Source organism: Ursus maritimus, unplaced genomic scaffold, assembly GCF_017311325.1.
Source record: "Ursus maritimus isolate PB19 unplaced genomic scaffold, ASM1731132v1 scaffold_4, whole genome shotgun sequence".
Classification (NCBI taxonomy): domain Eukaryota; kingdom Metazoa; phylum Chordata; class Mammalia; order Carnivora; family Ursidae; genus Ursus; species Ursus maritimus.
In genome coordinates this window covers 54,808,105-54,952,283 of record NW_024426552.1, presented here as the reverse complement: position 1 = coordinate 54,952,283, position 144,179 = coordinate 54,808,105, and positions in this window count along the sequence as shown.

Genomic DNA, 144,179 nt, shown 5'->3' with positions numbered 1-144,179 from the left:
TAGGTAAGCTTAAGAAATTTAGAGTATAAAGGATGAACTTAATGGGTCTGGAAAGTTGTAAAGATATGGCAGTGTATGAATCCTGGATAGTTGTTCCGTTAAAAAAGTAACAAATATCTTTCATTACCAGAGATTAAGCAAACACTTTTATTCCCAGTGAGTACGAGAGTCACACACAAGTACAACAATCAAAGAGATTTTCTGGTGCCCCTGATTAATGCCAAATCATCAAGTTTTAGGATTGAGAGGGACTTCTACTGTCATCAGTTTAGGCAGGGATGGCATAAGAATTGACACTTCCAAATCAGTTACCTTTCTACATTTAAAGTTATTTAAACTTTTGTGCTGTTAGTCATGTAGTTATAAAATAATTGGGTATTTCTAAAATTTTAGAATAGGGAAGGGGCTCAAGCTATCTCCTACTTAACTCACTGTCTTGTGCAACTAAAAGATGGTCCAGAAATTAAAGGTAAACTGGGGCTGCAAAGGAACAATTGTTTTACTTCTTCCTGTTAAAAAGTGCCCAGGTGACTGGACTTGGTGTTAGAGTAGATAGACTCTTGTACTTGAGACTGTGTATTTTTGGCAAATGACTTAGCCTTTTGAATCTGACTTCCCTTGCTGAGGCTAAACATGGCTTGCAGGGAATCAAATAAGACTTAACAATAAAACAATAATGATGTCACGGTGGCAATGATAATATTTAATACGTATTTAGCTCTTCCATTTAGGTACTGTGTTAAGTGTCTTAAATGTGTTTGAAAATTTAATTTTTACATAATCAATCATACAAGATGGGTGTTATTTTCATATGCGTGAAATCATTTAAAAAAATCAGAGAACTATAGTGATGTGAGCCATTATAATTATTAGTGTCATATTTCATCTGAGTAAAAGGACTGGGTTTTTAATGTTAGGAGTCCCCCCAACTGCCATCATTTACGACTTAATCAGGGTTCATTTGGCAAACAAACATGCCTATTAAGAGCTTTATAAGAAAAAACGGAAGCATGGCATCTTAGAATAAAGTTGGTATAAAATAAAATTTATTTGGAGATCTTTTTCTTCATGAATAAAGCAGAGGATCTTAGTGGTCACCAAATATCTATATGATATCTTACTTTTCTAGCAACCTGGCAGTTAGGATAGGAATCTGTAATTAATTCTGGCCAATGAAATGAGAGCAGAATTAATGTGTAAATCTTCTGGGTCAAGCAGTTAAGAGTTGAGATGTCTCCCGCATTTTCCTTTTCTCCACTGTCATGATCCCCGTTGCCACATGTTATAGACGGCATAACAATAAGATGGAAGAGGGCACCTCGACTTGCATTGGTTTGAGTTGGGTTAGGCCCCTGAGATTTTAGTATTTATTTGCTATCACAGCATAGCCTTGCCTATTCTGACCAATGTAATCGTGCTGTGCCTTACCTACAACTATATCCTCCCAGGACTGTAACATAATGTGATAAATGAAAGAACCAGTTGATAAGTATTTGTGCAAGTAATATGGTCCAAGCTCATAACTTTACACAGGCGATGACTGAGGTATAGCCAGGTTAGATTGAATTGCCTAAAGTAGTAGCGATTAAGTTCTTTCCAATCCCTTCATGTAACTGCACTAATAGAAGATGAGAGCATTTGTGTGGCACACTTAGGTAAATAGTCACGTTTGATGGGTGACACACTCAAGAGTTTAGGTTGCCTCCGCTCCTTCCTCGCATGCTAGGGCCTAAAGGATCAATTTCTTCACCCATATATGCCATCCCGTTTGGGAAAATCTAGTCCCAAATCCCAACAGCTTATTAGCGATAGTTTCAAGATTAGAACCCAGGTGGCCTGGCATGCTATTTTACTACACTGGTTTTAAAAATTGAATTGAGATGATTCAGATTCCAAAAAGTGTTTTGCTCCTGATTTAGCTACACTGATTGAATTGGGTACATTTTGAGTCCTCTGTTTCTTCATCTGTTATACAAGGGGTTAATCTCTAAGGTTCCTCTAGCTCAAAAATTTTATAATTCTTAAAGAACAAGGAAATATACCAAATGCTATGTTGACCTGACACAAATTGAAATTACTATTTTATGATAATACAGTAAATCTGATCAATGCAGACAGCCAAACTAGACGATGCTGTCCCTGAAGTGAATTCTATTCAGTTTGGCTGTTTATATTTATCACATAAATTGAGTGATTAGGTAACCATGGCCCCTATGTGAGAAGTCAGCAATCTGCAGTCAAGCTGTAGATTCTAAATAGACTGACCCACATTTTACAAGGATCACCACACTTGATGCTTATATATGTGAAGACCCTACGTGTATTTAAGCTTATATATAGATTAGTCACCAAATGCTGGGAAAACTTGATTCAGATACTTACAAAGGAAAATTATTTAAAACATTTAATTTAATATTGTTTAAAAAGTTAATACAACATTTTAGGGCTTGGTAAAATTTCTTTCCATAAATGTGTTTTTTAGTTTACTATCAAAACTTAATTCCTATTAACCACTTTTGAACTAGCCAAATATTTAAATAATTAAACGTATTACTATTTTAAGTGTTCATCCAGGATTTTTGCTGCCCATGAAAAGTTTCTCTGGGGGAGGAATAAAATTATTTTCCTGCAACCATCTTAGCTTCACGGGCTGGAGCCCAGAAATTAGATTGGGAAAAGAAAAAACAGATAAACAAGAGAAAAGCAAGCAGAAGGTTAATAACACATGCATCATACATACACATGGAAGCACTCTGTGATGAGGAACTCAAAGGGATGGTTACAACTTGGGCTTATATAGCATTTTAATGAAGAACAATAATTTTGTAGAACAGTGAGAAAACAAGGAAAAGATCTTTGAACTTTTAAGTTCAGCAAATTTGAGGAAGAAAATATATGGGGAAACTAATGGTAAATAAAGGCTAGTTTTAGCAAAGTTTTTTATGTAGATTCATCTGGGCTAATAAGGGTCAAGAGTTCTCTCCACTGATTAACTTCTCTCCTTCCTGCTAGAGAAGAGAGGAGGAATATCTTTCCAAATTTATGTCCCGCTTTTAAGCAGCGAGCTTTTCTTATTTCTATTTTTTCTCAATTGTCTTCAGCTCAAGATAATCAATATGCCAAAGTAGCATATTTTGGGGTGGCATATTCTGCTACCCTGTGCTGATTCGTCCGCGTGCTAGTGATTTCACCCAGATTGAAAACCTACTGATACCATGTGCGCTTTTCTCAAATGCAGTTGGTGACTCCATTACAGTTGTTACATATGACCAATAGACCAGGAGACTATCCCCTGTTCATAGGACTTAATCAAAATGCTTATTTTGTTTTGAAGGATATTCAAGATGGCTAATGTTTCTCTTAATGAACTAAAAGGCATAGCATCGGCTGATTGTATGACCTTTAATTGAAACACATGAATTTCACATGCTATTTTCTCCCCTGACAAGAATGTGCCACATATCACTCAGAATGGTCATCCCTTTCCTCTGGCAGCTTTCTTCCCTCCCTTCAGTGACATAAACGGCTCTCACAGATGGAACCGTGCTGGTACACTGAGAGTTAATCCAATTAAAACAGCATAACTAAATAATAGAAAAATGTTTGCTGCATATGGAGGGAAAATGACATTTGAGAACTCATTTATTAGATTGATGAACTGAGACATCTAACGCAGTGTTTTCCTGACATGCTTGGCTGGTGGGGGGGGGGGCCTCAATTTCAGAGCCAGTTGACAGACTATGTCCTGCCTCATTAAGGCGGCCTTAATGCCGACTACATCTGGAGAATCTTGTATTTTTTGTGTTTTAAGTTCAGTGTGAAGAATATAATGTGTGAGATTTCTTCTGGATTTTCTTTCAGAATATGCAAATAACTCTGGGCACGAAGTGAAAATTGCTCATCTGGGCCTCCTGTTGCTGAGGCAAACTTTACTGAAGTCTATTCCCATGAACTGTTTACTTTCATCTTTTATTTTTTTTATATACGAGGTTGATCTTTGCTACTTCCTTACACTCACCTTATGCTATAGTCACATTGATTTTCCCCTCACGGCCTGACGAGTGCCTATTCGTTCGTGACGGAGCTCAAGCATCTCCTCCCCTGTGAGGGCGGCTCCTAGCATGGCAGCCATGGCAGCGCCCAGGGTGCCGCCTGGGTGCCATGAGTTGTGGTTTATTGCTTATAGTGTTATTTAGCTTTTCACCTGTTTCTTTTGTTTCTCCATTTGCCTTCTTTTAACTTTATCTATTCCCTCAGTCTTACCACCCCAGCTCTTCAGCTAAGTCCATGCATCCTTTCCCTCTGAAGATTGAACTGTACCCTACCCAAGATACCGCTCACAAACTGGCCCAGCTCTGGGCTCCACTGAGGACCTCTGCTTTGTCGTTTTGAGTCCCAGGACCAGGCTTCTGCTTCAGTTTCTGACAGGCGATACCCATTTCCTTCAGTTCCCTTCCCCGGGGAGGTCACCCATGGACAGGCATCTGCCTGCATGACTTGCTGCTGCTTGAACACGCCCATGGGCTCTTCCTGGTCCCTCGGACCGTGCACTCTAGTATTACAGACTGTGGAGGCTGTGTAGCCTCAAAGACTTGTTTATATGCAAAGAGAAGTGGCCAGAGACTCTTGGGCCCGAAGTGTGCTTTTTATGTGAAAATAGTTCTAGTGCACTAGCTAGAGAGCATTGAGTTAGAGAGGCAGCATGAGATAAACGGAAGGGTGCATGTGAGGGAGCTCAGGGGCCCCCAAGGTGGCTTGGGCTAAATTCTGCCCAGTGGGTGCACTTGAGGGAATGGTGGCAAATCATCCGAATCGCACTTCTATTTTGAGATGCAGAACTTCTAAGAGAGTCTCACTATTCAGGATGTCCTCTAACAGGTGCTGAGCACGGTTTTGGGGTTTCTCTGGGCTTCCTGGATGTCCTAGACATCTGAATCTCAGAATGGTTATTAGACTGGTGGGTAATTTTCTTGTAGCTTCATACTTTTACATCCTGGAATAAACCTCCTTTACTGAAGTCAAACCATGAGCGTTTCTGCCTTGGATTTCGTAGGAGGCAAGTGCATACTTACTGGAAACTTATGACCTTCTCTTGGCAGTAAAGTACTCACAATTGCCTGAAGCATGCTCTCTCTAGTCAAGCCCTATGAACGTTGGGCTGCACAGTGATCTGGACATGTGTCAGGTCCAAGCTTCATCTTTTGTCCTCCTGCCTTCCCTGCTCTAAGGCAAGACAGATTATAGCTTCTGTGGGTCTGAGACAGTGTTTCAAGCCTCCACCTCATGTAACACAGATAATATACAGATTTTTAAGTAAATATTGGTTGATCCAGAGTCAACGAGGTGGCTACTGCCCAAGATAGGTTCTTGAACAAAAGTGAGTTTGAATCCCATACATACATGCGTATATGTTCGTGCATGCAGTCTGTGTGTATTTCTATATTTATATTATAAATATAATCTGTATTTTATACACTATAAAATAAAATATTTATAAAAAATAGCATTTCTATCATAAATTCTATTTGCACACACACCTCCAATACTTAAGTCTTAATATACTTGCTGCTGTAGCTTTACAGTCAAACTTAGCCTCTTTGTCAGAATTTTTAGCAAAGGGGAATAAAATTCCTTGTTATTCAAAGCTTGTCCCAGGAAGCCTTTCCACCCATGATATATGTAGATGCAGTGTTGCTAAGTATAGAGGCCAGTCCTTGTCCATCCAAAGGATTTGTTGTGTTTGCTGGTGTCATGGTACCTCAGCTAAGCACTACTCAAGCATTACAAATGTAGCTACAGTTGTCAAGTGGTTTCATTACGACAGTAGTTTAATAATCCTCCAAGGGGTACATTAAAAAAATAAACATGCTTCTATATATAATCTCAGCTGAAGGGTATTACTGGATGTAATTTTGCTTCCGAAGTGTGAAATACCCTTCTTTTGAGGTAGGGAGATCTGGTCTTAAGGAAGTTATATCCCATGGCTTCTCCACAGCTGTCCTCAGTTTTTATTGTGTGATCACTCGTCTCATGTCCCTGACGTGGAGTTTTCTACTTCAGAAAAACAAATGTGCTGCTTTTATACATCTCAGCTAACTGGCCCCTGCCTGGCACTGTTTTATTACCATTGGCTGGAATGCTCGAACTTCTTTCTGCCTCCCAATCTTCCTTAAGAATTTGTTTCAAAACTCACTCCTTCTTGTTCTCTTTCTGGATTAAAGCCATGCAGCTATGATTACTCCAGTCATCCCAGCCCATGTGGGAATGAATGCTAACTACAAGTCTTATGATTGCTTCGGTTTCTGCCGTTTGGCCCTGGCTTTGAGTAATGTCAGTAATTCGAGATTTCTAAGTCGGGTGGGGATGACAGAGTGCTAATGGCTTAGGTCAGTGAAGACGCTTTAGGAAATTGAGCACTTTGGGAACATCAGGAGAAAGTACCCTTGAAATTCCCCTTGCTGGTTCCTGGCGGAAGTGGCAGTGATAAGCTCATCCCCTCAAGGGTCTTAGCAAGACATGATCGTCAATATGGGGCCACAAGGAAAGAACAGGAGTAGATGATCCATCAACACACGGGAGAGAGCTTCCTAGAGAACTTCATCTCTGAATTGAAGCAGGTGCTAACAAACATGGATGATTCACTTGAATGTGAGGGTCACCGTGGTCCTAGCAGGTGATTTACCTCCTCATTACAGCAGAGATGGCACACAGAAATGGAGGTACTTCGTGAGGGCCACCTGGACCCTCTCTTTGCTTATCATGTTGTCTCTCGCCTTAACCATGCTGTGGCCTGCTACGTTGGTGTAGAACTCCTCTTTGTCATGCTATTTTTTCTAGATTCATAAGCAAGTAGTAGTTGCTCTCAGTGTTGTCCCTACCTTATCTAAAATACCTCCTGTTGTCAAGGATGGAGAAGGTTCTTTCCTTCTACCTTGGGGCATTAAAACTCTTGGCTTGGCTAAATATGCTAGTGAAATTTAGAAAGATTATCTCTTTTTCCAAGACAGTTTTTAAGCCCATCTATTATCTTGTTTATAAATAAGTCAAATATTTGCCCTCTCTTTGCATGGGGCAGTAATAAGATTCTGCACTGGAAGTGGGAGGTTATTAAGAATCTTGAGTTAAGAGGGCAATTAAATACATATGTATACTATTTGTATATATCATCACAATCTTAATATCCTATCACAAACTGATTTATTTGTTTCTAGTACTTGGCTATTTTTGAAGACTTTATTAGCCATCATCTGAATTTCTGTACCTAAGAACATTGTCAGATTCACTCACTTAACTGATATTTGTTGAGCACCGATTAAATTCCAGGCACTATTCTAGACATTTGGGAGGCATCTTTAAATGATAACAAAGGTCTGTGCATGGAGACACTCTAGGGCAGGGAGAATAAAAATAAAAAACATAAAAAATATAAAAATATATTGTATGTTATGAGGTATTTAGTGTTATGGATATAAAAACAGAAGAAAAAATGTATGATCATGAATGTAGAATAAAAGGAAGATATGGCTCAGAAAGTGACTTCTGAGCAAAGCCATCAGGCAGTGAGGGAGACGCCATATCTGTGTTTACAGGAAGAGTGTTCCAGGCTAGGAGGACCACCAGCATGAAGGCCTTGCTGGGGGCATGTTCCTGATGTGCTCCAGAAACACTGGAGCTCCAGGAAGCAGCCAATGTAACAGGTGGGGAGGGAGCAAGGAGGAGAGAAATACAGATTCTTTTTTTAAAAAAAAAAATTTATTTATTTATTTGAAAGACAGAGCGTGTGTGCACACACCAGGCAGGGGGTGGGCAGAGAGAGAGGGAGAAGCAGACTCCCCACTGAGCAGGGACCCTGATTCAGGACCAACCCCAGGACCCTGGGATCCTGACTTGAGCCAAAGGCAGATGCTTAACCTACTGAGCCACCCAGGCTCAGGAATACAGATTCTTTACAACAGTTTTCAAGTTCACAAATAAGGAAATGCTTACATATTAAAAAACAATCTTTCAATTGATAAAATTTTAAAACAAATACATTGATGAAAATGTATTTTAGCAAATTAAAAAAGGATTTTATCAGTTTACTTTTAATTGAATACTGACTAATATACTTTAAAAAAATATTTCACATCTTAAAAGTCCTGAATCAAATGTCCCTCACCATTTTGTCTCTCTGTACACTCTAACATATATACCCTGGTCACATAAGCATGAACATGTGTGTATTCTTACATATGTGTATTCCTCCTGACATGTGGGTCAGCCCATTGAGAGCATGCCACCTGTCTAAAGATACTAGCTTCTTGCATAGTGGCTGAGGTTATCTAATTATCTAATTTGTGTGAATGTAGACCGTTAAACTGAATAAAATTCACTACAGGGGATTAAATTACCTCGTGTGCTGTCTGCAATGATTAGATCAACTCTATAATTACAAAATAGTTGCTTCATTTTGGGCTCCTTCAACTCCATGTTGGCACCACACACAGCACAGTGAATTCTCTTGCTAATAAAAAATTATAAGTGTTAGAGCTGCAAGAATTCTTATGGATTATCTAAACCTCCTTGTTTTATAGGGGAAGAAATGGAGGCTCATGCAAATGACAATTCAATCAGTTGTAATTAATTATAACTCAAAACAACTTCTAGAATCTGAAATATTTTAATCAGTTGTCTAATCAGTGTATTAGAGAATATGCCAGAGCCAAAAACTTTGGGTGTTGGGCCACCTGGCTTAGGCTATTGTGAATGCTTTGACATTTCCAGTAGGGGGAATAAAGGGGAGCCATTGCAGGCCTTGAGCAGAGAATCAATATTATGCTAATTGTATTTCAAAAGGATCAGATCATTGTGGCTACTGTGGGGATTGAATGGACTTGAAGGGGGTTAAGGGTAAAAGCAGGAGGTCAGTTAGAGAGCTATTGCAGGAACCCAGGGGAGAGAGATGAAAGCTCACATCAGAGTTACAGCAGTGGGGACACTGGGCAGAAGACTAGATTTTGGACATATTTTGGAGGTGGAACCAGGAAGACTTTTGAGAAGATCAAATATGGAGTATGAGGGAGAGGAGTCAAGGATAATGTCTTTGCTGGGGCTGCCGTAATAAAATATTACATAATAAAATATTACTGGTTGTTTCAAGAACAGAGATCTATTTTCTCACAGTTCTGGAGGCTGGAAGTCTGAGATCAGGGTGCCAGCATGGCTGGGTGTGGCGTGGACTCTTTTCTTGGTTTGAAGACAGCTGTCTTCTTGCTGTGTCCTCATGTGGTGGGAAGAGAGAACAAGCAAGCTCTTTGGTGTCTTTTTTTCAAAAGGGCACTAATCCCACTATGAGGGCCCCATCCTCATGACCTCATCTAAACCTCATCACCTCCCAAAAGCTTGATCTCCCAAATGCTATCACACTGGGGGTTAGGGTGTCAAGATACAAATTTTTGAAGGAAACAATTCAATCCATAGCAGGCGGCACCAAAATTTGTGTCCTGAAAACCAAGAGAACGGAACTGTAATTTAACAGGAAGGCTGTCAGGGAATATGTTTTCTGAGAAGGCATCATGAGTTCAGTTTTGGACATGCTGAATTTGAGATTTTTTTAAGACCTCCACATAGAAAAGTTAGTAGGGAATTGTATGTATGAGTCTAGAGGATGGAAGAAAGTTTGGGATAAAGGTGTAAATTTGGGAGATGCTGACATAGAGATGGTATTTAAAATTATTAACAACAAATTACTTAGTGACTGTGTTAGTTTGCCAGGGCTGCTGTAGCAAAGTGCCACAAACTGGGTGCTTCACACAACAGAAATGTATTGTCTCACAGTTCTGGAGGCTGGAAGCCCAAAGTTCAGGTGTCATCCAAGTTGGTTCCTTTGAAGCTTGTAAACAAAAATATATTCCATGCCTCCTGGCTTCTGGTGTCTGCTGGCAATCTTTGGTGTCCCTTGTCTTGTAGTGCATCATCCTGATTGCTGACTTCATGTTCACCTCACATTCTCCTTGTGTATGTATGTGTCTGTGTCCAAAGTTCTCTTTTGTACTCAGCCATATTGGATTAGGGGCCCACCCTTTTCCAGTATGACCTCATCTTAACTAATTACATCTACAACAGCCCTATTTCCAGATAAAGTCACATTCTGAGGTACCAGGGATTAGAACTTCAACAGGAATTTGGGGGGGGGGGCATAATTCAACCCGTAATGGAAACAAAGCATGTATTTTTTAAAAATAAAAGAGGCTCAAGATCTAGGAAAGGAGATTGAAAATGAGTGATCAGTGAGGAAAAAAGCTTAAGAGATGATTTTATTCTGGAATCAAGGGAAGAAGTGGAGCTTACATTCACCTATTATAGTTAATTGGTCAACATCAGTGTATACCTACCTAACTAATCTCCAGAAATACCAGGATCAATTCTTTTGTCACTGTTTTATAATCATAGTAGGCTTTATAAGCATAATGGATACTTAGTGATATAATGTTTATTGAGAAAAAAATCAACAAATGGGTCTTCTATCCCTTTGACTTATAGTTTGACCCTCAGTATGCTTCATTGCTCTGGGGTGCCTAGTTTTATTTCTCCCATAGAAGGGTAAGCTCTTTTTTTTTTTTTTTAAAGATTTTATTTATTTATTTGACAGAGATAGAGACAGCCAGCGAGAGAGGGAACACAAGCAGGGGGAGTGGGAGAGGAAGAAGCAGGCTCATAGCGGAGGAGCCTGATATGGGGCTCGATCCCATAATGCTGGGATCATGCCCTGAGCCGAAGGCAGACGCTTAACCGCTGTGCCACCCAGGTGCCCCAAGGGTAACCTCTTTGAGTACAGAGATTGTGCCTTCGGCTCCTCTCCAATTCTCACAGTGTCTAGCACATACCAGGCACTTAGCAGACATGCAATAGACACTTGTTAATTGATTACTAGTATGCAGATTTATGCTTGTTAATACACTAGTTCACAAGTTCTTTTAATCTTGTTGATAAGTATATTATTTCTGTCATAGACGACATTACTCATAATTTGGAAGACAGGCTAAAAACATCAATTATAATTCTAATATTACAAAACAAGTCCTTCTAGAATTTTAATCTATTTTTTCCACTCAAGTTTTTTTTTTATCCTTGATTTTGTACATAGCTTCCATTGTCTTTTTTCCATCTGCATATGTCTTGTCTTCTTTAATAGATGCTGAGAGTATTAAGGCCAAGAACCTTGTCTTTTACATTTTTTTATTCCTTTAATGGCATATAGTTCAGCAGCTCTTTCCCTCCTCCTCCCTCTGTTCCCAACTCACATACTTTGGATTTACAATAATCACTCACAGTGAACTAACAGCCTGATTCCCATAGTCACTTTGAAGAAGATTTCCACTCTAATTTCTCACCCCGTGGATATTGCCATCTCTATAATCCTCTCTTGTGATTTTAGCACCAAATCAACACTTTGCTTAAATCAGGTGAAATTCAAGATGATGTTATCAGGGCCTTGTTGATAAATAATGTTCAGAGAAGCAGTCTCCCCATTAGGACCAGGTTTTGACTCTAATGCATCGGGAACATGGCAGCTTTGGTCTTGTCTTTCAGCACCATGTTCCGGAGCTGTGATGGAGAATCAAGTGAGAAACAGAAAAAGGAATTAGGCAGCAAGCCTGGATCGCTCCAACAACTAGCGACAAAAACTCCTTTCATGAGAAGCAATTCGGGAGCATGAAGGGAGGTGGTAGAGGGTAGGAAGTCAATATTTTTCTTTTTAATGAATGTTGGTTGTTTTATTTATCAGAATGTGCCTACCGAAAATGTTTTGAGGTTTTTGTAACTATAATGATAGACTACAAATTAATGACTATTTAGCTCAACTCCTGGCAAAATAAGTAAAATATCATTGAATGCAGTTCTGTAACTAATTGAGCCACACTTTGGGCAGAATACCCAACACAAAAATGTCTTTCAATTTGCTATATGAAACATCCTCTAAGTCCATAGCAACAAAGTTTCACATTTTTGCCAAAATTCTCACACTAGACTTCAATTTAGTCCACTGTTGGCAGAGAGAGATAATTATCTTCTTCTAAAAGCAGCTATAAAAGTTTCTAGGTGATTTTCTTAGAAATATTTTCTCCATATCATTATGAAAACTAGGGAATCCTTAACTGCTGGGATAGATTGTTGACAGTGATGTATATGTGGGAAGGATTTTAAGCATTTACAGGAGATCATAATATAAAGTGATGGAGTCCAAGAGAGAGGAAAAAAGATCGTCGTCAACAACAACAAAATGAAATAGAGCCCCAGTGGCCTGTTGCACACTATTCCTATGGAATACATTAATAAGAGTCCCAGAAGGAGAAGAGCAAAAGAGAGAAAAATATAAGAAATAATTTAGCCAAACTTCCCCCAAATTTGGTAAAAACATGAACCTACAGATGTGAGAAACTCAGCAAACCCCAAGTGGGGCACAGAAAGAAAACCACACCAATACACCTCATATACTGTTGCAAAGCAGAGGTTTTCAAAAACCTTTGAAATCACAAAAATAGCCAGAGAGAAAAGACTTTACATACAGGGGAACAGTGATGAGAACAACACCTTTGATGTGCTGAGAGAAAAAGATATATTGTCAACTCAGATTTTATATTCACTGAAGACATCATTCACAAATGAGGGTGAAATGAAAACATTTTGAGATAAAGAAAAGCTGGCAAAATTTGTTGCCAGAAGACCTGTACCACGAGGAATGCTAAAGGAAGTCTTCAGGTGGAAGGCAAAAAGCACCAGATGGAAATTCAGATCCACAGGAAGGAATAAGGGGCTTGGGAAGTGGTAAATAGATAGGCAAGTATAAAAGACAATCTATTTTTTCTTCTTGTAATTTCTTTAATGGACAAATGATGGTTTAAAGCAAAAATAAAGTATTTTCTTGTGGAATTTATAACATAGATATAAGAAAAATAGGATATCAGTAGCACAAAGGATGGGATGTAAATATATATTGTTGAAAGGTTCCTTTATTTCGTGTAAAGTGATACAATTGTAATTCTAAATACACTATGGTATTTAATTCTAAATTACACTATAGTAAGCAAAATGAACATATTATAATACCTAAAGAAACAAATAAAACAATAATTAATATAAACAATTTTAGTGAAAAAGCCAAAAGAGAAAATAAAATAGGACACTAAACATTAAAAAAGCAAAAACAAAAGCAGTTTTGATTTCACCTATGGCTTCTGTCTTTCTCTAACACCTCATATGCAATTGTTAGGGGGATCCTGCTGGCTTTACCTGCAAACTATATATTCAGAGCCTACTTTTTGCCACCTCTACTGTTACCCGTCTCACTGTCCTCTCTCAGCAAAAGCCATGTAAGTGGTGCCCCAGATTCTGTCCTTGCACAGAGGCCAGTGAATCTATTAAATACTAAGGGGCTTACAGTGGCTTACAAGGCACGACAGGCTCTGGCCCCAGGGCTTGTGTCTACTTATGTTCCTATATTTCTCCCTCTTGTTTCTTTCTCCTTCAGCCACACGGGCCACCTGACAGTCCCCGCAGCACAGTAGACATGCTTGTGCCTAGACACTCTCCTGCTCAGTGCCTTTGCACTGGCCATTCTGTCTAAAAACAGTTTCCATAGATGTTTGCAAGGCTAATTCCTTCCCCCCTTCTGAGTTTGCGCAAACCTCAACCACTCAACGAGACTTACCTTGATCAACCTATTAAAAATCACAACACCATATCTACTATCCTGATCCTTTACTCTTCTCTCTTCTCTTCTCTAGTCCTTTCTTTTCTTTTTTTTTTTTGTTAGCACTTAACACTAACATACCATGTAATTTGTTTGCTTGTTATATTTATTGTTTATCTTCCCCTAATAAGACAAAATTCCATAAGGACCTGCACCTTTTTCTGTTTGTTTGATCATCATAATTGGTATATGTTAAGCACAGAGAGCAGATGTTCAGTAAATAATGGATGAAACGAATGAATGAATAAGGAAGAAAAACTAGCTATCCTGCCATTGAGACTATATGTATGTATAGTGTCTGGACATAGTTCAATAAAAATTTCTGGGCTCAGTTCTATGAGACTTGTTTGTGGTCTGTGGTTTGTGGTTTGTGCACCTTGATTGTGGTCTTCTAGCCTCCAGGACTGTGAGAAAGTCAATTTCCGTCTTCATGGTCTAAGGAAGCCAGTCTGAGGATTTTGTTGTGACAGTCCTATCTGACTAAGTCAGGAAGGTGACAAGCTGGCCAGGAGAGGAGAGAGGTGCACACAGGCAAGGGCGTGTCACAGAAACTAAGGGTCAAGAGTATTTTCACAAGGGAGATGCAGCTTTAGACGTGGCTGAGAGGGCAAGTAACATGAGGACTACAGTGTCCGCTGAGAGATGACATGCTTGATTTTGCTGCTGTGTGGGTTGATGGACATGGCTGGCAGGGCAGAACTGGGACAACAAGCATGGACAACTGCTCCAAGAAGTTGGTTTGGAAGCTCTGCTACAGGCTGGAAAGAAAGGAAAGGGAAAGGGAGGATAGCGGTGGGTTAAGACACAGAAGTAGGTGTTAATTTGATGTGTTTATGGGCAGTGAAGAGCCAGACCAGCCTGAGCAGAACAGGGAACCTACTTAAGAGAGGATAGCCACATGGTTAGATAGCACAGGGCTAGGGTGATTGTCCTCAATCCCAAATGGAGAGAATTTTACTTGATGGAGAGGGGATTGGATAGACTGAGAAGGTTTTTGACAATTTAAGGTAATATTCATTAACTACTTATTGTCAGCTGCTAACTGCTCTGGCTGATTTAGAAATTAATATATAAAATATACATGTATATTTTTTCATAAAATCAAAATAATATTCATAATTTTTGTAACTTGATTTCAAGTTATTTTCTAATGATCACAAGGAATTCACTCAAATTAGTTTAAATAAAAAATATGTATTGCAAAGATTCGTGTGTGGTCATAATGAGGAGGGACCCTCCCAGAAATAGGAGAACTGTGCCTGTCAGCCAAATACTCTGGACTGGTTCATTCGGTCCCCCGTTCATTATACTTCTAGAAAACAAACCAGAAAACTAAAAACTACACCCTGTACTTTCTTGAAGCCAAAAAGCTAAAATCCTGGATGAGAAGTAGGTTCTTCTAGTTAGGTTTATTTGCATGATGGGAGAGACAGAAGTGCAGCCAATGCTATCTTCTACAGCTCTGTTGAGCAATGTTCTAGAAATGTACAGTTTTCATGCATCAGCTTTTCAGCGTCTGTTCTTCAGCTTTCTCTCGGTTTCTGGGAAAATAGCACAGGAGCAGAATTGCCTTATTTTGTCTGTCAAAGCTTTAGCTGTGACCTTAGAGGGAGTAGCTTCCTAAGTGGGTTCGTTCTGGATCTTGTTGGAAGCCATTCCAGAAAACTTAGACTAAAGCAGGGATAGGACAATTTTTCTGTAAAGGACAAAGAGTAAATATTTTAGGCGTTGCAGACAATACAATCCTCCACTGCAATTACTCAACTCTGCTATCGTTTGCAAATAGTCACACACAACATATAAATAAACTGGTATGGTCGTGTTCCAATAAAACTTTATTTACAGAAACAGGTGGCAGGGAAGGATTTGGTCCACAGGCCGTAGTTTGCTACCCTGTGGCCTAAACGTTTCTCCTTTAAGCTTTCCAGTGATTTTGGAGCATCTAATTCACTTTGTTAAAAACACTTCTGCTAAAATAATATTCAGAGTAGTTCTGGCATTGAACTCTGACTAATACAGTTACAGGGCTGCAAAGCAGTGAGGGAGGTTAGATTATAGTACAATAACACGAGTCCCCCAATCTCAGTGACTTAACCTGGTAAAAGATGATTTCTCATTCATGCTAAGCATCTGAAGCAGGTCAGCAGGGCGTCCCGTTCTGTGTCCTTACTTAGGGCCCAGGGCTGATAGAGCACCCATCTGCAAAGTACTGCTGGTCTCCCTGACATAGCGAAAAAGGAGAACATGGCAAATCACACACTGACTCTTAAAATTTAGAAACGATAAGGTCACTTATGTTCGTATTTGGCTAAAATAAGTCACATGGCTATGCCTAATTCAGGGGATAGGGAAGGGCAAGCCTGTCATGTAAGAGAAAACAGAGAACTAGAATATTTTGGAAGAGTTCTAATGACTCCTGAAAGTTGAATTTCCAGAGAGTATAACAGGAGGGAAATTCCGGATCCAACTGGGCCAAAAGATGTTTGTGGAACATTGTACTACGTTTTGCTGTCAACAAGATTTAATTGCATTACAATTGTCTACCCCATTTGTTATACTTGTGTGAATAGGAAATAGGAAGCCTCAGCTGACTCAGCTTAATAAGAATAATAACAATAGTGCGAAAGACTTTTGGAAAGAGCAGGAATTCTCCGATGCCGCTGGCTCCATAGATTCAGTGAGGTGAGTTCACGGAGCTCCCGAGTTCACGGAGCTCTCAAACGGTGCCTCGCTTACAGGAGGCAAGCAGTTTGGAGTCTGAGAAAATATGATTTAATCTCTGCAGAATTCTTTCTCTAGTGTGCTTCTGTCATCATATTTTTATTACTGTCCTGGGAAAGCAGCAGTAAGACATTTGGTGTTGGGCTCTGAAACCAGACTGAGTCTGTTTGAACGCTGTCTTCAAAACTTACTGACAGAGTGTCATCGGGCATATTACGTAACCTCTTCTGCCTACATTTCTCTAAAATGGGTTTATTACTAGTCACTACTTCATGGGTTCGGTGAAAGATTAAGTGAATACATGTGACCCACTTAAAACAGAACCTGGTGTATAGTAGCTGCTGAAAGATGTTTCTCCCCCTACTCGGCCTCACTCCATGGCTTTAGAGTGAAGATTACAAGATGAAATGTTATAAAAACATTCCCTGTTAACTCTAAAGCACTTCACAAATGTTACTAAGGGGCACATGAGAAAACCCCGGGAAGCTGACTTGTCCAAGATCCAGCCGGTCTCAGAGTCACACAAGAATTCCAGACTTTCCTCCTTTATGCTCTTTCTGCCTCCACGATATCTCAAACCCTTCCAAACGATTGCCTTGCCAGGCCAGGTTTGAGTCTTTTCCTTCTACTTAGCTTTGCAGTATTTTTCTTTAGCTCACTTTCATATCCTCTCCTCTCGGAGCCCATTCCCCCTGCAGCATTGCTGTTACTCTCCAGCTCCCGACAGAAGGGGTTAGTGCTGGCATCTCCAAGCCAGCTCCTGAGAATGCGGATCCTCCCCTCTCCGGGTTCCGCGGGCGGGAGGAGAGGTGGTACAGATGCCTCTGGAAGAACGGGCTCCGCTGCTGGGAGCCCTCAGGGAGGCTCATTCCGATTCTGAACCAACCAGCTCTCATGCCTGGGGACTCGGCCCAAAGCAGAGGCCGCGAAGAACGTCCGCACGGGAGCCCAAGTCCCTGTGACGTGGCTCGCTCTCCAGAATTCGATCCGAAGCCCTTGACAAGGGCCGGCTCTCAGCAATGTGCCAGCATTCCCAGCCCTAGTTTTCCCAGCCTGAGTTTTCAAGCGAGAGCTTAGAAACAATGGAGCGACTCCCTGCATCAGAGCCCTGTCTTCTAAAGTTGGTGGCCGAGTCCACGGCTGATGCCACAGCACCCCAAGGGCCTCTCATTATGAAGTAACTTACAGCCGAAAGAGGAATGTGACATTCATTTCCATCCCCTCCAAAATACTTGAGCTTAGGGTAACATCAATATTTGTCTAGAAGAAGAGGATGAAATTTGTGGGTGGTTCTGTAATTTCAAGATGCGGTACAAAGGTGCTCAGGAGATGAATTGCAAATAAAAGAGCAGGAAAGAATTTCCTGAGTGTCATTTTAAAAGGCTTCATGCTAATAGGAGCCAAATTCATCCTTTGATATTTTCCAGCTTGCTGGGTAAATAAATCATAAATTTCCCACAATGATTATATGCATGCTACCGGTGTGCCTCAGAGTCTGACCTATTTTGCAGGTTGACATTAGAGTTGGTGAAAGCTGTGTCAGAGCACCAGCATCCCAACTAGCTCCCCGGCTCTGTGTGCACCCCACGGGGTCGGCATGGTGTCCCTTTCGGGAGACTAGACTGACATCCTGCCTGAAGTCTGCTTAAGTGGTATTATTTCCCTTGTTTCTCTTTCCTTCAAATTCATTTTATATCTTTTGTTTTCTTCTAGCCAAGGGGAGAGAAAGACGGTGTGCATCACAGAATGTTCTTGAAATTCCTCACCTCTTACAAAAGATTTTAAAGGTGGGGTACAGAAACACCTCCATTTAACATTTTTATTTTTATTTTTTTAAAAGATTTTATTTATTTATTCGACAGAGATAGAGACAGCCAGCGAGAGAGGGAACACAAGCAGGGGGAGTGGGAGAGGAAGAAGCAGGCTCATAGCTGAGGAGCCTGATGTGGGGCTTGATCCCACAACACCGGGATCACACCCTGAGCCAAAGGCAGACGCCCAACCGCTGTGCCACCCAGGTGCCCCTCCATTTAACATTTTTAAGCTCAAGCACTTGAAGTGTCAGGAAGTGGAAGGCAGATAAAAAGTAAGGAGGCAAGCGTTGCCACAGGGTGAGTTTCCACGTGCATACCTTCTTTTTCCATCTACTGGTATATTTTGATTGGTTGATCAAGCAGTGTGAGCTGTAAGCAATGAGTGGACATGTGGAGATGGGGGGAGGTGGGGCCGCTGAGCCACCCTCGTACCAGTGCCACCCTCGGGGACAACACTCGCAGTGTACCTGGCTTTGTCTTTAGGTGGGAAATTTTACATATTCGAAGCATAGTTTTAACTGCGACATTTCCTTACGGTAGCATTTCATGTGAAGCTCATTGCTTGCTTTCTCATGGTAGAAACGAGGTGAATGTGGTTATGGTTCTCAGTCCTACTGCCTACATAGATGATAAAACACTGATGTTAAACTATAATAAAGAAAATGACAAAACTAAAACCACCATTTAATAGTCATATGACCAAAGCTATGGAAAACAGTAATTTCACAGATGGAAGGTCAAATTAATTTCAACCAAATGCTTCAGTGCAAAGGAGAAGTCTGAAATAAACAGACCATAATATGTTTTTAGAGGATGCTTGTTTTTATTTTCAATGTCACAGACACAGTGTCCTGTTTTTACGGTAGCCAAGCTGGCAACGCAAGCCTTTGGAAAACACGAACTGCTTTCGTCCTCCGCTGGGGTGCTTCACGGCATTAGGGCAACGTTACATTTTCTTTGTTTATTTTCTGGAGTCTCTTGCTTCAATTTAAATTTTTGGCCATCCTGTCTAGAAAAAAAAACAGAAAACCAAAAAACAAAACATTTCCCTCATTCGAAACAATAATGAAAAGGCTGGCTCCTTTGTCTTTTTCCAACAAGCAACACAGGGCATTCGGTTGTGAATATGGAGCTTTGGGCCCCGAGGGCCGGTGCCTGAGAAGGGGGCCCTGCGAGGTACTCCGCGGGAGCAAAAGCCCAGCCTTTTGCGGATTCAGTTCTTCCCGTCTCATTTATCTAATCTTTAAACTGCCTACGAGGAGGTCACGTTACTCTTTTCAGCCTCCAGCTCCCTTTGGGTCCAAAGTCAACTTCTGTCTCCTCTCTGACTCCTCAGCCTGGAACTATAGGGACCCCTGTTCAGATACCTGCCTCCAATTCCTTTGTTTCTGCTCTCTCATCATCGCTGTCTTCTTGCCCATCTCCACTCTCACTTTGAAACTGAATTTGTGAATAAAGTCCCTAAATTGAAAATGACTCCAGCTTGGGGAGGCCTTTCAGGATGGACTAAGCCTGACACCAGAATGCATAAATTATTAATTGGAACATCTTTTACTTCTAATTCCTTCAGTGTATTATTTATCCTGTCCTTTCTCTTTTAAAAAAAAATCTGGTCATTCAACATTTAATATTTTTTGAACATCTTCTGTCTGCTAGGCTCTAGGTATACAATGGTCCTTCTTCCTTAAGGAAGCTACAATTACTACCTCTAAGTAGTAATTCAATTTTGTATTCAATTTTTGCTCCAGATTTAGTTATTAAGACAGACTTTGCTGTTAATTTTTTTTTTGCCAGAATTATCCTTTACAACAACATGCAATAAGTGAGGGGTCCCATACTTTCCCTCTTCTTGTAATCCAAATAGGACACATTCCCAAAGAAATGGTTCTGTTATTCAGAAGAATCATCTCTGCAGCTAGCCATCTGTGCCCCAGCAAAGGAAAGCATATTTATTAAAAAAAATTTTTTTTTGAAAACCTACCAACAGAACAATTAGGCATAGTAAAGTGTTCCGTGTTGTTTAGTGTAATAAGCTTAAGTCCACATGATTAATGGCTAGTCTCTCTCAAGGGAAGCACTATTAGAACTCTAGGTGGGTCTTTATTCCTCATCCAACAGGACTGTCTCGCATTGCAGGATGCTTATTAATCCTGGCCCTGCCCAGTGAATGCCTGTAGTGTTTTCTAGTCATTGTGAAAACAAAACCTTCCCCTCATGAATCCAAATACCCTAAGGAATAAGAACCACCCTTGATGGAGAATCACTTAGTGAGTCTACTAAATATTATAAATGCAAAATCTGTGGCTCTCCAGCAGAAGTGTGGCAAAGACGTGGGTACAGCTCTGTTGTCCTGAGCTGGATCTATTGTAGCAGTTCTTTAAAGAGGTGGCACAGCCATGTTCATGGCAGCATCACTCACAGTAGCCAACCGGGGGAAGCAACTCAAATGTCCATTAGTAGATGAATGAATAAACAAAATGTGGTAAATAAATACAATGGAATAGTACTCAGTCTTAAAAAGGAAGGAAATTCTGACATACGCTGCAACATGGACGAGATTTGAGGACGTTATGCTAAGTAAGGCAGTCACAAAAAGACAAATACTGTATGATTCCACATATATGAGGCATCTAAAATACTCAAGCTCACATAAATGGAAAGTAACGTGGTGATTACCAAGAACTGGAGATAGGGTGGGGAAAGGAGTTATTTAGTGAATATATAGTTTCAGATTTGCAAGATGAAAAAGTTCTAGTAATCTATTTCACAACATTGTGAATATACTTAACATTATTGAACTGTGTACTTAAAAATAATTAAGATAGTATTTAAAAATAAAAACAGAGACAACATTTAAAAAGGCAAAAATAAAGATTATTAAGCAAAGCTGTATTCGTTCTTGTGATCCCTCTCTAAAACCTGAGTGTGTGTCTGTTATGTGTGGTCAATATATGTAATATCCTGATTTTTATATTTCATTTTATTGTGATTGTAATGCATACAATGTTACTGTATAATATGTTGAAGCACTTGTATTTTCAAATAAAATCTCACTTTATGGGTGTATTCATCAATATATCAATATGCATTAGCAAAGAAAAATCAAAAAATGAAAAACCCAATAAACCAATGCAAATAGAAATATGAAATTCTAAGGGATAGATCTGATAAACTTTCCATGATCTATATACACCGAAAGCTAGAAAATACTGCTGAGAGAACTAAACGAAGACCTAATAAATGGAGAGAATACTGTGTTCAGAAATTGGAAGACTCAACATTGTTAAGATGACAGTTCTCCCCAGTTGTTCTACAGATTCAGCAGTCTTTATCAAAATTCTAGCAGGCTTTTTTTTGTGGGGGGGTAAGAACTAACAAGCTATTTCTCAAATTTATATGAAAATGTAAAAGATACAGAACAGACAAAACAATTTGAAAGAAGAACAATGTTGGAAGACTTACACCATGTGGTTTCAAGATTTATTCCATATCTTCAGCAAACACAATGTGGTATTAAAAGAAGAATGGACATATAAATCAATAGACTAGAATAGAGTCCCGAAACACACACATATAAAGTGCATTGATTTTCGCACAGGTATGTTAAGGGAAGTCTAAAGTAAATGGAAACACTATGTTCTTTGATAGCACGACTTATATTGCAAAGGTATAAATTTTCATAAGTTAATCTATACATTTTGATTAAAAGCAAAATTCGTGTGGAAAAGTAAGTCTATGCCAATATCCAGGGAATTTTTTAAAAGAAAAATGAGTACAGGTTGATAAGGCTCAGTTCTATCTGATATGGAAACTTATGAAAGTACATGGAAATAATATGAGAGAAGAAATATATAGCCAGAAAGTCAGTGAATGGAAGTTCATAAAATCCATATTGAAACTTAACAAATTACAGTAATGGGAGTAATCTAATCCTAGAGACAGAATTATATCCAGAGAAATCAATAGATATAAAGTCCATAAAAAAGACCTTCTTTTAATGATAAATGTGTTAGGTGAAATCATTGATGAGAAGAGGGATTCAGTAGAATTAAAATAGCTAGTTAATTATTTGGATAAAATATCTGGAATTTCTGGAGCATCTGGGGGGTTTAGTCGGTTAAGCATCCGACTCTTGGTTCAACTCAGGTCATGATCTCAGGGTCCTGGGATCAAGCCCCGTGTTAGGCTCTGCACTCAGCACAGAGTCCACTGGAGATTAGCATCCTCTCCCTCTCCATCTGCTCCTTTCCTGCTCATGTGTGCTCTCCCTCTCTCTAAAATAAATACACAAAATCTTTTAAAAATGCTGAAATTTCTATCTTATTCCTTGCATCAGAATAAAGTTTAAATTGACCAAAATTTAAGAATTAAACTGTAAAGTTTTACCAAAAATGATAAAATGTATGTTTGAGGAGGGCTTGCAGAGAAGAGCACAAACCCCCACAAACATAATGGAAAATATTGAAAAATTTGATTGCATAAATATTTAAAACTTCTATATGTCATAAATAACATAAAGTTAAAGAAACAGAAAAACGGTTGCAAAAATATGATAAGAAACTAAATTTATTATGTACAATTAGCTCATACAAATTAAAAGAGGAAAACAGTCAAAGGTATGAGTAGTCAATTGATAGAAGATGAAAATAAATGGCTGATAAAATACAAAATATGCCCGGGGCACCTGGGTGGCTCAGTCGTTAAGCATCTGCCTTCGGCTCAGGGCGTGATCCCAGCGTTATGGGATCGAGCCCCGCATCAGGCTCCTCTGCTATGAGCCTGCTTCTTCCTCTCCCACTCCCCCTGCTTGTGTTCCCTCTCTCGCTGGCTGTCTCTCTCTCTGTCAAATAAATAAATAAAAGGTTTTAAAAAAAATATGCCCAATCTTACTCATAGTTGAATAAGTGAAAATCCAAACAAAAGATACATTTTCTCTCATATTGGTGGAAGTTAATCTTCTTACGTTGGGAAAAGTGTGGTAGTGCAGTGATGTTAATTTTGTGATTTTTAGATGGGAATTGGAAATATTTACTTTTGAATACTCTCATACCCTTTGATCAAGAAAATCTATTTTAGAAAGTTAGCCAGTAAAACAGAGTATCATGAAATTACTCTGTGTTGTAAGCATAAGAATGCTTACTTTTTAATAGCAAAATGCTGGTTATAACCTGAATGTCCTTTAATATCAGCCTTATTAATAAATTCATTATATTTATCCAATGGAATATTATATACCTGCTACGAATGGGTCAGTTTAAACATAATGATATAAAAAGTTAAGAATGAAAATGTGGACTTCCACTTCTGGCCATAATGGAATAATAGAGAGCAGATGCTCCCCCCCATCCTTAAACAATTAGAAAATTAAACAAAGTATACGAAAGAATGGTTTTCAGACATGGGACCACAGACCACACGTACTTTTGATCTCTAAGAAAAGGGAATTAATGAGGTAGGAAACCCTATGAGCTTGTGTTTTCTGTCTGGAGGTAATTTCCAGGCTGAATAATGATAGTCAAAATCTAAATAGACCCTGGGAGTTTTACTGAGTTTAAGAGGCAGAGAATATAGTTTCAGAAGGCCTAGGTGGCTGGCATTTACTGGCAAGGCGACCAGAGCTACACACAGACAGAACTTCAAATATCTATAGTAGAGTCCTTTTCAGTCTCTGGCTAAGTACTAACCCGTGTATATACAGGAAGAAGATTACCCCAGGCTGGGGAAAGAATACCCAGAGACAATAGACTTAGCAATTCTTGGACCTCACGTAGGGCTGAGAAAAATCTGTGATTCCAACAGCCAAGTAGAAAGATGTCTTAATACGTAGAGCATTGGGTAGATCCCCAAGAGGCATCGCTATATCTACTTGAGCGAAAATATCCTAGACTATAAGCTGCTCTGGACCTAACCTGATAAGCCTCATAAACAAGCCTCAAAAGGGTACAACTGATTCGAAATAACTTAACAACATACAACAATAAGGTCAAAGGCTATTTATAGAAACACAGCCAAATCCAGAACCCAAAATATAACATTAATATTGAAAACATATGCTATCCAATAAAAAATTACCAGACATGCAGAGAAGCCGAACAATATGTTCTTTGCTAAGAGAAATGAAGCAATAGGTACAGACCCAGAAATAATACAGAGGATGGAATTAGGAGAGAAAGACATTGAAACATAAATTGTGACTGCCCTCCATTTGTTCAAGAACATGGAAGAAAGCAGTAAATCGATAAAGAGAGAAGTGGGGGGAGAAGACCTCAGTAGAACTTCTACAGATGAAAACTGCAATATTTAAAATGAAGAATAGTTTTGATGACGTATTAGTGTGCTAGGGCCGCCATAACAAAGTACCACAGACTGGGGGGCTTCAACAACAGACATTTATTTTCTTATGATCCTGGACGCTGGAAGTCCAAGATCAAGGTGTTGGCAGGCTTGGTTTCATCCCGAAGCCCCTTTGTCTTTGGTTTACAGACCGCCATCTTCTTCCATATCTTCATGTAGTCTTCCTCCGTGTCCTCATCTCTTCTTCTAAGGATACCTGTCATATTGGATTAGGTCCCAACTCAATGAACTCATTTGACCTTAATTTCCTCTTTAAAGTACTTTCTTCCCAATACAGTCACATTCTGAGGTACGAGGGGTTAGGATGTCAACATATAATTTTGGGTGAGACATAACTGAGCCCATTACACATGGGATTAAACAGGAGATGAGACCTGCAGATGAAAAGATCAATGAAACAAAGAGAGGAAAAATGACTGAAAAAAAACGAACACAGCATAGGTAAGCAGTGGAATAAAATCAAGCAGTTTAACTTACGTGTAATTAGGTGGGGGCATAGAAAAATATCTGAACAAATAATGGCTAAAAATGGTGAAAATGATAAATTTACAGATTAAAAAAGCTCAGCAAATCTGAGCAAGAGAAAACCACACCAAACATTAGAATTAAATTGCTGAAAACAAGTAACAAAAAGAAACTCTTAGAAGCAGCCAGAGGAAAAAGGATCATTATATACAGATGAACAAATAACTTCTTTTCAGAAATTTTGCAGGTCAAAAGACATGGTGGTAACACCATCAAAATTCTACCAACATTGAGTTTTGTGTCTGGCCAGAGTATGTTCCAAAAACGAAGGAAGAGTAAGGTTTGTTTAGATAGATAAAAGCTGAGAGAATTAATTATCAGCAAACTTGCACTACCATTAACTTCAAGTTACAAAAAATGATACCAGATGAAAATTTGGATCAATATAAATGAGAACACTGGAAATTCTAAGTATGTGGACATATATAGAAGGTATTTTCCTTATTTTAAATTTATTTTAAGCAAAGATAATTAAATTCTATAACACACGAAGAAGCAAAATGTATAACAAGATGAAAAAGGCGATGGGAAAATTTACATGATGTGTCCCAATATTATTCGATGCAGACTGTGATATAGGAAAATTATATAGTAAGTACTAGAGAAACCACTAAAAACATAAAACAAAGATAGGTACTAATAAACCAAAAGGTAGAAGTTAAAAAAATCAAAGTGTAACAGAGTATATACTTCTTTTGGAGAAATACTGTTTTTGAGAGTTTCAGAAGATGTTAACAGTGATTATATTTAGAGTAATAAACTCTAGGTGGAAAGAGGGAAGTATTTTTTACATTTCATTATATACCTTTTAAGTTCTCTTGGGATATTCTTCCAATATTGAATGTATTTGTTTTAAATGTATTGATTTATTTATTTTTAAAATTTTATTTATTTATTTTTGGAGAGAGACAGTGAGAGCACTTGAGCACGGGGGAGGGGCAGAGGGAGAAGGAGAGAGAGAATCTCAAGCAGACTCCCTGCTGAGTGCGGAGCTTGACCAGGGGCTCAGTCCCACAATCCGGAGATCATGACCTGAGCCGAAATCAAGAGTCAGACGTTAACCGACAGCGCCACACAGACGTCCCTTTGATTTATTTTTTTTTAAATGCTAGTTGTTAGCTGGACTTAAGGGCCGTTTTGTTTTCTTTATACTTTTCTGGCTTAAGAGTGAATAATAATTATTAAAAATGCACATTAGAAAATCCTCATATTTTGACACTCATAGTATAACAAAGGCATAATTATAGTCCTACTTTAAATGTTAAAATTCTATGTCATTTACGAATAGATTTACTTGAACCAATTTTCACTGTATATGCATTTGTTGATCTTCTACTTAATGCTTTTCTTTTTTATGAGATATCCAAAAGGAAAATAATATAAAAGATGGTATGTGTAATTAAACTGGATTATAAAATATTATTTGTCTGTAAAACACAATAAAATTAAGTTTGAATTAAAGTCTCCTGAATTACATATGAAATATCCATTTACCATTCTGAAGCTACTTCCTGGGAAAGCACATGTTTTCAGATGACCACCATAAAGCTTTCCAAGAAACGTGTAATGCACAAGGATCTGTTCCGTTCCAGCATCCATTAGGTAAGGGAAAAGCCACAATGGGAACTCTAGAATCTAAATGCCATTCTAATGGAAAGAATATTGTCTTGGGTATATTTCCTGCTTTGATAGCACATCTAATTTTGATAAATGCTTCTGTTTTGTCTCTACATTTACAGTGACATGTAAACCCATAATACAAAGAGACAGTATATGATTTGATATACTATTTTACAGTAACTAAATTTTTATGATGGTCTTATCAGACCACATGGTTGCAAATGGAAATAAGTATGTGAAATGCTATTTTAATAGACCAAGATATAAATGCTACATCATTATAAGTAGAATTGTAAAGCACATAGCCACCTTAATTTTTCCCTTTGCACATAAAGTGAAGACATTTTTGTTTCTCTTTAGTTTACCTCCTGTTCATAAAAGGGCTTGGAGAAGTACGAATGTTGACAATGGACAGCTGTTGTGTAGGCCTGTTTCCAGACCTTCTTCTCCAATTAAGTTCCGAGGAAGAAAGTTTAAAAAAAAAAAGGTGTTACCAGGTTCTAGGACAACCTGTGAAGTGTAAGTATAGTTGACACACAGTTACCATCAGCTTCAGGTGTAGTGATTAGATGAGTCTAGACACTATGCTGCGCTCACCACAAGCATAGCTGCCTTCTGGCATGATAAAAAGCTATTAAATACCAACGAAAATGTATTCCATGCTGTACCTTTCATCCCGGTGACTATTCATTCCATAGCTGGAAGCCTATATCTCTCACTCCCCTTCACCCATTTTGCTCATCCCCCCACCTCCCTTCCTTCTGGCAGCCACCAGCAAACAAGATCTTTTAAATTTTTGTATTAATTAAAATGTAATTAATTACATGCAGTAGAAATCACTCATTCTGATGGACAGTTCTGTAGCTTTAATAGATGGCATAGAGTTGAGCCTTCACCACCCCAGCAAACTCCCTTATACTTCTTTGTAGTTAAGCCCTCCACCAGCCCCCCAAACCGTCCACCATTAATTTATCACTAACCAGTAATCATCATGTTGTCCTTTCCTATCATATCACATACTGGAATTACTTGAGATTTCCCTATGTTGTTGCCTTTTATTGCCGAGTTCCTTCCTATTGCTGATTCATGTTTTACTGTATGAACGCACCAGAGTTTGTCAATCTATTTACCAACCGAAGGGCATCTGAGTTGTCTCTAGTTTTCAGCAATTATGAATAATGGTGCTCAAACATTCATACAGGTTTTGGTGTGAATGTAAGTTTCATTTCTCTCAGGTAAGTACCTAGGGGTAGGATTGCTGGATCACAAATATTTGGACATATAACAAACTAGCAAGATGTCTGGCAAAGTGAGTATTACCCTTGTACATTCTCACCAGTACGATATGAGAGTTCTGGTTGTTCTCCGTCCTCATGAGCACTTGATACTATCGGTATTTTTAAACCAAGTTAATAGGCATATAATGGTATCTCATTTTGGTTTTAATCTGTATTTCCTTGATGAGTAATAATGTTGAGCATTTTGTCATGTGCTTATTTGGATTCATATCTTCTTTGACAAAGTGTCTATTCAAACCTCTATCTCATTTTTAAAAAAGAGCTGTTTGTTTTCTTACTTTCAGAATTCTTTGTATATTCCAGGTCAAGTCTTCTGTCACATTTGTGATTGGCAAATATTTTCTCCCAGTATATGGCTTGTTCTTCATTCTCTTAATAGGACAAAGTTTGTATTTTGATAAGGTCAATTTATAATTTTTTTCTTTTATGGGTTGTGCTTTTGGTGTACCTAAAATACCTCGTCTAACCACAGTCAACAAAGTTTTTTTCTTTTCTTCCCTTGTAAGTTTTATTTTTTAGCTTTTACATTTAGGTCAATGTACTCTTTTGAGCTAATTTTTATATAAGGTGTGAGGTATGTATAGAGTTCATTTTTTTTGGCATATGTGTATTTAATTTTTCCACCAGCATTTGTAAAATAGGTTATTATTTCTCCATGGAACTGGCTTTGCTCTTCTGTCAAAATCAATTGACAGAAGCAAGACTTACAGTAGTAAGTCTTGCAATCAAATCATCCTCAACCTGAATGATTTTATTTTTCTTTCTTTTTTTTTTAAGATTTATTTATTTATTTGAGAGAGAGAAAGAGCAAGAGTGTGCACAAGCAGGGGGAGGGACAGAGGGAGAGGGAGAGAAAGAATCTCAAGTAGACTCCCTGCTGAGTGTGGAGCCCAACGTGGGGCTCAGTCTCATGACCCTGAGATCATGACCTGAGCTGAAATAAAAAATTGGATGCTCAACTGACTGAGCCACCCAGGCACCCTGTGAATGATTTTATTTTTCAAGAAAGTTTGCTCTTGGGGTGTCTGGGTGGCTCAGTCAGTTAAGCAGCTGCCTTCAGCTCAGGTCATGATCTCAGGGTCCTGGGATCAAGCCCCACATTGGGCTCCCTGCTCAGTGGGGAGCCTGCTTCTCCCTCTCCCTCTGTCCCTCCCCCTGCTTGTGCTCTGTCTCTCCCAAATAAATAAATAAAATCTTTTAAAAAAAGTTTGTTCTTCTTAGTTCCTTTGCCTTTCCACATAAAATTTATAATCAGCTTGTCAATATCTGCAAAATAATCCTTCTGGGAATTTGGGTTTGTAATGAATTTATTGATCAGTTTGGGGAGAATTGACATTCTAATGATATTGAGTTCTCCAGTTCGTGAGCAATATGATTTATTTTTCCGTTATTTCAATCTTTGATTCTTTCTTTAGTGTTTTGTAGTTTCAAAGATACTGATCCTAGACAAACATACTTTTTTTTTTTTCCTCTTTAATGATTTTTTATTATATTATGTTAGTCACCATACAGTACATCCCCGGTTTCCGATGTAAGGCTCGATGATTCATTAGTTGTGTATAACACCCAGTGCACCATGCAATACGTGCCCTCCTTACTACCCATCACCGGTCTATCCCATTCCCGAGAACTCGTTCTTTCTGATAGCCGAGTAATAGTCCATTGTATATATGGACCACAACTTCTTAATCCAGTCATCTGTTGAAGGGCATCTCGGCTCCTTCCACGATTTAGCTATTGTGGACATTGCTGCTATGAACATTGGGGTGCATATGGCCCTTCTCTTCACTACGTCTGTATCTTTGGGGTAAATACCCAGTAGTGCAATGGCTGGATCATAGGGTAGCTCAATTTTTAACTTTTTAAGGGACCTCCACACTGTTTTCCAGAGTGGCTGTACCAACTTGCATTCCCACCAACAATGTAGGAGGGATCCCCTTTCTCCACATCCTCTCCAACAATTGTTGTTTCTTGCCTTGTCTATTTTTGCCATTCTAACTGGCGTAAGGTGGTATCTCAGTGTGGTTTTGATTTGAATTTCCTTGATGGCTAATGATTTTGAACATTTTTTCATGTGTCTGTTAGCCATTTTTATGTCTTCATTGGAAAAGTGTCTGTTCATATCTTCTGCCCATTTTTTGATTTGTTTATTTGTTTCTCGTGTATTGAGTTTGAGAAGTTCTTTGTAGATCTTGGATACCAGTCCTTTATCTGTAGTGTCATTTGCAAATATATTCTCCCATTCCGTGGGCTGCCTCTTAGTTTTTCTGACTGTTTCCTTGGCTGTGCAGAAACTTTTAATCTTGATGAAGTCCCATAAGTTCATTTTATCTTTTGTTTCTCTTGCCTTTGGGGATGTGTCATGAAAAAGGTTGCTTTGGCCGATGTCGTAGAGGTTGTTGCCTATGTTCTCCTCTAGAATTTTGATGGATTCCTGTCTCACATCGAGGTCTTTCATCCATTTGGAGTTTATTTTTGTGTATGGTGTGAGATAGTGGTCAAGTTTCATTCTCTTGCATGTAGCTGTCCAATTTTCCCAGCACCACTTATTGAAGAGACTGTCTTTTTCCCACCGGATGTTTTTTCCTGCTTTATCAAATATTAGTTGCCCAAAGAGCCGAGGGTCCATTTCTGGGCTCTCTTAGACAAACATACTTTTAAGTGGCAAATTATTATTGGTCAGTTTCCTGATATTATTTTATGTAGATAATCATATCTAAAAATAGACTTTTATTTTTCTCTCTCCAATCTGTACACATTTTATTTCTTTCATTGCCTGCTTGCACCACCCAGGACTTCCAGTATGATGTTGAATGGAAGTGGAAAGAGTGGACATTCTTGCTTTATTCCTGATCTTGAGAGGAAGACATTCAGACTTCACCACTAAGTATTATGTTAGACACAGTTTTTGAAGTATGTTGGTGTGCATCTATGAATGCATACTGTTTTGTTAGATAATTGCATTAGTCAGGACTCTCCAGAGAAACAGAACCAGTAGCTTATATATATATAAAGAGATTTATTATGAGGAATTATGAGATTATAGAGGCTGAGGAGTCCCATGATTTGCTGTCTTCAAGCTGGAAACTCAGGAAAGCTGTTGGTGTAATTAAACTCCCAGCGTGAAGGCCTGAAAACCAAGGGAGCCAATGGTGCAAGTCCCAGTCCAAGGACAGGAGGAGACTGATGTCCCAGCTCAAACAGGCAGGCAGGAAGCAAAAGGGGTGAATTTTCCTTTCCCTACTTTTTTGTTCTATTCAGGCCCTCAGTGGATTGGATGATGCCCACCACATTGAGAGGGGGGCAAACTGGTGACAAAAGATAGGAGTCCAGTGTTGGACTGATCTGGGTTTTGGATGGCCCAGTGAGCCTGGGGAGGAGAATAAAAGTTGCTCACTTGGAAAGTCTGAGAGGGAAGTGGTACAGCCACAGGAAACCCAGGTTTTGATAGCGGTGAGGAGATAAATGGCATTATCGATGGAAAATTTTAAGGAAACTGGAACATTTCTTTGGAGTACCAGGGCATGGTGGCCCGGAATAAGATAATCAACATCAAGGAGAAAACAAAAGGCAAAGGGGAGCTCTAAAGCAAATGGAAATGGAGATATGGGAGGACATGAGTGACTTCAGTAGGAAGTCTGGAGATGGAAATAAAATAACAAAATTAAAGCTGAAAAGTCTCCACTATCTAGTGGATCTGTGGTTGAAGGCATTTCCTGGTGGATGCCACCTTGTTCCTCAGATGACTGTAAGGCCTTGATGTCTCCCCAGGAAGTCTGCCTCTGCTCTGTGGTGAGGTCACTGGCAATTTACTTTGCCTCTTTGAAAGTCTATCTTTGTTAATGAGCCAGTAACTATTTCTGGCTCCTAAACTCCTCCCCCAAATTCTGTAACCTCCTCCCCATCCATATGCTGAAATTCTGTCACCCGCAAATGCTTTGGTGGTGCTTAAACATCACGTTCGGAAGGTTGTGTGACTTCAGTAAATCGTTCAACCTCCCCAGGTGAAGTTTCTTCAGCCGTAAAATGAAGAGACTGAGGTAGATGATCTCAAAGTTTCTTTGTGGCTCATTCTTTAATTATATCCTTAGCATAATCATTTCTTTAATCTGTTTTATATACATTTGGAGAACATAAATAACGCAAGCAGCTTGGCAAATTACTCATCCAGTCCTTGATCATGAAACAATTCCATGTGCGTTATTACCAGATTAAGCAAGAGCCTGCAGACCAAACGATGAATATTAGATACTGCTCATGGGCAAATTGTGGGTTAGGAGTTGTGGATGGTGAGGTGGAAGCTGAGCTAAATCTTTCTAACCCAAGTTATATTCCCCAACTGATGATTTTAGCCTTGGCAGTTAATGGTACCTGTTTTGCATTTGACCAGTAAAACTCTGTAGTGGTGGCAGGGCTGATGAAATTCTAAACCTTTAACATCTAATTTAGGAGTAAATCAAACACAGACAGTGTTTAGGGAGTGATCATGTAATAAGTGAGTAGAAAAATAAAGATCAACGTACTATTGTGGTAGCAACTTGATTATTTGGGTTTCAGCAAAGACACTCTAGTGGTCCTCATGAAGCGTTCTTTATATCTATACCAGGACTGATATTTAGCTATGGCTCTCCTGAATTAGAATGTTGGGATGCTTTTAGGTATTTTGAGTGTCCTCTCAATATCCTGGGTGCCTGGCCCCCTTTTTAAGACTTTCTGAACCTCCTTATAGATTCTGAACCTCAGTAACTAATAGTATAAAACTTGGAATACCCTGTTCCCATGCATTGACTGACATCGATGTCCATGTGTCTGAGCTTTATAGGTGATTACATATTTCAATTTTTACCTCTTGTCCATACTTAGAACTACTTTGTTTTAATTTTTTGAAATTAGTTTCCAACATTAAAACACCCAGATATTTCAGATAAAATTAAGATTTCCTATTTTTCTTGATAGATCAGAAGGTCTGATAAGACTGGGTCTATTTTCCAACATGGTACAATTGTTTGGACCTGTATGGTTGCTGCCATTTCCAGATCAATAGAACAGCCTCCATGCTGAAGAAACAAAAAACCAAAACCCGAGACATTCTTGTGATTTATTTATTTATGTTCTCTGTCTTGCTCCTAAGGGAGGTGACCACATTTCCTGGTGTGCCTGCAGCAGTCTTAGTTTACTCCTATTGACCTATAATTCATTAATATTATGCACTGTGTAGTCAAAACTGTTCTAATGTAGATGAACAAGTATATGGTTATGCTATCCAGAAGAATCGAATCTGTGTTCTCTGATATAAGGAGAGGATAGGATTAACTAGAAAGAATTGGTATGCTTAAGTGATATTTTTATTTGGGATGTGATCATTTTATATACAAATTTTATTAAATACCTACTAATTATAGGGCAATGTACTAGAACCCAGGGATAGAGTGAGAGCAAGAAGAGACATGCTTTTTCCTCTTACAAATTATAAGCTCTGTTGAAAAAGACAAACAAGTATACAATAATTAAAATAAAGTCTGATGAGTAATAACTCAGAAGAAATACCAGGTTTTGTGGGAACACACAGAGAGCAACCTAAACTTGTCTACACAAACCCAGGGGAGGCTTCCAGAAAGAAGCAGAGATCTGAAGATGTTAAGGATTTCTCAGGGTGGACTGGAAAAAAATGTTCCAGAGAAAGGAAATTGCACAGATGAGGGTCTCACCATGAAAACGTGACATGTTCAAAGACTGGGGAAAATCTGTATCACTCTACAACAGTCCGGTCTAGGAGGAAGAAAGGAGAAGTGAGACTGGAGATACAGGCGGGGACTTGCAAAATATGGTAAAGAACTGATCATTTATTGTAAGGGCAATGGGCAAAGATTTTGTCAGGGGAGTGATATTTGTGTTTAAAAGGATCACTTTAGGGGTGCCTGGGTGGCTCAGTCCTCAAGCGTCTGCCTTCGGCTCAGGGCGTGATCCCGGCGTTATGGGATCGAGCCCCACATCAGCTCCTCCACTGGGAGCCTCCTTCTTCCTCTCCCACTCTCCCTGCTTGTGTTCCCTCTCTCACTGTCTGTCTCTCTCTCTGTCAAATAAACAAATAGAATCTTTAAAAAAAATAAAAAATAAAAATAAAAGGATCACTTTAGGGGGGGCCTGGGTGGCTCAGTAGTTGAGCGTCTGCCTTTGGCTCAGGGCCTGATCCCAAGGTCCTGGGATCGAGCCCCGCGTCGTGATCCCTCCTCTGCTGGGAGCTTGCTTCTTCCTCTCCCACTCCCCCTGCTTGTGTTCCCTCTCTCGCTGGCTGTCTCTATCTCTGTCAACTAAATAAATAAAATCTTTTTTTTTTTTAAAAAAAGAAGGATCACTTTAGATCAAGTTGTAGACTGGATGGGTGGGTTAGGAAGCGGTTCCAGTAATCCAGGGAGATAATGGTGGTATGGCCTAGAATAGAGACAGATGGAAATGGGTAGACCCAAGAAGCAACTGAGGGATAAAATTGTCAATATGTAAGAGTTAACTAAATGTTGGAGGTGAAATGTGGGGTGGAATAAAGGACAACGCCTAGATATCTGACTTAGAAAACCAGGTGGATGGGGCTTCCTTTTACTGAGATAGGAAAGACTTGCAAAAAATAGATTTGGAGGGAAAAAAGTCAGTTGGTTTTGGACAAACTTAGTGTGGAGTGCTGTGAAAAAGTCCAATAAATAGTCATACATATATGATATTGGACTATACGGCAAAAGAACAGGCTGGGGCTACCGATTTGGGATCATCTATGGATAAAACAATCTTGATACATTTTATAGTTGGAAACAATCATGAGATAGTGGATTAAGGGTTGTAATGGAATGTATTAAGTACTAATAGAACATTATTTGATTAGACAAATACATACTGAGTATTTATTATGTTTAAAACACAAGGAAAATACTTTCAAGAAAAACTGGCTATGAAGAATTAGATTAGACAATCCGTGGAAGGAGTTGTGGGGTTGAGAGGAATTTGCTTGTTTGTTTTAGACAATTGATACATCGATTATGTTCAAATGTTGATGGAAAGAACCCGGTAGAAACGGAGAGGCTGAAGATCCCAGTGACCAAGCAGAAAGAAGAACAGGTAAAAGGAAGCTGAGAGGAGTTGAGAAAATAAAATTAGCAACTCCAGATATTGAGTTAAAATTCTTTTTTTGACCCAGAGGGACTCTCTCCTGTTAATTAGGAACTACATGATTAGCTTTTAAAGTAATACAATACAAGACACAATCTCTAGTACGTTTAAAATCCATTTACAAACAAGCGATTCCCCTGTCAAAAAGACATTTCTTCATCTGAGCTTGTCTTCTGGGTCACCAAATTAGTGGCATCTTCAATGCTTCATAAGGTTAAATATGTTGACTTGGAATATTGCTGGGTCCATTAATGGTAATTCCCCATCCCCCCACTTCAGTCTATGTCCTGGCTGCTTGAAGGGTAGCTCTCAAATTTTGTCAGGGCAATTCTGTAATGTTCACATCACCTGTTCTTATCAATAGCTTCTGAATTCTTATTAATCTGACATCATAGTGTGGGACCAATCCACACACACATTAAAGCTATGAATTAAAACATCTCTCTTTGTTCCCAGAAGGCTGGAGGTAGGGTTCAAACCATTAACTGATCTTCATTCTTATTTAAGCACTGAAGGGTGGCTTTATTTTTCTGGAAACTAATAGACTCAACAAGCCACAAACAGTCGGCTTAGGTAGGACATCAAATGAAGGGAAAAAAAGAGAATAACATCACTTTTATACTTAGCCATTTCTTTCAAGGAACTCAAAGGACATCACATGCATGAATTCATTAATACTTGAGAATTTTCTCATACTGTGAAAAACATTTTATAGTTAGAACAAGAAGATTATTTGGGTAGTCTTAGGAATGTTTATCAGTAAAAGCTGAAACTAGAACAAGAATTCTTAATTATTTTGGTGGTCTAACACTGGTTAAGTCGAATGAGAAATTTTCCATTCTAGAACATAAAAATCATTACAAGAAATAATCGAAAAATCTGGTAATTTGAATAAAACATCACTGAGTCATCGAAGAGTAATCACATTTTTGTAGTTTGTTTAGAGTCTCCTGAGACAGCATACAAATAGTTCCTATTTTCTAGAATAATCTATTCTTATCAGACTCCTCTTCTCCTATCTAGAGGGGAAGGTTCTCGAGAATCATACAGATGTGGATTCCAGTCATATAGCTTGACCACTTTGGGATCTTGGATATTTTCATTTAAACCCAGTTCTTTCATCTGTAAAATGGGGAACAATGCTCTTTTATTCAGTTGCCATTAGCATTAAATAAGATTATGATAAGGTGTGACAAATGGTGGAAACTCCATTATGATTTGTTTTTCCTCTTTCTTCAAAATGGAAATTAAACTTTCAGGCTAACACACACTCTCCCCTCTCTAAATTCTTCCCTCCCATTGTGCCACAGATAATCACTTCCTTTCCGTATTCCCAGATCCATATTCCCTACCCACCCCATCTCTGATTCTTTCATCTTTCAGCTTTTACGTAGCATCTGTATAAAGAAAGTAGGGAATACTATTTTAAGGAAACCAGAGTTCAATTTACTAAAAACAGTCAATTTCATCTTTCTAAAAGCATTTCAGCAATAAGAGGTCACGTCTTTATTAAGGTATACCACATCGATAAACTAAAAAGAAAATTTTTGTTCAGAATTTTAAATTTTTAACCAGGAAGATTACACAATACTGTATTTGTTACATTGATTTGGCATTGATTCTAAGATCTGGCAATACGTACAAAATAATTCAGAGATGGATTTGTAAATTATCCATACTTTCTCTAGCTCCCTGTCCCCAATCAGATAGTGGAAAATTGATATAAGGAAATCCATTTTGGGGTGATTTCCAAATTTATAGAATGATTGCTTAGGCAAATGAGGGGTAGTTTCCTGACTTACATTGAAAGGTGTAAATTTTACTTTTGAAATATGGTCTCTTACGATGGAAAACCAGGTTACCAGGAAAGGGAAAGTGGGTGCTTTTTCTACTTAATATAAAAATCTCAGGGCACCTGGGTCATTCAGCTGATTAACCATCCAACTCATGATTTCAGTTCAGGTCATGACCTTGAGATGGAGTCTTGGGTTAGGCTCTGGCTCAGCAGGGAGTCTGCTTGGGATTTTCTCCCTCTGTCTCCCTCTGCCTCTCCTCCCTGCTCGCACACTCTCTCTCTTTCTCTCTCCCTCTCAAATAAATAAATAAATAAATAAGTCTTAAACAAATCTCTTTCCTAGCAGTCATTTGAGGGGTAGGGGTGGGATGCAAGGCAGAGCTAGCTTACCAGTGATGGCTCACTGAACTTCGAGCAGGCAAAGGAGATTCATCATTGATCCCGATCCGTGTCATTGCCATCACTTAAGTGGATTGTTTTGAAACTCACAGGACATACAGTTGTAACCAAGAAACGTAATTAAATGTTAAGGTATTAATTTTGGGTTTTGTTATCGTTTTTTTCCCCTGTACTGGTGAATCTTACAGAAAAGACCCCAATTTAATTCTTCAGTGATTTGGCAGTATTTTTCAGTTATGTGTCTTCTAGAGTCTTCTAGAAAAGACCCGAATTTAATTCTTCAGTGATTTGGCAGTATTTTTCAGTTATGTGTCTTCTACAGAGGTAAAAAACTGGGCATATTCTTGGTCTTCATAACTTTGCATATATAGTAGATATTCAGTAAATATTTGGTGACTGGATGAATAGATGAATGAATAAGTAAATGACGGCATTAATGATATTAGTACTGAATATTTACTTACTAACAGTTGGAATTCCTGATTAACAGGTGCCTATTCTTTGTAGGCACTCCAGCCCATTAAATCTCTTGTTTAAGATTCTTAGAAAGAGAAAGAGGAAGAAATTAGGGAGAGGAGTTACAGGTAATAGCAGAGCCAGCACAATTCTGAATATCTTTCTACAAGTTCTCAGCACTTACTGATGGCCTTTTCCAGAACAGAACGCGTTTGCAGCTAGTTGTATTCATTACAGCTGTTACTACAGGGTGGGAAAAGAGGTATATTCTACCCGTAACACCTGTACATCCATTCAGTGTGTCTGTTGGACTTATTCAATAATGCTTTCAAATAATTTGCAATCATTGCTTTATCTTCAAAGCATATGTAGGCATTTAATCACAGTGAACAGTGATTCGGTGGTTTCGTTTTGGCAAATAACTTGCCAATCGGGATGAAAATCTGAAAATTTAAGTCCCAAATGGTTTATAGTATGGAAAAAATGACTAATTTATAAGAAATATTTACAACAATTACACAAACACTTGCCTTAGTAATTGGTTTCAATCATCTGCTTTAAGGAAACATGTATTTGTCTAATTTCTCACCAGATTAAGAAGACTATAGAGTCAGTGAATCAAAGAATATGAGCTATAAATTGTCTTAAGAATAGTTTCTGCTGCCTTTTCTCAGGCAGATCGTTCTAATGCCTATCCAAGTGCTTCCCTAAGAGGAATATCTCTTCTTGAAAATTGCATTAAAATAATAGAAAATTGGAAAGAGAAATGTGTGTACTTTAATTTTTAGATTTTTATATAATATCTGTATCTATAGATCATTATGTATTTATAGAGACAGATAATTCATATACAAGTGTATGACGATATTTGCGTGTATGTGTGTGTGCGTGTGAGCTTTCCATTTCAGTGATCTACTTTTTTTGAATGATTAACTCATTTCTTAGGTTGAGCGATGTCTCTGCTTTAAAGAACACAGTTTGTGTTTTTATAATGGGATTCTTGTCTCAGAAACTGATAGAATGTATTTAAACCTATTGCAGTACTTACATAATTCTGGAGGATTTGGAGTACATTTAAACATATTTTTCTATATTTGTGATTATAAAAATTTCCTTTGATATGTGTACTGCTATATTAAGGCCTACTATGGTGATTTCTTTTAAATATTTATGAGAGAATTACTTATTTTAACTTATAAGGAAATAATGCTTAGCATAGCAATTTGAAAGTTTTTCTGGGCAGATGAAGTAAACAAAAGCAAAATCTTTAATGTGAATGCAAATCCTTGTCGAAAGTATTTTAATGTAAAAACTGCACCTTACCTGTGTAGCATTGTTGGGGCCCAGCCTTGGTTGCGTCTTCAAATAGTAGACCGGTTTCTCTTCTCTTCCCTGCTTTCTACCAGCACTAGAGGTGCAACCTCCTTCCCCTTTCTTATTAAAATGCTCACCATGCAATCTATTTCCTTGGGGTTGTCTCTACTCATAATGGCTGGTGAATATTGGCCTTTCTTTTACCCTAATTTGTTAAATTCTATTGAAAACAAACATTCAGACCTTTTCCCCTTTAAGACTTAGGCTGCAAATCTTCCTTCAAGGAAAAGCTTTGGGCAAAGCAGAACCCTGGAGTGGTTGCCTCGGGGGTCTTTTCTCTCCAGCTTTACTGTGTAGGTAGTAATCAACTACACTTTATCTTACTTGATTATCACAATGGGGGGTGACTGTTTTCCCCCACTTTACAGATAAGGAAAAGAGAGCAGGGGTAGGCAATTGATTTGCCCAGGATTCTCTTATATATGAGAATTTAAACCCAGTTCACTGACTCTGAAGTCTAAGACTCGTTAAGATATATGTACATTTACTTTCTATACCTTTTTGTGTGTGATTTAGAAGCTATTCATCTAAGTGCAATGTGTGGTTCCCCAGCAGTACAGAATGTTTTCCAGACTTCAGGAGACCATGCAAAGTGTAGCCACTTCCGGAAGCTTGTGACTGGTCGTGTGGTTTCCTACCTGTATACACATTTCTAAATCGTAGGTGACCAAATTGTTAGATTTAGGGGAAATTTTGGATTAGGTCCGGGCTGGGAAAGAGAGAACACACAGAAACATAGCTGAGGTCAGGGGACGTAAGCTCTTTTAGAGGACACAGAAAAGGTGCTTGTGTTAGGGAGCATAGGCTAGCAATAGTTTCTACCTTTGGTTCCTTGATGAGTCTGCCCTGGGTTCCTAAAGCAGAAAATTATAAACAGTGATATGGATTGTGGGGCCTGAAGAGATGTACTTAATCAAAGTACAGTGTCAGCCTAGACCGCAGAACAAGGCCTTTTCTCCCTGAAAAACATAGAGCTTTCTTTTTTGTCGCATTCATACTTCTTAGCAGCACCCAAGCAACAACTCTGGGGCTGGAAGCATTGGTAGAAAAATTTCCCTAAGAGCAGGGAAGAGGCCTGGGGTAAGGGAGCTGGGTTGCACAAGGCCAGGGCAGATTCTCCATGACAGCCCACTGTCCAGGATCAAGGCCATTCTTCTCCCTCATTGCCCACAAATGGCTCTCAGAAAGTCACACCTAATTCAGTACAACCCTCAAGCTTTTACACCAAATGTTTACCACTCATGGCAATTATTGTGCAACACAACAACCAACAGTTTCATATACCCTTAAAAATTGACTATAAAATTTGCATATCATGTTCAAACATTGTAATGGTGTTGCATATGATGAATTTATTAAATGAATAATTATTAGTTTTGCTGTGTTTTCCAGTTTTTATTAAAGTAATATCTGGATCCACTTAGGAATTCCTAAGTGCTTCTTTGTTCATAAAGAGTTATTTTTTCTTCTTAAATATTAGAAAATACAAAAATAAAAGACATACAAATTATAATTAATAAAGATAAAAAATTTTTTAAATTAATTTTTAAACGTTAAAAAGAAAAAAAACAAAAAACCACCATTCTATGGCTCGGGGTCATATATTGGTTTATTAACTTTGTCTTTCTTTCTTTCTTTCTTTCTTTCTTTCTTTCTTTCTTTCTTTCTTTCTTTCTTTCTTTTTCTTTTTTTGTATTTTGATGCTTCGACATCTGGGGTCTTCGAGGGGCTGCTCCTCCCAGAGTTAGCCAATAGCTAGAGAGGGTAAACAATTTGCCTATGAGCGTAGTTTTCAAGCACGAACTAACCAATACAGGGCCCACACCCCAACCACCTCCTTTCTTGAGTTTTCACGCTCTGGGTCACTACCCACCCACCCCTGTCACTCCAGGTACCACATACCTAGGGGTAGTGCCTATGTTTCAGAGCCCACTGAAATTATTTAAACTAGCCAATCCTACCTAGGCCTGCTTACCCTGTTTCACCCCTTTCCCAAGGAAACCACAATAAAGTCTCCAGAGTTCCTCTCTCTCCCTCTGCCTCTTGACCAACCCTGGTACTTCCCTGTGTGACCCTGAGTGACGTGGTATAACCCCTCTTCTTGGAAACTCTGTGTCATAAACTATATTTGAATGGCAATCATTTCCTGATCTGCTGGCCTTACTGTAACTCAAATTTTTTATTAATACACTCTATTTTAAAACAGTTGGCAATGTAAAGAACGGTTACCATGCTTCCAACTTCATTCTGTAACCCATATTGAGTAATTAGGCCTTTAATTCTTTTCCTCACCCTGGTGTCTGAGTCTATTATTATGTTTCTTTCTGAGACCAAATTTCTTCAATGGTGGGACTTTTTTTCACTCCATTCTCGCAGGAGAAGAGGACGAACAGAATGAGCACCATGTCGCCTGCATCGTGTAATCAACAGCAGGCTTTTAAGGAATTTCAGAAACCTTTGTCTGTGCCTCCCATGATTGAAAATGAAGGAATATTGATCAGCACCAACAAAAACTAATATTGAAAACTGATATTTAGAAGAAAGAAAGGAACGTACTGAAGTGAAGACATCAAGTCAGGGGCCTAATTACTCCATATGTGATTCAAACTAGAGATTGGGTTACGAGGAATAAGAAAAAATGAGCTTGGGCCTGGAACCAGAGAAGAAAAGCTTTCAGTCACCTTTGAAGAAGGCTACTTGACCATGAATGAAGCTGTTTTCATATTTGCTTTTCCTAGAGATCACCTCGGTTTCAAAGTACTCAGTGGGGCAGTGTTTACAGGAGTGGGTAAGTAACACCAGCAGGAAAAGATTGAAGAACGAAAAAAAAAAAAAGATTTCATGAAGATGTAGAGAGATTGACCAATATAATTAACTTGGGAGACAAAATATTTATTCCAAAAACATTGTCAATGGGCTTGAATATTGTCCCCCAAATTACTGGCAACATGAATAGGACATGTTGCTTAAACTCTCCACGCCTCAGTTGTAAGATCTGGAAAAAAGACATGATCATAAACTCACACACACTATATTAGGAGAAATTAAAGGAGATAACCCATGAAACCAGAATACACAGTGTTGTGTATACATCAGGTACTTAATAAACATTCCTCCCTCCCTTTTCATCCTGATTAGAACACTAACTAGTTGTATGACTAGGAGTAAATTCCTTGATCTCTGTGCCTCTCTTTCTTCAGGATGATAACAGGAGTCACTTCATAGTTTGTTGTAAGGATTAAGTGAGGTAATACATGTAGATTTGTTTTTAAAAACAACTGTCATAAGCATTAAATAATGCTCGCTATAGATTTATGTTCTTATTTTGGCATTGCCTCAGGAAATTGTGGTACATTCTTTTTAAAACTCAGAAGTGGTTCTATTTCGAAGGGATCTGGATTTTTCTAGATAGACAAATGTTACGGTAAAATCATGTCTTACATATCTGTATGGTTTATAAACAACTCTTAAATCAGGAGATAAAAATGCTGATGCTGAGAAACAGCAGTAGATTCTTCTACCACAAAAATAAGTAACTGGGGAGATGGCAAAGTTAGAATGTTTAAAGAACAGAACTTGGGTTAATGGCCAAGTTTATGATAAAACATTGAGACAGAAGCATTGATGTGCTGATCAAGACTCAGAATTTAAAGGTCAGAAGGATTCCTGTGACTCTCTTACCAGGGTTCATGTTGGGGGAGGAAGGAAGGGTAAGGACACCCAAACCGTGAGTGGAGGACTCGAGACTCCTTGTATTGCCTCTAATATAGTTTGCTAAGGCTGCCATGATAAAGTACCACAAACTGAGTAACTTTAGAGAAATTCCTGTCTCACAGTTCTGGAGGTTAGAAGTTCCAAGGTCAAGGTGTCAGCAGCAGTGGTTGCTTTCTAAGGAAAATGTGTTCCATGTGTCTGGCCTACCTCCTGGTCATTTGCTGGCAATCGTTGGTGTTTCTTAGCCTGCAGAGGCATGTCTGAGCCTCATCTTCAATCTCTGCCTTCATCTCCCTATGCATTCTCCCTGTTTGTGTGTCTCTGTGTCAAATTTCCCCTCTTGATAAGGAATTTGGTCATATTGGATTGAGGTCCACCCTAATGACTTCATCTTAACTAATTTTATCTGCAACAAACCAATTCCCAAGTCAGGTGACATTCTGAGTACTGGAGGTTAAGACTTCAACATGTGAATTTTGAGGAAACACAGTTCAACCCATTACACCCCTGTTTAGAGCCTTTAGCTAGTGGTGGTACTGGAGGTGACTGGAATCTGGAAATTAGACAGGAGATGAGTTCCATAGCAGGGACCAAAGGAAAGTCAATGCTTATAGAAGACACAGATGCATTCCTACCTCCATGGCTTGGTGTATGCCATCCTTTCTCTTTGAAAACACCTCCCCCCCCTTTTTTAAATCCAAGTCTTGTCTTTTAAAGCTGAGATTAATTTCTATTCCATGAAGCTTTCTTTAAGAACAGCTATCTCTTGGTTATTTCTATCCCCTCTAAATTCTTACAGCCCAGTTGTTAGGAGAACTGATTTGTGCATGAAACCTATATGGTTGAAATTCATGATATTCAACCATTTTTGATCAACAAAAACTGCAATTTCATGTTTCAACCTAATACTTGTATTATAGTAGTGAAGAGCCTGAGACTTTCAACTCAGAGTTTATGCCAAATAATAGATCTGGGACCTAAACCCTAGGCAAGGCAGTTAACAGTCTATGGCTCAGTTTTCTTACTTATAAAATGAGGATGATAATACTAACAATCTCATGAATTTGCTAGAAAGATTAATGTATATTTGAGACTAATTATACATACAGCTCATTAATACATTTAATGAGCTAATATATATGTATAGCTCATATTATATATATGTTTATGATAGTGCTCTGTGTATGGCATCCCATAATTGTTAGATATTATTGTTATTTACTTAAGATTCATGTTTCACCTGACATAATGTTTTTAGTTTTGTAAACATTTTGTAAATATTTGTAGAAAGACTGTCTCATTAAATGAATATATAATGTCTTCTTGATTATATGTACTCTAACACAGATCAATATACAATGTAGATAATAAGTGCTTGCTGATAATTATTAATTGTTAATAATTTATTATATTAATAATTGGAAAGATAAACTAAAAATGAAACTCTGCATAAATCATAACTCCCATAACTTCATTCTGACTTGTTTTTCTTCATGTTAAAATTTTTCAGTTTTAACTCATTTTAATAAAGAGTTTGCTCTAACTATGGACTATGAGAAACAAACTGAGGACTTCAGAGGGGAGGGGGGTGGGGGAATGGGATAGACCGGTGATGGGTAGTAAGGAGGGCACGTATTGCATGGTGCACTGGGTGTTATACGCAACTAATGAATCATCGAGCCTTACATCGGAAACCGGGGATGTACTGTATGGTGACTAACATAATATAATAAAAAATCATTAAAAAAATAAATAAATAGAGAGTTTGCTCTGGATTGCAATTGAAATTAACCAGTCTGTCAGTTGCAGGTTCTTGGCTCTCCCTTTTTCTACATTTCTCATGGTTAGTTTTCAATCATCATCAAATGAAAGAACAAAGAAAAGTCTTTAACCAGTCACTGTGGCACTTTTGTAATGAAAGTGCCCCGTAAGTTCACTTACCTGGAGCGTTTACAACATTCTCTGAAGTTTCACTGGGATCTTGTCAAGTGACTGTCCATCAGCCCAAAACTAACTCCAGATTGGTCCCCTGACTCCTTACACTAGTATTATTTTCTCCAAGGATAGAACTGTGGACCTGATTGGAGGAAATTTGAACTTAAATCAGAATATTTTTCGGAACATTTCTGTACAGTTTAGAGTTGAAAGGAATCCGGTTTTGGTGTCTGAAGCCCATGTCGTTTCTTATTTTATCTTGCTTCTCAAAACAAGCCTATTCAAGATCCAAGCTGCTGGGAAATGGATTGCAATGGTGAGAGTCATTCAGTCTCCTGTTTCTATGCAGAGTTAAGAAGCATCTTAGGTTCAGAAAACAGGATGGAATCCATCAGAGAGCCTTCAGGGATCATCTGGTCCAGTGTTTTCAGTTTACACATATGGGGACATGGAAGAGGATGGTCTGCTAAGATGACAGTGTCTGGGGCAGTCGAACTAGATTTGGGACTCCATAGTTACTCTGCGGCATTTTTGTGTATATCTGTTTCTCAGAGGGTTAAAATAAAAGATTCAGATGTGCAATGCTGAAAACTCCAATAGAGAGAATATTTCTGAACTGTAATTACTGGAAGATCTTTCGATTCGTAAGATGAATGAGGGGATGTGAAGGACAGCAGTGTGGTGATCTCTAATCCGGACAATCTACAAGGGAAGGCACTTAAAGGAACTCCAGGGGATGCTGTAAAATCAGCCACCATGAAACACTTACTCACATTTTAATGAGATTAATATAAATATTTTGATAGGTAGAATATAATCAAATTAAGGAGCTATAGATAACTTCATTTTGTGCTCTTTTTAAAAAATAAAGCTTGAATCCTGGAAAAGTAAAACATGAACACTTTTTGTTATTAAAGCACTTCATTAGGATAGGTCACACTGTCAGAGAGAAACTTGATTATGGAAAGAGAGGAGATGATAACAAAATACCACGGCACTTCAAAATGTATTTCCAAATCATCAACATTAAAAATATTCTTTTAAAGGAATATTTATTCACAGCCAAGAGCTATAGGATTATTTCTCAGTGTTTCTGGAAGATTTTTAATTAGATGTAAACAGAAAATCCTTCTTCCTTTGTCTCTTTTAACTAATTCTGGTACTTCTGCATCTGAGAAGATGGAGGAAGGCAATTCTGTCTGACATCAGATGGCAGAATGGTAGGGGTGTAGGCTTAGGGTTGGGTGAGATGAGTGATGAGATAGCCAGAATAAAGGGCCATCGGCCCACGTTTAGAAAACAAAGTCTGACTTTGTGTCAGCTGGGAGAATCCCGAGGTTTACAAGAGAGCCTGGAATAAAGTGTGGACAGAAGTAGACTGAGTTTCTATCAAGGTTTGCTTTTCCAGCATTCTGAAAGTCTGTAGATGTGACTCTTAAGCCATATTTGCTTTCGACAGCATTATTTTAATTATAAAAGTTCATGCTCATTGTATAAAATTAGAAAATTCAGAAAAAAAGAAAATCCAAAATCACTTATAATCCAATCACTCAGAAATACCTCTATTTGCATTTTAGCATGTTTTCTTTGCAAATACTAATTAACATAATTGAGAACAAAATCCATGCACAGTTTTGGTGTCATTTTTTATGAGACTGAGTAAATATTTCTCAACAACTGTGTTTTAAAAGCATGCCTCATTTTAACATATGGATGTATCCACATTTATTTAGCTACTTAGTTTGCATTCAATTTTTTTGCTATTGTGTTTAGAACTGTAGTAACTCTGCATCCCTGGTATTTTCTTTATTATAGATTGCTGTACTGGAAATACTGGGCAAAAGATATTTTTAAGGGCCTTGATAGATATTGCCCAATTTTCTCTCCTGACAGGTGATACCAGTTAATTCCCTACAGCAGCATGTGAAAGATAAACCAATTTAGGAAATTGCAAAAGAGGAAGCAATCTATATGGATTTGAGTCCAATGTGGGCAGAGGTATGCAAGGGCCTCAAGAAAGAAAACTCGAAACAATAGCATAGGAATGGGCATCAGGATTGTCCTCACCCAGACCATGTTTGTGTTTCTAAACCCTGGTTGCACAGGGGAAGGATTTTTGTAACTTTCTATTTTGAAATACTTACGGTTTCACAGGAAGGGGCAAGGGAGTATAGAGTATAGAGAAGGTCCACGTTTATGTCGCAGAGTTTCCCCCAGTGGTTCCATTTTATAAAATTATGGTACAATATTCAAAAAAGGAGATTGAGGTTGGAACCGTCTGTGCATATGTGTGCATATGTCACTCATCACATGCTGATTCCTCTAACCACCACCACAATTAGGATAGAGAAACGTTCCATCACCACCAAGATCTCCTTTGTGCCGCCCCTTACAGTCACTTAGGCCCCCAACATCTTCAATCCCTGACAAATCTAATCTGTTTACCATCTCTATAATGCTGTCATTTCAAACATGTTAAATAAATGGACTCACACAGGATGTGGCCTTTTGAGATTGGCCTTTTTTATTTAACTCAGAATAATAATAATAACCCTGGAGATCTATCCACATTGCTGCCTGCGTCAATAGCTCATTCCTTTTGATTGCTGAATAGTATTCCTCGATATAGCTCTATCACAGTTTGTCTAACTCTTCCCTTGTTGAAGGACATTTTGCTTGTTTTCATTTTGGGACTATTAAAAATAAAACTGCTATGAACTATTGGGTACAGGTTTTCGTGTGATCACGTGTTCATGTCTCTGGGATAAATGCCGTGGAATGTAGTTCCTGTAGTGGTTGTTAAGTGGATGTTTCGTTTTTAAAGAAACTGTCAAAACATTTTCCAGTCCCCTCAGCAAAGTTTGAGAGATTCAGTTTCTGGCCACCACTTTGTATTATCACCATTTTAAAATATTTCCCATTCTCACAGGTGTAGAAACATCCGGGACATTTTAAGAACGATGTACGATACCCGGCCCCTACCCTAGCCTGACATTTGAATCAGGGTCTCTGGAGAAATTGGATATCTCCAATTTAAAACTCTCTTCAGGGGAGTCACAGAGGTAGCCAGGGTTGAGAATCACGGACCGAGAGCAGCGGTTCTCAAAGTGCGGTACCCGGACCCGCAGCGCCAGGGCACCTGGGAACTTGTTAGTACTGCAGATTCTCTAGCCCTGCCCTGGACTTACTGGATCTTGAAAGTCCAGGGGTGGGCTCAGCCGTCTGTTTTAACAAGCCCTCATCCTGGTGCACGGTGAGTATGAGAACAACGGACCTCTAAGGTAAAAACAAGAATGAGCTGTTTCGACAGCAGATGTCCTCAAATCTGAAAGGAGGAGCGGCAATCAAGAGGTAAGCCTGGACTTGGGGGTAGATAGCAGCTGTCTAGGACGGGGAGGTACGGGCTCCGGACACAGAGGACTGTCCCACATCTTTAGAAAACTCAAGGGCCCGGGGTCTGGGTTTAAGCAGTGGTGCTGGGAGCAAGTGACAAATGCTTGGAACTCTGAGGTGCAGCTGCGTGGAATGGCCGCGAAATATGTCTGGAGGAATGTTCTTTAACATCGACTAGTTTGCCTCTTAAAGTTGAGACAGTCTGGAGAACTAAACTTTTTTTTTTTTTTTTTTTTTTTGAGAAGCTTAATTCAAGTGATACTTAACTGCAAAAAATCTCAGCCATCCTAACAGTCTTTAAGTTGATGTTTACAATTCATGGTGGATTTGTATAAGTGCACTACACTACTACTTGCTCAGAACAGTTCTAGATGATGGTGGAGAAACTGGGGGATGATCAGAAGGGAGGAAGAAAGGGCTGTGGGGACATGGCCTGAGGTGGAAAGATGCACCATTTGACTTGGGGAAAAGTCCGGCCCAAAACATGGTAGCTGGATTATCTTATACAAGTATATCCCCTCTTCTTCCTTCTCTGTAGGATAGGAGCTCCTGGGTCTGGCTGTGGCGAGATAGTCAGGATAACCCAGTGGCTTTTAACTGCAAGGTTTGTTCATACCTTATTAAAACTGCTTAATAATTTTATTGCCATTTGGGCTATTTTCTTGCATTTATACTGCATAGCTCGTTTTGTCATTGAACATGGTTCTCTCACTTAAATATGTTCTGAATGATCCAGATAGAAATATCTTTGGATATAAGACCATTCTTTAGATGGACATAAAGCTTTCTTCAGGGTTACTAGGTAAGCTCCAGAAATATTTTTTTCTTGACTCATTTAGCTGCAGAAAAGGTCAGTTTTGTTTAACGATGTACTGTAACACTGATAACAATTACTGGCATGTAGCAACATGTGCTTAATAAACATTTGTTAATCACTGAATGAACACAAAACATGGCAGCCAATGTTTCTTAGGTAACAGCATTTACCTCTAGCCTGATACAAAGTTGAAGTTAAACTATTGTTTTAGTTAGAGCGATCTTATGCAGCTAGACCTATTGATCACTGTCTTAACCTATATCATGGCACTACAGCTGGGCATTCAAATACCTCTCTCAGTCTTTCTTAACAGGAAATCTTCGGAAGCTTCTGTTTCCTGACCCACAGAAAAGATGAAGATGATGAAGTTTTGGTTTGCTTGGCACTAAAGCTGTTACGTGGCCAGTGTTCTGCAAACAAGCTGAGCTGTGGGGCTGTCTGTGGGGGCACTTACCTTCGTTTTGCTTTATTTCCTCTTAAAGAATAGAGTAAACATTATTCTCTATTTAGACCAAGGAGGTTGCAAAAGGGTAAGTTCTTCCTAAATGCAGAGCGGAAACCACCTGTGCATTCTATCCTTGATCTTGGAGTCGGAATTGAACTTTGGAGTAGGTGGAATTTGAACCTTGAGCGAAGTTTCCCTGTTGTACGTGTACCCCCATATAATGTCCTGTGGAGGTTCATAGACCTGATCCATCATGGGCAAGGATCTCATGCCATTTATGATTGACCAGAATCCAAAGTAGGGTGCAAACCTTTCTTTATCCTTTACCTTAAATATTTATTTCTTAATATCACACAAAATTTGCACAGGTACTAGAAATGTTCTCTCTTGATTTCTTTCCGCTTGTCTACTCTTTCTCTACTTAAGCCGAGAGCAAAGCCCCGAGCTCCTGCTGGCAGCCCCTACTTCAATTGATTCTTGCATTTCCCAGAATGGAGACTAATACTGCTAGACAAATAAACACTTCATCTCACCAATGTCCATCAGCTCTCACAGGAAATTTCTAAGAGTTATTGAGTCCAAAATCATCCTCGCCACCTGGGCTGAGACTAGGGTGGGACAAAAGGCTGAAGCAGGCAGAGACCTGCGATTACCCTCTCCTTATCTCTTGGGCAGATTGCCTGAGATTCTCTTCATGCTCTAATAATAGTTTGTCATTGCCACTTGGCGTCACTTCTGAACCCATCAAATCTTCGAGGTCACTCAAGTCTCATGTGCTGTGGAAAATGAAAGATAATTTCCTCTCTCACTTCTTAAATCTGATTCTCCCAGAGAAAGTTATTCTTTAAATCTCACTCCTAATGCTGAGTTTACCCACCAACACATTAACTAGCCATGACAACTTAATGGGATTTATTACTAACAGTAAACAACCTGTTGTCAGGACAAGAATTGGACACTGGATGGATCAGTACTTGTGGGGGTTCTCATGAGCATGCAGGGAAGAGTGCCACGGCAGACCTTCGGGAGCCGCCAGCAAGACTCTATCAGTTTCTCTTTCTTTGGGAAGCAGATGAGATTAACTGCCTGAGAGCATTGCCATTATTCTGAAGTGAATTATTGCAAAGTTCTATGTAGTAGGCTGTTTGCAGGAAAGAACCAGGATGCCAGAGCAAACGTTTAAGAAATGAGGCTTCCAGAAACTGAACTCTTAGGAGTTTACTGGCTTTCTCAGAAGAGGAAAATTATGCAAATATGAGCTGTTTATTCAGATATTCAATTTAAGTTCAGCTTTCTTTAGTGTTCCTATGCAAGCTCCAGAGATACCGTATATCATTTTGTCTTTAAAAAACATAGACAAACATGCATCCGTGTGGAGGACACTGCTGGTTTCTGTTAGCTTTCATTCTTTCTTTCCTTCTTCCTGAGAGACTCCTTTAAAAAATTGTTTCTAGATATTTACCTCTTCCTCTACCAGCCACGTAGCTCTGGAAAGGCTGATCACGCCTCCACCTTCTGAAGCGGACTCTTGGATTTACGATAATCCTAGTGACTCTTTGAGAAAAGGGCTCCTGAACCAATTTTGGCCAATGAGATATGAGGGCAACTTTTCTAGGAGGATCTGGAATAAGTTTTCCTCACTTCTAAGACAATTCCACCACAGAAAATAGTATCTCAAAACGCTGTCATGTCTGGGTATGTTTTCCAAAATTCTGGTTGCCAGACTGTTCTGTGTCTAAGGGTAGAACCAATATTGGGGACAGCTGAACAGAGAAGAGGAAGGAACCTGGGTTCCTGATGCAATCATTGCTCTGCTGCATCGACCAGTCCTGGAATCTCCCCACCTCTGGACTTCCTGCTATATGAGATAATAAATGCTTTCATGGCTGAGTTAGTCTGGGACAGGGTTTTAATTCCTTATGGCTAAGAGAAACTTAGCTGAACTGATATCCTAATGTATAGTTGATTGCAATATTAGTTAAACTAATGTCAGTATATTTAATTTATTGTTTTTGAAGTAAACAAAGGACATGAGGTACTTATCCAATTCCCTAGAGGACCAGTAATGATAGGGTGGGGGTGGGGTGGGGAAAGCAGGGGTCAGAATGAGAAAAGGATTTGGATATTTGGTGTGAGATTTTCAAGTGAATATTCAGAACAGCTTTTCATCTTCCAACTGTTGCAGAAGCCTTTAAGATCCAAACATTTGGAAATTTATTGAGGTTTATTTCTTCTTGGTTATTTATGTAAGAAAATAAGAAGTGCTTCGTTTTCATAGAATTTTTCGTACTTTCTTTTCTCTTTAACATAACTGTGCTTTGCAAAATAAATACTTGTTGCTTGAATACTGATGAAGATATGGAAAAAGACATTAGGGATATATTGTGCTCTGAATTTGATTGAAGTTGACACAGAGAGCAGGCGGTCTGTAATTTCCTCTCCTAAGCCAGAGAGCACCTTAATATTTTATCCCATTGCTAATAAGGCACAGAACATTTAAGGCCCTGGTTCCTCTTTTCCCTGCCTCACAGACATGTCCAGCTTCTCTGACTCTTACTGTGGTCACGTTGCTCCTTCTTTTACTCTTGCATCCACTCTTCTATAAAATCGTCCTTCTCTCTGCTACCTTCAAGAGGGTCAGCTCTCCTATTTCATCTGTGAAGTCATTTTAGAAGTTACTGTTTTATATTTATATTTTTATTTATTTATTTTTTAAAGATTTTATTTATTCATTCGACAGAGATAGAGACAGCCAGCGAGAGAGGGAACACAAGCAGGGGGAGTGGGAGAGGAAGAAGCAGGCTCATAGCAGAAGAGCCTGATGTGGGGCTCGATCCCATAACGCCGGGATCACGCCCTGAGCCGAAGGCAGACGCTTAACCGCTGTGCCACCCAGGCGCCCCAGAAGTTAATGTTTTTTAAATAGCAGTTGCGTGTTTATGTTTGAATATGACTGTAAAATATTCAAAATTTTATTACAAAAAAGGTATCTTCATGAAAATTCTGTGATATGATTAAACATTTTAAAAGGATTATAAATTATGCATATTATTTCTCAATATAGTGTATATATTCAGAGATGCAGTTTCATCTCATTGTATAGAAAAGAGATAAGACACCAAATTCTGAGATGAACATTTTCAAAGGATAGTCAATATCTGTGACCAGATTACGGCCAAGTACACTTTTAATTTCTATTCCTTGGTAATTGGTGAAAAAATTATATAAAATTTTCATTCTTTTAAACGATTGCTTCTATTTGGGATGCTACTAGAAGTTTAAGGGTGGTAAAATATCCAGATTCTTTTTCAAGGTCTGATTTATTCGTGCTTTATAGTGTGTTTTCCCATTTCCTGCATTTGTCTTCTGAATAATTACATTTTAAACATATGTCGCTTTAAATTCTGTCATGTTTTAACTGCCACACAAAGTTCTACTTTCAGAAAAATATGTTATTACTTGCAGGATGTTTAAGGAAATTAAGAAGAAAGCTGGAACAATATGGTTCCTTAAAAAAATCTTATTTTTTCAAACTCAAATGTACCTGGGCATTGAAGAATTTGTAGTTTCAGTGTAAATTAAAAAACAACAACACAAAAACGTCATATTATTTGAGTGGGCTCAAAACGAGCTGCTTCATGTTCAGTGGTTTCATGTTTTTCTTCTCCCCCCTCTCTTTTTTTTAAATGCTTAGATCAGACTTCTTGTAAATTTACTCTACACCCTATTAAAATGAGTTCTATAGTTAAGCAAATCGGGAAAATGCCACATACTATTCCCTCTTGATATTAATAATGCACATCGACATAGGAAGAAGTCAGAGAATCCCAGTAGTAAAGACATTTTAGTCATCCAGCCTTTACTCACAGGGCCATTTCTTCCTGCCGCAGCTGTGAACATTCCATGGAGCTGTTTCATTTGACACACTTTGGGGGACAGCATTACACATAAATCTTCCCATCGATCCAAAAGGCCATTGGAGATTTTCTGGTTAAAAAAAAAAATCCAAAAACAAAACCAAAAATAACACATAATTTGTGTAGCCGCTAAACTGCTTTAATTTTTTTTTTAATGTTTTGATTGGGAATTGCTGTCTCACGTTGTCATGGGAATCCTCGTTGACAAACCAGTGCCCCGATACCGCCGTTGACAGCTCAGCCCTGGGAAGCCTGAATTTGACTGGTTGTGGAGTTCTTTTAACAAGTTCTGTCACTAACTTCGTAAGGTGGGAAAGGGTGAGGTTAACATTTTCTTTTCACCTGTATCATTTTTCCTGGATGTTCTAGGTGTGAGAGTGGAGAATTGGCCAAATGATTAGTATAAATTGAAGGGTAATGCTTACTTCAAAAAGGCCAAGGGCAGTTTTTCCTCATGACAGAGGTCATTTTTAATTTTTTTCCTCACATTGTTGCACACAAAAGTTTCTAAGCTAAGAAGAAACAAAGAACACAGTGCCACATGCTGATCTTCGTACGGCCTTGAGATTCTGAAGATGTGCTCTGTGTTCACATGGGCTGTCACTACATGATCCATGGCTTGATAAAGAAAGAGTCTGTATTCTCTGACCCCAATTCCTTCAAGCCTGGAACGACGCTTCCCCTTAGAAATTTTAAATTGACCTATCAAGTTGCCATTTACTTCCCACATATAAATAGGAAATGTTATTCAGTTTATTTAAAAGAAAATACTCCGTGTTCAGCTTTCTTTTCCCCGTCAAAATGTGAATTCATGCTTTTCATACTTCTTTACTGTTGTCTAGTGTTCAAGAATATTTTTCTAAGATCCAGCTTCAATAAGGGGTACTGTTAATGAGTTGTTCTTTAAAAAAAAATTAAAACCGTAGTGTGACTGAAATCAGAGAAATTTCGTTAGAGTAGGTAACTAAAGTAGCACTTTCTTTTAGGGTTCTAGGGCTCTTATTGGTAGGGCTGTTTTGAAGTAAACCTAGTCAAAATACAAGGTGTGCCCCAGAGATGTAGTTTTCTGTTGTAGCTTTTTCACATTTTATCATTCAATTTGAAGGCATGCTAAAAAGGGAAGAGATTAAATTGAAAGAGAGAATTTAATGTTATCAATTGGTCTCTTTGTAATTTTGGAAACATGATCATCATTTACTCACCTACTTATCCCTTAATTCACTGACTCAGTGAACATTTATGGAGGACCTGACTTTCTCATCCATGGAAACGTGCTGCCTGTCTTACGACTTCAGCTTCTCATGCTCCTGGGAATATGTCATGCCCTGTTTCTCTTGGGCTGTAAGGCCTTCCCTTCCACTTTTTGCCTATTTAAACTGAATGCATGATCAAGAGAAGCTCTAATTCCATTATATTACACATTATATATAGTCTCTTATGTATATGTTATATATAGGCATATTATTTATCTGTAAAATATTTGTCTTCCTGATTGCATTATTACGTTGTAAAGTTGCAGAGGCCAGGATCCCTGTTCTCTAGTATCCTGTGGCCTGTGGAGGATACTAAAGACCACAGCACATGCCCAATGATTAGGTGTTTATCAAGGCACTGATTTTTTGAATTTGTTTGGGGGATGCAATTCAGTTTAAGGAAATGGGCTATGGTATCAGACTATCTAGACTAAAGTCTCAGCCCTAATATTTAGTAGGTGTACTTTTGGGTAAATTGCTTAAATAAATGTCCCTCCCCCCCCAGCATCCATTAAATCAGTATAAAAATAGACCCTTCCCTCCCACACCATATAGGTTTGTTGTGAGAATTGAGTGACAGTGCATAGTAAGTGTATAGCCAATGGTGCCACGAACTTGATAAAAACTCAATGAATATTAGTTGTATTATTACTAATGCAGCAAAACAATACTCTTCTTTCCATCTGAATTGCAATTGCTGGAAAGAACACTACTAGACAAGACTCAGAAGTGGGGACTGGGTAGTTAGGTCAGAGCGGGAAATGGGAACTCTATAATGCTAATAAATCTCTTGCATGTCTAATTGTCTTGACATCTATGTCCTAGAGGGCTTGAACTAACACAGCTACCTAACTGGCCATTTCAAAAAAACATTGTCACTTCCATGTACATATCACATAAATATAGATTCTTATCTTCTGCTTAGTTCCATTATTCTGAATCAGAACATTCTGCTCTTTATGTTTCAATACTGTTGTCAGCCATTATGTATTAAGAGACCTCAGTTAAACTCCCCTGTATGGGACTCAAGAAGCTATAATTAACATTAATAGACTGAAGACCCATAAAAAAGTGAGACTTTTTTCCCCCATGGGAAACAAATGGATTAAGAATCATTAAGTCACCCCCCCCAAAAGAATCAGTAAGTCACACCAAGATTTTATGCCCCTTCCTTTGTTATTCAGGAAGAGGATGTGTGATGCTTGCAAAACTCCCATGATAAGATCCTCATTGTCCAGGAATTCTGCTTATTTACAGTTTAAAGTTTCTGCTAGAGAATACAGAGAAGCTGTTCTGTAATGAGCTTAGGAGGTTGTGTTTGGATGTCACATGGAACCCACCTCAAATGTGATAAGAGTAGTGGCTGGATATCATCTAAGGATCATGACCTCTGTCATTGGGAAGTAAGAAAAGTGGCAGATAAACACTTCTTCTTGAAGCATCTGCTGTTCATGCATCAGAGCTTGTCTTTGGGGTGCATCATTTGTCCAAGCAAGTTTGTCAACATAGGGATCTGGATTTAAGATGTTTGAAGTAAAACCCATCTTCTGCTAAGGGCTGGAAGCAATGTGAATGTTATTTGAATGTCCTAGGTAGGGAACAAAAGAATAAGAAAGAAATCTTTTGAGTTTTGTTTCTGGGTAGCTTGAAACTTTATTTGGTGACAGTTTAAAAATCACTGCAAATGCCTAGCCCAAACAGGGGAGTTTTTATTCACTTTCACAAGGTTCTAAAACACTTTGATCTATTTCATGTTTCACAGAATGAGCTCCTCATCTCCTGCAGTCATCAAACACAACTGGTGAACACAAGCACAACTTCTTAGGAAATTAGGATTTAGGAAGAAGAATTTGTGATCATATCTGCACAGATAATATCACTACGCTGCTTTAAAAATTGGAAGAATAGGCAGAGCTCTCTCAAGTGGTTTTGTAAAGTTTGTTTACTGTCTCCTTTTTGAAGCATTAGCTTTACTAATGCAGGAACCATCCCCAGAGGAGGTAGGTTGAGGTCATATGACTTAACCTACTTTGGCAATTCTTTTTTTTTTTTAAGATTTTATTTATTTATTCGACAGGATAGAGACAGCCAGCGAGAGAGGGAACACAGCAGGGGAGTGGGAGAGGAAGAAGCAAGCTCATAGCAGAGGAGCCTGATGTGGGGCTCGATCCCACAACGCCGGGATCACACCCTGAGCCGAAGGCAGACATTTAACCGCTGTGCCACCCAGGCGCCCCCTACTTTGGCAATTCTATGATGATGTGACAGTGGAAGAATCTAGAAAGGGGATATGTTATTTTTTAAAGATTGGTTGCCAATAACTAATAAGAATAATGTACTTTAAACGTTCCTTTAAATAATGAGCTGTTTGTTTTCTTAACAGCAAGTTTCAATGAGGTGAAATAAGGATAAAATAAAACAATATTCTCACAATCTTGATTCTGTGTGCCCGAGATACAAAATGCCTATATTGTGGCCTGTGTTGCTCATCTCTTCTCATCATACTTCAAGATTCCTTTGACTACATATAAAAAAAAATGATGCTTGAAGTACTGAATTCTCTCAAAAACTGCTACAATACCAACAGGAAATGTGTGCACTTAATTTTAAGACAGTTGCAGATTATTTTCCTGTAAAATGCTTTGCATGAAGAAGATGCTAAGTATTTGTCAGTTGTCCAATCTGTCCAACCTGAAGAGAGAACACAAATTATGAAGGCATAGAACAGCTCTTAACCATCCCCATGATCACATCTCTATGTTTTCATTGTACAAAACTTGCATTTTGCAATAATAAAATCTCTAGCTGGCATCTGTACACATTTTCAAGTGAATTTTTGCAGATGGTAAAGCGAGGTAACTGTAGGATATTAGGGAAGGAAGGGAAATCTTCGAGCATCTAGTTTTCAAGTATGGCCCCTATTAGCAGCATAAACATCACCTGGGAAACTTGTTAGAGATGCAGATTCACAGGCCTCACCCCAGACCCACAGAATCTGAAATTTTAGGAAGTGAGACCAACAATTAACATGTTAGCAAATCATCTGGGTCATTCCGAGGCACATGGTCTGAGAACCACTGATCATAGCCAATCCTTTCATCATTATGAGATTGAGACTGGGACTCGCTGAGCCCTCTTAGTCCATGCTCTCTTCTAGGTCTCATATCACACATGGCTTCGAGTCCTTTCTATATGCTGCTAACTTCCAAATTGGTATTGCTGGACTTTTCCCCTGAGACCCAAGCAAGTGCTTGCCTGGGTGTTTCATGAGGACTTCATATTTACAGGTACAAACCTCTTCTCTTCTCTTCCAGTGTCACACATCTCAGCAAATGTGCATGCTTTTGCCCAGCTGTTCAAACCAGAAGCCCGGGAATGTTCTTTCATGCTTCTCCCTTACCCTCCTTGATGTAATTCATCAAAATGTCAGTTCTACTTCTGAAATAGCTCAAAGCAGTTTTCTCTCCATCTCCATTGCTATGGGCCCAGTGCAAACCCTACCTCCTTAGTCCCCCATTCCTCTTTTGGCCCTTCCAGTGCTTTCTCCGGGGAGGAGCCACAGCAATCCTTAAAATCTGGTCATGTCAGTTCTGTCTAATAGTTTTCCATGGTACTGATAAGGTCCCAAACCCTACAAGTTGCTTATAGAGGGGCCCAGAACTAGTGTCCCTGCCAAACCTGTCTCCCAGCCCCTTCCTTTTAATTTCTAATGTGGCAGAATCTTCCTAGTGCTTTGACAAATACCATTCTTTCTGCCTTGAAAACTTTTCCCTCCAACTCTCTACTCAGCCTCTTCCCACCTTCCAATGTCAGCTGATATCTCTGGTCCTCAATGCCGGCCACAAATTATAGTCACTTAGGTGAGATTTTAATAAATAATGCTACCTGCCCCTCATTCTTAGATTCAATTCCTTTGATCTGGTGGAGGGCCAGGCACTCATAGTTTTTAAAGCTTCACCAGGTGATTTCAATGTGCAAAATGAAGAACTATTGGCTTACATGTCACTTTTTCAGAGAGGGCATCTCTGACTCCCCAGTCTCTCTGTTAGAATCCCTGACTGTTTTTGTTTAAGTCTTTATTGCACATTATATGATTATATTTAACATTTACCAGCCCTGCTAGATTGTAAGCTTCTCGAGGGCAGAGGTCCTATGTCTTTTGTTCCCGTCTATCTCCAGCCCTGAACAGTGTCTGGCATAAGGTTGTTCTTCCATAAATGATTGTTGAATGAAGTAATGTATGAGGTTTTCAAGCTAGCTCATGGCAGAACCCAGGAAAATCAAACCTTCATGACTTCTGCTTCTATAATGTTAGAATGCAGAGAATCCGAGGTGTTTTTTAATCTCCCAGGCCAAACTGGGGCAGTTCTCCCCTCTCCCCAGCCTCTTCTGGTGGCAGATGATGTGGGCCGTTAGCTCAGTTCCACTCCTCTTAATAGCAACCCCACACCAATGACTACGTTTTGCTTCATTTCTGAACCCTAAATTCTAGATTGGTTCTAATGTCTCCCGAGGATATCCTGGACTCTCCTAATGAAAGAAATACTACTGAATTTGTATGATACTTACATATGCTTTGACATGAATTTCAATTCAAATCTTGTGATGCTGAGAGCTGTCAGGAAATAGTAGTTCTTTGGTCAAAAGCTGGTAGAGATGATTTAAGTAGATCGTAATCACATATGTACTATTTTCCTCTTTAATGTACCACCTTATACTCTATTTCATTAGTATGTAGCTGCAACCAAAAAGTAAAACAAAATTCAAACAATCAGTCACTATTCCATCGGAAAGGACAAATTCATCCTTTTTGAGTAATAACCCCCTTCCCCGTTCAAATAACATGACCAGTTGGCAAGAGTTGGTTGTCAGATAAGCACTAACTGTGATTTAATTATTTTTCAAGAAGTCATGGTGCTTCATTTTTTCTGAAAAGGGAATTTAGACTCGATGGCTAACTCCGAGCTCTCTTGTCAGCTGCTATTGTGAAGATGTCCCTACATCACATTATTTGTGTTTATTTGTGTTTCTACTATTGTTAAATGAGGTCCACAAATTTTCTGGGATAGTCCTGACTTTAAAGATCTTACCTTACTAGTGCCTTAAAAACACTGAAATGCCCCAGGGATCTTCCCAATTTGGCAATAAAGAGGAATGACCCAAGTCAGAGGTTGAAGAGAAATAGAACATTCACAAAACCATATATAGACTTGCTGTGTGCTTTCCTAATCATACTCTCTGCGAATACCTCCCTAGAATTGAATGCTAGAGCAATGGTTGCATTTGCCTGAGCAAGGCAAAGCTGAGTCACAGATTCAAGGTGATAAGAATGGCAAATATTGCCAAGTGTAATTGAAAGCAGTTACCTGCCCACATTGCTAGCATTCTTTGAAGTGCATTCAAAAGGAAATTATATTTCATTTTAATGTCAAAATGAAGGTAAAATTCAAGAAAACGTGTGCTTTCAAGGAGTTAGGTAAAAGGAATATCCCATTTAAAAAAATAACCAGTAATCACAAGTGATATTGTGCACATTGTAGAAGCAAGATAAATTTTATTGCTTGCATTGGGAATTTGATATGCCTTTATATACTCAGACAAAGAAAAATTAATTTATTTTAGGCTCTATTAGCTTATAGGTAGAAAAAGGGAGACTTTATTTTGGGGGGATAAAATCAAAGAAGGTTTTCTTACATTTAAGGAAATGATCTCTTAAATAAACATGTTCTAAAATTACATTTTAATGAGACTGTGAGCAGAATAAGGCAAGTCGAAAGACTCTACAGAGCAGGAATGGCTAAGAGGGTAGAAAGATGTTTGGCATGAAGGCATTAGAATTCCAAACACAAAGAAATTATGTGAGTTCATTGCCTCATTGTTATGTACAAATGCCAAGATAGCAAGTTTGTTTTTCCTAAATAATAACTTTTGGACATCAGAAACACATGTATCCTTAAAATGTGCATAATCCAAGCAAAAAATCACAGACTTGCCAATATTTTTTAAAAAATTTTTTAAACAGAATAAAGTTTTTACTAAATTTAATAAGATATTATCAATCCTACTAGTAGTGAAATAACAAAAATTATAACCTACTTTTAAGTGGTTATATTATTGAATTTTGTGTTTCATATAATTTTATTTTTTCAGGAAAGAATAGCCATGTGATGCAATTTTGCATTATCATATGATATGAATTTAGAGATATGGCAAATCGTTTTTCATAATGTGTCTCAAATTTTGTCATGAAACATGTAGATAATTCTATGTGATAACTTTCTATGTTGGCTCCTGTTCTGCACTACAGTCACTGAATTTTTTCAGTTTGGAAGTGAGTCGTTTAGCCTAGAGGACTTGGTTATGAGGTCCAGGGAGTGGCGGTAGAGTTGGGATTTTTAGACGTTGGTGTCTAGAGTTACTTACTCAGGACCAGGTGCTGTAGTACGTTTTAGGCCACGCAGAAATGGACAGAAAATGGTCCGTTCTATAGAGCGGGATCTCAGCTAGTGAAGAAGGCAGTTGTGAACACAATTAACCACATAATTAAGGCAAGTGGTGGGTACTAGTGTTGAGCAATAAAGAAAGAAACTTGGGGACAAATAGACAAATAAGGTTAATTCTGACTGAGAGAAGTTACTGAGTGCCTGGCATCCGACTAAAAAAATTTAGTCTTTCTATTCCCGTCTAGTAGTCTAGTAGTATATCTTGCACACAGCAGGTGCTCAATTGTTGGACTAAATTATATTAGTACAGACACGTGAGCCCTCATTCAGTGGGATGGAGAAGGCCTCTTTTATTGTTTTTGAGGTAGATGCCTGGTAGCCTTAGTTTCACTCAGGGGATCGAATCTTAATCTTAAACGGTCAACAAGGCAATTTCCTTTTAAGCTTACCATCTTTTTAAAGAAGTTTTTACCGAATATTTTCCATCAACAGAGTCTGCAGATCTTGAAATGACATTATCTGGGAACACCTGGAAAAACATATGCCTCAAACTATAGTCTTCCTTTTCTTAAAATTCTACAACTGAAGGTTAATTTCTTTGTTAAGCTCTCAACTCGTTTTGGATGCAAATGTCCCTGGGAAGGGTCACACATGATTCAGTTATAACATCTGAATGTGAGTCAGTAGGCTCCTTTTCAGACTATGGCTGTTTTGTCTGGACAAAATCAGTGACGTATGTCCAGGGAAGTTGCAAATATTCCTGGAAGGTAGGGGCACCCGATACAGTGTGAGACATGGATAGGCAGACCCAGAAGAGGAGAGCAGGGTTTTGGAAAAGGAAAGAGAAGGCGTGTTCGCCAAACCTGGCTTGTCCTAACTTTCAGCTTGTGCCACATGTTGATTGTTTGGTAAATCTAGTCACTGCGTTCTGAAAACCTAAGTCCTTCCAATTACTTTCATTGAAATTTAATTTAATGTAGTTGAAACTGAAATGACTGAAATTGAAAACAGTGAGAACTTCTGCAGGTTGTGAGGCAGGTCAAGATCCCCCGAGGCAGGTCAAACTCAGAGGCTGCCTCCAGAGAGGAGTGATGACAATAGTCTGGGTCAGATATTCATGGTCACATTGCAGGGTGGGGGTGGGGGCAGGAGTCCCACACACATACATATGGAATAAGGTGGTGTCCCAAAGGCACAAATGTATAAACTACTTAAAATAGCCCACTCTTCCTATTTTTATCCCTTTTTATTATTAATGGTAATTCCTATTATATGATGTATGTCATATATTTGATATTGAGAATAAGTAATATAATTTATATAAATAGCTAGCTTATATGAAACGCCTACCTTGTGTGAGGCCCGGTGGCAATATCTGTCATGCAGTGTCCTAGTCAATCCTCAGCACTGGGGCCCAACTCAAGTGACCTAGATTCACACATAAAGTTAACATAAAGCAGAAGCCAGATTTCAAAGCAGGACAGTCACAGTCTGATTCAGAGCTCTTAACCATTCTGTAATATCACTCTCAGAAAGGGATGGAAAGAAAGACAGTTGGGGCCCTATTCTGCCTCCCCTCCACTCCGCCTTCGTGTGGGCCATTTACTCCTAGCTGGCCACCTGGATCGGGAGACCACCAGACATCCGCACACCAGCTCTTCAAGATCAAACATTCCACACTTTTCTTCACCTAGGGATTTATCAGAGGTGGTTATGGGGTGGGTGTTATCCTAGAGGGAACTTTATCCCTTTACTTCATGATAAGTGCATTTGGCAAGTGAGAAGAATGAGCCATGTGCTCTCTTGCCCATGTGGAGCTCAATGTCCGTGACCCTGTGGGTCTTTCAGAGTCTGCTCTCTGCCGAGCCCTTGGCTGTTAACACACGGCATGCCTTTGCCATATAAGGACGGGGCCTCGGGCTGCATGGGTTAACTGGGATTACCAACCACTGTAATGTTGGTGTCTTGATCCTCAGCAACTCGGCTTTGAAGCTGAAGGGCAGGGCACAAGCATACTTATGTGTCTTAATTTGGTAATAACAGCATGCTTTTCTGATGACAAGGCGTGCCGTGAATATCCAAGTTTATACTATGCATACTGTTGATATTTGATACAATATTAAGTTAAACTATGGCTTGTCCATTTGTCTAAATTTTGTCACTTCACCTCCAAACACTTGTCATGAATAGACTTGGGATGAGATAGAAAGTAATTAAGAATTGAACCTTTTACTTTTCTAGCTTGAGTCATACTTTTATTGTCTTCTTAGAGATTTTCAGATGACTTTGCTTATCTTTGCTTACCCTTGGTAGTTAGATGAAAATAGATATAAATTTGAGGTTGCTTTGAAGTTACTGTGGTCATAGGTAGCTAACGCTGCATGGATTTCTAGACACATAGAATATTAGTGCTAAAAGCAATTTTAGGGAATATTTAGCCAACTCTTTTATCAGGACATTTTTCCCTATCTCTAAAAAAAGTATATAGATCTTAACATCAGAATTGGATTCAAATTCTTGCCTTGCCACATAGTAGCTGTGCATCCGTGGGTGAGTCACTGGACCTCTCTTAGCCTAAGTATCCTCAGCTGTAAAAAAAGGGGTCAATTACACCTAGCTTTTGGGATCTGTGCAAAGTAGAAATGTAACATGTAGAAAAGTGCTCAGCTTTAGGGCCTAGAATAGAATATTAGCTTAATAATTGTGGTTTTCTTCCTTTAAAGATTTTTATTTATTTATTTAAGAGAGAGAGAGAAAGCAGAGAAGAGGGAAAGAGAAACCCAAGCAGACTCCCCGCTGAGCACAAAGCCCAACATGGGACTCCGTCCCACAAACCCTAGATCACGACCCAAGCCAAAACCAAGAATTGGTGGCCCAACCAACTGCACCACCCAGGTGCCCCAGTTTTTTTCTATTTTAATTCTATAATAGCATGCTTTGTTTCCATTTTAAATTAAAATAGTTATATCATGAGTCATTTAAATAAGGTTATAAGATGTACCATCTTTTCTAATAGCCCTTCCTTTCCTTTATTCTGAGGATATAAGAGTAGCCATGAGATCAGATGTAGGGGTCTAGATGGAAAAGGACACTAGTTGGGGGAATAAATGAGGATCTGCCTTTATTTAGATTTCCAGAGAGTAGATACAGGGGTAGGGAAGTGCAGGAGGTAGAATGAGCTTCTGAAAAATTTCTGGGGTGGAAATGGGAATGGCTTTATATAGAGATCAGAAGTATACTTTAATAATACTATGAAGAGCAAGGATGTAAGATAGACTCCATGACAATAAAAAATAAAATCCTTTAATATGAGTGGTGTAAGCCTCCTCAAAATTTTTCATATTCTAAAAACCATTGTAGGAGACAGAGGGTGAAAACCTGAACTAAACTAAAAATAGATTCACCAAACACGTTGTCTGGAATTCAGTGAAGGCCAGTGGCAAATGTTTTCCTTCCTGCATCTTTTTCTGGAATAAAGATGTAAATTGTCAGATTTAGAAACATGGCTTAAAAATTTTACAACATTTATTAATGTCTCTACTCATGACAATATTAATCAATCATTCTTTCATGCCTGCACATGGTATTTTATTCAACACATATTTACTGAACATCTGTTGGACAATGGGGGAGATATAAGCTGTGCGATAGTGGGAAGTAAAAACTGACAGTAACCCTGGTCCTCTTAGTGTTAATAACCTGGTAGAGAGAGAGAGAAGGCAATAATTATACACATACATAAAATTATGGGGATGGATGATAGGTGCTACACAGAAAGAGAAACTTAAATCAGGGAGGAGAAATAGGGAGTAACAATAAAGGAAAGAGCTGGTTTTTTTTAAATTTGTGAGTTTATTTTTTATTTTTAAAATTTAATTTTATTTAAAATCAGTTAATTAACATATAGCGTATTATTAGTTTTAGAGGTAGAGTTTAGTGATTCACCAGTTGCATATAACATCCAGTGCTTATCACATCATGTGCCCTCCTTAAAGCCCATCACGGAGTTACCCCATTCCTTGGCCCCCTCCCCTCCAACAAACCTCAGTTTGTTTCCTAGAGTTAAGAGTCTCATATGGTTTGTCTCCCTCTTGGGTTTCATCTTGTTTTATTTTTCCCTCCCTTCCTCTGTCATATGATTTCACTCCTATGTGACATTTAAAAGCTATGGTTTTAAGCAGTGGAGTGGGCGATGCCCCAAGGGTGAGAGTGCCTTGCACTGCTGAGGGAAAGCATGGAGGCCAGTGTGGCTAGAGCAGAGCTGGTAGTGAGGGATTAAGTAGTCATAGGGGACGAGGTCAAAGACGTAACAGGAATCCTATCATACAGGCCTTATAGGGCATTGTAAGGATTTTGGCTTTTACTCAGAATATAGCAATTAATTTATAATATTTTAAAGAATGTCAGCAAAGAAATCAATCTATCTAGTTGTCCCAGAAAACCTTCCAACCTTCATTACTTTCATCTTTTCCAACCAGCTTCTGTTGGTTCTCTCTCATCTATCCTCTCTGACACTGGCTTAGTCCAGACCCTTGCCATCTGTCACCTAGACTCTCTTAACTCCTTTCTCTGCCTCTGTCTCTCTGTTATCTCAAATCCATCCTTCTCACCGCCAGCTGATAGCTTTCAAACCACAAAACTGTTTGTTGTGCTGCTGAAATGTCCTCTGAGATTTATACTTTTTCTAAAGTCTGGCTCCTTACCAGACTCTCCACAATCTAGCTTGGAAGCACACGTCCCATCTAACTGTGGCACTCCTCCAAATGTATTCCATGCTCCTCGAAAACGTTCTGAGCTTCCCACCTTGGGGCTTGTAAGTGCACGTTCCTCTGCTAGAATGTTCTCATGTTTCGAGTCTACTGTTCTCTTATTCAACCCCCACCCAACCTTGAGACCCAACCACAATTCACGTTCTTAAAGAGCAGTTCCTACCTTTTCCAAGTGGAACCAATGTGTCTCTTTTCTGGGTACTCAGAAAACTGTTTGTTTCTCTGTCATAGCATGCATTACTCTTTAATTCATTTTTACATATATTTCTCTCTGCCAGATTCTGAGCTCCTGAAGCATAAAAGCTATGTCTTATTCCCTTCTATATCCACAGTATCTAAGGGCCACGCCTAGTGGTTAGGAAATGTTCATTAATTTTTTAATATAAATTTTATAAAAATTTGTATATAATTTTTATACGAGTATATGAATGGGTTTATGTGGGTAGTTGGATATAACTATGCTAAAAAACATTAATACGAGCAAAAGTAGTCAGAGGGGGTCATCAGATATTTCTATTATTAAGGCATTGGGAAAGTACATTTCTTTGGATCAAATATTTTGGCCTTAGGATTTTTCTTTAATAGATTCAAAGGGTTGAGCTGGATGGTCTTTAAGAACACTTGCAACTCTAAAACACTTCATTCATTCAGGCATCCTTACGTGCTTATTTTGTGCAAAGCGTACGACTTCATCAAGCCACAAATCATTCTTATTTCTTGTTTTATATTTGACAAATCTTTTGATGAGTCTATAAATAAATGTATGGTATTTCTTGTTAGTCTGTCATAAGCTCATAAGATTACATGTTCAGGTGCACCCTAAATATACAGCAGTAAGGGAATTCAAGCCAGAAAATGGATACTAGAAATTTAAAATAGCATTTGATGCTGACTGACATCTTAATACCACTAAGATGAGGAAAAACCATGTCATCCTTTCCCCATAAGATAGAGGGATTTGGAAGAATATCTTGTTACTATACATGCTGGAACATATCCATAGAATTGCTATAATAGTATTTCAGCATTCTCCAACAAGTTCTTTACATTTAACAGATGAGAAAATGCATTGATATCTATACAACTTGAACTTGAAATTTTATAGAGTGAAAGCAAAGACTGAAATTTATAATAGAATTCACTAACTTAAAATAATCTGCAATCTGCCAGTATTTCTCCAAAAGTAGAATTTCTTTTCTAAACCAAGAATCCTGCCCGTGAAGGCTGTTATCAATATAAGGCGAAGAGAAACAAACTGGAAATTTATTTTCTAGAAGTGAATGGAATTGGAGATGATTTTCAGATTAAGAAACACTAGTAATAGATTATTCTTTCTTTTTTTCTTTAACTCTCATCATTATGATGTTCAGGTTTTTTAAACAGAAATATGCTACCATACAACGCCTATCAAAAGATGATTTGGATCCAAATTAGGTATTTCATATATCTGTCTTAACATATCTGTCTTTATATTATATATCTGCCTTTATGTTACTGGGTATGACCCTGATGTTAACCAAGGAAATGAGTTTTTGATTGTTGTCTATGGAGAATTTGTCCCCAAGGATTGCTCTGTAAGTAAAATTATGTGGAATTTTTATATGGCAAAAATGAGCATCTATAGAGAATGAGGCAAATTCCTGTATGTACCAGCTTTCTGAATTTTATACTGAAACTCCTTCCCCCAGGCCACATCTTCTACACTCTAAAATAGTCCACAAATATTTCATCATCATGGAGCTTTTTAAAACATATCAGTCCTCAGGGCGCTGGGGTGGCGCAGTCGTTAAGCATCTGCCTTTGGCTTAGGGCGTGATCCTGGCGTTGTGGGATCGAGCCCCACATCAGGCTCCTCCGCTATGAGCCTGCTTCTTCCTCTCCCACTCCCCCTGCTCGTGTTCCCTCTCTCGCTGGCTGTCTCTATCTCTGTCAAATAAATAAATAAAATCTTTAAAATAATATCAGTCCTCATGGATACCAATATTAATTTAAAATTATAAAACTTAGAATTTTATACTCATATATGCATATGCATAATTATACATATAATTATATATGTAATTCTTTTCAATAAAAGTGCATTCTGTGAATAATAACTCATTTTCTCCTTCTTTTAAACTAGGCAATTATATGGTCTTCCCCTTGCCTTTCTGAGCCTATCTTGACCATGTTTTTCCTTACTTACTAGCCATCAGCTTTATTGTTCTACTTTTTCTTCTTTGAGTCACTGAACTTATTCCTGACTCGAAAGTTTTGCTTGTGCTATAACTTACTCACGGGTTATTCCTTATGTAAATTAGTGATTCTGAACTGGGGGTGACTGTGCACCCTAGCAGGCATTTGGCAATGTCTAGACATTGTTTGCCGTCATCACTGGGGTGGGGGTGCTACTGGCATCTAGTGGGTAGAGACTAGGGATCCTGCTGAACATCTTGCAATGCACAGAACAGCTATATTGCTCTTATTTGTCCCAAAATGTCAATATTGCCAAGATTGAGAACCCTGTCTTTAAATTTCCTCATCTTTCTAATCATTTAATGTAGGTAGGATATGTTACCTATCCAGAAGAGGTCTGCTCTAACTATCTAATATAAATAGCTTCACCCCTTCTATTGCCTGATCATTTTTTATTCTGTTAACTTGTTCTTATAGCATTTTTTAAGATTAAAACTTAATATTATGGTTGTTCAATATAAGTTATACATATCAGAGATTTATTTCATTTGCTATTATGTTCCTGGTCCTCACAGGAGTGACTGGCACATAGTTGACAATAAATATTTTGAATAAATATTGGAAGATGGATGAGATCAATAGGTCATAACTCAAGGTTATATATACTTAATTCATAAAATTTCAGCTTAAAAAATAAAAAACTCTTTCAACTCTCCTATGCAATACTATGGCACAGAATGTGTGCTTTCTACAATTTTGAAACATATTGGAGTGGTTATGCTTTCAGTAGTGGTAGAGTAGCTTGTATTAGTCTATACTTCCAGACTATACTTCTCACAGACAGCAATTATAACTGTAAGATAAAATTTTTTTTAAAAAGCCAAACAAACACATAAATAACTATTTGAAAGTAAAGGAGAGTGACAAAACCCCAGAAACTGTAGCAGGGTTGACCCGAAAGAAAGGCACTGAACTGGATGAGTTTGACTTTCATGTGGACTTTCACCTGAGGATATTCCTCAGTTCAAGTGTCATGTGTGACCAAAACTCACCCTGAAAGATACAGTTGTACTGGCTTAAGGAGCCAAAGGCTGGAATTCAGGGCTGCCAGAGTAGTGGAGAATGAGGGAGGAAAATCTTGGAAAAGGAGGTGATCATAGAAGATGAAGTCCAAAATCTGTGTATAAACTTGGCTCAAATTTTGGCTGATTTCTAAAATGCAGATGCACAGGAAAGACTACAAGAAGATGATTGGGGAAACGAAATAGTTGGAAGACTAAAAGATGATCACAGGAAGGCAGAAATTGGAATTTTAATTCAGTCAAGGTGACTGACTCCAATAAGAAAATTAACCCTTTCCAAAAGATAACAAAACCAATATCTACAATGTATTACCCACAACATCTAGTATAAAATAGAAAATAACAGAAATATTAAGAAAGAAGAAAATACTAAAATAGTATCCATGGTCAAGGAAAATAACAGTCAGTAGAAACAGATGATGAGCTGAACCAGACGCTGGAATTAGTAGGCTTTTAAAGTAGCTTTTATAAATATGGAAAAGATATAAAAGGAACCTGGCCATAATGAATGAAATACATGAGAGATTCTAGCCCAAAAAAGAATCAAATGGGAATTCTGGCACATAAAATTGCAATGTTTAAAATGGAAAAATTTACTGGATGGGCTTAAAAAAAGAGAGCAATAAAAATTACTCAGTTTGAAAGGCAAAGAGGAAAACAGAGCCTCAGTAACCTTACAGTAGTGATATTATTTCTCTCCTCTTGGTCTCTGAGCTATTGGTCTCATACATTTAACTTCTCCTTATGTTATAATCCTGATATTATATTGTTATTTTTCTTTAATTAGCTTTTAAAATAGTCAATTATCTTTGGGGTTCCTGGGTGGTTCAGTTGGTTAAGCCTCCAGCTCTTGGTTTCCTCTCAGGGTCATGAGTTCAAGCCCCACATCAGGCTCCACACTCAGTGGGGAGTCCGCTTGAGATTCTCTCTCTCCCTCTCCCTCTGTGCTCCCCCCACTCTCACTCTCTCTCTCTCTCTCTCATAAAATAAATAAAATCTTTAAAAAATAGTCCATTATCTTTTAAAGAGCTTCAAATAACAAGAGAAGTTTATATTTACACAGAGTCATCATTTCTGGTGTTCTCCATTACTTTGCATAGATCCATATTTCCATTTTGTATCATTTTCCTTCTGCATGAAGGATTCCTTTAAAATATTTTCTCATATGAGTCTGGTAGTAATGTATTATTTCAGTGTTGTTGTGCCTGAAAAGTTTTTATTTTGTCTTCATATTTCATAGACCTTGCCTTTTAGAAGTCTGTATCTCCAGAAAATTTAAAAGATAGTATAAAGAGTTCCTGTAGATCCCACACCCAGTGTTCTCTATTTTTATCAATATTTATCTCTATATTTATCAATCTATCAATCCATATAGATATGATTGATAGGTTTTTTTAAGTATTTTCCAATTTATGTATTGTGTCATTTTTCTCAGGATGATTTTAAGATTTTCTTTTTATTACTAATTTTAAGCAATTTGTTTAAAATGTGACTTTGTGTAATTCTTTTCATATTTTTTGTTATTGTTTTGGTTTCATTGAGATTCTTAGATTGGTTGATTTAAATATTTTGAAAATTTTGGCCATTATATCCACACATTTTTCTACACCCCTCCCCTCTCTTTTTTCCTTTTGTTATTCCAATTACAATGGTTTCAGGCTGCTGGAATTTGTCTCACATCTCACTGATATTCTGTTTATATTTGGAATCCCTTTTCACTGTGTTTCATTTTAGATAATTGTTATTGCTGTGTCTTGAAGTTCATTAATATTTTCTCAGGTAATGTTTAATCTGCTTTTAATCCCACTCAGTGTATTTTAATTTTAGTTTTGAGACATTGTGGTTTTCACCCCAAGATGTTAGATTTTAGTCAATTGATGTCTTCTTTGTCTCTATTTATCATGATCAGTCTTCCCTCCAGCTTGTTGAACAAATAGGTTACAGTTGTAAGCTATTTTAATGTCCTTGCTGATAATTCTAATGTCAGTGTCAGTTCTGGTTTCGTTTTGATTGAACTCTCTCCTCATTGTGGGTCATATTTTTTCCATTTCTTGCACGTCATGTAACTTTTGATGAGATATCAGACATTGTGATTTTTTTTACTTTTTGGATGCTGGATATTTTTGTATTTCTAAAAATGTTCTTGAACTTTGTTCTGAGGTAAGTTTAAGTTACTTGAAAGCAGGTTGATCTTTTTGGTTCTCACTTCTTTAATTTCTTAGGTGGACCAGAGCAGTATTGAATCTAGAATTATTTTGCAGTAATGAAGCAAGATCTCACTCTTCTTAATGTCCACATGAAGGTTTTATAGTCTGATTATGGGAAGAGGTATTACTATCACTCTTATGCAGACTTTGAAGATTATTTCATTTTATCCTTTTGGAGAAGTTTTATCCAGCTTTTGTTAGTTTCCATACATGCATGTACTGATCAGTATTCTGTAGAATACTTGAAGGGGACCCTCTGCAGACATCTAGGGGTCTCTCCCTGTGCTTCTCTTCCCTCCAACACTCTGTTCTGTGAGCTTTAAATATCTTTGTCTCCCATGATTCTCACTCCATTTTCTCAATTCAGGTAGGGTCCTCACTGCATTGTAGCCTGGACACACTCTCAAGATAGCCAGCTGGGACAATTTAGGGTTCATTTCATTTATTTCGCACCTTTCTAGGATCACTGTCATTCATTGCCTGATGTTTAATATCTTGACATTTTTTATCTTTTATTTTATATTTTGCATTTGTTTTAAGTAGGAGGATAAATTGATCCTCACTATTCCATCTTGACTATAAGTAGAAGTTTCTTTCTAGCAGCCTTTTTTGTTTGTTTTAGATAATATTGATCAGATCATTATAAAATTTTTTGGAAATGCAAAAAATCTTATGAAAGAAGAACAGATGTGGAGGACCTGCATTTTGTTTTCACGTGTCATTGTCAGGACACAGTAATTAAGCCAGTGTGGTACTTCTATCAGGGTCAATAATAAAACTAATGAAAAATGAAAATGTACAGAAAGCCCCCAAATAGACCCAGGTTCAATTTTTTTAAATAAATGCCCAAAACATTGAAGAATGAAAGGAAATTCTCTTCAACAAATACTGCTAGAAAAAATAGATATCAATATTTAAAAAAAAAGAAAACAGAATCTAGAATTATTTCTTTTTTTTTTAAAGATTTTATTTATTTATTTAACAGAGATAGCCAGTGAGAGAGGGAACACAAGCAGGGGGAGTGGGAGAGGAAGAAGCAGGCTCATAGCGGAGGAGCCTGATGTGGGGCTCGATCCCATAACGCCGGGATCACGCCCTGAGCCGAAGGAAGGCGCTTAACCGCTGTGCCACCCAGGCGCCCCTAGAATTATTTCTAACTGATGAAGAAAAATCTTGCTCTTCCTGATGTCCACAAGAAGGTTTTATATTCTGGTTAGTGGGAAGAGGTATTATTATCATTCCTATTCAGACTTTGAGGATTGTTCTGTTTTATCCTTTTGGGAAAATCTCCGGCCTTTGTTAGTTTCCTTGCATGCATACACTGATCAGTATTCTGTAGAACACTTGAAGGGGACCCTCAAACTTAGAAATATATGTTCATCAAAAGACACACTTAAGCAAATAAATAATCCATGCACTGGGAAAAAATATTCTCTAAACATATATTTCAAAGAGGACTTGTATCTAGAATATATAATAGTATTACTATGATACAATTATAAGACAACCCAAAAGACAATAAGCAAAAGACTTGAATGGATGCTTCAAAAAGGAGTTATATGAACAGACATAGTTACCCAAAGGAGTGATCAACATCATTAGTTCTCAGAGAAATGAACATTGGAACCACAATGGGATAATTCTGCATACCCACTGTAATGGCTAAAATGAAAAGAACTGACAATATCAAATTTTGTTGAGAAATTAGTTGAAATAGAATTTGGTGAGAAAATAGATGGAATGAATGAACTATCGTTTGGGAGTGCTCAGTGATACAATAACTTTGGCAAAAAGGTATGGCAGTTTCTTATGGAGTTAGACAGACCTACTCTATGACTCAGCAATTTATTTTCTAGCTATTTCTCCAAAACAAATTAAAGCATATTTCCAAAATAAGACTCGAATATAAATGTTCATAGCAGCTTTATTCATAATAGCCCCAAACTGGAAATACCCCAGATACTCATTAACAGGAGAATTGAGAAACAAGTTATAGTATAACCATATAATGGAATACTACTCAGGAATAAATTGCTGATATAAACTAGCACACGTATGAATCTCACAGAAATGCCGAGCAAAGGAAGCTAGACACAAAAGAGTATATATTGTGCAATTTTTTATGTGAATTATTTTATGTGAAGTTCTAGAATAGAAAAACTAATTCATGGTAAATAAAAGCAGAGAAGTGGTTGCTCTGGGAGTGAGAAATTGATTTGAAAGGAGCACAAAGATCTTTCTGAAATGATGGAAACATTTTATAGATTGATAGGGGTGTAGGGTTACATGAATATATGCATTTGTCAAAACTCATCAAATTATACGCTTAAGAGTTATGCATTTCATTATATATAGATTTTACTTACCCCCCCATAAAAATACTGAACTCTAATTGGTAAGTTTCCTTTTTGCAGTGCTATGGTTTTACAATTCTGAAACTACTTTCTGTGAATTCTAGGATTAAGCAAATGAATAAAGACAATGACAATAATAATGGCAGTCAGTTAATGACAGATTTATAAATATTTAAAGGGGTAAGATTTGAATGTATACTATAGCTTTGGATTGGAATTGATGATATAGTATGAATCCATAATTTTGAATACATATGTATTTATAATAGTTTATAAATTATATATATATATTTTTTTCTAGCACTGTCTGCTGCTGAGAGAACCTAGAAACAATGACATGACAGTAACAATAAACACAACTAGTGCCCAAATATTGGTTGCTCCATACAATTCCATACAATTAACAAGAACCAGGACTTTTTGGTGAAATGACTGACTCTGGGACTGGGACATGAAGAGTACAAGAAGAACCTGAAACATCTGTGTGCCAGGAAGTGAGGGAAGGCTTAAAGAATTGTGTAGATATACTAATACATCTGGCCCATCTTGAGAAGACCCACAGGCCAAACCTGGAACAACTGAAGCATTAAAATCAATAATGATAGCAATAGACTATAGCTCATTAAATAAGAATATATGAGTTCATATTTACATCAATAACTAAGTAAATAAAAGGGGAGGAAGAGAAAGCTCTCTCAGACTGTAGAATGGCAGTTAAAGAAGTTAGCAATCATCCATGGATGCTAAGACGAGTGAGGGAAAGTTTGATGTGGATCAGAATAATTATCTCCCCACAAGTATTTTTTGGTTGCAAAGAAAAAAATAATAACTTTTTGAGGAAGAAATCTGGAAGATACCATTTTGTCTAAGTGATTGAAACTGGGTGTTCAGTATTGGAGTGAATTTCATGTGCCTCCTGACGTGATACACTAAGAAGAAATAATACCAATTCTCTTATTCCTGCACAAGATAACCCACCTAAATTGAATTACGGAGAAACATGAAATAAATCAAATTGAGATGTATTTGACAAAAATAACTATTTTCAAAGTAGAGAGTTTGAAGAGATTTCCCAGATTAAAGGAGACCAAAGAGACAATAAATGCAATGTGTGATCCTGAACTGGATTCTGGACCAGGAAAAATAGAGTAGCAAGGGATATTATTGAAACAATTGTTGAAAATTGAATATGGACTATAGATTAGATGATAGGAATGTTTGAATATTAAGTTTCTTGATTTTGATCATTGTTCTGTGTCTGTGCAAGAGAACATCCTAATTCTTAGGAAATACGTACTGAAGTATAGAGGGGCAGAGGGACATTGTATCTCCAACCTCTGGAATGGTCCAGAATGATAGAGCAAATGGGGCAAAATATAAACTATTGGTGAAACCAGATAAAGGGTACATAGGAGTTCCTTATCACTTTTTTTTATATGTTTGATATCTAACAAAAATTAAAAAACCGTACAAGAACATTTGAAATATCTGAATGCCCCCATGTCATTTTGATCCCCCATGTAGGCTCAGGACCCCTAATTGGGAATTGCTGGTCTGGTTTGTGTATGGAGTGGCTCAAGTACATACTCAGGGCTTCTTAACTTCCAACCCTATCGTGTTTCCTAATGGAAATTGGCAATATTCTTTTCTCAGGGAGATGTTGACATCAGTCATTTTTAAGACTCCTCTGGAATGTTGAGTTAGAATGTGGAGATTGTTCTTTCTGAGATGATGGAAACACTGTATGCATGTATGAATAGGGACAGGTCCTCTCTCAAGTCCTTTACATGTATTGTTTCACCTCATGCTCAACAATTTAGGAGTTGAGTTTTGCCATCACTCTTTTAAACATGAGACAACTGCACCTTGTTCAAAGGACTTGGGTAGTAAGCAGCAGAGCCATAATTTGAAATCTGATTTATTTAAAAACAAACCCAAGGCCTCCATCCAAAGGACACGTTTCTCCCCTGCCCTCAGGTTCCACTTCCCACACCGAGTTGGAATCGGTCATCTCTTTTTCCCCTGGGGAGGGTGCCAGGGAAATGAAGGTGGCTCTCACTTCCTAACTTTCCTTTTCCTTTGTCTCCAGAACTCAGGGCATTGCTCTGCCTGTGACTGCTTAGTCAGTACATGTAGTGTAAATAATGTTTTTGAGCCCCTCAAAGGCAAAGATCCTGTGATATTTATATTTTTTGTATCGCTCCTTCTACCCAGTTTTACGCTAGAAATATAGTGTCCCTAATCATCTCAATGGTCAGTTAGAGAGGTACTTTGGTGAAATTGATTTCACTGAGCAGGTGTAAAAGGAGCCTTTCTACTATTTGCAGTTTAATTTTGCCTATTAAGGAAAATGCAGTGTTTATTTCACATGGTTATTTATACATTCATTTTGAACAAGGTAACAGGCTCCCATTGAGGACATGCCTTTGGGTCTGCTTTGTTTCCATCACTTTGGCTGTATGTTTTATTTAGACCCCTCAGCTGATTCTTCATCTGACTTCCTGTCATTCCTTCATGCAGGCCTTAGTGTGGTGGACAGGGTACAGTGGACATTTCCACTTGGTCTACACAGCACACACCGCTATGTTTATCACACAGTGGGCGTGACTTTCTGTCCTGCTGTTAAGACTCAGTGTTGATATTCTCCCTGCGAGTCAAGACCCTTAGCACATCTGTACGCAATGTGCAGAAATGCAGAGATGTCAAAACTCAGGACACATGCAGCCCAACACTTGACAAGCTGAGTGTTATTAGCATTGGTAATAAGACTACCTGGGTCTGTCTGCAGAGGTCCCTCAGCTTGGGATCATTTACATTCGCTGCACACCACATCCAAACCTGGCTCTTAAATGAGCCAGCTTCAGTGAATACAATGGAAACCCTGCCAGTAAGCTGAAAAATTTGGGTAGAAACCATTCATCCTAATTAAGAGAACCTCTCAGACCTGCCTTCTGGCAATTAACACACTTGTGTGTGGTCCTATTATTTGAACTGACAACAGCAGTCTTAGGTTCGGCAGGCTCAGAGAGCCCTCTTTTCCTCCGAGCTCCACATTCCGGCTATCCTCTCCGTAAATAGATTCTCTTTGACTTGCAACAGCAAATACTTCGAACATTTGCATTTCGCTTATTACTTGTGCTGCTACAGGCTGAGCATGACCCTGTCATAGAAACGAATCCAGCTGAAAACCATCTAATAGCATCGGTTATAGAACTGTTAGACTTCCTTGAAATATACTTCTTAGGACCAAAAGAAAGAAATGGGATATTTGCACCAGGGGATTAGCTTGGTCTGGTCTCATTTTTCATTTATCTTAGCAAAATGGCTTTCTCTTTAAATCCAAATTATAAGAACCTAGCTCTTGTCCATAATAAGAAGTCAGTGGAAAGAATATCAAACTTTGTATTAGGAAGCATAGCGGGAATTTACAGCAGTCTCTAATGCACTTTTTTCCCTTGATAATTATCATTTTGACAGGTGGAGATTGGGGTATTTAGGAATGGCTGGCAACTAGATTTTTTTATGTGCGGGTTAAAAAAAAATATCTCAAATTGAGTTTCAAGATCTCAACTGGCGCCCTTCCTTTGATCTGTCACATTGTGTTACCTTCCATCACGTTATTGCACAACTCCTCAAATTTAAAGGAGCAGGCTTTTCTTTTTCCAGGTCAGATACTAATTTAGAAATTTGGTGTGAAGTAATGATGAATAATGGATGAACCGGCTTTCTGAATTGGAGCCCCAGATTCTGAGGAACTTGGGAAATCTTCAAAGCCAGCTGCAATGTGTGAACTTGATGCCGGGAAGGGACCCACCTGAAGGAACCATTAGCTTCTTCTCCACCTGCCTGGTCCTCTACTCACTGCCAGCTGGAGTTTGTTTCTCTTGGTTTTGATAACAAATTGTCACATGTGAAAATGGTGAAATACTTGGCTCTAAATTCTATTTTTACCTAGAAATCTTGCTTTCGTTACCTGTTCATGCACAGAGCTCCTGGCATAGGTCTGGAAGGTGCACCATATTGCTTTCAGGAGTTTTTGCTTTGCTAATAGTATCAACTGCAATACATTTCTTCTTTCCATGCTTGCTGTTTAAGAAGGTTTCACTTTTTTTTAAAGAAAAATTTGCCTACTTCTTTGATGAACAAGTGATACTGCACTGAGATTTTTTCTTCCTTCAGAAGACCTGCGGTAGTGCAAGGGAGTTGAATAAATGCTAAATATGTATCTGCAGAATAGGATTATTGAAGCTGGAGTTTTTAAAAGTTCTGCCTGAAAGAATATTAGGTGATTTAGAAATTCCCACCCAATTATAATTTTTTTCATAGTTTTCTAAATTTTCTGTAGCTGTATTTCTTCTGGAAAAGGCATTCCATGGTAGCCTCCTGGATGTGATGGAGAAATAGAGATGAGTGATGGTAAAATTAGATTTGTAACTGATCATATTCCCACAAAGGATAATGACCCGTGGCTCCAAGTTGTCCTTCTGTGGGACTTCAAGTAATGTTCTTAAGCCTCGTCCACTCCAGATCGGTATGTGGCAGGTTTAATAAACAAGGGAGCTTACATACAAAGATTGTCTTGGGCAGCCACAAGATGAGGAGATCTCCATATGTGCCTGCCAGAATCTTAGAAGTTTATACAGAGGTCTTATGAGATTCGGTCCAGATGGTGTCAACAACACATTGCTTTCTCAAGGCTATGTCCTTGAAAATGGTGTAGCTGTGGGAACGGTGGGCAGAATATACATTCCAAGGACAGGGAAGCTGGTGAAGAGCCCTCAATTGCCTGGGTCCAGCTAGTGCATCGACCAGTGGTCATGTCCTCTTAATGACCTCTCCCAATAGCTCTTTTGGGATATTATTGGGTTTTCACAATTTGTAGGACAGAAACAAACTAGGGTGTGATAAGCAGCAAGCAACATCATATAAAGGAAAGAGGTAAAGTTACTAGAAAAATTTAACCAAGAGATTAGAAGCTTCACCTTGAGCTGATGGGTGTATTTGTAGGAAATGGCAAATGAAAGAAGAATCAGGCTTTGTCAGGATAACTTCAAGGAGTTGAACTAGGAGCAATGGGTAAAAGTTACAGGGAGACAGACTTGTTCATCTTCAAACAAGAAAGGCGAAAGTGGCAAAAGGTGCACAGGCTGCCTTGCTGAAAACGTCCGAGTCAAAGCTAAATGATGGCTATTTGGGTCCCAGGAATCTGTATTCTCTTCTTGAAATTGTTGTTGGTCAGACTTTTTCTACAGAAGTTTAAGCTCCATTGGCTGTGCATAATTTCACTTTATGACATGGAATGGACTTTTATGACCTTCTGGCTCATGCTAAGCAGAGAGAAAAACATGGTCTGTAATTGTTTGTCTTCTCCCCGTGGGTTGCTTCTCATTCCCTCTTATCTTGAATGGTTTGAAGGATGTGAGTTAAAACATACCATTTGATATTTAATAATATTATGCATTATATCCATTAGAAAAAGGCCCTCATAACTCTGATATTAAGATTCTTTGACCTTACACTGCGAGAGGAAAATAGTGGTACAATTATTCCTACAGCATAGATAACCAATTTAAATTACAGTTTTTGGCTCCCTCAATTTGATATGTGCATATCAGGAGAATGTTTTTGGCTCCCTCAACTTGATATATACATATTAGGAGAAGGTACAGCAGGTTACAGCATCAAGGTCAAAAAAGGTCATAGCAATGTACTGATCATCAAAATTACTTGGAAATTAAAAATTCTCTGGGAAAGTTTCTGATTGAGTAGCTCCGTAATGGGTCTGAGGAAGCCGTTCTGGGGGTTCTTATGATCAGATGAAGAGAATGCTGTTCTAGACAATTTCAAGCAAAGTGAAAACTATAGATAGGCAGGAAACTGTAATAGGCAAACCTAGTATAAGAGTTAAAAAATGTGCTGCTGTTTTTCAACAAAGATGTCACAGAACAGATATGCTCACTGTGCAAATGGTGCTACCTAAAAACATTATGTTTAAGGTTGTATGTTTCTACAGATTCATTTATTTATTTTAGAGGTGGGGGGAGAGAAGGCCAGAGGGAGAGGGAGAGAGAAAATCCTAAGCAGGCTCCATGCTCAGTGCAGAGCCCGACACGGGGCTCAACCCCACAACCCTGAGATCATGACCTGAGCCGAAATCAAGAGTCAGACACTTAACCCACTGAGCCACCCAGGCGTCCCTATGTTTAAGTCTTTAAATCATGAATTATTGAATTGGCTCACCTGTTCTACCTCCGCCAGAATATTGCTTTCCACTGCGTTTTGGAAAGAGTCTCAGGTAAACTGTTTGCCTTGCAGGAATCCATCTTGCTACTTTCAACACAAACAAGTTTTCTTTTCCTGAAGGAACAACCGGGCCGCCAAGAGATGATGTAATGAGCAAAATGTGCCTTTTCCTTGTGGAGGAAAACAAGGCATCATCCGCTGCTCCGCTGCGATGTGTGGGAGGAGATTCAGTCAATACTTCCCTCTCTGCTCTTACCAACTACTCCTCATGTCCTTGCTCTTCTCTTTCCCTATTTTTCATAGTCTGGCCATTTGGTGCCCCCCCATTCATTCAGCTCTATCCATATGGGCACCGTTAAAACGTTCAACTGTGCTTGAGGTGGCTGCTGGTCCTTTTCCCCTTTAGGTAAAAATTGAAACAAAAATCTGGAATTTGGAAGGATACATTACAAAACTACATTTCAATTAATGCAAATTATCTTTCTGCCATTTTTTCTTACCAAAATATCCACGAGCTTTATTAAGCAGATTTTGCCTTAAGTATCTTTTTTTTAAGCTAACTGGGATTTCCAGGGCAAGTAGAAATGTTATAAACTCTGGATGACTATGAACTTTCCATCAACAATTGTTTAATACTCGTGAGTCTTTGTTATTCAGTCAATGAAGGAACTCAAGGACTACTGTAATTTCTATGTAGTGTTCAGTCATATCAAACTGAATATTTCCCTGCAAAAATGTGGTAGCCTTGTTTCAAGAAGTCTTGCTTAAAATATACTGCAATCCCTCAAGTAATTGCATTACTTTCTAATAATGCTGTGAAGAATTCTTTGTATTTGACAGTATTGTTTTTTAAAAATCTCATTGATATAGAAAGCCTTCATATTATTCTCTTCCTGAAACTCTGATCTTTCAATTAATATTTATATTAGTGTTTAATATTAGTGTTTAATATTTAATATCCCTTTATACTTTACGAATCAAACAAATAGACCCGATGCATGGAATATCATTAATATATTTTGTGTGGAGGCAAGTTGAGTAAACAGGATACACATATATGCACACATGCAAATTAGGTAACAATCTTAGAGACGGCAGACTGGAGACTTAGAGAAGGAGGTAAAGTGATTGCCCAGTGTCACATAGTCAGCGAATAGCTCCGCTGGCTGGCATGTCCACCGCTTCTCTGCTTTCATCATTCTGTCTAGTGGTAACTCCTGCTGTTGCTTTTCTTTTTAATATATTGTGTAGCTTATCGGCATTTCTCTTTTGTAACTTTCTGGCATTTGTTTCTCTTCTCATCTACTTTCCAAGATACCTGTGGCTTAGAGAGTGAAGTAGTCGATTTCTTCAAAACCTGTATGTAACTGTATTTAGTCAGTAATCACTAAATTGGTAATTTGCCCATGAGTTGTTTCAGGTTTGCGACTCAAAGATCAGCTTATTTAACTGATAGCTGCTGTCCTAATTAGTGATGCCTAGTAAATCAGATGCAGATGTTTAAGAAAATTAGCCTAGGGTACAAAAGAGCATAAGCCAACACACATTTTTAGCTTATGAAGTGCACTGAACATTTACCAATTGGATAATACTGGGAAATTATGAACAAATTGTTAAATTTTTGAAATACAAAGCATTAATTCCCTAAAGAACATTATAGAACATATAGTCTGGTATGATAAAATATGCATATATTAAAATAAATGTGACTCATTTTCATGTGTGTGCAGTAAACTGAACTGTCAGAACTGTTTCCTGAGTGGCTACCATGAGAGAGGTAATGAGGGGCAATGAAAAGAAATGGGTTTTTCCTTCCAAATGTTTCAGATTTGAATCTGAGCAAGTTCTGGAACTCTCCAATGAAATCCACTTCTTCTAGTTTTGTTCATATTTCTGAATGCAAACTCTCTCTTTATAAAATGATGTTAATACCTGCTCCATGGGGGAATAAATGAGATATAAGTAAACTGCCCATCACAAAGTCATTGATCTATCCCTTCTCTGCCACTACTCATCTTTCTCAACACTGTTCTCAGATACAGCAGAGAGAAAAAAGAGGCTACAGATCTGAATTATTAGATGCCAGTTGAAATGCACCTTTTTGATAATCTACCCTTCCATTCTTCCTTTTTATTTTTCTCCATTCATTCATTTATCTATCATTTATTTATTGAGTGCTTATGATGTGCCAGGTACTTTGATGAATGGAAGCAATGAGAAACACAAGGCTTGAATCACTGGCTGAGATCCTAGAATTAGTTTGTCTGACTTGAGTCCAGGCCCTTTCCTTTTAATGCACATACTGTATAGCAAGAAAAACAAGAACCATACAAAGGAAACGCCTATAAAATAATACGTATTTAAAATCCAAGCTGTAACCCATAAATACTTGAGGAATCTCAGCAAACATTGACCAATCAGGCTGAAGGCGCTGTACTGGGGGTAGGATAAAAGCCAGTGGGTTTTGAGGGATGGGAAACAGATATTCCTCAGAGGGAAGGCGTGGAGGCAGGAAATCAGATGTTCTTATCTAATGGTCAAGTAGCCCAGGCATATTATAAAGCCACCTGAAATAATTATATTAAGGTTGAGGTGAAGTTCACGTCAGCGACCTTGGAAATTAAGCAGAGAAGTTTTGTCATAATAATATACCTAATATTTAGCTGAGAAGAGTTCCTATATTGCACACTGCGCACCAGGCATTGTTCTAAAATGCTTTTAATATATTAACCCATTTAATCCTTGTCACAACACTATGCTATAAATATCATTATTATCCCTGTTTTACAGAGGAAGGAAATGAAGCACAGACGGTTTGAGTCATTTGCCGAAGGCCTGATAGCTAAGAGGTCCCAGAACTGGGGTTTGAATGCAAGCATTCTGGCTGTAGAACCCATGCTCTTATCTCCTCTGTTAACTGTCTGATAAGGTATGGCAGATTTCCATCAGGAGATTGACACAATCAAAGCTCTAGATAAAGAAGTGTGTACTGGGGAAGAGTAGGAGTCAGGGACCCCAGGTGGCATTCCAGTATACGTTAATGGGTCTATAGCCTAGGGCTGATTTATTGGCTTGGAGAAATTGGGAACTTAGTACACGTGAGCTATAAGGCAGAATATAATTCTAAGTTGCTTCAAGATACTACGACTCACTGGTTGGGAGGAAGATGGTGCCATTGACAAAATGAGGAAAGTTAGGGCAGGTGGCAGTGTTTCAGGAAAAACACAGTGTGTTTGGCTTCATGCACACAGAATTTGGTTTGGTTTTTGAAATTCTGAGACTAGTACTTGGAAAGAATAGAGAGATGGCTCCGTGAGTTCGCGCGTCATCAGCAAGGAGGTGATAGTGAAAGTCACAAGAATAGATGCACTCTCTCAGGGAGAGACTGTGAAGAAGAAAGAGCAGATGGCAGAAGGAGTCGGTTAATTAGTAACACCGATTAATGGCTAACCAAGGGTTGCCAAGCAAAGTACCTGCCAGATTTGTTTAAACTATATTTTCTAAATTGTATTTACACTAGTGATTTGCTTAGCAAACCTTGTCCTCCACATAGTTTGTAGGGAACGGGACAACTGTGAGTCAGTTTCAACAATCAAAAGTTAGAGTTTTCGGGGAGCCAAATAAATGAAGTTTGTACTAAGCACACCCCACCTGCCCCCTTCCTGGTCATCACCTTTCTCTCCTAATTGAGTATGTTCTTCTCATTTTCCCAAAGGGACCATATCATCTTATTTGCACCTTACCTCCCCTGAAAGCCTCTTTTGCTTTTGTTACCTAAAGGACAATTAAATGAATTCAGTGGCTCAGCATTTTACCCATCATGGATTTAATAGTCCTTATTTATTAAAGAGCTCACATATATTATTTTTTTCCTTTTCCCCCTTAAAATATTTATAACAATCTCTTATTTGTTCTGAATTTTAAAGCTCTTAGTTTTCCCTGGAAATATCAATCCACTTCCTGAATCACTTTACCACTACTTATTCTTTATCCTCCAGTCTTAAGACAAAAAAAAAAAAAAATTTTTTTTTGTATTTCCTTTGGAAATAGGAAGTGTTTACACTCAGCACAAACTTTCCTTGTACGTTCTGTTATTTCATTCCAAGGTATAATTCTTTAAACTGTGCCTTGTTTCAACTGACATTTCTTTTTTTTTTTTTTTTAAGATTTTATTTATTTATTCGACAGAGATAGAGACAGCCAGCGAGAGAGGGAACACAAGCAGGAGGAGTGGGAGAGGAAGAAGCAGGCTCATAGCAGAGGAGCCTGATGTGGGGCTCGATCCCATAACGCTGGGATCACGCCCTGAGCCGAAGGCAGACGCTTAACCGCTGTGCCACCCAGGCGCCCTTCAACTGACATTTCTGAAGTCAGTGTATTCTACTAATCAAAGCTTAATTTGCTAAATGCCACCCAAAACTGTTGCCCTCAGATTTCTTACATCTTTTTAAAAATTTTTTTGGATTTTTTTTTTTAGATTACTTATACCTTGATTTCCTTCTTCTTTTTGTTGTTGAATTCTAAGTTTTCCCAAATGACCCTTTTTTGGTGACCCCCCACAAATCTTTGGTGGTGCTCAGTTAATATAACATGTGGCTCAATCATCTTATTAATAAATAATAAAATAACCTAACACACTGCTATAGCTTTGAACATAATTACTGAGCAGTGAACTCTGTATTCTCGTTCTTCTTTTCAATCTCACAGACTGACTTTTAACTCCTTTTGATAGAGCTTTCGCCAAACATCTGCCTCTTCATAATCTAATTGCTTATAGGTTCCATGGCATTCATTTCCTTTTTCATCAATTCCAGATGGCGAGTATTCCATTTTGCCAACTTTTCATGAAGAGCTGCCTTAATTTCCCTTCGGACCTCAGATCACGGGGCTGGAAGTGCTGACAGCAAGGCCATTCTAAAGGAACGGTACTGCCATTAGCACTCCTTTGCCTGCTGCAAATCTCTGCAGACCAGGAAAAGACAGATTGGGACAGAGCTTGGATATCTAACACATTAGACTTCGAAATTTCATGGCGGATCCCAGTTAATGGTTAGAACACTGTGGTTTATGGTCACATTTCCCAAAACATATTCTTAAATGCTATAATATATTAAAATGTTACAAATTTGAAAAAGTATTCCATGGTCAAGTATGTAAAACTCTGGGTTAATCAGTGTTGAAAAGGAGTCTTTGCTCTCTGACGTCTCAGAGCTCTCAGGTATATGCGCCGTGAACGTCCAAGGAGATATGGTATCTTTTGCATTCCCAACTTTTTCCCCCTTCTTGCATATTATAGGTCCATTTCATCAAACTACATTTTAGGAAATGCAAGTCTAGTTAAAGATTCCAATATAAACATTTTGATTTTTTTTAAATTAGCTTTCCTTGATCCCAAGATCTTATTTCAACTTCGAATATTTTGTTCCAAACTAATTTTAATTTCCACATTTCCCAGTGAAACTGTGGACGACCAGCTTACATTTTATCTTTGCAAACTATTTTTAAATTTCTTTAATATTTAGAGCAACATGGAACCTTCATAAAGTTATATGGTTTCTTTTCCATGATAGGAAATTATTGTGTTCAGTATTCAAAAATTATTTTTATTGAGACTGTCACTAAATGCATTTATTTTGGAAACATTTATTAAGTGCATATGCTCAGTCATAGGATGAACAACCTTTCCAGTCTGCTGGGGTCTGAGGCAGTTCCTAAAACTTGAATTTTGCTTCCAAAACTGGGGAACTTCCAAACTGGCAGTAGTATGTCACCCTCCAGAGGGACTTAACAAGAGACAAGTTTCTTGCTCTATGGAGCTCAGTGGAGATTGGGAGTGACAGACAATAAACAATTAAACAGGTTAGAGAGTAGTATACCATATGAAAAAAAAAAAACCCAAATGGATATTATTATAGAATCAATATGGATAAGGTAGGAAAAGGTTGTCATTGAAACTACCTTAGAGAGATGGACAAGAAAGGGATCTCTGGGAAGGCGACAAGTTTACTGAGACCAAAATGATGAGATGAAAGCAGCCACTAAAAACCAAAGAAAACAGAAAAACCAAACGTACAAACCACATAGCAAGGACATTCTGTGTAAAGGAATATGCATGTATCAATGTTCTGAGGCAGGAACAAGCTCATTTTAGCTGAGAATAGAAGTGTGAAAGGGGGTTCTGTCAGAGAGATAGGAAGAGACCAGGTCAAGTAAGGCTTAAGTCGTGGTATGGGATTATGATTTTATTTTAGGGACACAGGGAAGCAACTGGAGGATTTTAGTAATGACATATGTTTTGAATTTAAAGAAGATCAGTGGGGCACCTGGGCGGCTCAGTTTGGTTAAGTGTCTGACTTCAGCTCAGGCCATGGTCTAGGGGTCCTGGGATCAAACCCCGTGTGTGCTCCCCACCCAGTGGGGAGTCTGCCTATCCCTCTTCCCCTCTTACTCCCTTCCCCCTCCCCTCCCCCTCTTCTCCCTTTCCCCCTAAGAATTTATTCTTAAAATAAATTCTTAAAAATAAAAGATCATTCTGGTGAATGAAGTCTAGGCGATAGATGGTGTCATAGAGAAAGGGAGTAACTATGGAGGAGGATATATTTTGGAAATACAATTGACAGGAATTGTTCATGGATATTATCAGGGTTTTAGGTAAAATGGTTGGACGGAGTTATCATTTGACTATCAGAATAAGTACAGCTTTAGTAGGCAGAATATCTGTGGAACAAGGTTTTTTCTTTTTTTTTTTTTTAAGATTTTATTTGTTTATTTGACAGAGAGAGAGACAGTCAGCGAGAGAAGGAACACAAGCAGGGGGAGTGGGAGAGGAAGAAGCAGGCTCCCAGCGGAGCAGGGAGCCCGATGCAGGGCTCCATCCCAGGACCCTGGTATCACGCCCTGAGCCGAAGGCAGACGCTTAACGACTGAGCCACCCAGGCACCACTGGACCAAGGTTTCTGATTTGGAAATGTGAAGTTGAATTGCAGGGTAGCAATCAAATGAAAATGGGAGAGTTGGATATGGAAGTCTGGCTTTACTGGGGAGGCTGGACATAGTGCAATAGAACTGTAATCCATCAGCATATAGAACGTATTTACTGTGATGGGGCTACCTATGGAGAGAGCTTAAAAAGTGAAGAAAAGTGAAAAAAGGACCCAGGACTGAGCCTGTAGGTTCTCCAACATTTAGATGTTATCTTAATTCTTGTGAAGAAAATGACTCCTTCAGTCTGAGCTGAAACTAAGGATTAGCCAAGGTCTATTTGGAACCATCCTGGAGAGAGTACATTCAAATTCCTGGTGACCAGCTTTGGTTTTTAAACAGAATTATCTGTAGAATGGAAAAGGTGACCCGCCAAGCTAGAGTACCTAGGTGAAAATCTGTCCCCCGCCCCAAGATCATCCTCTTTATTTCCTCTGCCCATATATGATGGTTACATTTTGGAAAAAGAGAACTGATCCCAAGAATGTAATGGATCCAAAGGAGTACCTATGAAGTCGGAAAGCACAACATAACTACGTCTGTAGAGGTCTACTCTCGTTATTGGTGCGTGTATGTTTGACATGTTCCAAATACGATGCATTAAAAATAAGTGCACTTAAAAATATCTGTATCATTTCTTGAAGTATATATGAAACAGAGGGAAGGAAACGTGCTTTAAAAAGACATCGGTTCTGTATCCAATATTGGCAAGTAAGAATCGGGGGAGGGCTTTCATGGAAGGGACCTTCGGGGTCTATCACAACTATTACTGTTCTCTTGGCAGATGTGTCTTGGCAGAAAGAGATAATTCGTCAGAATGTTATAGGCTGATGAAAAATTCCTTAAAGCCATGTAATTTCCTGTGTTTTAGTTTTGTATTCGCTAATAGCTTTGGAAATTTATTTCGTTTTCTCAAGTAGTTTTTCCCAGTGGGAAGAGAAAGCATCATTTTGCAGTATATCTCTCATAGAAAATTAATAAAGAGATTGAAATTCTTGTAGAAATGAGTCTTTGGGGCTCAGGAAACATGAGAAAATTTTCTCAGGACTGTGTAATCCTATAAGCCAAAGGTCCAGGTTGTGAATCTGAGAGAAGCGAAGGAGCCTCGGGAAGTCAGCCAACGAGGCTGTCTGAAAGGGCTCAGGTGTCCCACAGCTGCCGTCACCCGGCAGGCTCAGGTGAAGCCTCTTCCTTGCAGGCAACTGCTTCAAAGAATATTTGGAGGATTTGCCTCTGAAACCTGTTTTCTCTTTTTGGTCTGCGATGTGTTATGCATTTTTTTATTCTGGCCATTCCCTTCATATTGAATTTTAGATCTGCCCTTGCTACTACAGACACATTCTCCCCACCTTCGCGTAGGCATCAAAACTGTGGCTACCCAGAGCTACTCAACTGCACTGTAGAGCTGGCTCTGTCTCCCCACTTGTCTTCCTCAGATGTCTTGAGACTCGGCATAGGACTCCAGCAATTAGCCCCAAGAGAGGTCCTGAAACAGCCTCAGAATGGGTAAGGCAATACTTCTTGTAAATCCACGAAGGGTGCAAACAGTAGCTGAGGGGCAAACTGGTCGACTCGATGAGGTCTAGAGGGAAGGATGACTGTGCAGGTGTTTATCAGATGGAAAAGTGGGTGATCCTGCAGCTGCTGGTGTAAGGGCAGAGCAATGGCAAAGGAGACGGTGTGACGGTAAATCTTTCAGAGAATGCCAGAGTGGAGAGAGGGCTCCCAGGGACCAGACAACTCTCCTGTCCAGATAGCTAAATGCTATGAAGTCCAGGGAAGGAGATGAAACTCCATGGAAGAGAGTGAAGGAGGAAACCACGAGCTCATGGGGACTTCGCCCCAAATTAACCAAGATTACCTTTTACTACCTAACAGAATGAGGTCTCAAGATAGAAACTAAGTTCATTTGTGGAAAAATAAAGTTACCTCCTTTTGGTCCCTCCTGAACTTATGGTGTGAAATATGCATACCCACTCAACATCTTTGCAGTAAACAACTGAGTAAGTAGATACCTTCTCATCTTTCCTGGGAAAAAGTAAACATCTTTTCCCAGTAAACAGCTGAGCTCCAAGGTACTCTGCAAACAGGACATACCCGTACATTAGACAGTAATCACCGAGGAGGACAGGGACAGAGTTCTGCTATGATTATACATCTCAAGTGTGTGGCATACGATGCCCCCATAGAGGGTGTATTTGCTGAATAATGAAGGAGTGATCGAATGTTCTTTAGCTCCAAAGGAATCCTATGGCATGGTAAAATGAAACTTACCACATAAAGGAGAACATTTAAGACAATGACAAATGAAACCAGTTATCACCATTTTCCTTCTGGCTGAAGTAGCCAAGACTCTGGAGTATTTTAAGCAACAGTTCAAGAAGTAATAAAATGCCCTTCAACATTTCTTAGTCCTGATTGTCTCACACACATCACAGTGATAGTTTTATATCTCTTTCACTCCTCTCTAGATACCCAGTTGTTAATGATAATAGAATAATAATAACTAACATTTATGATAAATACAAATTTGATCAGCTCAGCTCTTTATGTATTTTATTTCATTTAAGAGGCACAACATTTCTATGAGGTAGTAATTACTCTTATTCCCATTTCTCAGATGAGGAAAATGAGGCTGAGAGAGGATAAGTCACTCAGACACAAAATCCGGGCTTGCTTTTAGACATTATGTTATATAGCCTCCGGATTGTGGAACTATATATGGAAGCCATTTGTTTTTAATTTGTGATTTTTAATATGAAGTACTTAATATTCTAAAAATACTTGTAATATCCACCTGCTTCCGTAGTTGCTACCACCCTCTCTTTTCCAGCCAATCAATATGGCGGAGAGGGGAAGAGTAGTTCTGTCAAGGAACTAACTTTAAACCAGAGAACTGATTGAAGCCATTGAGGGCACGAAGAAAAACTGCTGCCAAGAGAGGTCATTGAAATCCATCTCTGATTGTCCTCTTCCAATGATTTCAGAGCTGGGTCTTTCTGACCATACCTGGGCTGCAAAGTGCTAAAGAAAGCATTCCATTCCTGCAGAACGCTTTGGGTCACACTAGTTGCTTAGGGAAAGTATTGAACACACATGTCTTTTATTTCTTGCCTTTAACTTTTCCAATGCAGTTGGGGTAGTTGCTCCAGTGGGGGCACCTGTCTCTCTTTCATACTTATCACACCTGGTATCAGTGCTATTAGACACTGAGTTTCTGGTTTGCGGAAATGGACAGAATATCATTTCAGCATACTACTTCATGTAATATTTATATCATCTTTTCCTCCCTAGCTCAAAATAGGACTTTAAAATTGCCTACTGCATTGTTTTCCAACTTCACTTTGTGAATTTATCTACCACTTTCCCTACAGTATATAACTCCCAGCATAGCTAGATATGCTATAGCTAGATATGAGTTTGTAGGGCATACATTTCTGACAACCTGCCCCTTCTAAAATAGCATGGTTTTCTCTATTCCAAGTCCAGTCTGCTGAAATGACCACCTTCCTTCAGAACCATCTCTTCCCTAACTATTCTGAGGAGATACAGTCATGTTCTCAGGGTGGGAACTTTATTGCTAGAATGAAAACCCTTTTCTGAATATGAGGCTGAAGCTTTATAATTTAGCAGTTGACAATTGCAACCAGGATTCACGTTCCCCCATCTATTATATGGCTCTCTTTCCAGTGCTCAGTGCTTGGTGTGTGTGTTATGGATGATTACCCTTTCCAACCTGCCCCAACCCCTTCTTAAAAACCTCTTCTGCTTACACTATACCTGTAGACCAGGAATCAGCCAACTGTAGCCTGTGAAAAAAAAGTCTGGCCCGAAACTTATTTTTGTAAATAAAGTTTTATTGGAACATAGACATACCTATTCATTTATGCATTGCCCACGGCTGCTTTGTGCTATAACATCAGAGGTGAATAGTTTTGACAGAGAACACTCGGTTCCCAAAGCCTAAAATATTTACTACATGGCCCTCCACAGAAAATTTTTGCCAACTCTTGATGTAAACTGTTGTCCTAACCCTCATCATGCACTACTATCATAAGCCAATGGCCAACATTCACTGGACCACGAGAACCAATCTGGAAGCTTGTCTCCTCTAATCAAGTTCTCTCCCCAGGAATTTATGATGACATTAGTCAGGTGGTTAATTTGGAAGCAGAGTTAGGAAGCAGGTCTGTGTCAAGATTGAAGAATGAAGCTGATCTGCAGAGAGAAAGAGAGATGCTACATCTCGTTTCCCCAAGAAAACAAACATGTTGGAAATAACAGCTGTGTTGGCTCCTTCTGACTTTCCTGTTCTTGGGTCCTAGTCTCTCAAAGGCCCAGCTGCATATTTTGACCTTGGATTTCAGGAGATAACCCTGTATGTTTCCAATAAATTTCCCTTTTCCCTTAAGCTCGTTTTGTGACCAAGTCAGTGAGTGTAGGCTTTAGGTATGCTTAGGAGTTTCATTCAACATCCTTTCTTTTATAAAGTTTGCTTCATCTTGCCTTGGCTGTACAATTCTCCTCTTGAACAGTTAAGCCCAGGGATAGCCTATGTGACAACAACATGAATTAGACTGGCCGTTGATTCCTGTCGGGGGAAGGGAGGGTACCGGTGGGAGAATAGAGTTAGGAGATGACTTCCCTGTGATAATTTGAGCATTTAACAATGAAAACCATTTCACTCTCTTTACTCCATGCTGTTGTGACAGTACAGATGGAAAAATATTTTTTATTCATTTTACAATAACGTGGACCTGCTTTTCCAACCTAATGTTTTTGGCCTCGCTAATCATGTGATGATTCTTTTTAGTAGTATTTGTTTTTTCAAATATATTCCCAAAAACACAGAGAAGAGGAAACATCTCTGAACTTTGGAGGGCTTCTCCAAACATCTAATCAGCCTGGAAAATAGCTGAGAATTGATGATGATACTTTGGTGAAAGCAGGTAGGCACGGAGTCCTGTTGCCGGGCCTTCCTTTTCTTTTAGCATTGATTTGATTCATAATTTATGTTGAAATTTGGGCCTCCTTCACTATTTTAAAAATAAGCAATGTGCAAACACCAACGAGTAACATCCTTGTGAGGCACAGTCATCAAAATCTCTGTTAGGTGTATTTATTCTTTAAAAACGGACTGCTGTAAACTTTTGTTAGAGGCAGACATTTGATGAAGATATGACCTGAGAGGAAAATGATAGAGCTTAGGGGACACAGCTCTTATTGATCTCTGGGCACTTTCACACTTTTGTAGGATTTCTAGAACTTATAATTTTTCTTCTCTGTGATGGTACGTGGCACTGCCCTCCTAGAATGCTTTGAATACAATTAACAATTTACTTTAAAGGTTTTAAGCAATATTTCGTGGATTGTTGGAAACATTAAACTCAACTTCAGGGAAGACACTCTGGCTGTACTAAGAATCCTAAGGGTTTTTGAACTTTATCCAATGGAATACTTTATAATGCAATAGTCTATTAAAAAACAAACAAACAAACAAAACAACACAAAATTCTTGCGTTCACATTATTTAAATTTTTCAAGAAATCTGAAATGTATTCCCTGCCACTCCATGTATACCTGATTGTAAGATGTCTTTGTTGTTGCTGTTTGGATTTGTCTCTACTCAGTAACTTCAGGTAATATTTCAAAGGTATTTATATATCTTGTATTTATCTGCTGAATTTAATTTTTAACAAACACATGGTGCCTTCTGTGTGCTAGGCACACAGTACTTTGAAAGAAAAAGAAAAAAAGCTCATTTAGTCCTCACAACCACGTGAGGTAAGTACAGTCGAGCAAACTGAGGCACAGATTGATGAGAATAGCTTGCCCGAGGTCACATAGTCAGTGAAATGGAGGATCCAGGATTTGAACCCAAATCATCCAGCTGCAAAGTTAATGCTTTAACCGCTCTTATGTGTTAAGTACTTGCATTAAGTTCCTTTTGGAAAAAGGTACAGACATTACTCCTACGAAATTACCTCTCACAATACTTGTCCTGTAGAGTCCAAATCAGTCTCTCTTGAAACATGTGTCAAGGAAAATATACGAGTGAGTCAGTGAGCTCTGTTGGTCAGAGGTATAGCCATCAGCTACTTTTATCCACACCACTCTGTCCAGGGCAAAGCAAGAGAAGAAACCGGGCAATGGAGTCAGTGACTTGCCAAAGTCAATGCCAATTCTAAACACTGTGCAATGTCAGCCCTCTTCTCTTTGGAGGCTAGATTTATGTTAGGACAAAACGATCGGATGAGCAGTCCTCTCTTCTAGACTACTTTTCTGGGCCTGATAAGGAGATTTACTTCAATCAACCCAATTGTCTTTCGTTACCACACTAGCTTCAAATTGTCATATGAGTTAAAGGCAAATGTGCCCAAGGTCTTAAGGGAAAAATTCATTTTGGAAGATTTTCTTTCCTGGCCAATTTTCTTTTATTGTTTCATTAATTTATTTGATTTTTATCATTATAAATTTGAGAGGAGGTTATTTGATTTAAGCCTGAGTTCAGCAGACTTACTTCCTATTTACCCTTTCCCAAGAAAAAAATGAAGACATCAGAATAATTTCAATATTCCTTTCTTTTTTCTCTTTTTCTCCCTCCTTTCATCCCTCTTTCCTTTTCTTTCTCTTTTCCTTTTTCTCTCTGTTTCTTCAACTCAGGAAATAGACCCACTCAGTCCCCATCGTGGCAAGAACTCCTTTCAACATCAGGAATAACAAGGAGATTTAGGTTATAACCCCCACTCTAAGGAGCTCAAAGTCTCATGGGAGCAACATATGTCAAAACACAGACCTGGAAATCAGTGAAATGAGCACCATAATGGGGATGGGCCCAGAGCCTGGTATGTCAGAGAAATGTTCCTTAAAACTATGTCGGGGGTCCTCATGAAAGAATTGAGTTAAATGTGGAAAACCATGGTAAGCAAGAGGAGGGATGAGAAGAAAGCCATCACCAATGCTGAGTATCAAAGAAAACCCCAAGGGGAGTGGAACAGTAATCACCTCAAGATCCGAAAATGATCCTAAGAAACAAGTATGAGTAAGTGAAAAAAAATGTGTGGGAGATCCGTTTTAATTTTTCTTGACTGAGTCTTGCTACCACGGACTCCTTTGAAAGGAGTCGGAGTGACAAGGCTTCCACAGAGGACTTCTGTCTGCCCTATTGATGCTGGGCTGCTTGGGACACCAAAGGAACACAGAGAAGATAGTGATTTATTCTGCGTGGAGACTGAGGAAATGATGCTAAAGAGATAGTTCATTGCTTGAACTTGGCCTCATTGATTGATAAATTGCAGTTCTCCCAGAAGAGGGCTGGGAGGTGGGAATGGAAAGAATGGCAGATTATGGAGGCAAAAGAATACACGGTGAATTTGAAAAAGACTGGCCTTCCTGTCCACTGTGATTGGAATACAGAATACGTACCACACGCTGTCTTGTTCTGAGCTGCTGTTAACCCCCGTTTCTCCTACTCCAATCATATCCTGTGATTCTAGTGGGGCTGTCAATCACAGTACTCCCTGACTCCGTCATGGGGGTGGACCAGTGATTCAGGCATAGCCAATCAAAATTTCTTTTCCCCTGACCACAGGGATTCTTGTAGAGATGCTTGCATACCTGGGTCTGCCTGTTTGGCTTCAAATTCCAATCTTGCCACTTCTTAACTCAGTGATCTTGAGCAAGTTACTTCCCCTCTCTGTGCTTTAATCTCTGCATCTCCAAAATGGGGATGATGATAGGATTTTTGTGAGGACCCAATCACTTAATACATATATAAAGCATGTAGCACGGTGGCTGGAACATGGTACACACTCTCCACGTGGTAGCATTCATTTATTTATTTAGGGTGGGGAAAAGGTGCTTTGTATTTTGGGTCAAGAGGTTAGAAGAAAGTGAGGTAGGGGTTGATGGTGGACTCTCATTCTGCCACATAAAGCAAGTCTGTCTGCAGCAGGAATGAATGAGACCAGCACCAGGGAGCAACAGAATGGAGATAGCTGTTCACCCATATATTCATGAGTCAATCTCTCCATTGATTTTTACCTATTGTTGGACCAACAAATTCCTTGACTAGTTTGGGTTGGATCTTGTCACTCGCCGACAGAGGCCTGAATGAGTTAGCACTTATTGGAGGGCACTGGAGACAGTTGAGGTTAAATGGGATCAGTTAGGGATGACTCGTTGAATTTGGGTTTCATCCTTTAAGTAATGCTATATCGTTAAAGTTTTCCAACATGGAATGACACAGACATGTTATCAAAAGATAACTCTGGTCACTGGATGGAGAATACAGTGATATTCAGGATTTTTCATGTCTGTAGTTCCTTCTGTGCTTATTTCAAAATTATGTTATGAAGCTGTAGTTGGTGGACCGTTACTATAAAAAAGGAGTTCCATGCCACATGACTCTCTACAGAGATAGCTACACTGATTCTGAGTTTGATCCTCTTTAAAAGTAACAATGATGAACTTGGGTCATCGAGGGGTAAGGTTTGACTCAAGAAGGAATTGCCTTTTACTTGCAAGCGTTGAGTGTTCTCAAGAGAAACACTGAACATTTACACAATGTCATGTCACTGAGCTGAGCTGCTTTGGAAGGATTTGAGGGGCTTTGGGTTCTACTTTATTATTGCAATATACTTCTAACCTAACTTTAGTTTCTCCTCTGTTTTAATTACTCTTCCAGATGGAGCCTCCGAAAATAGTACCCTGAGCATATCACTTCTCCTACTGAGAAATTTCAGTGGTTCTCTTATCTGTTGAATAAAATACAAAATTTTCAGCCTGACTTTGAGGTTACAATCTGGTTCCTATTACAGTTGGTTAGCAAGTATTTTATTGAGTGCCTACTGTGTGCCAGGAACAGGCTAGAATATTTCCAATAGAAATGCAATGAGTCAATACATAATTTAAAATTCTTTAGTAGCCACATTAAAAAAAGCAAAAATAAATAAGTAAACTTAATTTAAATAATACACTGATTTAATCCAACATATATAAAATGTCAAAATGTAATGAATATTAAAATTGTTAATAAGATATTTTACATTCATTTCAGGAATCCGGTATGCATTTTATACTTACACCACATCTTCATTCAGATAGTAAGTTTTCATTGAAAATCCTTTTTTTTTTTTAAAGATTTTTATTTATTTATTTGACATAGAGACAGCCAACGAGAGAGGGAACACATGCAGGGGGAGTGGGAGAGGAAGAAGCAGGCTCCCAGCGGAGGAGCCTGATGCGGGGCTCGATCCCAGAACGCTGGGATCACGCCCTGAGCCAAAGGCAGACGCTTAACGACTGTGCTACCGAGGCGCCCCTTCATTGAAAATCCTTAGCTGGTATTTAGATTTCTTAAGATATACAGTTGGAAAAGTAGACCCACACATCTAAGTTGCTCTAAACATACTTAAAATTTTTCCATAACTGAACTGAGTATCAGTTTTTAGATTTAAATGTTTGTTAATTGAAATGAAGTAAAATTTAAAATTCAGTTGCTTAGTCTCTCTAGCCACATTTCAGGAGCGACCTGTGTCTCACAGCTGCTGTATTAAACAGCACAGTTCTAGAAGCACAGGCCCTATTCATGGGGTTTACACCAACTCACCTTTTCAGCTCTTTCTTCTACTTCTTCCCTACATGTCATATGGATTATACCCTATCTCCCGACTTTTGTTCATACTGTTCCAGGTAAACTTGTTTCGTCCTTCAAAAGGTACACTTCTCACCTGTTGAAGTTCTGGCTACCTTCACAGCTTAGCTCCAATGTCAACCCACCCAGGGAAACCCTTCTCTGTCATCTAAGCAAGAAGTGTTCAGCATTCTCTCAACATCTTCAGCATTTGGTTGCACCTTTGTTTTGACACTGATCCCATGCTACCCTGCGGGCTTGGAGTCAATAAACCCACGTTTGCTATATGGTCCACCACTCACTGGCTGTGTGATCTTGGGGCACTTTCTTAACTTTCGAAACCTCCATTTTATCCTTTGTAAAATGGGGTTGTTGGGGTGAAATAATGCTGAAACAATGCTTAGCTCAGCACTCAATCTATAGTAGTCGTGGTCATATATGGTCCTTATCTCCCTAAATAGAATGATTTACAAAAAATATTATTAGTAGCAATAATGATAATCATAACAATGATAATAGTTTGTGTTAGGTACTATTCAATTGCATTACCTGTCATATTCAACCTCCCCTCCCCCCCAATTATTGTTGGCATGAAGTATTGTTATACTCATTTTATAGATGAGGGAACTAAAACAGACAGGAATTAAGTGACTTACCTGATGTCACACAGTCAGGAAGAAATGCAGTTGGATTTAAATAATAGAAATGATGGAATATAGTTTGAATCGATTTTATTACTATTTTATCTCATGGAGTTTGGGAGGTGATACAGAGGAGTTGGCAAAGGACCTGGAATCAGACAGATCTGAGTTTGAATGCTATCATTGATCAGGGATTGGGAAGCCCCCTTAACCCCCTGAACCGCCAATTCCTGCTCTGTAGAATAGAGATCATGGGACCCACCAAGAAGCAGACAATGTAGACACTAAGTACAAAGTGTCTGGCTGTTAAATTCAAGTTTCAACTTTGAAACTCCTAGCTTTGCAACAGTTAGCAAGTTACTTAATTGTTATGCATCAATTTCCTCATCTGAACAATGGGAAAAATACAATACCAAATTCATAGAGTTGTTCTAAAGATTAAATGATGCAATCCATATGAACCGAACAATTACATCTAGACATAATAAGCACTCAATAGGTATGAGTTATTACTTTACTATTCCAAGGCAGGGCTTAGCATAGATAGAATACTAAATAAATTTAGTCAACTTTCTGTTTCTTTTCCCCTATTTTTCCTCCTTGTATTTATATCCTTATATTTGTATCCTTTTTAGAATGTAGTACTAAATCTTGTATATGCTGTGTACTCAATACATATTTAACTGAATGAATGGAATGTCTTAACCAGCAATTTATATTATTTGTATTTTACACAAGTACATCAATATTATTTTCAGAAAGTGCAAAATAATTGCATCTGAACTAGAGATCATAAACTGTTACTAGTACATAATATTTCCCTTAGGCTTGCAGTGATTTTAGTTATGTTTGAGGCATTTGGAATTTCATATGCATAAAACTTCCTGTTATTAAGTCAATATAGTCCTCTGTCCAATTCTGATAATCTTAAATTAGAATAGCTTTCAAATTCAACCACAGTACAAGACTGTATTGAAAATGAATTCATAAGGGAGGCAAATATTGTCATAAGCAGCGATAAAAAGCCTTGAATAATGTAAAACGTTACAGCAGAAACTGTAGAGGTGTAATGAATATTATATATATTGTGCTTTATTTCTAGGTCTTAGATATGACCTTCTTCCTGTCCTGAATCTTTTTTATTGTGCTCCCAATTTCACTTAGCAATTGCTATGATCTGTTCAATCTCTGAGCAAAATCATTCACCTCATTTTTAAGAACCTAGATTTCTCCCTCTGTTTCTCATCAGATTTTTATTTTGACTCAGCCTTTCTTAAATTAAAATTATGTACATTATGATGTGTGTCTTGTTCTTATATATTGGTATGATGGAAGTTGTAAAAAACTCAGTAATCACTTTTTGACCATAAACAAAGTGTATAGCCCTCTGCCAGGTGGTGTGGATCAGGAAGAGGACAGCCCTTGACATTTTGGAACCCAGAGGCTTGTAGCGATGGTGCCATCAGTGCATATACAAATCTGAAACAAAGCAGGTGACAGTGTGTTCTATCATAATAAAATCAACAGTCATTCAGTTCCGTTGGCAGTGAGTAAGTAAGAAGGAGGCCGACTTCATAGTGGAGTTGAGCTGTGTCTTGCTTTGCTGTTAAGACTTCCACCTGATAGGCAGACTGATGGAGTGTCTTGAACAAAGACACATACAAAGAGAAGAAAACAGTAAGTAGACAGTCAATAAGATGAGGTCAATAGGTGATGTTAGGTCACAGGTTGGGAAGAAAATCAGAATCCAATTGTGGAGAATTGTCAGGCCGTACTCCATAGTTTATTCTGATAATTCAGTGTTTTGAAATAAAAGTCAATATTTTTGAAACACTGAAAGTTTTTATTTCATCACAGTTTACTAATCCTTAATCAATTCTATTATTTGGTCCTGCATATCACTTAACTGAAGATATTCATACATATTTTAAAACTGAAAATAATTTGAAACCTGTGCAGCTTTAAGGCCTTTTCTTTTCTTTTTTTCTTTTCTCTTCTTTTCTTTCCTTTCCTTTTCTTTCTTTCTTTTCTTTTCTTTTCTCCCTCCCTCCCTCTCTCCCTTCCTTCCTTCCTTTTGGTTGATATGTGAATTAAAGCTGTGCTCAGGAACGTATTTTAATAACACGATTCAACATAGTAAATCAAGTGATTATTTTGAAAATCTATCTTTCCCACTATTTATTATATTATAGGGTTTTTTTCATTGAGAATGCACAAGTGTTTCTGTATTATGCTATTTTTTGTTTTCTATTGTCATATAAAAGTTATTACAAACTTAGCAGCTAAAAACAGCATTTAATACTTCACAGATATGTAGGCTAGGAGTCCCGGTACAGGACAGCTGGGGGCTCTGCTAAGGGTCCTTCTGCGCAACGCATAAGTCCAGGTGTCAGCCTGAATGCATTCTCATCTGGAGCTCAGAATCCTCTCGAATCCATTCAGGTTATTAGCTGAATACAATTCCTTGTGGTTGTAAGAATGATGTTCCCATTTTCTTGCTGACTGTCAGCAATGGGTCACTCTCATCTTCCAGAGGTCATCCTCAATTCCTAGCCACGTGGCAGGCATTGTCCCTTCTCACAGTGACAGCACACTTCCTCCTACTCCCCAGGGAAAACCATCACATTTGTAAACTTCCAGATTTTTACCTGTGCATATGCATGTCTAAAAATATGTATAAAAATATAATCATACAATTCATTATGAACACTTTGTATGCCAATAAATGGATTGAATTATATTAATGACTATATAGTATCCCCATGATATAACTGCATTATGATTTATTTAATTCATTACTTCACTTGAATTCTCATTATTACAAATAAAGCTGGAATCCCCACGTATATTGTAAACATCCTTGAGCATTCTGGCAGGATAGATTTTAAACTCCTTAAATGCCAAGCTGGCCACTGCCAGCAGGCATCACCGAAGGTTATGTCACATTTAAGACAATCTCTATGCTAGTGTTGAGACAGGTTGCAATAAAACCCATAATACGTCTATACAGTTGTTCATGTTATTAGTATAATCCACAGTGTGGAACAGCGCCTGAAAGGATACAGTGTAATGTTAATGGTCCCACACCTCTAGCATGTGTGTGATGGTTAGTTTTATGTGTCAGTTTGACTAGACTACAGAAAGCCCAGAGATTTGGTCAAATGTTTTTTCTAGGTATGTTTGTGAGGGTGTTTCTGGATGCAATTAACGTTTGAATCAGTGAGCTGAATAAAGCAGAGTTCTTTCCCTAATGTGTGGGTGGACCTCATGCTATCCTTCAAACTTGAGCTGAAACATAGTCTCTTTCTGGATCTAGAGCCTTCAGACTGCAACGACATTAGCTCTCCAACTTGTGACTACAGACCTTGAAACTTTTCAGCGTCCATAATCACGTGAGTCAATTCCCTATTCTCTCTCTCTTTCTTTCTCTCTCTCTCTTTTGCTCCATCTCTCTCTCTCTCTCTCACCCTGTCTCCCCTGCCCCACCTCTGGCTTCTCTCCATCCTATTCGTCCTGTTTCTCTGCAGGACCTTAGTACAATGCGCTCTACTTGTGGGTGGAATAAGTTCATAGGTTGGAGTGTTAACACCTGCCAACATTTAGAATTTCACCGGCAGACAGAAACACAGTATACCACAGCCAGGGGACCTTCGGTTTTCTTTATTTAAAGAGGGGGTGGAAATGTTTCTATTATCTGAACAGCGTGGAGTCTCAGTTTCCTCATCTGTATAAAAAGGGCTTAGTCGTAAGGTTTAAAAGAGATACTTTCATGGACCATGGTGCATGTTAAGTGCTTCATAAAATGTTAGTGTTTTTCTTTTCTCCTTCATTTAAGAATCTTAAAAAGCAGGCAGGTGGGTTAGTTCACATGTCCTCAGAAGCTGGGCATCAAGATTCCTTCATGAGAGGCCATGTTCACTGTGTGCCAACAATTCTTGAGAGTGAGTTTACAATGCCTACTGTTGCTGAGTAATTTTGTAACAATATCCCATTCTCAAACACACGGGGTGGTACTGACTAACTGCCACGGAAATAAAAGATGACTAGGTCTTCAATAAAAAGAGTTTTAGTGCTGTAAATATGATCTGACTCAACCCTAACCTGAGTCACCACAGTGGGTAAGTCCAGGAACCCCAAAGATGCATGACTGCTAACCCTGAAGTGGGGGGTTCCAGACTTTTATGTGTGATGTAGGAGCATAGGTCAGATCGTTCATGTATTTCTATTTAAATGCATGTATATTTTCAGGCTCTCTTCCCCCAAAGTAAATTTAATGGTGAAAGTCTTTATTGCACGTTCAGCACAGCAAAGAAAATGACTCTCCATTTGATTGAATTAAAAAATAGTTTGCTATGTCTTAAGAGAATGGAATGCAGAACTCTTGTTAAGAGATTTAAAAACATTTGAGTACATTTAGAATTCCATTTGTTAACTAAAAGTCCTGCAAAAAGCTCATCTCCAGATGCTCTGTATCTCTAGAATTTTAATTTGATTTTGATTTTAATATAGTTTTACTTACATTGGTTCTTACCTTAAACTATTAACACTTCTTAGAAATGTCAAATATTATGCTTGCAGCAGTTATGCCTTTTTTTAGAATGATCCATTTTAATTGCATAATTGCCAGATAAATGGCTTTGTGGTTGTTGACACGTATTCAGTGATTGGTTGTTCATGAAATGTTGATATTTGCTTTACTTGTTTACTCCTTCAATCATCAACCAGGCATTTCTTCCCTTCCTTGGAAGCTGGAAGTATGATGTGAACATTGAGTAGTAAGTTAAAAAGGCCTTCCTTCTTTTTCATCCATCTTTGGGTTGCTGGAGCCTAAATTTGTCTTGCTTTGGTCCTGCACAGTCTCCTAATGATAAATGTCTTCACTTTATCTGTTGTAGCCACGAAGGTCTGCTAACAAGAAGAAAGTATTGGTTAACAAAAAGAGCATGGACTTGATTTAAAGAAAATTCTGGATTCAAAATCCAAGCTCTATTTCTTCGTGGCTGTATTACTTTGGGCTATCATTTACCCTGTTAAACCATGTGTTTCCTTCAACTATAAAATGGCTACTATGCAGATTTTTGATGAGTATCAAAATAGTATCTATCTATCATCTATCTATCATCTATATGTCTCTATCATCCATCAAAACATGGCACCTGATTGTGTGTAAACACTTTACTCAAACTAGGGACAAGTTGCCAAAGGCTTCGGCTAATATCGGTGATTTTTTGGTATCTAATTAGAGTCTGATCTAAGGGAGGATCTGTTGCCCGAATGTTTGAGAAGTAAGACTACGAGATCCAGAAGTAGCTACCGTCATCAGTGGTCCATTTTTTCCAAAAATGACTTCCATGGTCCGTGGACCATGTCCATGGTCTCTTCCCAGATTTCTTCCAGGTAGTTCCCTGCCTCAGCTTCTCTTTACTACAGACAACCATCTTGAATACTTAAGGCTGTTCTTGACCTCCATTCTCTCAGCAATATCCTAAATCACATTTTAAGGAGCTGCTGACAGGATGTTCTTTGGTAATCTCTAGTCCTTACCAAGTAATTTAGGTAGAAGTCTATTTTCCTTAATGTAGCTATTGATATGATCGTATTTAGGTCTACTATCTTGCTATTTATGTTTTGGCATTTCTTTGTTGCTTCCTCTGTTTCTCCTTTCTTGCATTCTTTTATGTTAAAAAGATTATTTTAGTATACTATTTTAATTCCTCTCTGGGTTTGTTCCTATATTGTAACAGATACTATATATATATATATATATATATATATATTCATTATCTGTTACTGGTTTCTGTAGGGATTATAACACGTATCTTTAACTCCTTATAATCTTCCAAGATTTAACACTGAAGGTTCTGGTTCTGGGTAAGATGGAATAAATATGTTAAAATTCTTCTTCCACGGAATGCAGCTATGAAAACCTGAGAGAAAGGACGGGTAGCTTTCCTTGAACAGAATTCTGAAAAGTAAATATTAACATGTCAATCAGGAAAGAATACCAGATTCTGAAGTACTACTGAGCTGGCAGAGAGTCTGACATTTTTCCCCTCCAGTATCTCCCAGCCTGAACTCAGCAGCCATCTGAAACCCTGACATGAGCACTGTGGGACATAAAGAAAAGGGTCTTGGAGAAATCCTGCAGTTCTGGCTAGAGGAGTAGAAAATGGAAATATTAAAGCTCCAGAGAGAGTGTGTATGTGTGGGGGAATCCCCAGTGTCTTGCCCATTAGGGCTTCTATAACAAAGACACCGAAGACTGGGCAGCTTATAAACAGCAGAAATTTATTTCTCACAGTACCAGAGGGTGGGAAGTCCAAGATCAAAGCAGCAGCACAGTTAGCGTCTGGAGAAGGCCCTCTTCCAGGTTGCAGACCACTGACTTCTCTCTGCAACCTCACATGGCGGAAGAGGTAAGGGAGCTCTCTGCTGTCTCTTTTATAAGGGCACTGATCCTATTCATGAGGCTCTGCCCTCATGACCTACTCACTTCTCCAAGGTTCCTATACCACCCTCAAAATCTTCTAATACCTCGTCTTGAAAGTTATTATTTCAACGTATGAATTTGGGGGTAATACAAACATTCAGTCCACAGTGTCCATTTTTTCCCCCTCTCCCTTTGCTCAGTTCTCAACTCCCCCAGGACCAGGCTCTAGGGCAGTGAGGGCAGGGGCATGCTAAGAAAAGCAGCCTTCCTCTCCTTTTGGGAGAACTGTGGCTCCATGAAGATATGGCCAAAGCCTGTTGGTTTTTACCTTCCTGTCTCTGTGGCCTCCCTCCATATGGGACAGGATGTAGTACAATTATAGATGTGGGAAGTCTCTGGTCAGGGGATGGAAAAGAAAAGCCACAGGAAATCAGAAACTACTGGAGAATGAGCAGAAAGGGGGAAGCATGAGAAGATGTACTCCTGGGCTTCTCCTTGAACTGCATTTGTAGGAGCTGATCATTATAAATGCGCCAACGGCTTTGAGAACGAAGATATAGACATGTAGTTATTTCTTAAATATAGTTCTCTGATTTGAGAAATAAGATACAGACCACCACTGGGTAGCTAACATATAGGGCTAAATCCCAACACTACTGCAAATGGGGTGGTTAGCTTTAGCAAATACAAATACAGCATGCCAAATGAATTTGAATTTCAAATAAACAAAGAATATGTTTTTTTAGTATATGTATATCTCATGCAACATTTGACAGTCTGTACTTCATCCGGCAGCCCTAACTGCACAGCCATTGATAACTGAACTGACTTTGGAACTATAGGTCACGAGGAACTTGTGGAATGATGCTAACCAACTCAAGTGTCTGCTAAAATAAAAATACCAGTATTTCCCACAGGGTTTAAACAAGATATAGATTTTCATGAGGGAATATTCAAAACATCCAAAGTACAATAAAAAAAAAATCATTCTGTGTGCAATGACCACAAAAAACATCTCAACTTTCACGGGGAAAGATGACTAACAGAGGTCAATGGCAAAATAGGAATTACCTAACAAAGACTTTGAAGTAGCTATTATAAAATTTTTGAAAGAACTACAAACATTCTTGAAGGAATAAGTTAAAATTAAAAAGATTGACAAGGAAATACACAATATAAAGAAGAACCAAATGGAAATTTTGACTGAAAAATATAGAAACTGATAAAAATTTGGAACACCAGGAACAAAGGGAGAGAAACAGAATTAGTAAATATAGGGGGAAAATCTCTTCAGTTCTTTAAAATACATCTGGCAGTTGAGAGCAAAAAGAATAATATTGTCCGATGGGGTTTTCCACATATAGGAATATAATATACATGACAACTATGACATAAAGAAGGAGAATAATAGGAGCTGTATAATGGTAAGATTTCTGTATTACAACTGAAATGGCAAAATAGGATGCTAAGTAGAGTGTGAAAAGTTAAGTATGTGTTTTTCAATTACTAGAACAATTGCTAAAAAAATACAAAGACAGTCAAAATTATAATAGACAAATTAAAATGGAATACTAAAAGCATTGAATTACTTGCAGTGCAGTATTATCTATATCTATAACATAGATATAGTTTTATGCCAACAATAGAGGGCTATAATTTTTGCTTTTAAGTATCATATGGCTTTTAAAGAAATTTAGAGAAGAAAAGAAATACATACATACGTAGAGACAGACATATATGTATCTTTTGTATTTACCCATGGAAGAGGCTAAGATCCTATGGTTTGCAACAAACCAGAAAAGTGAAATCAAAGAGCTTCCTAAAGGAGGTGTAAAGTCAAGAAAGTGTGATGATGCGCTTGGTGAAGCTTCCTAAAGTTTCGTGTGGATGGGACAGATGTGTTGAGTCAAGAGTGATGAGAGGTAAGACAAGAGAGGTGGACTGAAGCCAGAAAATGAAAGAACGTTGTGGGATTTTCCTGTCTCTTTCCTCTGGTAAGCTTTTCATGCAAAGTTTCCATGAAGACTAATGACTGTGTGGAGCAGAAGTCACCTGGGTGGCTCAGTAGGTCAAGCATCCGGCTCTTGGTTTCAGCTCAGGTCATGATCTCGGGGTTGTGAGATCGAGCCCTGTGTCCAGCCCTGCGCAGAGTGCGGAGTCTGCTCGAGATTCTCTCCCCCTGCCTCCCTCTCTCTCCCTGCTTGGGTGCTCTCTCTCTAAAATAAATAAATAAAATTTAAAAAAAAAAAGAAAAGAAAATGACTTTATGAATGGAATTTTAATGATAAATTAATAATAATAATAATAATTAATATTATTAATGCTAGTCACTGATAAGTAACTAGACCCCTAAAGTCATTTTATTTTCTAAGGTAAGATCTTGCTTTTAGATTTTTCTCCTGTCTTTAGTCTCAAGGACCCTAAATAAGTAAATTCTATACAATAAAAAACCCAGGTTTGAAGACTGTTATAAAGTCTGGGTATAGAGTAATGTGGTTCTACGTCCATTTAGAAATTAGGTACCCTCAACTTGGAATGCGTGGCTCATTTTTACTTCTACCACCTGTTACAGAATAGCAAAACCAAAGAAACAGAAAAATGCTAAAGCAATTTCCTTTAAACCGTAGGGTTAGAAAATAATTGAGGAAATTTAACCAAAAAAATCAGTTCACTTAAATGTGGTTTATTGCAATTTTAATATTTTACTGTTACATTTTAACTTTTATCTCATAAATTAAATATTAACAGTTATGCCTAAGCTGGAATATATTTTACCCACTTATGAAAATGCATCAACTAACGCTAATTAAATTTGCTTAATCAAGCTTAACAAAGCTGCATGCTGTTACCAGAAAGTGAGTACTATACACATTTCCCCAAGTGCTCACGCTAGAACACCACAGACTTTTTCTATTGGGGTATCCAAGGGTACAGCCATCTGTTATTTACTCTAATTTTTAATAAAAGTTATTATTCATCTTTATTGCTAATCATTTGTGTTGCAAACAAAACACATTTCATGATTATTATTATCATTTTGACTTCACTATAGCCAACGAGACACAAAGGAAAATGGTTTGCATTCGACTGTGCAACATTAATGTTTGCAAATGGTTTAGCTTCAGTGGCAGGAAGACATAGGTATTACGCAGGTAATACCTGATATCAAATTATACACAGTAACATTTAATCACATTGCCCTAATACCTTCAGCACAATGAGCTTTTCCCCAGTGAAATAGGAAAATGTGATCACCCTTAATGCCCTGAAGGACAAGACAGTGGCTGTGTCATTCTTTATCGTGTATTGCTTTTGTTCATAGCTAATCACATTTAGACTATTTTAACCCAGGCCCTGCAGATACACGATAAATCATACCTGGTACAGCAAGACCAAAACCTGTTGATGGGATTGCCTTCGAGCTGCACTGAGCACAGAAAAAAAAGCCCATGGATCGAGATAGCTGGGGTCCGCTTCCGAATGAAGAGAGGTGAAGAAAGTTCTGTGAAGAGAAATTGTACGTTAGGGACACTTAGTGGGACATCGCGGTGCAGTGTCTGTCTCCCATGGTTCTCTCCAGTACCTTGGGATGGAGCAACTGACCCCAGGGCCATATTTTGAGATGGTACCCAGGAAGGTTCACAACGCTTCGAAGAGGGATATGGTATATGCAGCTCGAGCATTAAGGGGTTAGAAGGAAAGATAATAATAAAGCCCAGCATTTACTGACCATTCACCATGTATGAGACACTGTTAGAACCCGATGCGTGTCACCTTATCTTCCCATTGACCCTCTGAGGTAACTGCTTTCATATGGATGTTTTAGATAAAGGCACAGGCTAAGAGGAGTTAAATAACATCTCCACAGTCCCACGGAACTGAGATTTATAGCCTGTAAGCTCTTATTCACTTTGGTATTCAAGTGAGCTAACTAGGAAAATAAGTCATCAACCAATATTTTCTAAACTTATTGGAGGGAAGCAGCAGTTTCACAGAAGATACTTCATGACTGTGCTTCCGGAAAGTACGAAAGTTAAGGATGAGCTTGGTAATAAGAGTCCACGGCACGTGTGATACAGAGATCATGGCAAGGAGGGAATGACCAGCATTTCTGAAAATGAACAAATGTTGCAATAACTTCAATCTGTCTTGCCAAGGCTGTGGGACAAGAGACACCCCAGTTTCAGGGGCAGCATTTATTCTGGAAGAAATGGGTGTCCCAAATGTTCATGGAAAGAAGCGGTTGCTTGATGTAGTGCCTTTTACCTCTAGCGAGTGCTGGGGGTTAGCGGGGCTGGTACTCGAAATCTCCTGAGGCATGAGATATAAAGCATTCCGGAGAAGCACGCTAGTGGGGATAGCATGGGACAAGCCAGCGTGACACACAGTCCAGTAGCCCAGGCGCTCCAGAAGAAAAAAGTGTCGGGTGAACCAGAGCCATTTTCTTAAGTTTCTTAGTGAATAGGAACCCTCTGGGCATTCTTTATAGGGATTCATCTATGCAGAGAATTTGGAACACATGTCAGAACATGTAATCCCACTCGACATTGTCTGCAGCCAGCTCACCAGAGACTCGAATTAAAGATACCTTCTAATCTTGTTCCATATAGAAACTGAAACTGGAGAAACTTCTCTGACTGGCGGAGTCAGATTTTGACACCTCGAATGCTAAAGGTCATATAAGTTGTTCTCATTTACACATGTTGTTCTAATGAATCTTGTTTCTGTTGGGATATGCTCAAGCAATGACTGAGCAGAGTAAGGTGGCGGGGGGAGGGAGAAGGGGAGAGGAGGGACCGCCTCCCGCGTGTTTCCTTTAGCGTGTTGGCATTGGATAAGAGATGCCAAAATGCGTATAACTGTTTCCCTGCCCTTGAGGAGCTGATAATTAGCTAGGGAGATAGGAGGTGAATAGGCTGTGAAATAAAACAAGTATAGCATAAAGATGTCAATTATTCCCAGAACTTATTAACGGAAACTTTCAGGTCTTGCTTTTCAAAAAACCACTTTCCTGGAGTTTTAGCTCTATTAGCAGGACTTAGAAAGTCTTCCATTGTTAAGACAGTTCAGTTTGAGTTCCTGATGCCAGGAAGGCTGCTTTTCATTGTTTTTGTTGTCATTCTGGTCCAGGTCTTCCTTTCTTCCTTCTTTTAGCTTTCTGGAAAACAGAGAACTGCCAAGTGGGCCATTCTTAGCACAGCAGTGCCCGTGTTTAGAAACATTCATCATTGTTTCCCTTGTTCTGCACTCAACCCACAACAAATTAATCCTCTTAAGAAAAACGTGAGCCTCTGGGTTCTGGGTTTCCCTTTCAAGGGGTTGAGCATGCAGAGGGACCTGGCATTGGAGGTAACTCTCCACCCTCTGCCTTCCTCTAGCAGACCTGCTGGAAGCTTCCCTGTTATCCTTTTTGTTGAAGTCCTGCAGTGGAGTTTGGGAAAACCCTTTGGTCCTTTCAGCTCGACAGGGCATGATGGCCGAGGGCTGGGGCTCAGAGCCAGCCTGTCTGGACTTGAATCCAGGATCCATCATTTCTTCCCTGTGTCATGTGGGGAAGTAAGCTCTCTGGGCTTCAGTGCATTGGACCATCCATTAAGAACGTTTGTTTCTCCTCCTGGGCTTGCTGTAAGCACGAAATGAGATATGTATACAAACCAACGAGCAAAAGTCATGTAAATATTCCATAAAAATGATCTGCCAGAGTTTTCATTATTATTGCAGGATATATTGCTAATTGATATGAGAACCGATAAGCCAAAAACATACATAGATCTTAAGCTGCAATTCTGAGGATTTTCTAGGATTCTTCCTGGCATCTACATAGTACCCTGTGGATCTAATCCCAGACAAGTTTTCTCCCCAGTGAACTCAATATTAAATGATGCTGGTTTGAAGGTGGGACATACTAATTTTCTCCTGTATTTGCTTCCATGGTTCATAGGACATTAAGAGTAAAAAATGTCTTCTTGACTTTATCACAGTAGATACAGACCAAACCCGGTTAAAATAAGAAAAAAGAGACTTCAATATTTTCTCTTTAAAAGGTAGCTGCTAGAATTTAAAAAGCTCATTCTTACTAGCTATGCATACCTAAAACCATAAGGACATGTAAAAATACAAACTTTTTCCCCCAAAATCCCAGCCCTCAGTTCTTTAAAAAAATACTTGTGCCCAGAGAATCAGCATTACCAGAAGGCAATATTTATAGAAGTGGCAAGTCAGCCAGCCCAGCTGTCATTAACACTTATCATATCATCTGAGCATAACTTTCCTTAGAGCACCTGGCAGTGAGGAGAATTATAATCACTTAAATACAATGAACTATATATTTTAAAGTGTGTGTATGCCTGCATGTATTTGAGCCCTTTGATGTTGTTTGGCATAAATTGTAGCTCAAAACCCAGACTTCTGAGGACCTATGCAACTAAGGTTGATGTGGGTTAAAACTAAATTACATAGGGTGAACAATGGTGCAAATAGCATCTTACCAGAGTCCATTTTTTATCAAATGGTGCCTTTTATCAGGTTATGGCTGAAGGCAGGATGGAGGCCATTACAAACAGGGAGCTGTGGCCAAAGCAAGGACTGCCCAGCTTTGCCTCATCATCGTGCTCTGGAAACTTCCAATCCAGCTTTCTCCCTGATTCCAGGAGGCCCCTGATGCTATTACCACAAAATTCACGCCCCCACTCTAGCTTATTCCTTTGTTCTTGCCTTTTCTGACCCTGTGACTGACACTATCTTTATCACACTCCATTGGCGTTGGAGGCCTTCCACACTTCATCTATTGGCATTTGCTCTTTTTACAACCATGGGCCCCTCTGAGTCGCCTGCCAGAAATGTGCAAAGTCTCCACTGACAGCAACTGCCAATACGGAACCTGAGGCCCAGGATGTTTTTCTTGGTTTCCTACTCATCCTCCTCCATTCGGATTGGCTCTGAGTTATATATATACTTTTTGGTAGCTGCTCTGTCCTGAGAAGAAATAGGGATATAAAACTAGAGCAGCACAGAAGGATTATTTGAATGAGACTGAACAAGATAATTCATATAAAATCCCTAACCCAGAGACAGGCACAGGGAAAGATTTCCAAGAAGAGGGCATAGTAGGTTTAAGAACAGTACGTCTGGTTGTTTTCTGCCGTAATGGCGGAGTAGGTTTGCAAAATGGCAAATACGTATGACAGCTCCTGACTTAGGCTTGTTCCAATGCAAAAACTGTCGCTTAATCATTGTTGGAGAATATTAAATCACACCACGTGGTCTGCTTTCACTTCATTTTCCTGTGAAACCAATTCTCATTTGTCCTTACAGACCTTCACGTATTTGCTTTTATCTCACGGAAGTCTAGTCAAAGAGACAGTGGAATTTATTTGCCTCTTTTTGTGGACTGAATGTTTGTGTCCCTAAATTCATATGTTGAAGTCCTAATCCCCGATGTGATGGCATGAAGACATGGGGTCTTTGGGAGGTAATTGGGTCATGAGGGTGGAGCCCTCATGAATAAAATTTAGTGCCCTAATGAAAGAGACATAAGAGCTTGCGTTCTCTTTGCCCTCTGCCATGTGAGAATGGAACCAAAAGATGGCCATCTGCAAACCAGGAAGCCAGCCCTCACCAGACACTTCATCTTGGACCTTCCAGCTTCTAGAACCTTGAGAAATAAATGTTTGTCCTTCAGGCCATCCAGGTCTCTGGTATTCTGTTACAGTAGCCCAAAATGATTAAGATACCTATTTTGATTCTAAAGCATGTTTCTCAAATTTAAATATGCATATGATCACCTTGGGTCTTGTTAAAATGCAGATTCGGATTCAGCACATCATGGGGGTGAGGCCTACATCTCTAACAAGCCCTCCTCCCCTATCTACAAGATGCTGCTGATGTATGGACTGCACTTTGAGTAGCAAAGTTCTAGAAGATTCTAAACCATTCTGGCATATGGCAAGTGGGGCAAATGATAAATACGACATCCCTGCTATGTTAAGAAATTGAACCATAGGCAAATATCTTTGAGCATTACTTTAGAAAGTAGGACTAGTAGGGTTCAAAGAGTACTTTGTATTAAAAAAAAGAGAGTGAATATTCTGTCCCATTTCTTTGGAGTCAAATTTTGAATACTTTTGAGAAATAGCTCTACAGTATATTCTAACTTCAGATGAAGCCAGATGTCATTTCTTTAAGCATCGTTTTAGGATTTAGGTGATGGCCAGGATTGATATTGTTCGTATTGACTTTGGGAAAAGAAACAGAATGAGCCCATTGACAGTGAGCCTTTCCTGGTCGTCACAGGATTAAATCACATATAAATTCCAGAAGTTCTAGTTTATTAACTGAAATGGAGACTGGTAAACTGCTTTTTTACAGGTAGTTCTGAACAGAAGAATAATCAGGTTGCACATGGGCCCTGCAAAACAACTGAAGATGATTTCCAGCTGGTTCGATGTGGTGTAACATGCGTTGCCAAGCATTTCCTTCACTGACTCAAAGCACAAAGATTTCCAAAGAACGCTTAATTCTGTGCCTCTGGTCCCTTCCTACTTATCCCCTGCAAAGTATCTGTTTGCAGCAGCTGTAACCTGGAATATTAAGGTTTGAACGACATCTAGTTTTGCTAAATATAAACCCACATTCAAATACAATGATTATTAGTATTTTCTTCATATGAAGAATGAGATGTTTAAAAAAAGGTCAGACATTTCTCTATTTGCTCTAGTCATCCTTGAAAATGGAGTCTGTCAGCCCCTCCAAATGTCTGAAATTTCCTCTGTGGGGATGGAGGTGTGAGGTAGAGGAGCTAATCCTTCCTGAGTAATCCCTCCTGAACCCTGAAGTACCTTCGCTTGTCCCATTTGCCTCTTCTGCTTTCGCCATTCGGCCCCTCCGTCCCACCCGGGTGAGCAAACAGGCTGCCCAGATCTGCAGGCATTGGAGATCTGACAACCCAAACATGGAAATCCGTGACAACCCCTTAGCACAGGGGCTGATTTTGTGCTTCTGCTGAGCGTAGCGAGTTTCCTGTGTGAGTCTGATGCTAATGCACGCTCTGTACATACAGAAACAGGAGTATGCGACGGAATCTGCTAGTGACGCAGAAAAATGGAGAGAGATTAAGAGGCCGACTCTATCATCCCTTTCCTTATCTCAAGCTGAGGCCGGGGTGCCTCTGTCAGGCAGAGGAGATCACAGAGATGGATATATTTGTCTTTTGATCTCAGAGAACAAAACCCACGTTTCTGTTTTTCCACAGCTTCTGTCATGATAAGGAGAAGAATCTATCTGTGTGTTGGGGGATGGGGTGGGCCCCGAATAGCTGATGCTCTTTTAGATCTTGCCTTCCAATTGGGAACAGTGATTTCTTCTTGGTTTGTTAAAGTATCATAGAAAATAATGTATGTGAGAAATGGGTACAATATGCTTATTGAAATGGTATGCACTTCTCTCTAATGAATAATTAAATTTTACATCATATTTACAGAGTGGGCCTTTACAGTTGAGGAAAGGGAATAAAAGATTACAACCACCACTGTTCCCAAAGTTGACACGACTGTGATGGTCAGAGAAAATCCTATTATATTGTAATGCAAGAAGACACCATTTCTACTTGCTTGGCTACTCTATCCAGATCCTGCTCTGACGATGATTTTTGACTAAGTCTATTCCCGTGCACTAAAAAGTGTTCTGAGCTGTGAGATGAAATGCTCTGTCACTCAGCCGACTGGGACGGCAGGTGAATTGGGGCAATTTGAGGAAAGGCGAGAAAAATTATTATCTTTTCCTTCACAAAATGGAAGATAAGAACTTTCCACGTGGGGATAATGAAAAACCTAAATTCAGTGGTCAAAAAAGCCAAATAGTGTTCTTGACTCAAACTTTCATTTATTATGTTTGTTCACTCATTCATCATTCCATTTCCAAGACGTACATATTAAATGACACTGACACTTTTTGTGTCAGATGTTGTGCTAGAGATTCAGAGAAAAACGAGACACAGGTGTTACTAAATGAGCTCACACTCTGGTAGGAGAGAAGATATCCTTATCAAGAAATAATGATACATGGGACACCTGGGTGGCTCAGTCAGTTAAGCATCTGCCTTTCGCTCAGGACATGATCCCAGGGATCAAATCATTCATCCATTCATCGGGCTCCTTGCTCAGCTGGGAGTCTGCTTCTCCCTCTGCCCTTCCCCCCTACTCTTGATCTCTCTCTCACTCTCCCTCTCTCTCAAATAAATAAAGAAATCTTTAGAAAAAAAGAAATAATGATACCTTACTGTATTATATGTCTCGTATATAGATGCAGCTATAAGGTATATAGTGGAAGAGAACAGAAAATGATGCTTTTCCTGCCTGTGGGCTGGGGAGTGGAAAGTGGTCAGTAAGGAGGTGACAGAAGCCATGATGTGTGATGCGGGTCTTGAAGAATGGGTAAGGATGTGAATTTAGAAACTTAAAATTATTTGTATCCTGTTAATCAGCAAGTTTACTTCTTATATACTTAGGATAATTTCTTAAGGAAATAACCAGGCATATACATGTTATTACAACAATGTATAAAAACAAAAATGCAATTTTCAACAATAGAGCACTAAGTAAATAAATCATTGTAAATCCACACTGGGAAATTAATGTAGCTGTTAAAAATCATGCTTTAGAAGATAGGAGAAAAATGATCATTACATTGTTGAATGAAAAACAGTTACTTTTAAGTTTGTACATGTTATTTCCAAGTGTGTGTATATTTGTATATATATATATATAATCATATTATATATGTATATAAACATGCATACAATGAGAAGAAACATATACTCCAGAATGCTACCTCTCATTATCTTCTTTTGTATTTCCAGGTTTGTTGAGATGAAATTGACATGTACCATGGTATAAGTTAATGTGTATAGTGCGTTGACTTGATACACTTATATGTTGTGAAATGACTGCCCTAGGAGCGTTGGTTAATACCTCCATTACCCCACATAATTACCATTTCTTCTTTGTGGTGAGAATATTTAAGATTTACTCCCTTAGCAACTTTCGAGAAGACAATGCAGTATTGTGAACTCTAGTCCCCATGCTGTAATCAGATTCCCAGAACTTATTCATCTTCTTACTGGAGGTTTGTACCCTTTGACCAGCACCTCCCTGTTTCCCCACCCTCAGCCCCTGGCAACCACCGTTCTGCTCTGTTTCAATGAGTTCGGCTTTTTTAGATGTTGCGTATAAATGAGATCATGCAGTATTTGTTTTTCTCTGTGTGACTTAGGTATTCGATAATCCTTTTAAAAATCAATAAAGTTTTTCATCACCCACCTTCCTCCAAGGGCAAGATTCCTTGAGGAATTTTGATCGTGCTCTTTATTTTCTGTAAAAGAATAGCAACCTGATCTCTAGTAAGAATAAAAACACAGCGAGCTGCCCTTTGCAGATACGGCAACTTCACACTGTTATCAAAGGCATGGCGAGAGAAGTGGCGAAGGACACACAGGCCACTCGTTTCTTTAAGTTTTCTCTGCTCTCTTGGACCATTGCCTTCTCCAAATCCGGCAGCAGTGTTCTCTTTTGGGGTCACTGAGTGATGCTCCAGGAAAACATGAGACCTGTTACATTTCCTAAAGAAATATTTTGAGAGGCTTGCATCTCTCAAAAAGCCTATATGAGAAATCTCTTTTCTAGGAAATAAGTACTAGAAAAATGTGCTGCTTCCTTAGGGACTGGTTTCATTTCACCAATAAAAACTGTAGAACACACTCCATTTTTTTGTTGTTTAGGCTAGTAAGAAGCTTAGGACCAAATTTGTGGGTTGTTGTTGTTGTTGTTGTTATTTGGCTTTTTGGGGTCTTTTTTAGCTGCTATTTACATCTCATGGTGGAAGTCTGGGATTGTGAAGAAGTTTCATCCCACATAGCAGCCTTCATCAATTCTTTTGTTTGTTTGTTTAAGTCCATATTTTATTATTTATTTTTTTTAATAATAATTTTTTATTATGTTATGCTAGTTCTGGATCTCTGGAGCACTGGCTGGGGAGCTGGGTGGCAGCATGCAAGCGTAGAGGGAGGAGTGCTGGGACCCACTGCTTACTCTCCCAGGAGTAAGAAGGGAAGGGAGGTGGTGCACTTGTGCATTTGGGGGTCGTGACCTAGGTATTCTGTTTAGTTACCCTGTCTGTTCACTTTCAACTCTGTTTAATTTCCCTTGGCTCCAGTGTTTAAATCTCTTTTTTTAACATTCTAATCCATGTAACTTTGTATCAGTTTCTCCAGGCAGTTGGTTGCCATGAGGTATTTCAGGGTGAATGAATCAACTTTCTCCAAAGTAGATAACATTTGAAACAAAGAGCAAGTGGTCTTTCCATAAAATAAAACTAAGTTTAATTAATAAAAAATACTCTAATATAATACTCTTTATTATAGAGGGAGAATAGATAAATGCTCTAATATATATAATATATACTGTAACATATAAGTGGTATATATTATGGTATATATTATTTGAAATATACGAAATGCAGGAAGACAATAATAGTACCTAGGGGTTTTCAGTCTGTAAAATCTATTCAAATCATCACTCCATAATCAGTAACTCTTCATTTCTTTTCCCAAATAGCAGGGAGTTCTTTATCTTACCTCTTCCATCCCTCCCTTCAAGCTCCCCATGACTCACGAGTATGGGCTGACTTAAAAAAAAAAAAAAATTGGTTTTTTTGAGAAAGAGAGAGTCCAAGGGGGGGGGCATAGAGGGAGAAAGAGGAGAGAGAGAGAGAGAATGAGAGAGAGAGAATCTCAAGCATTCTCTATATCCAGCACGGAGTCCAATGTGGGGCTCAATCTCACCACCGCAAGATCGTGACCTGAGCCAAAATCGAGAGTCAGACACTTAACCGACTGAGCCACCCAGGTGCTATGGGCTGACTTTTAGAGGAATAATTTCTCAGTTTTGTCTGGGTCAAACCAGTCTCCTTCTCCCCACTGTGTATTTATGGCATGCCAGGCCGTGTTCTATGTACCAGAAATTTAGTAGGGAAGGAAGATGGCCATCCCCCCTGCTCCCTCAGGGCTTCCAACCCAGATCCTGCCTCCTTGAGCCAGATCTCTTGACATTTGTCTCTGGGAAGCCATGATGGTGAGTAGCTCTTCCTGTTAACAGAGGATCATATGACATAACCACTCGCCTTAATGTCGCTGTGTTGACAGTACATCGGTTCTCACCTTTCTTGTCTCTCATCCTTCCAGCTATCTATTCTGACTTGGAGGAAGAATTGCTTCTTATATTCTGATCAATGGCTAACATGTCTGCTCAAAGAACACTCTTCTTCCCCAATTATACCCATGCATTTAACGCATTTGCAGTAAGCAGTTCTATTTTTTCTCTATAATGAGGCAGTTGATAGATAATTGATATTCTAATGAAATCTTGGCATCAGAGGGGTGTTTTCCATTGATACATAACATTAAATATGTGGAGATTTGTAAGGCTCCTGGAAACTGACGATTCATTTAATATAAACCTCCAATGTTTAATCGATTCTCTTCTCTTGTCTTTGCTTTTCCTTTTCCCCTTATCTTCTGTCTGTGCCCTTTCTTTTTCTTTCCCTTTCAGTACTTTCTGACATTAAGCAATGTTCACATCAATGGATTAGATTTACATTTCCCTCAGCTGCTGCCTGATTTGTCCTTAGAGAGAAACAAAGGTTGTCGCCCTACATGATGATGATAACTCTTGCTTGAAAATTTATAGTCAGAGTTAATTAATGCGGTTGATAGCTAGAGGCATTTCTTCTCCTGTGGCAATTATGCTGAACTTGGTCAATGTGGCAGCTGGTTGGATGAAGCCAGGAGGCTATTAAAAAAAAAAAAACAACAAAAAACCAAAACCAAAAAACGGGACTCATCAAAACATTTTCAAGCATAAATTTAATTAAAAAAAGATACCTTAACTTCTCATACTTCTCATTAAACTTTGATATGCTATTCCCTCAGGCTTGGAGATTGCTCTATTCTAAATCTCTGCTGAAACAACTTCTGAAGTATGTCTGAGTCAACTGGGGATTATTGTTCAAGAGGGGCATCTGGTCTATACTGTCTTTAGGAGAGCGGCCTCCTAAAACGTCACTTTTTCCTTCCTGACTGGAATGTGTAAGAAAGACGCAGCAATCTATGGAGCTTATTCCTTCTCACCAGAGGCACGAGCATTGTGCTTTTGTGTTTATGTGTTTATAGCACACATGAACCGCTGAGCCCCTCCCAAGCCTGCCCCTGTGAGTCCCACCTGCTGTGGGACATCAAACTCTGTCTGTCTCCAACAGAACCAGAAAGGAAGTTGACAGAGGAAATAGCAGACCTCAGCTCTGCTGGGCGGCGTCCTTAGATGAAGTCCACATCAGCTACTTAAAGTACCACCAGGAGACTGTCCAGACTGGCTCTTAGAAACGTTGCTAGGGTGCTTTAGGAAACTGTCCAGTTTATTACTGCTTCATACAGGCAAAGCTGGCCACGCGCGGGGGACAGGGCATGTCCGGGGTGCAGGGGGCTCTCTGGGCTACGATTGTCCAAGACCAGAGCGGCAGTTGGCTCACTCAACTTCCTGCAGTCCAAAGTTCCACTCTGTTTCCTATGACATTTGGAGGAAATGTCTGAGTTTGCCCCTTCCTTTTTCTTCGATTCCTTCACAGCTGGGAATATGAGTGAAGTTTTCAGCTGAAGGTGTACGTTTCTCTTGTTCTAGGAGCAAAGTAAGATTCAACAGAGTGTGAGGTGACACTAAGGTTAATGTGCCGATTTTGGCAGCTATCAGTTCTCACTAACAGCTCTGGCTCAGTACACCCTCTGCCCTAATCTTCCATACCTGTCACAGCCACAGAGATGGAAAGACCTTGAAAGACTCCTTGGCTCAGGTTCATGCCTTCAGCAAAGTCACGGCCCAACGCTGCCGGGTCTCCAGGAGCGGCGCCTTGAGCAGAAGCCTCGGAAGGGCGATTTCCAGTAGCAGCACAGTCGGCTGAATAACAGGGCAAAGGGAATCGCATTTATCTTTGGAGGTTTTCACTTCCTCCTGAGACCCTTTTCCATCTCCTTATCCCCCCTTCCCCAATCCCTTAGTCCTTTGATGTCCTTCAAATGATTAAAGTAGGTCATTTGACTGTCTACCCAGGCTCTCCCTCTCTTCTTTCTATCCCTGGGGCTCTAATTTTTGAATGTTGGTGGGCATCAGAATCAGCTGGAGTGGTTAGTAAAGAATTTCAGGATGAGGGTTACTTCTGGGGAAGACTTGGGGGGTGGACGCTATAAAAAAAATCAATTGAAAATGGGAAAAAACCATGCACAGAGACTTTGCTAAAGAGGACATATAAATGACAAGTAAGCACATGAAAAGGTGTTCAATGTCATTAGCCTTTAGAGAAATGCAAATTAAAGTCACAGTGAGATAGTACTGCATACTTACCAGAATGGCTGAAACGACAAATAGTAACATCGAATACTGGGAAGGATGTAGAGAAACTCAATCACTCAAACACTGTTGGTGGAAGAGTTAAATACTATAGTCTCTCTAGGAAATAGTTTGACCTACCACAAGACCTAGCAATTATATCACGAACATTCATCCTAGAGAAATGAAGACTTCCACACAGAAACTTGTACACAAATATCCCTAGCTTCTTTTCTTCATAATATTCCAGACTTGAAGGTACCCAAATGTCCTTCAACGTGTCAATGGTTAAACAAACTAGTATGTCCATATCATGGGCTACAATTCAATAATAAAAAGGAACACATTATTCACACACACAATAATTTAGATGGTCCTCAAGAAAATTCTGCTGAATGAAAAAGGGTAATTTCAAAAGGATAAATATTCCATGATTCCGTTTATGTATTATTCGTGAAGTAGCGTAATTACAGAAATGAAGAACAGACTTATGGTGCATACTGATTGGGAACTGGGGGAAGAAGGGATGGATAGGTCTATGAGGGAGTAACTTGAGGGGTCTTGTGATGCTACATTTCAATATCTTGATGGGGTGGTGGTTTTGTAAGACAACACGTTTGATAAAATTTTATGGAGCTATATACACACAAAAACACAAATACACAATGCATGTGCCACTGGTGAAAATGAATAAGCTCTATAGATTGTATCGATGTCAATTTTTTGGATTAGATATTGAGCTATAATTGTATAAGGTACTAATATTCGGGTAGCTGGAGAGGGGTGTATGACATAGCTCTGTACATTTCTTTGCAAACTCTTATGAATCTAGAAATGTTTCTTTAAAGTAAAAAAAAAAAAAAAATTAAACCCAGTCCAGATACAAGGGAAGGGTTTTTACAAAGGTGAGAAAATCAAGAGTTGGAATTGATGAGAGGGTCATCTTGAATGCTAATTACCAGTCATCTCCAGCAAATCATCTCAGATTATACAATGGCTACTTGGCCTGCAGACTGGTGAGTTAAATAAATGCTTACACTGAAAGCTGCTGAGACTTACCGGTTGTTATACAGCTTTAATATGGTCATGATAGAGGTAGGATCTGTTTTTATTTGAGTTTTAATTGTGTCCAATTCAATTAAACACTCAAAGAAGACAAAGATGATAACTCACATTTATCTGCTTTTGCCATGAGGCTTGATAGTGTGGTCAGAATATAGTGATACTCAAGAAATATGGATTGCTTTCTGAATATTGATAATTACCAAGTTCAAGATCATTTTGATAAAAATATTCCCCAGTCTTTTATCTCCTATGACATCAGTATGTTGGAAATTTTTAATCATGAGAAAGCAATGGATCTTGCTCTTGCGGCTTTGGAACACTTCATGTTTGAGGTATATTAATAATATGATAAATTTGTTCTGGAACTAATGCCATCATCTTTTCTGATGAATTGGTATGCTTTGTGAACATTTTTCAAAAGATGCAAATATATAAACCATCATGTTTCCATTTCTCTCTTGGCAGTCATGACACTCAGAGCCAAATTTAATGTTTAGTAATATCAAATTTCGTATTATTTTTATCCAAAAGCCTCGCTTCCCACTTATGCTGTATATTTTTAGTCAACAATTTCATTGGTATCTTAATAAAGTTTTCATGAGTCAATTACAAGGATGTTAGAACATACAATGCTTCGTTTTCTGTTAAAGTTTCCTGCAAAGTTCCTCATTTTAAGTAAATTTAATTGAAGTATAACACATATACAAAAAAGTGTACAAATCATAAGTATGCATCCTAACATACACGAAAAGAACGTATCAATTCAACATTACTCCCCTCAGGAAATAACATTGCTATCCTAGCAGAAATTCCTCTTGGTTCCCCCACCCCCCACTCTCCAAAAGAAACTCCTCAAAAGTTCTCCCTATTTGTAATCTCACAATCAGGCTAGCCTGTTTTTGAACTTTCTATAAATAGACTCATACAATGTGTACTTTTTTTGGACTATCTTATTTTAATCCAACTCTGTGTGTGAGATTCATCCGAGCGGTTGTGCACAGCAGTTCATTTATTTTCATTATTGAACAGAATTCCTTAAGTAGACATGCCACCGTTTTGTATTATTCTACTTCTGATGGACATTTGTAACGTGGCACAGTTTAGTGTTGCTATGAATAGCAGTCACAGGAGCATTAATGGGCATGCCTTTGGTAAACATATTTATGAATTGCCATGGGATGGATCCCCAGGAGTGCAAAGCCAAGGTCAAAGAGCATGTCTAGGTTCAGCATTCAGAGTTATCACCAAGCAACTTTACTAATTCATGCTCCCAGCTGCAGGATGTGTGTTCACCACAGTCCACCACATTCCGGCTGACCCTTGGTATGATAAGTCTATTTAATTTTAGTCATTCTGGTTGGTGTGAAGTGGGATCTCACTGGGTTTTAACTGGTACTTTCCATATGAAGCTGAAAAACTTTCATATGCCTAATGGCCATGTGGATATTTTCTTTGGTGGAGTGCCTCTATGGACGCTGTCGGTGCTCTGCCCAGAAGCCCTTGGTCCCTATTGTGTCTGTGCATTTCTCCCCCAGTTTCTGGACACAGTCGCTTCTAATGGTTGTACCTGAGACTGACTCTCTTCCGGCGAGCATCCTTGGGCTCCTGGACTTTGCTTATTCAGTGTGCTGGTTTATATTTTTCTTTAACATCTTTAGCAGATTTTAGAACCTAGGTTGAGGGGCACCTGGGTGACTCAGTCATTAAGCATCTGCCTTCGGCTCAGGTCATGATCCCAGGGTCCTGGGATGGAGCCCCACATCAGGCTCCCTGCTCAGCAGAAAGCCTGCTTCTCCCTCTCCCATTCCCTCTGCTTGTGTTCCCTCTCTCGCTGTATCTCTCTGTGTCAAATAAATAAAATCTTAAAAAAAAAAAGAAGAAGAACTTAGGTTGAGCATGACTAATAAAATAGAGTTAGGAAGTGTTTCCACTTTTTCAAACTCTGGAAGACTTTGTGTAATGTTGTTGTTTCTAGTTTATGGAAAGGCATACTAAAAAAATACTTTTTTTCACCTTGAATTATAATTTTTCCTATTTCCACATACTACCAATGATCATAATTCTGAAATTGGGATCTCTGTATCTCTAAGGGGATCTCTAGGAGTTATGCAAAGCCACAGTATGAACGCATAATATGCTCCAGGACATCCATTTACTAAAGACATAAAATTACTTGTATAATAAAACAAATAGGAATGTATTATTGAGTAGGAAACAAAATTTGTGCACATTTTTAAGATAAAACTTGCTATCACTTCTGGCTACATATCTAGTCTTCTCTGGATTGTTGCCTACTCTCTTTTACATTAAGGGGACTTTGGGGTAGGAATTTGGAAGAACAATGAAATAATGTGTCTTATATTGACAGGAGGGTGTCATGATACGATAGGAAAAAAATGTGTCTTTTCTAATCAAAAAAGGTGTGGGTTCAAATCTCAAGTCTGTCACTTTCTGGCTCTATTACCTTATGCCAATCCTTTATTTGTTTAAAGTTATAACTGTAAATAACCGTAAATTGGATATATTACAGTATAATTAGATATAAAAGTTACTTCCTATTATTTTACTAATGTTTTGCAGAAAACAGTGGACCTCTAGGTGTGGAGCCTGTGTCAAGTGAAAATGCTACTTGGGGAAGCGAGACCAGAAGAAATAGAACTGGAGCTTCTGGATGGGATGGAAGTCATTGGGACAGGCGTAGGGATGTGGGTAAAAATGAGTCATAAACTCTGGGTTCGAGGCTTCTCGTAGTTGCTGAACACTGTCTTATACATATATTGACCTGTCGGTCCTCAACTTGTAGTGTTGGCGAATGAATGTTCCAGGCCACATTAATTCATATCGTCTTTGAACCTCAGCAGAACCTAGTTGCACTAAGCACCTGCTTACAGAATATCTTGTTTGCAAATACGATCTTGTTTCCCCAAGGAGACTGTAAATTCCCCTGGGAAGAAGACCTCCCCTCAGCATCCAACACAGTATAGTCACTTACCCAGCAGAGATTCAAATGGTCTTGTCAGTTAACGGAATATTTAAAACTACCAAACAAATCACAACATGATATAAAGACTTGGTTTTCCCACTGTGAATGAACATGTCCTTCTTTCATCGGCCAATAGTTTATTCAAAGGAAAGGTGCGGCCTTATAATAAGATCTATCTGGAATATTATTATTTTTTCTTTTTTTAAAGATTTTATTTATTTATTTGAGAAAGAGAGAGAGAAAGACAGAGAGAGCATGTACAAGTGGGGGAGGGGCAGAGGGAGAGGGAGAAAAATGTGGGGCTGGATTCAGGGCTCTATTCCACGACCCTCAGATCCTGACCTGAGCCGAAGGCAGACGCTTAACTGACTGAGCCACCCAGGTGCCCCTTATCATTTTTTTCCCTTATTAGTGGGAATTAACTGTGTCTCTTAAGTTGTCTTGAGAACTTGTGTGCATGTTGCCCTCTCTCCCCCACCAAACACACTGATACCCTAGCAGGGAGTTTCTGCTTTTTGCAGATACACGAAAAGACCTTGTCACTAAATCTGGGCTAGAAGTAAGTCATCTGGTAGCTGCTGTCATAGAAGTCTTTTTGTTTTATTTTATTTTTATGAAACTATCCTGAGAAAGTTTCTGTTTTGCTCCTTATGAACAAAGTGTTTGATCTGGTCTCTCATTATTAGCAGAAAGTAATTATTGTGAAGCGTTCTTCTTGCATCTCACCTAAGCAGGGCTGGCTGGTGGGTAGGCCTGCTTCTTATGACAAAATATTTCCTTTTCTGGGCTGCCACAATTTCCAAAATTCTGAAAGTCCCTTGGGGTAATGATGTGTGTTTTGAAAGGTTCCCTGTTCTACTTCAATGAAGTTATCTGAATGAGGAAAACATCAATGTATTCACATCTTGTATATGAATTTATCAATCTGAGTAGATCTTGGAAATCGGGAGCTTAGTTTGCTTGGGGATTAGGACAATGATCCTAAGTAAGTTTTAGATGGAGTTTCAGAATCAGGAAAGGCCCAAATCAAGGACCGTGGGATCTGGGCATTTTGAGAAAGAAAGGAAAACATACCTAAAATGTGTATTAGCAAAGAGGCTTAACATTTCATCTCCTTGACCATTTTCCCCCACGTTAAAAAATATCTTTAATACTTACATTTATCTAAGAGTGTTTAAGTCTCGAACTCATAGGAGGAGGTCTGCACATTGCTATAGCAGGAATCGCCAGTGAAAATGTCCATAGGCAGCAGGCCCAGGGCATGAAAGTAGGGATTGGATTTGGTGAGGCCAGTGGTGAATTGGACTATAGACCCAATAAAATAGTTTTCCACAGACCAAATTTGACTAGTGAACCAACCAGTTCTCATCGCCTGCTTCCAATCATTATTACTTCACCTGGATGGATACAGTTAGAATAGCAACAGATTGTTTTTTTTCTTTTCCCTGAGCTGAAGGGAACTTCACAGGGCATCCTACTGTTTAAAAGTGAATATTCGCAAAATTGGAGGCTAGATTAGGAAGCAGTAAATGGCTTCTTTTGTTGGTTTACTGCTTAAGCCAACTTAAGGCACATTTATTAAGATCCTTCCACAAGGCCAGACATCTCAAACATGGTTTTAATCAGACCACAAGAGCAGAGGATGCTATAATAAAGAAGAAACAATATTGTTTTAAGAACCTGTGCATTTGGAAATTATTAGGTGTACCTAGACTTTTCGAGAAGGCTACTTGACACCATCTGATATTTCATGTTCCATGAGGCTGCATTTGAATCAGGCGTGGAAATACCTTTGCTTTGCTCTCTTGGAGGCATATCCAACCTTGTCAGTCTGTTTTTCTTTTTTTCCTTCAAGCAATCTGCAGCAGATACGTGGACATCTGAGCTATAAACGGTTAGTAGCATAATCCAAAGCCTAGCAGAGATTTTCGAAGGGAAAACTCTTTTACTGCTTTTACTGTAAATAATTTGCTCAGGGATTCTTCATGCATTCCCCCAGCTATTCCCCCAAGCCCCAACCCATTCGTCCCCAGAGCAGGGAGACAAGTGCATGAAATCTCTTTTAATTCCACTGTATTCTTCCTTTCTTTTTTTCTTTTTATCAAAGAGTAGTTTTTCCAAGATCTTACTTTAATGTCACTGCTAAATCAATTGCAAACTGTCCACAAATCTTTTCTTGCAGCGGAAGTTTGCAAGGGCATTGCAGTGGTTAATATTGCCAAAAAAGAGCCGCTTAAGGATGTTTCTGAAGGAGTAATCATTGTGATTCCCTTGTGTTTATTTGTTGTTTTCGATGTTTCAAATTCTTGTGTATAAATATGGAAGACTTCACCACCACGTTTTTTACTGAAGTGGTAACATCACACTTTAGTAAGTGGAGCCACAGTGTGAGCTGGGTTGTCGAATTAAACCACCAGCTGAGAGCATCAGGAGCTAGGAGTCAATGTAAGATGCCTGGATTGAATTTTTGACCTCGTGTTTTAATTTTCCTATATATGAATTTCCCCCTCCAAGTTTCACTTTTGGTTCTCACCATAGTAATTCCAGGAAGTGTTTCTTCAAAACTGAAGACATCCAAACAACAAATAATCTGATTTTTTTCCTACCAAGCTGGGAAGATGGAATTTTCTTGTGTATGTTCGGTGCTATTGGGTGTGGAAGGCTGTTTTTACCATTTGGTGCAGTAATTTTCCATGAAATCTCATGGCTCTGCCAAATGTGAAAGTGTGGTGGCATTAAATATCTTTAGATCCTAAGTTAACTTAGTACTGAGACTTGTAATTCTGGCACTTCAAAACCCCAGATGGGCTACAGAGTCTCAAGAAGTTTAACATTTTCTGACCTTCTGTGGTTGAAAGAGAATTGGACTGGAAGCCAGAATACGTGGGTTCTAGTCTTGGCTCTGCTACTAACCAGCTGTGTAATTTTGGGCAAGTTGATTTTCTTCTGCGATCCAGGCTCTATCTCATTATAAAATGAAGCAGTTAGGTTAAGTGATTTCATAGGTCCCTACTGATCTAGTCCTACGTTATGCAGGTGATCACTGGGGTCAAATACTAGATCTATCACTTGCCAGCCAAGTCTGCTAGGGAAAATGAATTTCTCTATTCTTCAGTTTTATTAATGGTAAAATGAGTATAATAATAGTACGAGGTAAGGAATAAATGAGCTGTACATACAGCTTACCACATAGTGTTCAATAAAGGGTAGATATTATTATCTTGGGTCTGGGTCTAGCAAATTGAACACTGAATTTGAATCAAATCACCTGTATTTGGGGCCTGCATTCTCCATGGAGCATGTGACCTTATCAGAAGTCGCTTAATTTTTAGAGAAATAACTATACTCTTCCAACTTCCTCCACTTAAAATTAAGATAAAGTAATAGCATACTGAAAGAAATCTGAATCTTTAAGGGTCCATGTGCCATATAAATAAAAAAATAGTGATAGCACGATCTTTATGTTCTCAAACACATTTCTTTGTCAGGGTTTTAGCATAGTGGAATCACATCTCATTGCAGAGAGACTCTGTGGGGGTAGCTGGAAGCACAAATTGAGCTGTAGATCTTGAAAGTTTTATACAAATGCAGTGGCACATCTAACTTCAAACTAAAATTAGCTCTGTCTTTATTAAAAATCAGAAATCTATGAAGTTTTTTCTAATGAAACAACCCAGCCATGAACTTAATGTAAATGTTATAGACATTACCTAGAACTTTCAGGAAGTGGTCTTGGGCGCTCAGTTTCTATTTCACTGGTAATTATTTACCTGGATTTCTGTTGAATGTACAGAGTAAATAGCCAAGGATTGACTGAAAACATCTAGTTATGTCGCTACATAAATACAAATAATAGGAAAATTTTATCCTGTAAAATAACAGTCCCCTACTCTGTCCTCAAGTCCCAGCTCCACGCCCCGGAAGCAGTTACCTCCTACCATTTCTCTACTTAGTTCACCTGGTGGTTGCTTCCTTAACTCTATTAACCACGTTGCCAAAACTACGGCTCAATGTACTAACTTCAGAAATTATTTTTAGGTGTTCCTCCTTTTATGTGAAATATAAATGTTCTCATTTACCCATCTCTGGATCCGACTTATTGCTAAATGTGTATTTTACGATTCTCCAAACCTTCACTTCAACTTCTATCCACATCATTTAAATATTAATTTCTGATTACATCAATCATATAAAATACTTTGAGCTTCACCGTGGAATGTGAGGACGTAGTTCCTTTGCCTATTCTCAACACTTTTACCTAGAAACTTACAATGACCTACGCACAGTCAAGCTTGATGACTCCTGCAATTTGTCTCTAGATTGATCTTAAAACTTAAAAAAGGAAAAGTGTGCTTACATCAAAATGAGAAATAAAAATTGTTCACCGTATACCCAAGTCATCTACAAGGATTGCATATCTTTTTCTTTAGTTTCAGTGTCACAGCCTCTGTGACTCACAAAATACACTGGCCGTGGTATCAATTTCAAGTTTATTTTGGGGTTTTTTGGTTTTTGTTGTTATATTTTTCACCAAACACCCACTCATGCTTCTGTGTTATAGTTTTCCTTCTATTCGGACCATGGCTTTCTTGTAATTACATTTCTTTTCCTGGAGTTCTGATTGCTTTATTTTATTCCTTTTCAGTCTTTGCATTTGTAGGATTTTTGGCAGTATTATGGATGAATATTAAAAGCCTGCTATTCCCTTGGTCGGAAGTATGGTGACTATCTTTCAAATCATTGTGTTTATATGGCAGTTTGAAGAACCGGCATCTTAATGCTCTGGTAACCGGATGGCTGAGTAAGGCCTGGGGACCATGACCAAATTAAGAGATAAGAGCAGTACTTGAATTCTGGGCTCCCTTTGCATCTTGTTGCCAAGACAACTGAGTACTGCCTTACTTGCTGTGGCATCACCACTCCGCCTAACAAAAATCACCATATCACCACTCTGCCTATCAAAAAATGGCTTTATTACTCTGAGCCACTTACTTCTGAGAAATCAGAGGTAAAAATAAATTCCAGGAGACATCACTGTGAAAACTTCGATGCTAAAGCTATTATGACAATAACAAGACGCTCAGAAGGCTTGTTGTTAGCTCCTAAGATAGGCATAACGATGTTTTTGTCTCTTAGGACTTCTGAACTCTAATTACTTCGGACACACTTGTGGGGGCATATTTACCCCTGATCTCTGAATTCTTTGGTTCATCTTGAATCTTTCTAGAATGCCTAATCAAATGATCTCTGAGAAGAATGTGGTGATGGATTAGATGACAATCACAGCTGGCTGAGGCATAATTGCCACCTGAATTCAAGGGACATTTAAACCTATTAAAGTTGCCAGGTGGTATGTGGTTCAGACTGATATGTAGTGGTAGTAGGTGGGTGGGGTTGGGGATGGGTTTGAATATATTCGAAAACTTCTTACAACTTAAAAGCTGAGTACGGATCTTATTCAAGTGACCATAGATGAAAAGATTTCATAGTTTGTTTGTTTTGCTCAAATATTCCCAGTTCATTCAATGGAAGTATGAACAGGTGAGTTCAGACACTCCTACATACTATCTGAGGGAGAGTTCTTGTCTGACAATGTCTTCTTCACCAGATGATAGGCTTTGGAGGGAACATACGTGGAGTAGTGTGGGAGAAAGGCATAGCACACCTAACAGTCAAATACATTGAACTACAAGGCTGACATGGTAAGCATGACGGATATCAGAGCCACGTCATGCTAACATCCAATCCTGCACACAATCCCCTTTGCCAGATTTTTAAAAATAGGATGTTAAACAGTTTTAATGGAATTCTATCCAGCTAGGAAAGAGGATCAATAATGACTCAAGTCCCTGGAAGTAAAATGACTCTCAATCTATGCAGGCTATGTGGATTACTAGAAGGAAATGCAAAAATGAGTCCTGATCTCACCTAGGTCAGGATAGAGTTTTCAAGGTGGACTTTGCTACGGCCATGGCCTCATTATTGTCAATTCCACTATTCACCCACACACAGCTCAATTCTACATAAAAATGTGTCCTATTTTTTTTAAAAAAAAGTTAACTGGAATGAGGTTAGGCCGTCAAATGCCCTTGAGTCCGTTAGCGTAGGAGCAATAGGACAGACTAGAATGTTCATATAAAGGTGAGGTAAATTAATAATGTTTCTGGGCAATAGGTAATATTATTCATTCTGATTTAGCCTAGAGGACTCGGGAACTTTTTTTTGCATATTTGAGGGACTTCCTTGTGGAAAAGGGACTTGATTTATTATATGTAGCTTTAGGGAGCAAAAGCCAAACCAATGGGTAGCTATTAGAAATCTCAGAGGCAGACTGTTGTCCCATTTTTAGCAAATGTACAAGATCAAGGACAGCCTTTTATGCAATAATTTACGTTCTGGTTTTATCTTATTTTCCCTTCTCTTTTCTCTAATTTTTTCACTTGTTTAATTTAAATTTTATTTTATCCTATTTAATTGTGTACATTTTCCTAAGTAATGAGAGAGCATCAAATAAAGAAACACATAAATAGCCGGTGAATGAAACCTGCAGTGTAGCCAATTGTCTCTCAGTATTAGGGGAAAGAAAAACACAATGGAACTTAGTAGTTGTGTGGCAGAGGCTGTTAGTCACCACACAATATACCCATGACCACAATGAGACAGGTACTGGGGTTATACCCTTTGGGATTATTCAAAGATTTAGCAATCTCTTTTATGCTGATGCAAAGTTTTAAAGAATGTCCTATTCTCTATAAATTCTTGGTATAACGAGAAAGAAGAAAAATCTTTTGGAGTATAAAAAGAATGGAAAAAAGATATACCATCAAGATTCCTTCTTGGACATATCATTACTAATTTGTGTCGCTTCTGCTAAAAATGGAAGGATAAGACCGACTTTTTCAGTTGCTTCTAAACCGCCTGGATAACAATCACAAATGATTATGCTTAGAATTTTGAAGACAGCTGTTTTATAGAGAACGTGTTTTACATCAGCTCATTTCTGTTACAGGCAAAAAAACTGAAGCAGAAAAAGTTGAAGGACTTGACCACAGTGACAGCCAATCAGTAACCAAGACGGGAAATAGATTTTCAACTTCCTGTCATTCAGGGTAATTTGCCATTCACCAGACACATACTAAGGTGTGGCCAAGTTCTAGCTGGATGCATACCTAAAGTGATTATTTTGATCAGCATTTTATAAAACAAGCCAAATTCAAGTACTATCTACAATCGCTGCTGATGGACTATACGTAATCGCATTTCAAACTAGCATTCAGTGGATGCACAGTCCACAAATAGCCACAAGATTCTGTTTAAAAATAAATCCAGTCCAAACCCTACCTTAGATTTAATCTCTATATAATTCGGACATAATTATAGTATTTTTCTGATACTCCTTTTGCAGATATAGAACTTTTGCAGGTATAGAACTATCTCTCATCCCACCAGGTTTTCCTTTTTCTCTGTTAGTTTGAGTTAATAACCAGTCTAAGAAGCTCATGGCCCCAATTTATTTAAAGAGAATTCAGTGAAAGGCAGCCGCTGTTACCTGAAGGAGGGATGTACTGCCTAAGACAGAGACCAACCATGTATGGCTACTTGCATGCATGGGGGTTGGAGAGGAATCAGGGGGATGCTGTAGGAGAATCTGGGCCAAGATATAAAGGATCAAGCAATAGAGGGGTGCCTGGCTAGGTAAGTTGGTAGACAACGTGATTCTTGATCTCAGGGTTGTGAGTTCAAGTCCCAAAATAAAGGATCAAGCAATAGAAAAGAAAAAAAAAAAAGGAAAACTGGAGAGAATGAAGTTTGAGAGAGTTTAAACACTTGGATATAAAGAAATTTTTTTTTGAAAATTTCAATATTCCATCATTTCCCCAAATAGAATTATAAGCACTTAATTACAATTCAAAATCCATTTATGTTATAATTTTGCAGTTAGAAAATAGGTAGTGTTTAAGAATAATGAGACAAATTTTTAAAGTATCAGCTTTCCTCAAAATTTCATATGTTGTGAGGAGCAACCATTCAACACAAATTATGACTGCTCAGTTTTTTATTTAGTTTTAGTTTTCTTTTTTAGTTTTTAAGTTTTGTTTAGTTTTATTCTTCAAAGAGCTGTTTTAGGTTTACAATAAAATTGAGAGGCAGGTACAGATATTTCCCACCTCCTCGCTTCCCTCACACATGTATCATCTCTCCCATTATCAACATCCCCCACCAGAACGATACATTTTTACCAAGGATAGCCCTACCCTGATACATCATAATCACCTCAAGTCCGTCACTAACCTTAAGGTTCACGCTTAGTGTTGTAGATTCTATGGGTTTGGACAAATGTGTGATGACATATATCCATCAGTATAGTCTCAGAGTATTTTCACTGCCCGAAAAATCCTCTGTGCTTTGCCTATTTATCTCTCCTCCCACTTCCAGCCCTGGCAACCTCTGATCTTTTTACTGTCCCCACAGTTTTGCGTTTTCCAGAATGTCATATGGTTGGAAGCACGCAGTATGCAGCCTTTTAAGATTGGCTTCTTCCACTTCGTGCATTTAAGGGTCCTCTGCATCTTTTCATGGCTTGATAGTTCATTTTTCCTTAGAGCGGAATAGTAATGCATTGTTTGGATATACCCCCGTTTATCCGTTCACCTACCGAAGGGCATCTTGGCTGCGTCCAAGTTTTGGCAGTTACGAATAAAGCTCTGTAAATATCTGTGTGCAGGTTTTTGTGTGAGCATAAGTTTTCAACTCCTTTGGGTAATACTGAGGAGCACGATTGATGGATCATATGGTAGAAGTATGTTTAGTTGTATAAAGAAACCTCCGAACTGTCTTCCGAAGTGGCTATATTATTTTGTTCCTACTAGCAATGAATGAGAGTTTCTATTTTTATTGCTCCACATCCTTGACAGCATTTGGTGTTGTCAGTGTTTTGGATTTTGGCCATTCTAGTATGTAGTGGTATCTCATTGTTATTTTAATTTGCATTTCCCTGATTACATATTTTTGTGGGAGCATCTTATATATGTATTTTTTTTTTGTCATCCTTACATCTTCTTTGGTGATGTGTCTGTTAAAATCTTTGGCCTGTTTTTTCATTGAGTTGTTTGTTTTCTTATTGCTGAGTTTTAAGAGTTCTTTGTGTATTGGGGGGAGTTCTTCATGTATTTCTTTATCAAATGTGTCTTTTGCAAATATTTTCTCCCACTCTATGGCTTGTCTTCTCATTATCTTGATAGTGCCTTTTATAGTGCAGAAGTTTTTAATTTGATGAAGTCCAATTTATCATTTCTTTCATAGATCCTGTGTTTAGTGTTATACCTAAAAAGTCATCACCATACCGAAGGTCAGCTATATTTTCTCTTATGTTATCTTCTAGGAGTTTAATAATTTTGCATTTTAAATTTAGGTCTGTGATACATTTTAAGTCAATTTTTTAAAAGGATATAAGGTCTATGTTTACATTCATTTATTTGCTCAGTTGTCCTCCTGTTGAAGAGACTCCCTTTGCTCCATTGTATTGCCTTTGCTCCTTTGTCAAAGATTAGTTGACTGTATTTATGTATGTCTATTTCTGGGCTCACTATTCTGTTCCACTGATCAACTCACCTATTTTTTTTTTTCTAATACCACACTGTCTTGATTACTGGGGCTTCATAGTTGAGTAGTGTCAGTCCTCCAACTTTGTTCTCCTTCCATATCGTTTTGGCTATTCTGGGTCTTTTGACTCTCCCTATAAACTTCAGAAGCAGTTTGTTTATATCCATAAAATAACCTGCAGGGATTTTGAGTCGGTCTATATTGAATCTATAGATCAAATTGGGAAGAACTGACGACTTGACAATATTGAACCTTCATGTCCATGAATATGGAATGTCTCTCTATTTATTTGTTCTTCAATTTCTTTCATCCAAGTTTCATGGTTTTCCTCATACAGATCTTGTATTTATTTTTTTATATTTACACCCAAGTATTTCATTTTTGGGGGTGCTAATATAAATAGTATTGTGTTTTTCATTTTAATCCCACGTGTTCATTGTTAGAATATAGGAAAGCAACTGATTTGTACACTAACTTTGTATCCTAAAACCTGCTGTAATCGCTTATTAGTTCCAGGATTTTTTTGGTCAGTTCCACATAGACAATCTTGTCATATGTGAACAAAAATAGTTTTATGTTCCATCCCGATCTGTATACTTTTTTTTTTCTTGCCTTAATGTCTTATCAAGGATTTCCACCACAGTGTTGAAAAGGAGTGGTAAGAGGAGACATCCTTGCCTTGTTCCTGATCTTAGTGAGAAAGCTTAGAGTTTCTCACCATTAAATATGATGTTAGCTGCTTGGTTTTTGTAGATAGTCTGTATCATGTTGAGAAAGTCCTCTATTCATAGTTTACTGAGAGTTTTGTTTTATCATGAATGGGTACTCAATTTTGTCCAGTAGGTTTCTGTATTTATATATACCATCATGTGATCTTTCTTTCTTTTTGTCTATTGATGTAACAGTTTACACTGATTGATTTTCAAAAGTTTTTTTTTTTTAAGATTTTATTTATTTATTTGACAGAAAGAGAGACAGCCAGCGAGAGAGGGAACACAAGCAGGGGGAGTGGGAGAGGAAGAAGCAGGCTCCCAGCGGAGGAGCCTGATGTGGGGCTCGATCCCATAACGCCAGGATCACACCCTGGGCCGAAGGCAGACGCTTAATGACTGAGCCACCCAGGTGCCCTGATTTTCAAAAGTTTAATCAGCCTTGCTTACCTGAGATAAATCCTACTTGGCTGTGGTGTATTATTCTTTTGATACATTATTAGATTTGACTTGCTAATATTTTGTTGAGGATTTTTTCTATGTATGTTCATGAAAGATATTGGTTGGTTGTTTTTTTCTTTTCTTGTTTACTATTTTATAGTAAACTATGACTACAGGAGAACTTTCTCAACTTGATATACACTATCTTTGTCTGGTGTTGGTATTAGGGCAAGGGTAGCATCATAGAAAGAGTTAGGAAGTATTCTCTCTGCTTCCATACTCTGAAAGAGATTGTAGAAAGTTGGTGTAATTTCTTCCTTAAAGATACACAGTTTTTAAAAATGCATTAACCCCCCCCATACTTATTTGATCATGAGAATCATCAGGAGCACGTGTTAAAAATTTAGGTTTCCAAAATGTACTCTATCTACTGAGTCAGATTCTCCAGAGAAGTTACTTGGTAATCTGCAATTTTTTATTTTAAAAAAATCTGATATTAGAGGTGATTTTTAAGAAAGATCTGACAAATTTGGAAAACAGTGCATTAGAGAATGTTGCTTAAGAGCCAAAGTCATGGGCATAAGCTGTCTATGGAGGGAAATTACTTTGAGGGGATGCCTTGGCCCAAGGTGACTGTCTCACTTCACTGGCCACCCAACATAAGCTACTGATCATAATAGGTTTATCCCCAAATTCATAGAACATTAATGAAAACCAAATCTGTTCCAAAACGCACCTTCTTTGGGTTCTCATTGTTTTCAGAAGAACTGCATTAAAATGACTGTCATTGTTACTAGAGTCACTCTTTATAGTCCCTCTTTAGCTAGAAAGAGAAAGTTACATTAACTTTACAAGCCTCATGAAAGACTTTATTTTAAGCCACCACGCATTGCTAATTAACAGCATATGTTGTATGGAGTCCAGTGACTGCAGCCACATAGATAATTTATATAACAATAAAAAGGAGAGTCACTTTGAGCCCAATTTCATTTCATTTCTAGTGCCAAGAATGGAGGAGTCACTGATGCTATCAACTGTGAGTCCCGTCATTTGTTTTTGTATCTTTTCCCATTTTATAGCAAAAAGACTCTACCACCTCCAAAATCGCAACTTTTCTCTTTTTTTTAAACTAGAAATATGAGTGTTATAAAAGATATTGCTGCTGTCATGAAAATAGTATGGGGTCTATGAAGTAAAAACTACACCTTATTCAACTTTCTGCTTATGCTTTCATTTTCTATATGATGTGGGGCTTTTAATTTAATTTATCAGAATGCATGTGTACTCATGATTATAATTGTGGTACTAAAATCTCCCTATATGGAGAATAAATGAGATAAATCACGTGTTGTGGATTGGATTGACCCCCAGTCTTGATTCTCTTCTACCATGTGGTCTTGCAATGTATAAGGGTAAGTGACATATACTTCCTACCCCTTGATCTGGGCTTCATCATGCAGATCATTTTGGGTGGACGGAATAAGGGCAGATGTAGCAGTGTGCCAGTGTCAAGCTAAGGCCTTAAGAGATCTTGGAGCTTACTCGTTCACTCCTGTGACCTGTCATAAAAAGAACATGCCCTGGGAAGCCATTGTCCCTCAGCCTAGGATGATCTAGAATGAATAGATGTGGGGAAGTCTTAAAAAAATCTAAACTACCTTGAATCAGGGATGGCTCAGCCAACTTGCAGACCCATTGGTAAGAAAAGTAAATACTCATAAGTCACTGAGTTTAGGGTAGTTTGATATGCGAAGTTATTGTAGTAACAAAAGCTAATTTGTTATGTAAACTTCTGATGTAGTAAGCTCACAGAAGTATTAGATCTCCCCTTAAATATTTCATTTAGTATTGTTTGAATTTCAAATACAAAATATATAGGGACGGTCTAAATAGGTATAATCAATAAATATGTATCTAGTATTACAGGAGTGCTGGTGGACAATAAATGAAAGTACCTGGATGCACAGGTATTAGGAGCATAGTGGGTGGGATATCGGGGCTTTAAAAGAAGAATTGGCACAGAATTGATAAGGAGACTATAGAGACAAAAAAAAAGACAAGACAAAAAAATTTAAAGGAAGTAAAGGAAGCAATTCTTTGAACGCTAGAAAATAAAATTCAGTTTGGAAAATAGTCCACCCATATTTACTTACTTTGCTAAGGTACCGTGGCAGCATAAAGAATTTAAAGACAGCCCCTGGGAAGGTAAGACCCACAGCCACGTAAGCTAACAGAGCAATGGTTAGCACACGATAAGCACAGTAGCAAATGAGAAACTACGTCCGCAGTACCTAGCCACGGTCAAGCCCGGAATAAACGTTCAGGACATTGTGGTTACTTTTCTACCGGCTTGACCCAGAAATGTTGATGGTTTCTCCCCAGTCAGGGACAAAGTTCTTTTTCCCGTCTGACTATGGTTTATTATAGGTAAGGCCAATATCTTCCTAATCTTTGTGTCCTCAGTGCTTCATGTAAGAGACAAGCATGCATAGAAAGCACCCTTTTTCTTCAGAATAGAAGCTGAAAGGAAAGAGGGAGAAGTCTCTAAAATACCTCCTGAGTTAATCAGTGGCAATATTTACCACGTAAGAAAGAAAATTTACTCTCTTAAACGATCACTAAGGGTGATTTATGCTCTCCTATAGTTTTGTTTTTGACACTTGCGACCAACCTGCTGGAAATTTCTGGTTCCTGATACTGTGCTCCACCTTCTTATCAAATTAAAAGAAAAAAAATCCATTTGTTGGGGACAAGTCCTTTAAATAAACACAAGATTTATTTGCTTGATTTTTATAGTTATTTTACCTAGACATGAAAGGAATTAATGAGTCTGGTATTCGTCAGTCTTATGCACTTTTAGAACAGAAGACAAAGACCTCAGGCTTTGCCTTATGTAGGTCCCTCATACCTGACAGAACATTGCACAACACACTTCACTAAGACCTTTAGAGGAAGATCTTATGAGGAAGAATAAGGCACCATCCCTCCTCTCGAAGACATTACAGTCTAGGAGGGGTGATTGGAAAGATACCCAAAGACCAAAACGCAGGAAATTGAGGTAAAGGCTATATACATGGCTTTCAAACAGAGACGACATTTTACATTCAAAGAACGTCCCAGAGAAACCATGTACCTGCAGTCAAATAAAGCCAAAGCAATAAAGGAATTTACCTAAAATTAGTGCTTAGCTTATCACTCAGGAACTTGGCCAGCATTAAGTGTGACAATTCTATCTTGAATATGTCCCTTCTTAATGGGGGTTCTGAGAGTCGGCACGGTAAATACAGAAGAGCATTCTCTGCATACTTCAGCAGCCAAATGGGATATTAACCCGACGCGTTAATGAGTTCTTCAGAAGTTCTTCTGAACGTAGCTGCAGTACTAGAGTTTAAAAGCCAGTCATCTCAACCGCCTCTCTCATGGGGCCGGGCCCCAGGAATCTGGAGGGCTTTTATCTGATCAGGGGGCGGGAGAACGGTACAAGGGTTTCTGGAATTGTAGGTCTGTCAGCCTGGAGGCTGCTTGTTTGTGAGGAACGAGCACTGCCTGCCCCTGTGCTGTGATTAGATCGAAATGAAGGTGTTTTAATGTTAAATACATTAAACACTTTCCCTGACGCCCTTTCAAATATCATTCATCTTCCTAAATTCAAATTGCTCCTTCTTTATCTTCTTACTTTAGGATTTTTCACATGGAGAATGACAAATAAAACCATATTTGAAGAACTATACCTATCATGGCCAAATAGATATTAAGCTTAGGACAGAATGGATTTTTTTTATCTATGTCAAAACTCATTTATTTTTCATTTCCACAAAGAACAGAATAAAGAAATAGGAATTTAAGAGTTTAAGGTAAAAAATATTCACAACCACATACAAGACTGTGATTTTTCGTTCACTAAATTTAGTCTTCTGGCCTTTCTTTTCTGCATTGGTCTGACTTTTGTAGAGAGGTGGCCTTAATTATTTGTTTCTTTAGAAACTAAAACAAAAAGAACAATCTCCCTCCAATTGCATTTAAACAATGTATGCTGACCCCGGCTGATATAGGTTCACCAGATTTTATAAACCAGCTGTTAATAACAATTGCATCACTTAAAATGAAATTACATAGAGTTAAAATTAAATAAATTATACCAAAACCAGAGGTAATAAATTCTCAAGCCACATTACATTCCAATTATTTTACTGACATCTTAAGGTCATCTTCACCTTTGAGTGTGGCAATGTTACCTGACCAAGTGCTGCTGTACATCTTTCCAACCCTGAATTAATGATGTCATGTTGGTAGCTGGAGGCCAGGTGCAGGGGGAGTATTTATCCTACGGAAATCAGCAAATGCTACGATAAAGATTTGATTTATCGTTTTGTTGATTGTCTAGACTTAAGAAAGGGAGGAAGAAATTGTTAATAATGAAGACTAAAGTTAAAAGTGTGTCCTGTCTGGTGCTGAGGCTGAAAGAGGTTTCTTTTTTTTTTTTTTTAAAGATTTTATTTATTTATTCGACAGGAATGAGACAGCCAGTGAGAGAGGGAACACAAGCAGGGGGAGTGGGAGAGGAAGAAGCAGGTTCATAGTGGAGGAGCCTGATGTGGGGCTCGATCCCATAACGCCAGGATCACGCCCTGAGCCAAAGGCAGACGCTTAACCGAAAGAGGTTTCAATCTAATGGTTAGCATTTGTACAAAAGTGAGAATTGGCTTAATCGCACATCACATATCACATCTAATGACAGTAAGATTATTGAGAAAACAATTCCCGGATCGGGATGCAATTCCATTTGTCCAATCATGGTTGAATTGCACTGTAAGTTGGCTATGGATAAAAACTGGTGAAAAAATCAATGAAAGCATTCTCAGAACCAATTGGCTACATGGAATTTGTAATAAGTAGTATTTCATATGCTCTTATTTTTGTAAATTGTGCACTACGTATCTTTTATATCATTAAAACGCACAGTAAAATTATGCACACATGTAAATGCTCACATTTCTACTTCCTGAGAGCGGCTCATTAAACATTTACCAGCACACCAACTGCAAAAGATTACATGAAAGAAAAATAAAATTTCCTCCCACTCAAAATTTTGAATATTTGAATAAAATACTTCTTAACCAAGTCATTATTAAGCTGGGGAATTCTTTGGTTTTTTTGATATTGGGAAAAATAAGGCATAGGGGAAGGGGAAAAAAAATCAGAGTGGATTAGAAACAGTATTTAAAAAACACCGAAACAGTGACCCCTCAAGGTTGTGTTTAGTTCTTAACTAAGTGACACTGGAGGTTCAAGTGTGAGTGGATTGTAAATTAGATTCAGTACAAGTTTTTTTCCCTCCCAAGTACTTATTGTCTTTCTCAAGAAACATGGCTTCATTTTAAAGGTTTTGAATTTTGAAACCCCCCCCGGAGTTTGAGTCAAAGCTTTTAGGCTTAGGATGGGATTTAGAAGGATAAAGGGTCTCCCTTTCATCCACTGGAAGGATGTGGGGAAATCTGACATTTGTGTTTCAGAGAAAAAATAATTTTCACCAAAGCCAAAACATGGTGTTAAGCAATAGACTAATTCTTTTAGGCAAGGCAATCAATATAGAACTAAAGGAACAATGTTATTTCTTTATTAATAATTGATAAGAGTAAGGTCTAATATCTGGTCTATATCTGACATTGAACAAGAACGCTGATTGACCAGTCAACATAAACATGTCAATTCATTTGGGAGGCTATTCCTGACGTGATTAAACTTTGAAAAGCACTTTTAATTAATGGTATCTGGGTGCTAGGGCAACAAGAGCAAAACTTATTTTTGCATTAATTTAATCTACTGTATTGATTATCCATTGCTGGATAAAAAATTTTCTCAAAATGTAGTGGCTTAAAACAATGTTTTATTATGCCTCACAATTCCGTGGCCAGCTACTGTTGTCTGACATCGCTCATGCTTTTCGTTCATTTGAAGGGTCAGCTGGGCTGGAGTTGGAGGGCCTACCATATCCTTATCTATGCCTGAGATGGCTGAAATCCGGGGCCATTCTATCCATAGGATCGCTCATTATTTTGTAGTCCAGCCTAAGCTAGTTTTCATAGTGCTGTGTTTGGTCTCAGGACTTAAGGTGGAAGCTTCCAGGCTGTTTGTGGCATAGGCTTGGAATCAGCAGGGCATGACTTCTGCCACATTTTATTGGTCAGAGAAGCCATAAATCCAGTAGAGCTACAAGGGAAGAGGAAACAGGCGCCCCCTTTTGATGGGAAGAGCTGCAAGGTTGTATAGCAAAGGTTCACAGGAAATTATGGTCACTCTCTGTAAGCAGTCAACCTCAGTCACATCCGCTAGAAAATCTATACAGTTTGCTTGATAATATTATTTCATGTGTGAATTTCCATTCTTAGTTATAGCTTAATGATTAAAGCAGCCATCCTACAAATGTTGCCTGAGAGTACATTAAATACTATAATTTTCAATCATAAAAATCGAAGGCATATTAAGGTTGAATTGTTCTGGCTAATAGACAAGATGAAGACCCGATGGTCTCCATGATAATGTGTAAAATGTACATCTGTATGAATTTCAAGTCTCTGGCACTGCTGCTCTCGTAAGGCCTGCTCTCCGTGATTCTGTAGCTGACTGTTCAACAGACGAGAATGTCTTTTCTGCCCAAACCACTTAGATGTTTCTATGTTTGGAATGTGCCTACCATTACTTCCTTTTCTAAAAGCCAAATTCCCTGACCTTCTAAATAAGAGGAAAATAAAATGCAGTGTCATTGCTTTGGCTTGCACATATTTTGAATGTTTTCTTAAGAAAACAAAAAAAAGCAAAAGAGAAGTTTGGAGGTTGGTAGAGTTCTGAGGCGTGTGGTTGTGGTTAGAGTTGGCATGGGACTAACAGTCTTTCTCCCCCCTTCCCCCCCGGAGTAATAAATTCCTTTTGCTGATACTCCTTAAATCCTGAGTCCTGGATCACACTTCTGTAGTCCAGGAAGATCCAGACCACTGAGGCAGAAGGCTGTGTGGTTGTTACAAGGGAGAGAGGAGAGAACTGGCTTCTTTTCTGGGAGGGAGAGAGGGGGAGAATTGGAAAAGTCAGAATTGGGTTCAGCTGTAGTGCCTTCTTTTTTTTATTTTTTTATTTTTATTTTTTTATTTTTTATTATTTTTTTTGTTTTTAAAGATTTTATTTATTTATGTGACAGAGAGACAGCCAGCGAGAGAGGGAACACAAGCAGGGGGAGCGGGAGAGGAAGAAGCAGGCTCCCAGCGGAGGAGCCCGACGTGGGACTCGATCCCGGAACGCCGGAATCATGCCCCGAGCCGAAGGCAGACGCCCAACGACAGCACCACCCAGGCGCCCCAGCCGTAGTGCCTTCTTAACTCTAAACTGAGCTGTGAAAGACATTTTAAACACAGAACTTTTGATGCTGCTGATCACGTGATTCTGTGCAGGAGGGTGTTGTCGCAGGACTCCAGAACATAGGTTTTTGGACCAGGCAGACCGGCCTTGTAGGACCGGTTCTCCCAGCTGTGGCTACTGGGGCAAGTTATTGAAGTTTTTTTGGTCTAGAGATAATAAACAACAGTAATTCTTACCTCAAAGGGTTACTTGAGGTTGAAGAGAGATACTGTTGGCAATTTGTAGAGCAACTTGCTCCACTGAGCTCTAAAGAGCTGGAAGCTACAGTTATTATTAGCTGTAATTAGATATTAAAATTAAAAAATAATTTTTTTCGAAATAAAAAGGCCAAACAGAGCCCCAAATGAAACTATTAAAATGGACTTATGAGACATTAGAAAGCTTTATATTTATGTATGGTTTTCAAATTTGGATTCATTTTGAGTATAAATGTATAATTTTCCAATTTGTATTACTCAGTAGAGTAAGGGTAACAAAAAGGAAAACATAAAATTATTGTACTTACTTCAAACTCTGAATATCTCAATTAACTACCTTGAATTGTAATTTTCATGTTGGAGAGTCCTCTGCTATAAAGGGCATGCACAGGGTGGGGTGAGGGTCACACACAGCTTTTCACTTGATTTTAGATGCCAGTCACGTCTCAGCCAGAGATTTGTTCACTTCCTGCTCTCTTACCTGAAATACTTTCAGCTCTTCTTTAATCGTCTACTATAGAATCCTCTTCCTGGTCCTTTATCTTAAAGCATAAAGAGTTTTTTCTATAACCCTCCCACCTCAACTCACTGTTAGCTTGGTAGCATGGGAGCTTTCTAAGTGCTCATAAAATTCCTGAATTTACTTCTACTGTAGCCCTATAACTTTCACAAAGTACAGAAACTTTCTGGTCAGATCTCTTTTATTCGTATTTGTATTTCCTGGTCACTTTGCCCCATGTGAAATGACGTTACCACAACAGAGAATGAAATCACAGCCTCTTAGAAGGTTTCTTTTTCAGAGGTGGTTTACAAAAAATAGTAGAAGGAGTTTGGGGCCTGAAGTGGGATTTTGAGTCAATCTGGTTATTCTATCTGAAATCATGGACCAGTTCCTCTCCCCTCCCCCAACCTCCAGGTATCTATTTACATGAGTGAAAATGCATGCAGGAGAGGAATCTGTGAGGAGGACATGTAGGGTTAATGCTCCTTGGGGAGAAATAACGAGATGAGGAAGGCAGTGTGGTGCCTGGCCAGGAAGGTCAGCTGCTTCTTATTTAGAAGCGCCTACAGCAGAAGCTGAGAGTCACCTTATCATGAAGGAATGGTTAGTATTTGGGCAGGCATATGCTTGGAATTTATGTCCAAAGGTCCACGGAGAGTTGAGGACATTGGTATTCCCCTCAGTTCTGTGATGATATACGTGTGATTGTTTTAGCCATGTAGCACTGCATAACGAACTACCCCCAAAACGGTGGCTTAAAGCAATGACGGCATTTCTTTCGCTCACTTTTCTTGGCAATTTGGGCAGAATTTGGCAGGAATAACTCATTGCTGCACAATTACCTGTCAGCTGGAGCATCTCCAAAACTGGGAGTTGGAATGGCCTAAAGGTCTCTCTTTTCACACGTCTAGCAATTGACGCGGGTTGTAGGCTGGCAGCTTAGCTAGGGCTGCTGGAGGAAACACATGGCCTCTCCATGCGGCTTGTGCTTCCTCACGACATGGTGGCTGGGTTCCAAGTGCCCAGATCCTAAAGAGCCAAGAGCCGGGAGAAAGCTATGTCCTTTCTATGATCTAGTCTTCAAAGTCCCATGGCCTCACCTCTGCTTTATTCTATTGTTTGAAACATCCATAAGCCACCCAGGTTCGAGGGGAGGGAAAAGAGAATCTACTTCTTGATGGGGGAGTGGCAAAAATCGTGGCAGAGCACGTGGGACCAGAAGTTATGCTGTGACCAGTTTTGGAAAATGCAGTCTTTCCTAAAGACTCGTGGGGTTGCAGAAGTTCATTAGGGTTAAACAGTTTTAGAAGTGCTGAGGAGACATTAGGCACATAGATCTCCTGCAGCATCCAGGCACCTGTCTTGGTGGTGAAGTGTGCTATTCTCCTGGCTCTTAGGCAGAAGATATCACAGGGGAGCCACATAAGAAAACAGGAAAGGAATGATGCTAGTCTTACTTCCAGCACCCCAAGTAACCCTGATGTTTTGAGGATTATTAGCCATGGAAATTTGTGTATCAGTGCTAATGTGAATTCTTTTGGGCCACAGGCTGGTAAGGCCTAGAGCAGCGCAGGCTAACGAGAATATCCAACAATCACTGAGTGACTTTCCTACAGCATGGTTTCACACCAGAGATTTTGTTTCTCAATGTCATGGAATTATTTCCCTTCTCCCTGAACCCATCTTTAAAGTGACTCCTTCCTCAAATTTGAAACCAGAAAGTATTGAATCCTTTTAAAATTAACAAGTGATTGTCTTTGTTATCATAATTTCATAGAAATTCATGGGTAACCTGTTAAATTTCTTATCTGGACAACTGGTTTCTGTTACAACTGCATTCTTATCTTATCTCTTGTCCATTCATGTAGACATTAGATATTCTTTGAACCAGTTCACCTTCTCAAAAGAGATTTCAGAGAAGTTCAACTTAATTTATGCTGGTATGGCTATTGGTATAGGTTGAGTTTCCGGGGCTTTCATTTTTGCTGAAATCCTGAAATGCTAAATCCATGTGATGACATTCATGGTTTTTGGCTGATTACCATCATTTACCAAAAGCAGAGTCATTGCCAGACTTGGCAGTCAGACTACATCCTACCAACTCACCTCCTAGTTTCTCCTCCCTTGCATTAAATATGTTGTATTGAACAATGCCAGAACC